Source organism: Panulirus ornatus, chromosome 33, assembly GCF_036320965.1.
Source record: "Panulirus ornatus isolate Po-2019 chromosome 33, ASM3632096v1, whole genome shotgun sequence".
NCBI lineage: Eukaryota > Metazoa > Arthropoda > Malacostraca > Decapoda > Palinuridae > Panulirus > Panulirus ornatus.
In genome coordinates, this window is record NC_092256.1 from 24,658,638 (window position 1) to 24,786,068 (window position 127,431).

The 127,431-nt window shown below is 40.4% G+C and overlaps 2 protein-coding genes across 7 annotated transcripts; one reads left to right on the forward strand and one right to left on the reverse strand.

Annotated features, from left to right (window-relative positions):
• The first annotated feature begins 4,053 nt into the window (after positions 1-4,053).
• Positions 4,054-109,623, forward strand: Adk2 (Adenosine kinase 2). Of its 6 annotated transcripts, none has more exons than XM_071682059.1 (9): positions 4,114-4,209; positions 56,612-56,668; positions 69,175-69,382; positions 70,083-70,218; positions 77,686-77,831; positions 87,952-88,122; positions 92,767-92,917; positions 102,771-102,857; positions 109,287-109,623. In XM_071682059.1, exons 3-9 carry the CDS (start codon positions 69,194-69,196, stop codon positions 109,412-109,414), a joined length of 1,008 nt encoding a protein of 335 aa, XP_071538160.1. In that variant the 5' UTR covers positions 4,114-4,209; positions 56,612-56,668; positions 69,175-69,193; the 3' UTR covers positions 109,415-109,623. The 6 variants fall into 6 exon arrangements, with proteins under 6 accessions (XP_071538157.1, XP_071538160.1, XP_071538156.1 ...); XM_071682055.1 differs by lacking the exon at positions 56,612-56,668 and adding an exon at positions 39,804-39,824 and having other exon boundaries at positions 4,142-4,209; XM_071682057.1 differs by lacking the exons at positions 4,114-4,209; positions 56,612-56,668 and adding exons at positions 17,214-17,242; positions 39,804-39,824.
• Positions 28,475-49,243, reverse strand: LOC139759654 (uncharacterized). The gene is made up of 6 exons (XM_071682054.1): positions 48,663-49,243; positions 45,229-45,346; positions 44,881-45,100; positions 40,017-40,178; positions 30,094-30,288; positions 28,475-28,644 (listed from the first exon to the last, which is right to left on the reverse strand). Exons 1-6 carry the CDS (start codon positions 49,132-49,134, stop codon positions 28,495-28,497), a joined length of 1,317 nt encoding a protein of 438 aa, XP_071538155.1. The 5' UTR covers positions 49,135-49,243; the 3' UTR covers positions 28,475-28,494.
• Positions 109,624-127,431: the final 17,808 nt, after the last annotated feature.

Consider the following 127,431-nt stretch of genomic DNA (forward strand, 5'->3'; position numbering starts at 1 on the left):
GAGGGAGACCAAATTGGAGGTGGAAAGATGGAGTGAAAAAGATTTTGTGTGATCGGGGCCTGAACATGCAGGAGGGTGAAAGGAGGGCAAGGAATAGAGTGAATTGGAGCGATGTGGTATACCGGGGTTGACGTGCTGTCAGTGGATTGAATCAAGGCATGTGAAGCGTTTGGGGTAAACCATGGAAAGCTGTGTAGGTATGTATATTTGCGTGTGTGGACGTATGTATATACATGTGTATGGGGGGGGGGTTGGGCCATTTCTTTCGTCTGTTTCCTTGCGCTACCTCGCAAACGCGGGAGACAGCGACAAAGTATAATAAAAAATAAAAAAAGATATTTATTTATTATATTTTATTTTATTTTATTTGTTTATGGATGGGGTTGTTAGGGAGGTGAATGCAAGAGTTTTGGAAAGAGGGGCAAGTATGAAGTCTGTTAGGGATGAGAGAGCTTGGGAAGTGAGTCAGTTGTTGTTCACTGATGATACAGCGCTGGTGGCTGATTCATGTGAGAAACTGCAGAAGCTGGTGACTGAGTTTGGTAAAGTGTGTGAAAGAAGAAAGTTAAGAGTAAATGTGAATAAGAGCAAGGTTATTAGGTACAGTAGGGTTGAGGGTCAAGTCAATTGGGAGGTGAGTTTGAATGGAGAAAAACTGGAGGAAGTGAAGTGTTTTAGATATCTGGGAGTGGATCTGGCAGCGAATGGAACCATGGAAGCGGAAGTGGATCATAGGGTGGGGGAGGGGGCGAAAATTCTGGGAGCCTTGAAGAATGTGTGGAAGTCGAGAACATTATCTCGGAAAGCAAAAATGGGTATGTTTGAAGGAATAGTGGTTCCAACAATGTTGTATGGTTGCGAGACGTGGGCTATGGATAGAGTTGTGCGCAGGAGGATGGATGTGCTGGAAATGAGATGTTTGAGGACAATATGTGGTGTGAGGTGGTTTGATCGAGTAAGTAACGTAAGGGTAAGAGAGATGTGTGGAAATAAAAAGAGCGTGGTTGAGAGAGCAGAAGAGGGTGTTTTGAAATGGTTCGGGCACATGGAGAGAATGAGTGAGGAAAGATTGACCAAGAGAATATATGTGTCGGAGGTGGAGGGAACGAGAAGAGGGAGACCAAATTGGAGGTGGAAAGATGGAGTGAAAAAGATTTTGTGTGATCGGGGCCTGAACATGCAGGAGGGTGAAAGGAGGGCAAGGAATAGAGTGAATTGGATCGATGTGGTATACCGGGGTTGACGTGCTGTCAGTGGATTGAATCAGAGCATGTGAAGCGTCTGGGGTAAACCATGGAAAGCTGTGTATGTGCTGGAAATGAGATGTTTGAGGACAATGTGTGGTGTGAGGTGGTTTGATCGAGTAAGTAACGTAAGGGTAAGAGAGATGTGTGGAAATAAAAAGAGCGTGGTTGAGAGAGCAGAAGAGGGTGTTTTGAAATGGTTTGGTCACATGGAGAGAATGAGTGAGGAAAGATTGACCAAGAGGATATATGTGTCGGAGGTGGAGGGAACGAGGAGAAGAGGGAGACCAAACTGGAGGTGGAAAGATGGAGTGAAAAAGATTTTGTGTGATCGGGGCCTGAACATGCAGGAGGGTGAAAGGAGGGCAAAGAATAGAGTGAATTGGAGCGATGTGGTATACCGGGGTTGACGTGCTGTCAGTGGATTGAATCAAGGCATGTGTATGGGGGTGGGTTGGGCCATTTCTTTCGTCTGTTTCCTTGCGCTACCTCGCAAACGCGGGAGACAGCGACAGAGCAAAAAAAAAAAAAAAAAAAATATATATATATATATATATATATATATATATATATATATATATATATATATATATATATATATTCCTATGAGTCCACGGGAAAATGAAACACGAAAAGTTCCCTAGTGCACTTTCGTGTAATAATCACATCATCAGGGGAGAGACAAGAGAGAAATATAAGTCAGTTTATATACATCGAAGAGACGAAGCTAGGACGCCATTTGGTAAACATGTGATTATCCAAAACAACTTCGTCTCTTCGATGTATATCAACTGACTGGTATTTCTCTCTTGTGTCTCCCCTGATGATGTGATTATTACACGAAAGTGCACTTGGGAACTTTTCGTGTTTCATTTTCCCCGTGGACTCATAGGAATATCTTGATCACGCGCAAAATTGTGATCCTTTCCAATATATATATATATATATATATATATATATATATATATATATATATATATATATATATATATATAAATATATAAAATAAATAAATATATAAAAAATAAATAAATATATATATATATATAAATGCGATGTTTATCAAATGGCGTCCTAGCTTCGTCTCTTCGATGTATATCAACTGACTTATATTTCTCTCTTTCTCCTCTGATGTGATTATTGCACGAAAGTGCACTTGGGAATTTATCGTGTTGAACTTTCCCCGTGGACTCTAGGAATATCTTGATCGCGCAAAATTGTGATCCTTTCCAGGAATTGATAAATAATGCATATAAACTGTTATACAGTCATTGTAGACAAAAATAAGAATGTCACTCTGAGAAGAATGGCTCAGAGTGAATTTAAAGGGAAGCCAACATGGTGGGTCTCCTGGAAAAAAAAGCGCACAGCTCAAGATGATTTAGTAATAATGTTCGAAACAATAATTCCAACAACAAAACATATAAAAGCTTCCTCACTTTTGCAATGTGCTGACCAAAAGTAATGTCATGAAGGCAAATGAAAGGAATTATGGTAACTGTGGAAAAAGTATTCTTTTCGGATGGCTGAAATAAATTACTTCCAGATTTAGAACATTCTGAGACTATCAAGAATACCTTAATATCAAGGACTAGACACATACTTCAGTTATATGTTATCAGTTACAGTGGTGCATCAAGGAAGGACATAGGGCCCGATAGCCTGATGAAGGCCTGATGAAAATATCTGACTCCTTAAATCAACTCCAGGCTCAATAGTTTGGGGAACCTTTTAAACGAAAGGACTCGACTTTTCATAGATTATCTCAGACCCTAATGGTTTGAGGGTGTCCTGAAAATGAAAATCCAATTGTACCTAAATCATATCAGGATACGAATATCCTGGTGGGAGGTTTAATGTGAGGATTCAACTTTCCTTAAATATTTCCAGGCCTCGACAGTATTGGGGGACCTTAGATACAAAAAAAAAAAAAAAAAATCATTTCCTAAGTTATCCCAGGCGCCCATAGTCCGAAGGTCCTTGAAATTATCCTTCTTGCCATAAAATTATCTCAAGGCCAGATAGATCAGGGGCCCTGGAAATCCAACCCAACCCCTTCGTCTCTTAAGGGAGGGCTGCAAGGATACTTCGACCCCAGGGTCGCAAAAATCCTTTATACGCCACTCATCGGTGAATATTTCTGTATCCAAATAAGTTATTCTAATCTTGCGCAGCGGTTTGTTAAACAGGGAAGGAGGTCTTTCCGTTCAAATTTTCGTATACATTATGTTTCCATGTCGGTATGTTCCCCCATACTACACCTTACTACATAGTTTTTTCCCTTCCACAGGTCGTTTAACTGGAGAGAGTTCAGGGTGGGGACGTGCTCTCTGCTACACCATTCTGTTCCTTCTGCAAATTAGCTTAGAATGCAGATAACCTTTACCGGACCATCAGATCTCGTACTGTATACTCTTCCCATGTCCTTGTGAACCCCAGAGTTGACTGCAGACTGGCACATGGTTGGTCGTCTGTACTTGGTGGGGTCCTACTGCTATTCCCGAGCACACTGCAACACGGCCACAAATGGCAATATGACAGACATTACACAGCATTTCTTGTCACTAGTATGGAATTATGATGAAAGAATTCAAATAACTAATTATTAAGCAAATAGGTATTCTTGTATCCATTATTGGACATTCATTTTAGAGAGAAAAAAAGCATTGATCGACAAATTGTTATCAACTTCGGCTAAAATTCTAAAGCAAAATATCAAAATAATACAAACTTACAGATTATATTTCATAATCGTGTTTGAGAAGTTTTTTGAATTATTATTATTCTTAAAGGCATAAAGTAGGAGGAACAGTTCGCATATTTAAGCTGTAAGAACGCCTTCACACAAACCGCTAGGCATAAACAAGCGTGTTGTGGTTATTACGGGTATAGTGTGGGAATTTTACTCCAAGATGAGCAACAACGAACATACTGACAGTGCAAAGAGGATTAAACTCGATATTTCGTAAGTTCCATTACTGATAATGGGTGATATAGAAAGGTCTAAGGCTAATTCTTGTGTTAGAAGAGGAGGATCTTGTTAACAGCCGCCTCCGAGAGTTTCATTCTTTTTCAGTGTTAGTAAGCTACATTTGTTGTCTCTATAAAAGTAGGAGGGTAATTAGTATATTCCAGGGCACCAGTTGACCATACTGACTGATAGCCCCCGGGGTTGGGAATCCTGGCATTGGGAAAGTAAAGGCATTGGTTCATTTTGCCAAATAGTCGGCAAACTAGCCTTTGACTCACCATGGCTGAGTATTCGGTATCATTGAATGAAACATTATTTTGCTTATTCGGTCCTTTATGGCAAAGATGGGTCACATATTATTTAGCCGACTAGCCCGTATGGCCGGTAGTTAATATACATATAACTACTGCTTTAGGGGCACCACTGAAGTACCTTATTAATTTAGAAGAAATGCACTGCAGTGAACTTGTTCAGCTTTTTAGAACTGATACAGAATGAGGAATGTGATTTAGAGCATTACGTATTATGCTGTAGTAATAGATATTGATAATAAGGGGGCTATGATGATGTCGAAAACCGTAAGAGAACACCTTTAGAAATCATCAGAACACATGAAAACCTTATGTAACTTTCTCTTAGCATTGTGTATCTATGATAATTGAAAAAATATGAATGTTACAATGTCTTTGCATTCATTTGCTGGGGGAGTTTGTTTGCTGAGTGCATTTAGTGCATGCTGTGTTCACTTCTTATGACTGCATGCAGTCAGTAAAGTGCAAGGTAGATGATTACAATCCCTTTGGGATATTGAGTGAGGTTGTCGGTGGTTTTGTTGATTTATCCAAGTGTTTCACTTACGTTCAACACATATAACCAGATTACCGTAAGCCATATGTCACATTCCACTGGGAAAATTGATGTAATATTAATATGCTTTTCGTCAGAATTAGTTCAAAGTTATTTCGTAGTGCCTCTGAACTGATGCATTATGGACTTATGCTTTATATGTTCAGTCTTACCCAGCCTGATCCAACAGGGGCTACCAGCATTACAGAGGACAGTTGTTACTCAAGATTAATTACTATAAGATCATCCCACCTAATCTCAACCTCCTACCTCACTACACAAGCCTGTGTGTAAGGGGACCAACAGTCCAGGACAATGTTCATCCCAAACCTATCCTTTGACTCCCTTCAACCTCACTATACAGGCCAATGTGTAGAGGGAGCAGTCCAGGCCTATTTTTACCTTAACCTAACTTGGATTGTGGTCGCGTTGGTGAAATACACTGGTAATACTATAGATGACCCAGTCAATGGTCAGAAAAAAAAATGCAGATCTACAGGTCGTTGCTTCTCTGCATGTATTTTTATAAATCTTTACAATGTTATACCCAATTATTTGATGCCTTGCTTTTTGGTCTCTAGAAACTGCTTTTTCATATGAAGTAAAAAATTCTCTTATGAATTGGGAGAATATACAGTATGAGAAAAGTAAAACAAGAAACAAGTAGTATAGGCCTCATCTTACCAAAAGTGCAATAACAGTTTTTGATTAGTGAGAATCACCAAGATACTGGTAAATGCTAGTCTGGTGTTGATATTCCTAGAGGGCCCTTAGTTGTTTTTATATTAGCATAAACCCAACCAGGTATTAATGTCTCATATATGAATATCTTTGTTCCACATGTCTTTGCTGCATTTGAGGATGTGTTTATAGTTTCATTATGACATTTATTATGTGGAAGTTGGTGGTATTTATTGTTTACGGAGACCCTCCTAACCTACAGCCCCACTACATAGGGCACTGTGTAAAGGGAATAATTCAGGCCAGTTCTCAATCCTGACATAACCGTGTGAACCACTTTTAACCTTGCCAGATTGTAAAGGGGGCAATGTAGATTTATTTTCACCCTAAATTGAGTAAGTCACATTTTTCTTGGTTTCATAAGCTTCCCCACTGTCAACTTACTTATTTTGTGGGTTGATGCAAAAATTATTTCAGTCATACTCCTTTGGCCTAATTTTTTTTCTCTGTAATAAAACCCTATCATTCCATAAGAAATTCTTTTAGACTGCACTGATAACGAAGTGGCAGGACTAAGCTGAAATTTTTCTTTTTTTATTTGATGTTACAGAGACCTCTCAGTTTACATGTAATTGATTTATTCCATTTTTTTTTTAATGCTCGTGATACATTTACACCTTTTTTTATTTGATTAGGCTTAGATTTGGATTTTTTTTATTTGATTAGGCTTAGATTTGGAATAAGATTATCATTAAGTTGGCAGCTTGGTGGAGTGGTGTTTCCAGCACCATTCAAGAAGTTAAGAAGTGCACTCTTGCTATATTTGATAAAGATGTCCCAAACACAAAATAGAGTCAAAGGTGGCAGAAAATGTCCCAGCTGACATCAGGTGCTATAAAGAAATCCACTATGAGAATATAATACAAGCTAAAATGACTACACAAGATTTCTTTTTGAAGACAAAGGTCTCTCAAGAGGACCAGCCATCATCTTGTGAATGGCTGAGCTCGTTTGACCATCACCACCACCTTCCACAACTATATCATCTGAGTTGAATCACCCCCTTCCCCAGTAACTCCTTCACTCAGCTTCTCCCTTTCCTTCAGCACCAGTTAGCAATTCAGGAACAGCAGTAAACATAAGTGTTGGAATCAAGTTTGAAATTTTCTGTTTTTACTTCCAGATTTTGTTGTACAGTTTGTATATTATAGTATTTCATATTTTCTGGTACATGTATACTGTAAATTTTCACTGTTATAATATTTAACTTTCTTATCAATAACAAAATCCCCTAATCTTCATTGTGTACAGTATTTGATTGATGCATACTTTACTAACACAACCATTTTTAAGAACACAGTATTGCAAAAATTGAGAGGTCTCTGTTTATATTTATTGTACATGATATGAGTTCCTAATATAATCTGTGTCTAGCAGGCAACATTGCAATTTGTAGCACCTTATATGATGAAAAAAATCTAAATATATACATTGGATGGGACAGTTAAAACCATTCATAACTATTGTTAATTCATGGAATTTATGGTAGCCGCTGTGGTTCATGACAGTATTACCAGAAACCTTTTATGTGTGGCAATAGGCCTAGTTTTTGTTCAATTTAGTGTACTTAGCAGAATAATTTTACACTGCAGTGTTGACTTTGTAATGAGTACACACGTAGCCAATAAGTGAGTCATAGTTGGATAGAGTATTGAAAATGAGGAAAAATTTGGGATTCAGTAATATTAATAAGATCAGCAGAACCTATAATATCTATAGATAAGTTTCTCAAGGACCTGTATGTATCCCATTTTCAGTGCTATTTTTGAAAGCACAATTGTTTAATTATTTCACCATATGAAGTAAGCATATGACAGTGATGATGCATTTCACCTGTATCAACAAAATTAAACAATCTCAGTAGCATAGGAATGTTATGAGATTTTCATGTTTTGTTTTCTTAATTGACTTTTCACATTGTTTTACATAATGTAACTCATTTTCCCTTAATTGTCAAGGTGAACCTACTCTTGGTAATTAATTTCAAAATCAGTTTCAGAGATGTAAAGTGCTTTACTAAGTGCAGCAAATAAGTGGATATGATATTCATCAGTGCTCATAAGATAATATTGGCATTGTTTGATATGTATGATATTTATGAAATATATATTTCATATTGTTCTTGGGTTCGTTGTTGATTATATAGCCAAATGATAAAAAAAATATTGTCATTCTGTTAGACTGTCATTTCAAGGTTTGGTTTGTGGACTTAGCTTGTTTCATCCATATTTTTTTTATATACCTTATGTCAAGTTCTTGAACTTACACTCAGAAAATGTTTTTATTGTGAAAATATTGGCACTGGATGCATCGAAGTATGTGGGTGTACCCCAAAGTTCTTGTCTGACTCAGCTACTCTTGTTTTTCATCTTTAATCCATGAAGTGATATATTTATAGGCATGTACAGAGCATCTGATTAGGGAAGAGCATTGTGGTTTCAAAGTGGTAGAGGATGTGTGGATAAGATGTTTGCTTTGAAGAATGTGTTAAGAAATACTCAGAAAAACAGATGAATTTATATGTAGCATTTATGGATCTGAAAGTGCTTTGAGGAAGGTCTTAAGAATATATGGTATGGGAGGTAAGCTACTAGAAGCAGTGAAAATTTTTTTACCGAGGACGTTAAACAAGTGTGCAAGTAAAAAGAGAGGAGAGTGATTGGTTCCCAGTGAAAGTCGGTCTGCAGCAGGGGTGTGTGATGTCCCCATGGTTGTTTAATTTGTTTATGGATGGGGTGGCTAGGGAGGTAAATGCAAGAGTTTGGAGAGAGGGGTGAGTATGCCATCTGTTGGGGATGACAGGGCCTGGGAAGTAAGTCAGTTGTTTGCTTATTATATAACTCTGGTGGCTGATTCAAGTGAGAAACTGCAGAAGTTGGTGACTGAGTTTGGAAAAGTGTGTGAAAGGAGAAAGTTGTGAGTAAATGTGAATAAAAGCAATGTTATTTGGTTCACTAGGGTTGAGAGACAAGTTAATTGGGATGTAAGTTTGAATGGAGAAAAATTGGAGGATGTGAGGTGTTTTAGATATCTGGGAGTGGACTTAGCAGTGAATGGAACCATGAAAGCAGATGTGACCCATAGGGTGGGGGAGGCAGTGGAGGTTCTGGGAATTGAAGAATGAATGTGTGGAAGGAGAGAACGTTATCTCAGAGAGCAAAAAATGAGTATGTTTGAAGGAATAGTAATTCCAACAATATTATATGGCTGCAAGGCATGGCTGCTATGGATAGGGTTGTACGAAGGAGGATGGATGAGTTGGAAATTTAATGTTTTAGGACGGAATGTGGTGTGAGGTGGTTTGATTTGAGTAAATAATGAGAGGGTAAGAGAGATATGTGAAAATAAGAAGTGTGGTTGAGAGAGCAGAAGAGGTTGTGTTGAAATGGTTTGGACATATGGACAGAATGAGTGAGGAAAGATTGACAAAGAGGATATATGTGTCAGAGGTGGAGGGAACAGGGAGAAGCAGGAGACTAAATTGGAGGCGGAAGGATGAAATGAAAAAGATTTTGAGCTATCAGGGCCTGAACATAGAGGAAGTGAGAGGCCTGCAAGGAATAGTGAATTAAAACAACGTGGTATACTGGGGTTGACCTACTTTCACTGGACTGAACCAGGGCATGTGAAACGTCAGGGGTATACCATGGAAAGGTCTTGGGCCTGAGGTGGATAGGGAGATGTGGTTTCGGTGCATTAAACATGGCAGCTAGAGACTGAGTGTGAATGAATGTGGCCTTTTTTGTCTGTTTTCTTGGCACTACCTCGCTGAAGCAGGGGGTAGTGATGCTGTTTCCTGTGGGACGGAGTAGTGCCAGGAATGGATAAAGGCTAGCAAATATGAATATGTACATGTGTATATATGTATGTCAATATGTGTATATATATATATATGGCCAGAGAGCATTATTGGATTACGTGTTAATTGACAGGCGCGCGAAAGAGAGACTTTTGGATGTTAATGTGCTGAGAGGTGCAACTGGAGGGATGTCTGATCATTATCTTGTGGAGGCTAAGGTGAAGATTTGTATGGGTTTTCAGAAAAGAAGAGTGAATGTTGGGGTGAAGAGGGTGGTGAGAGTAAGTGAGCTTGGGAAGGAGACTTGTGTGAGGAAGTACCAGGAGAGACTGAGTACAGAATGGAAAAAGGTGAGAACAATGGAAGTAAGGGGAGTGGGGGAGGAATGGGATGTATTTAGGGAATCAGTGATGGATTGCGCAAAAGATGCTTGTGGCATGAGAAGAGTGGGAGATGGGTTGATTAGAAAGGGTAGTGAGTGGTGGGATGAAGAAGTAAGAGTATTAGTGAAAGAGAAGAGAGAGGCATTTGGACGATTTTTGCAGGGAAAAAATGCAATTGAGTGGGAGATGTATAGAAGAAAGAGACAGGAGGTCAAGAGAAAGGTGCAAGAGGTGAAAAAAAGGGCAAATGAGAGTTGGGGTGAGAGAGTATCATTAAATTTTAGGGAGAATAAAAAGATGGTTTTTTTTTTTTTTTTTTTTTTTTTTTTTTTTTTTTTTTTCTCCAAAAGAAGGAACAGAGAAGGGGGCCAGGTGAGGATATTCCCTCAAAGGCCCAGTCCTCTGTTCTTAACGCTACCTCGCTATCGCGGGAAATGGCGAATAGTAAGAAAAAAGAAAAAAAAAAAAAAAAAAAGATGTTCTGGAAGGAGGTAAATAAAGTGCATAAGACAAGGGAGCAAATGGGAACTTCAGTGAAGGGCGCAAATGGGGAGGTGATAACAAGTAGTGGTGATGTGAGAAGGAGATGGAGTGAGTATTTTGAAGGTTTGTTGAATGTGTTTGATGATAGAGTGGCAGATATAGGGTGTTTTGGTCGAGGTGGTGTGCAAAGTAAGAGGGTTAGGGAAAATGATTTGGTAAACAGAGAAGAGGTAGTAAAAGCTTTGCGGAAGATGAAAGCTGGCAAGGCAGCAGGTTTGGATGGTATTGCAGTGGAATTTATTAAAAAAGGGGGTGACTGTATTGTTGACTGGTTGGTAAGGTTATTTAATGTATGTATGACTCATGGTGAGGTGCCTGAGGATTGGCGGAATGCGTGCATAGTGCCATTGTACAAAGGCAAAGGGGATAAGAGTGAGTGCTCAAATTACAGAGGTATAAGTTTGTTGAGTATTCCTGGTAAATTATATGGGAGGGTATTGATTGAGAGGGTGAAGGAATGTACAGAGCATCAGATTGGGGAAGAGCAGTGTGGTTTCAGAAGTGGTAGAGGATGTGTGGATCAGGTGTATGCTTTGAAGAATGTATGTGAGAAATACTTAGAAAAGCAAATGGATTTGTATGTAGCATTTATGGATCTGGAGAAGGCATATGATAGAGTTGATAGAGATGCTCTGTGGAAGGTATTAAGAATATATGGTGTGGGAGGCAAGTTGTTAGAAGCAGTGAAAAGTTTTTATCGAGGATGTAAGGCATGTGTACATGTAGGAAGAGAGGAAAGTGATTGGTTCTCAGTGAATGTAGGATTGCGGCAGGGGTGTGTGATGTCTCCATGGTTGTTTAATTTGTTTATGGATGTGGTTGTTAGGGAGGTGAATGCAAGAGTTTTGGAAAGAGGGGCAAGTATGAAGTCTGTTGGGGATGAGAGAGCTTGGGAAGTGAGTCAGTTGTTGTTCGCTGATGATACAGCGCTGGTGGCTGATTCATGTGAGAAACTGCAGAAGCTGGTGACTGAGTTTGGTAAAGTGTGTGAAAGAAGAAAGTTAAGAGTAAATGTGAATAAGAGCAAGGTTATTAGGTACAGTAGGGTTGAGTTTCAAGTCAATTGGGAGGTGAGTTTGAATGGAGAAAAACTGGAGGAAGTAAAGTGTTTTAGATATCTGGAGTGGATCTGGCAGCGGATGGAACCATGGAAGTGGAAGTGGATCATAGGATGGGGGAGGGGGCGAAAATTCTGGGAGCCTTGAAGAATGTGTGGAAGTCGAGAACATTATCTCGGAAAGCAAAAATGGGTATGTTTGAAGGAATAGTGGTTCCAACAATGTTGTATGGTTGCGAGGCGTGGGCTTTGGATAGAGTGGTGCGCAGGAGGGTGGATGTGCTGGAAATGAGATGTTTGAGGACAATGTGTGGTGTTTTGATCGAGTAAGTAACATAAGGGTAAGAGAGATGTGTGGAAATAAAAAGAGCGTGGTTGAGAGAGCAGAAGAGGGTGTTTTGAAATGGTTTGGGCACATGGAGAGAATGAGTGAGGAAAGATTGACCAAGAGGATATATGTGTCGGAGGTGGAGGGAACGAGGAGAAGAGGGAGACCAAATTGGAGGTGGAAAGATGGAGTGAAAAAGATTTTGTGTGATCGGGGCCTGAACATGCAGGAGGGTGAAAGGAGGGCAAGGAATAGAGTGAATTGGAGCGATGTGGTATACCGGGGTTGACGTGCTGTCAGTGGATTGAATCAAGTCATGTGAAGCGTCTGGGGTAAACCATGGAAAGCTGTGTAGGTATGTATATTTGCCTGTGTGGACGTATGTATATACATGTGTATGGGGGGGGGTTGGGCCATTTCTTTCGTCTGTTTCCTTGCACTACCTCGCAAACGCGGGAGACAGCGACAAAGCAAAAAAAATATATATATATATATATATATATATATATATATATATATATATATATATATATATTTTCTTTTCTTTCAAACTATTCGCCATTTCCCGCATTAGCGAGGTAGCATTAAGAACAGAGGACTGGGCCTCTGAGGGAATACCCTCACCTGGCCCAATTCTCTGTTCCTTCTTTTGGAAAATTGAAAAAAAAACCGAGAGGGGAGGATTTCCAGCCCCCCGCTCCCTCCCCTTTTAGTCGCCTTCTACGACACGCAGGGAATACGTGGGAAGTATTCTTAATCCCCTATCCCCAGGGATAATATATATATATATATATATATATATACTTTTTTTTATTGTTATTATACTTTGTCGCTGTCTCCCGCGTTTGCGAGGTAGCGCAAGGAAACAGACGAAAGAAATGGCCCCCCCCCCCCCCCATACACATGTATAAACATACGTCCACACACGCAAATATACACACCTACACAGCTTTCCATGGTTTACCCCAGACGCTTCACATGCCCCGATTCAATTAACTGACAGCACGTCAACCCCGGTATACCACATCGCTCCAATTCACTCTATTCCTTGCCCTCCTTTCACCCTCCTGCATGTTCAGGCCCCGATCACACAAAATCTTTTTCACTCCATCTTTCCACCTCCAATTTGGTCTCCCTCTTCTCCTCGTTCCCTCCACCTCCGACACATATATCCTCTTGGTCAATCTTTCCTCACTCATTCTCTCCATGTGCCCAAACCACTTCAAAACACCCTCTTCTGCTCTCTCAACCACGCTCTTTTTATTTCTACACATCTCTCTTACCCTTACGTTACTCACTCGATCAAACCACCTCACACCACACATTGTCCTCAAACATCTCATTTCCAGCACATCCATCCTCCTGCGCACAACTCTATCCATAGCCCACGCCTCGCAACCATACAACATTGTTGGAACCACTATTCCTTCAAACATACCCATTTTTGCTTTCCGAGATAATGTTCTCGACTTCCACACATTCTTCAAGGCCCTCAGAATTTTCGCTCCCTCCCCCACCCTATGATCCGCTTCCGCTTCCATGGTTCCATCCGCTGCCAGATCCACTCCCAGATATCTAAAACACTTCACTTCCTCCAGTTTTTCTCCATTCAAACTCACCTCCCAATTGACTTGACCCTCAACCCTACTGTACCTAATAACCTTGCTCTTATTCACATTTACTCTTAACTTTCTTCTTTCACACACTTTACCAAACTCAGTCACCAGCTTCTGCAGTTTCTCACATGAATCAGCCACCAGCGCTGTATCATCAGCGAACAACAACTGACTCACTTCCCAAGCTCTCTCATCCCCAACAGACTTCATACTTGCCCCTCTTTCCAAAACTCTTGCATTTACCTCCCTAACAACCCCATCCATAAACAAATTAAACAATCATGGAGACATCACACACCCCTGCCGCAATCCTACATTCACTGAGAACCAATCACTTTCCTCTCTTCGTACACGTACACATGCCTTACATCCTCGATAAAAACTTTTCACTGCTTCTAACAACTTTCCTCCCACACCATATATTCTTAATACCTTCCACAGAGCATCTCTATCAACTCTATCATATGCCTTCTCCAGATCCATAAATGCTACATACAAATCCATTTGCTTTTCTAAGTATTTCTCACATACATTCTTCAAAGCAAACACCTGATCCACACATCCTCTACCACTTCTGAAACCACACTGCTCTTCCCCAATCTGATGCTCTGTACATGCCTTCACCCTCTCAATCAATACCCTCCCATATAATTTACCAGGAATACTCAACAAACTTATACCTCTGTAATTTGAGCACTCACTCTTATCCCCTTTGCCTTTGTACAATGGCACCATGCACGCATTCCGCCAATCCTCAGGCACCTCACTATGAGTCACACATACATTAAATAACCTTACCAACCAGTCAACAATACAGTCACCCCCTTTTTTAATAAATTCCACTGCAATACCATCCAAACCTGCTGCCTTGCCGGCTTTCATCTTCCGCAAAGCTTTCACTACCTCTTCTCTGTTTACCAAATCATTTTCCCTAACCCTCTCACTTTGCACACCACCTCGACCAAAACACCCTATATCTGCCACTCTATCATCAAACACATTCAACAAACCTTCAAAATACTCACTCCATCTCCTTCTCACATCACCACTACTTGTTATCACCTCCCCATTTGCGCCCTTCACTGAAGTTCCCATTTGCTCCCTTGTCTTACGCACTTTATGTACCTCCTTCCAGAACATCTTTTTATTCTCCCTAAAATTTAATGATACTCTCTCACCCCAACTCTCATTTGCCCTTTTTTTTACCTCTTGCACCTTTCTCTTGACCTCCTGTCTCTTTCTTTTATATATAATATATATATATATATATATATATATATATATATATATATATATATATATATATATATATATATATATATATATATGTATATATATATGTGTGTGTGTGTGTGTGTGTGTGTGTCTGGGCGTTTACGTATATATATGTGTATGTGAGTGGATGGGACATTCTTCATATGTGTCTTAGGGCTACCTTGCTGATGCAGGAAACAGGGATCAAGTATAATAATAACAAAAAAATAATATAGTAATTTATTTAGTTTATGGTGATGCTTTCCCACTTGGGAAATATCAGGAACATCATGAAGAGCATTTTGGGCTTCTTTGTCCTTTTTTATTATGCAGCAATGTAAAATTAATTTCCATAAATAATTTGCTAATATGCACTTCACTCAGTCCAAGTAAATAGAAATGGGATTTGAAATATTGATGGGTTGATAGACTCGTCTTCCTTCCTACGTTTGAGTAAATACAAAATAATAATGATTTATGCACACAGTATTTACGAATATACAGAAGTGGTGTGTGATGGAAGGAGTCAGCCCTTTGAGTCTTGGACAGTATATTCTTGCTTATCTTATGGGTAAATTGGTAAAGGATACTTTTACAGTGAATATGAGTCCATCTGTTGTGGCAAAGGACAATTTATTTATGTGTTATTACCCAGGGGTCCTGGTGTTACCCAAGATCTCTTCCAGAGATCTAAGCTGCGCTTCTTGTAGTAACAGGGAAATGATATCCTTTTCCTTCCTTTTTTCATGTTGAGACCCATGAGTTTATCGCAGTTGTGCAGAATCAGTACAGTACTATAAGTTACTAAGTAGTGGTGAATGAACCATTCATTCTTTTAATTACTTAATTATTGGCCATTATCACTGACATGCTCTTTTTCAAGAAATACAGTCATTGATGGTAAATCCTTTTAGGGATTCCATGTACTGACTTCAGGCGAGATATAAAAGTTTTAATATTTTAATTCAAGAGAAAGACTACTAAAACGTGTACTCGCATGCAAGGGTCAGGAAGCCAGCCCGGCTTCTGGGCAAACGACCTTGCTGGCCCCCTTTTACCCACAAACTTCTTTAAGGACTTTCTAGAAAAGATCCTAAGTTGGCATGAGCAACAAGTTCTTAAATCAAAATAATAGTAGCGACCGTATCTGGCCCACGGTGTGTATAAGCAAGTAAAAACTATTAATTATAAAGGATAAATTTTATACGAACTATTTTTATTAAGTTATTTTTAATGTATCAAGCGTCAGAAAGATCAGACATAACGTTTTTATGAGCAAATAATTATGGAGACCATAGGTAGTTTGTGGGCTTTATGGCCGTCAAATAGTTTGCTTACGGTATCACAAACCAGTTTGCCTGCTGGAGGCCCCTCCCCTGCTAGTGTTCCCAAGACAAGAGCACAGCCACCTGAGCAGCATATGGTGTAATGCATTTAGTTTACCTTATCATGAGGAAGGAGGACGAGGAATCTTGCTTAACATTTAGAAATAGGAGACGTGGGATTTTGATAAGATAGGAGCTCGGATCCCTCGAATTGACCCCGGGGAAGCAACCTCTCCCTCCACCTCTCCTTCGACCTTTTGATATTAATATAATGCAAAAGGTGCTGCTTGTTCATGGTTAATCACAGTTTTGAGTCGGCGGGTGACACGATAGACTTCGAAGTCGCCGGTTAAAAGTGTGAAACAAACTTTTTGAGGAAGGATGACTTACCTATTAGTTTTCCTCTCCCTTATTTGTCTCCTGGAAAGCTAACCACATTTTGATGTGCTGGCCCTCTGATATTTTGGTTCCATGTTTGTTCCACAACACAATAATTGGAAATGTTGTAAAGACAGTGAAAGTCGGGGAAGCTAAATGGCAATGTCAGACAATTATTGCTTTTTAGTTGTAAGTAAATAAGTCCTCTTGGTATTTTGATTTCATATACCTTCGCTGTCTTTTAATTAGGTATGACTGAAAAGTGTCGTATATGGAAAATTTTATACATATGTATGTATTGTAAGTTTCTCGAAATATGAAAGTGCCAGTATATACCCTTCTGAAGTTCCTAGTCGAAACTAGCTGCATATTTCTATGCCTTTACCTACAACTTTTTTTTTCTCATGAGTTAACCGACCATAAGATTAATCAGGTCCTTTCAGTGTGACGTATCATTATGTTATGTAGAGGTTCTCTGTGATACGACATTCTAACTAAATACCTGATTAGATTATCACCTGTGCCTAACGAGTTGACAAGAGTAGCGACTTCAGGATTCACGGTCTCTTTTTATGTAATATATATGAATAGTCTTAGAAAATTTCCGGAAAAGTGTTACTCGGCAGCTTTTAAGGTCTCCCCCGCTAGTGACTAATAATGGACTCGCCCGTGGAGCAAGGTTATAAATTCAGTGCGCGCAGAGTGGCAGTTCTCAGTCGATAGCGATACTGTGTGTAGAAGACATGGCATCGGTAAGGTAGGTGCCACGCCTGACTCACGTGAAGGGATAGTATATGATAACCTCGCGAACGATGCTAATTTGTATTTTATTTTCGTTTATTTGTGTACGTTCATTGACCTCGGTGATGAGTTTTTTTTTTTTACCTTGGATATCAAACCAACTAATTGTTATGTATTGTCGTGTTTCTTTGTATATTACCTGAGATTTGAATACCAGTACCAAGCTGAAAATTTTCCTTCGCAATTGTTTTTCTTTAAAAAGTTTTTCTGCCCTCCAGCAATTAGATGACAGTAAGCGAGAATATAGATGTAGGATGTAGATTAAGTCTGTACACAGTATGGTGATGTAGAAGCTGATTTTTTTTTTTTTTTTTTTTTTTTTTAAGCCCGGGTAAGATAAACGCGTCCATTGGTTGATAAGTTGGTATCGGCTGCCCGCCGGGCAGGGTTTGATAACCTTTAACTTAACCTTGAAAATCTCATGATATACCTTCAGCCAGCCTGAACCTTCTGGTAGCATACTGACGTTCTACATGATTCATCCATTCACTTATCCTGTCACTCCCCCACCATCCATACTTCTTCCCCCTCTACCATTACTTGGGCTCTTTGCCCGTGCTCCCTCAAGTGGTACTTCCTCTCTCTTCGCTCTGCCTCTCTTCCACTGTCGTTCCTCTGCTAAGAAAGTAATCACTACATCCTTGTGACTATTTACTTTAACTTCGATCCTCCTCTATCCTTCCTTCGTCCCTCCTCTACCCTTATTTCTCTCCTCCCTATCCGTACTTCATCCCACCCCAGCCTTACTTCATCCCTCATCTACCCTTAGTTCGTCCCTCCCCGTCCTTACTTCATCCCTCCTCACACTTACCCCCCCCCCCCCCGTCTCCACTCATACCTCATCTCTTTCTAATGTTATTGTATTCCTCTACGCTTACTTCATCCCTCCTCACCCTTCATTTCCTCTCCACCCTTATTTCATCCCTCTGGCCGTACCTCATCCCTCCCACCCCATGCATTATATCCCTCCACCCTTCTTCCCTCTACAACCCCCTACCTCCTCCCTCCTCCACCCTTACCTCATTCTGGCTCCACTCTTTCTCCTTCATTATCCATACTTCATCTCTCCACCCATATTTCATTCTCCCTTACCCATACTTCATTCTACCTCTGCCTTTACTTCTTACTGCTATCCTTACCTCATTCATCATCCATCCTTCATTCCTCCTTTACCCTTTCCTCATCCTCCCTTCACTCATAGTTCATTTCTTTTCAACCCATACTTCATCCCTCCTTAACTCTGTCCTTGTTCCACCTTAACTTTATCCTAAATCCACCCTAACTTAACCCGTTCGTCCACTCTTCATTTTTCAAAATCCAGCTGCTGGGCAGATGCCATGAAACTGATATAGAACTTTTTCCAGTCCACGTTTTCTTCAGATTTCCCTTACCGTTACCGAGTACTTCATTCCTCCTGCATCCTTTCTTCCTCCCTCCTCTTCCCTTCATATTTCCTCTACCCCTAATCCCTCCTCACCCTTATTTCATCACTCCTCTCCCATATTTCCCATCACTCCTCACCCTTACTTCCCATCACTCCTCACCCTCACCTCATACCTCTTCAACCCCCTACTTCATCCCTTACATCGTTCCTCAACCCTTGTGTCATCCCTCCTCCACACTTAATGCCTTCCTCCTCCACCCTTACTTCATCCTTCCTCTGCCTTTACTTCATCCCTCTTCTCCCTTTTATCCATCCTCATTCATCCGCACGTCCCCCATCACCCTTATTTAACCCTCACCTTTCCCCACCACCCTCACTTCAGCCCTGCACCCTTACGTCATCCCTCCTCACCCAAATTTCACCCGTCGCCATCCTCTTTGCGCCCTTTCTCCCTTACTTCATCCTCATCTACCTTATTTTATCTACCCTTACTTCATCTCCCTATCCTTATTTCATCTCCCCTCCCTTGCCTCATTCCTCCTCCGCCCTTGCTTTATGCTTCCTCTGCCCTCACTTCATCCCTCCATCCTTCTTCACTTCTCCTTCAGCCTTATTTCATCCTTCTTCCACCCATACTACATCCCTCCTTCACCTTTATCTCCGTGCCACCTTTACAATATTCCTTCCCACCCTTACTTTAACCCTTCTCCACCTTTAATGCATTCCTCCACCATGCATACTTCATTCCCCCTCTACCCTTACTGCATTCCGTCTCAACCCTTACTTCATCCCTGCACCCTTATATCATTCCTCCTCTTACCCTTACTTCATCCCTCCCCACCCTAACTTCATCTCTTCACTCGTTCCTCATCCCTCCTCTACAATTGACTTCATCTTTCCCTTCTTACTTTAACATCTCTCCTCCACCCTTAGTTCACTCCTCTACCCTTACTTCATTCCTTCACCCTCCATTCCTCCTGTGCTTATACTTCATCCTTTTTCTATCTTTACTTCTTTTCTCCTCCAAACATAGTTCATTCTTCCCCACCCTCACTTCAACCTTTTTTTTTTTTTTTTTAGCTTTAAATCATCCTTCCTCCACCCTTGCTTTATTCCTTGTTCACCCTTAGTTCATTCCTCTACCCTTACTTCAGCCCTCCTCCACCCTTACTTCATCCATCCCTCCTCCACCCTTACTTCATCCATCCCTCCTCCACCTTTACATCATCTCTTTTCCACCCTTAATTTTTTCCCTTCTATACCCTTACTTCATCCCCCCTACCCTTACATCATCCCTTATTCACCCTTATATCCTCCTCCTCTACCTTTTGCACCATCTCTCCCACTTTTACTTCATTCCTACCACTCTTCCTTCAGCATTCCTACATCCTATCTCCATTCTTCCTTCAACCTCGATTTATTCCTCCTCCATTCCTCTTCCACCCTTAATTCACACCTCCTATACCCTTATTTTATCCCTCCACTCTTACTTCATCCTTCTTCCACTCATAGTTCATCCCTCCTCCACCCTTATTTTATCCCTCCTCCTCTCTCATTTCATCCCACCACCCCCTTCACTTCATCCCTCCACCCAAAAGTCATCCCTCCTACATCCTTTATTCATTCCTCCTCCACTCATGATCCCTCTCTCTTTCACTCCTTACTTTGTCCTCCCCCCTCAGTTCACTCCTCTTTTACTTCATTTTCTCCCCTACACTTATTTCATTCCTCATCCACCTTTACTTTATCCCCCTTCCATCCTTCATTCCTCCTCCTCACCCTTACTTTACCTTGCAATTTACTTCACCTTTTCCCAGCCTGACATCATGCCTTTGACTCTCCCTCATATCTTTACTTCATCCCCTTCTACCATTACTTCGTATTTTCTTTTTTCCTTCTTGTGCTATACTTCATCCCATCTCCACCATTTCTTCATCTGTTATCCATCCTTGTTTCATCCCGTTCAGCCAGACTATCCTTATCCACCTTTAATGCATCCCTTGTCCATCCATTATTCACCCTTTGTCCACCTTTACCTCATCCCTGATCCACTTTTATTTCACCCCTTATCCACTCTTAATTCACTCCCAGTATTCTAACCATTCCCAGTCCTTCCTTATCTCATCCCTGATCCACCTCTACTCCATCCCTTATCCATGCTTACTTCATTTCCCATCCTAACTCATATCCATATCCACACTTACTGCATTCTTTATCTGTCCCAACTCCATCCTTATGTACCATCTCATCCTTTATCTACTTTAACTCAATCCCTTATCTACCCTAACCCCATTCTTTACCTACCCTTACATCATTTATCTACCCAAATCCTTCCCTTGCCCATTCTTACATACAATATTTCTCCTAACTGCATCCCTTATTCACCTTTTCATTACCCCTCACATTCTAACTTTATCCCTTCTATGTGCATACACCATCTGATATTCACCCTAACTCCATTGTCTGCCCCATCTTACTTCATCACCTTTGGCTCTTCCTCTATCCAATTTCCACTCTCCTTACATCACTCCCATTTGCTCCTTCTTTCCAGTTCACCCCTCCTCTACTCCCTTCATCTCTTTACCATTTTTCTTACAGCCCTTCATCCTACCTCACTTCTGCCATCTTGTTCCCACTCTACCTTCATCACTTCTCACCCCTGCCTTCTCTCCACACTCTCTGTCCCTTTCACAGTTCCTCCATCCCGTCTCCACTGAAATTCTCTTCAGTTTTCACTCCATCCTTCTTTCACCCTCCTTCCTCCATCACTTCATCCTTCCTTCATCCTCTGCCATTTTCAAAACTCCATACTTCTTTCAATCTATCCATCTTTCCTGCACCTTTCATCAGAAAATCCTGTCTTTCCTCCAGTCCACTCCTGCATTCACCACCCTCTCTCTGGTAATGTCCCAGTGCATCCCATCACTTGTCACTCCAGGCCATCCCCTTTTCATTTTCTGTTCCTCTATTGCACCCTCACACCATCTGTACTCCACTCCATATCTTCTTTCTTTTTTTTCTTTTTTTTGTCATTTTAGTTTTGTGCTGGTCTTCCCATAGGCAAAATCTCTTAGTAGGTATTTTGATAGGTACTCCACTCTTCCTTCATTCTTCAACATCCCTCTGCTTTCTCCCCATCATTCCTCTATTTCTGCTCTTCTGTCATCCTCACATTCCAGTCTTCCATTCTGTTCAATTCCTTTTCTCCCTTAATTGATCCTCCTTTCCCTTCATTCCTCCATTTCATTTTCTCATGCACCCTTTATCATCTTTTATATGCCTTCTACTCTCTACATCCCTTGATCATTTTTGCACCCCATCCATCCTTATTCTGTCCGTCCTTTACTCCTGCCATCTGTTCTTAACTCCATCTCTCATATCACTCCCACATTCCCTCATATCTTCTCAGACCTTCTATGTCTTTGCTTCCATGATTCCCCAGCTCCCTCCATCCCTTCTCCTCTCTCACTCATCCATTTTTACCCCTCATCCACTCCATCTCTCCCAATCCCATTATTGTTGTACCACTATATTACTCCCAGAGATTGTAGTTTTTCTATGTTCTAACTTTAATGCACTTTCAACTGCAAAGGATATAGAATTTATGCCTTTAATAGGGGTTGAGTAAAGATGATGAACCCACCTTTATAATATAGACTAGCATTTGATTTCTTGTATCTTTTTCATATTCATTGGGTACAGTCAGCAATGTTAAGTCTTTCCCTCTTTTCTTTTCTATATAAATGGGAAAAAAAAGCAGCTAACATAATTCTCTCCAGTGCATCAAAAGCAGTTGGTAAGCTTAATGATGAGGCCCGAGTGTGCAAGCATCACTTTCCTAAACTACCATGTAGATCCATGTAAAGTTATGCACCTGTAATAGCTACAGTGATGGAGAATTTACTATTTTAGTGTAGTCCATATATTTATGTATTTTTGTTTATTATACTTTGTCGCTGTCTCCCGCATTAGCGAGGTAGCGCAAGGAAACAGACGAAAGAATGGCCCAACCCACCCACATACACATGCATATACATACACATCCACACACAGCACATATACATATCTATAAATCTCAACGTATACATATATATATACACACAGACATATACATATATACACATGTACGTAATTCATACTGTCTGCCCTTATTCATTCCCGTCGCCACCCCGCCACACATGAAATGAAAACCCCCTCCCCCCGCATGTGGGTGAGGTAGCGCTAGGAAAAGACAACAAAGGCCACATTTGTTCACACTCAGTCTCTAGCTGTCATGTATAATGCACTGAAACCACAGCTCCCTTTCCACATCCAGGCCTCACACAACTTTCCATGGTTTACCCCAGACGCTTCACATGCCCTGATTCAATCTATTGACAGCACGTCGACCGTGGTATACCACATCAATCCAATTAACTCTATTCCTTGCCCGCCTTTCACCCTCCTGCATGTTCAGGCCCCGATCACTCAAAATCTTTTTCTTTCCATCTTTCCACATCCAATTTGGTCTTCCGCTTCTCCTCGTTCCCTCCACCTCCGACACATATATCCTCTTGGTCAATCTTTCCTCACTCATTCTCTCTATGTCTCCAAACCATTTCAAAACACCCTCTTCTGCTCTCTCAACCACGCTATTTTTATTTCCACACATCTCTCTTACCCTTACATTACTTACTCGATCAAACCACCTCACAGATTTCCAGCCCCCCGCTCCCTTCCCTTTTAGTCGCCTTCTGCGACACGCAGGGAATATGTGGGAAGTATTCTTTCTCCCGTATCCCCAGGGATAATATATATATATATTTTTTTTTTTTTTTTTTTTTTTTTTTTTTTATACTTTGTCGCTGTCTCCCGCGTTTGCGAGGTAGCACAAGGAAACAGACGAAAGAAATGGCCCAACCCCCCCCCCCCATACACATGTACATACACACGTCCACACACGCAAATACACATACCTACACAGCTTTCCATGGTTTACCCCAGACGCTTCACATGCCTTGCTTCAATCCACTGACAGCACGTCAACCCCTGTATACCACATGACTCCAATTCACTCTATTCCTTGCCCTCCTTTCACCCTCCTGCATGTTCAGGCCCTGATCACACAAAATCTTTTTCACTCCATCTTTCCACCTCCAATTTGGTCTCCCACTTCTCCTCGTTCCCTCCACCTCCGACACATATATCCTCTTGCTCAATCTTTCCTCACTCATTCTCTCCATGTGCCCAAACCATTTCAAAACACCATCTCTCAACCACGCTCTTTTTATTTCCACACATCTCTCTTACCCTTACGTTACTTACCCGATCAAACCACCTCACACCACACATTGTCCTCAAACATCTCATTTCCAGCACATCCATCCTCCTGCGCACAACTCTATCCATAGCCCATGCCTCGCAACCATACAACATTGTTGGAACCACTATTCCTTCAAGCATACCCATTTTTGCTTTCCGAGATAATGTTCTCAACTTCCACACATTCTTTAAGGCTCCCAGGATTTTCGCCCCCTCCCCCACCCTATGATCCACTTCTGCTTCCATGGTTCCATCCGCTGCCAGGTCCACTCCCAGATATCTAAAACACTTTACTTCCTCCAGTTTTTCTCCATTCAAACTTACCTCCCAATTGACTTGACCCTCAACCCTACTGTACCTAATAACCTTGCTCTTATTCACATTTACTCTTAACTTTCTTCTTTCACACACTTTACCAAACTCAGTCACCAGCTTCTGCAGTTTCTCACATGAATCAGCCACCAGCACTGTATCATCAGCGAACAACAACTGACTCACTTCCCAAGCTCTCTCATTCACAACAGACTTCATACTTGCCCCTCTTTCCAAAACTCTTGCATTTACCTCCCTAACAACCCCATCCATAAACAAATTAAACAACCATGGAGACATCACACACCCCTGCCGCAAACCTACATTCACTGAGAACTAATCACTTTCCTCTCTTCCTACACGTACACATGCCTTACATCCTCGATAAAAACTTTTCACTGCTTCTAACAACTTGCCTCCCACACCATATATTCTTAATACCTTCCACAGAGCATCTCTATCAACTCTATCATATGTCTTCTCCAGATCCATAAATGCTACATACAAATCCATTTGCTTTTCTAAGTATTTCTCACATACATTCTTCAAAGCAAACACCTGATCCACACATCCTCTACCACTTCTGAAACCACACTGCTCTTCCCCAATCTGATGCTCTGTACATGCCTTCACCCTCTCAATCATTACCCTCCCATATAATTTACCAGGAATACTCAACAAACTTATAACTCTGTAATTTGAGCACTCACTCTTATCCCCTTTGCCTTTGTACAATGGCACTATGCACGCATTCCGCCAATCCTCAGGCACCTCACCATGAGTCATACATACATTAAATAACCTCACCAACCAGTCAATAATACAGTCACCCCCTTTTTTAATGAATTCCACTGCAATACCATCCAAACCTGCTGCCTTGCCGGCTTTCATCTTCCGCAAAGCTTTTACTACCTCTTCTCTGTTTACCAAATCATTTTCCCTAACCCTCTCACTTTGCACACCACCTCGACCAAAACACCCTATATCTGCCACTCTATCATCAAACACATTCAACAAACCTTCAAAATATTCACTCCATCTCCTTCTCACATCACCACTACCTGTTATCACCTCCCCATTTGCACCCTTCACTGAAGTTCCCATTTGCTCCCTTGTCTTACGCACTTTATTTACCTCCTTCCAGAACATCTTTTTATTCTCCCTAAAATTTAATGATACTCTCTCACCCCAACTCTCATTTGCACTCTTTTTCACCTCTTGCACCTTTCTCTTGACCTCCTGTCTCTTTCTTTTATACATCTCCCACTCAATTGCATTTTTTCCCTGCAAAAATCGTCCAAATGCCTCTCTCTTCTCTTTCACTAATAATCTTACTTCTTCATCCCACCACTCACTACCCTTTCTAATCAACCCATCTCCCACTCTTCTCATGCCACAAGCATCTTTTGCGCAATCCATCACTGATTCCTTAAATACATCCCATTCCTCCCCCACTACCCTTACTTCCATTGTTCTCACCTTTTTCCATTCTGTACACAAGTCTCCTTCCCAAGCTCACTTACTCTCACCACCCTCTTCACCCCAACATTCACTCTTCTTTTCTGAAAACCCATACAAATCTTCACCTTAGCCTCCACAAGATAATGATCAGACATCCCTCCAGTTGCACCTCTCAGCACATTAACATCCAAAAGTCTCTCTTTCGCGTGCCTGTCAATTAACACGTAATCCAATAACGCTCTCTGGCCATCTCTCCTACTTACATACGTATACTTATGTATATCTCGCTTTTTAAACCAGGTATTCTCAATCACCTGTCCTTTTTCAGCACATGAATCTACAAGCTCCTCACCATTTCCATTTACAACACTGAACACCCCATGTATACCAATTATTCCCTCAACTGCCACATTACTCACCTTTGCATTCAAATCACCCATCACTATAACCCAGTCTCGTGCATCAAAACCACTAACACACTCATTCAGCTGCTCCCAAAACACTTGCCTCTCATGATCTTTCTTCTCATGCCCAGGTGCATATGCACCAATAATCACCCATCTCTGTCCATCAACTTTCAGTTTTACCCATATTAATTGAGAAGTTACTTTCTTACATTCTATCACATACTCCCACAACTCCTGTTTCAGGAGTACTGCTACTCCTTCCCTTGCTCTTGTCCTCTCACTAACCCCTGACTTTACTCCCAAGACATTCCCAAACCACTCTTCCCCTTTACCCTTGAGCTTCATTTCACTCAGAGCCAAAACATCCAGGTTCCTTTCCTCAAACATACTACCTATCTCTCCTTTTTTCACATCTTGGTTACATCCACACACATTTAGACACCCCAGTCTGAGCCTTCGAGGAGGATGAGCACTCCCCGCGTGACTCCTTCTTCTGTTTCCCATTTTAGAAAGTTAAAAAAAAGAAATACAAGGAGGGGAGGATTTCTGGCCCCCCGCTCCCGTCCTCTCTAGCCACCTTTTTTTTTTTTTTTTTTTTTTTTTTGCTTTGTCGCTGTCTCCCGCGTTTGCGAGGTAGCGCAAGGAAAGAGACGAAAGAAATGGCCCAACCCACCCCCATACACATGTATATACATACGTCCACACACGCAAATATACATACCTACACAGCTTTCCATGGTTTACCCCAGACGCTTCACATGCCCTGATTCACTCCACTGACAGCACGTCAACCCCGGTATACCACATCAATCCAATTCACTCTATTCCTTGCCCTCCTTTCACCCTCCTGCATGTGCAGGCCCTGATCACACAAAATCTTTTTCACTCCATGTTTCCACCTCCAATTTGGTCTCCCACTTCTCCTCGTTCCCTCCACCTCCGACACATATATCCTCTTGGTCAATCTTTCCTCACTCATTCTCTCCATGTGACCAAACCATTTCAAAACACCCTCTTCTGCTCTCTCAACCACGCTCTTTTTATTTCCACACATCTCTCTTACCCTTACATTACTTACTCGATCAAACCACCTCACACCACATATTGTCCTCAAACATCTCATTTCCAGCACATCCACCCTCCTCCGCACAACTCTATCCATAGCTCACGCCTTGCAGCCATACAACATTGTTGGAACCACTATTCCTTCAAACATAGCCATTTTTGCTTTCGGAGATATTGTTCTCGACTTCCACACATTCTTCAAGGCTCCCAGGATTTTCGCCCCCTCCCCCACCCTATCATTCACTTCTGCTTCCATGGTTCTATCCGCTGCCAGATCCACTCCCAGATATGTAAAACACTATACTTCCTCCAGTTTTTCTCCATTCAAACTTACCTCCCAATTGACTTGACCCTCAACCCTACTGTACCTAATAACCTTGCTCTTATTCACATTTACTCTTAACTTTCTTCTTTCACACACTTTACCAGACTCAGTCACCAGCTTCTGCAGTTTCTCACATGAATCAGCCACCAGCGCTGTATCATCAGCGAACAGCAACTGACTCACTTCCCAAGCTCTCTCATCCCCATAGGGGAGAAAGAATACTTCCCACGTATTCCCTGCGTGTCATAGATAGAAGGCAACTAAAAGGGAAGGGAGCGGGGGGCTGGAAACCCTCCCCTCTCATTTTTTTTTTAGATTTTCCAAAAGGAGGAACAGAGAAGGGGGCCATGTGAGGATATTCCCTCAAAGGCCCAGTCCTCTGTTCTTAACGCTACCTCGCTAATGTGGGAAATGGCGAATAGTGTAAAAAAGAAAATATGTATATATCCCTTGGGATAGGGGAGAAAGAATAATTCCCACGTATTCCCTGTGTGTTGTAGAAGGCGATTAAAAGGGGAGGGAGCGGGAGGCTGGAAATCCTTCCCTCTCATTTTCAAGTTTCCTAAAGGAGGAACTGAGAAGGGGGCCAAGTGAGGATTTCCTTCAAAGGCCCAGTCCTCTGTTCTTAACGCTACCTTGCTAATGTGGGAAATGGCGAAGAGTATGAATGAAAGAAAAAATGAAATGAATATATATAATTTACACCTCTTTGTTAAAGACTGAAAAATGAAATGCTTCATAGATAAGTGGCCCAACATATATAAATGATATACTATATGATTATAGAATTACAAAAAGAAGGAGCTTTTTTAAGAAATTAATATGCAGCCTTGTATGAGCTTCAGTAAAGTAGATCAGCTAGATCAGAAGTGTTAGAATTCTTAGAATCATCATGAATGACAGTTTAGGTCAGGTAGGGGCATATAGAGCAGATACAGTGGGTTATATATTTATCATGAAGAGCAGTTTAGGTCAGGCAAGAGCATGTAGAGCAGGTACAGTGGGTTGCTAAGTAGCCACAAGATATTGTTGCAGCAGAGGGGATTCTTATCTGCGTTAACATAGCTCTCATAGTCGTTGTCGATGATCAGGTCCAGGATTGGCTGAAAGGGATAAGATGTTCATATGAATATGATGTACATTGTGGACAGATTCATAAATTAAGAGGGGGATATAATTTAAGTAGTTTAGTACTTCTACAGACATGAAAGATTGGACATGAAAAAGTTTTACAGACAGAACTCCTTTAGTGCTGTTCCATTTAAAGCTGTGTCATTGGGGTACAAATTTTCATGTTATTTTAATGCAGACTTTAGGAAAAGTCCCAGTAATGCACAGAAAAATTGTTTCAACTTTGGAGTTATCATAAGAAAAGCCTTTAGGCTTGTGCGACTGAAAAGTCTTTACGGGTTTGGTTTGCAACATTTTGTTGCAGCAAGTGATTACATGTAAACGAATTCCTGTGTTACTAGAGAGAATGAGAAAAAGATGTCATCATTTGATAAGGCTAATGGAAACTAAATGGTGCTTCAGATTAGAAGAGTTAAGCCAAAGTTCAGATGGAAGGAACCTCTAACAAGCCTATTTTGTGTGGGCACCTCCCTGAAGTGATAAGGTCTTTGGGGAGCAGTATTCATTCTTGTGTCTTCACCCTTGTTGATTTGTAAAAAGAGATGATGAATTTACATCACTGACAAGGAAGTAAGGTAAAAGATGTAGTGTTTTTTCTATTTTTGAACATGTCTCAACAGACTTTAGATGGCTTGTTCTTAGCCCAGTGACTCGCTTCCACTTCCATGGTTCCATTTGCTGCGAAGTCTACTCCCAGATATCTAAAGCACTTCACTTCCATTTTTTTCCATTCAAACATACCTCCCAATTAACTTGTCCCTCAACCCTACTGAACCTAATAACCTTGCTCTTATTCACATTTACTCTCAGCTTTCTTCTTTCACACACTTTACCAAACTCAGTCACCAACTTCTGCGGTTTCTCACCCGAATCAGCTGCCAGCACTGTATCATCAGTGAACAACAACTGACTCACTTCCCAAGCCCTCTCATCCACAACAGACTGCATACTTGCCCCTCTCTCCAAAACTTGCATTCACCTCCCTAATCACCTCATCCATAAACAAATTAAACAACCATGGAGACATCACACACCCCTGCTGTGAACCTACATTCACTGGGAACCAATCACTTTCCTCTCTTCTTACTCGCACACATCCTTAATAAATACTTTTCAGTGCTCCTAGCAACTTACCTCCCACACCATACACTTTTAAAGCCTTCTACGAAGCATCTCTATCAATCCTAGCATATGCCTTCTTCAGATCCCTAAATGCTACGTACAGATACATCTGTTTTTCGAAGTATTTGTCGCATACAGTCTTCAAAGCAAACACCTTATCCACATATCCTCTACCACTTCTGAAACCACACTGCTCTTCCCCAATCTGGTGCTCTGCACATGCCTTTACCTTCTCAATCAAAACCCTTCCATTTACTTTGTACCTATGTATCTTTTGGAATAAGATGTTCAGAACTTACCTGAAATACATTCTTATCCAGAGTATAGAGATCATTGTTGGACACATCAAGAAAACCAGGTTGATAGCTGCTGAATGCTCGGTCATCAATGTAGTCAATGTTGTTGTGATCCAGGTATATGGCTACATCAGGTGCAGAGAAATTAAATTGATTTTCTTGAATTTGTTCAAGATTGTTGTAGCCCATATCCAAGACCTGAAAGTCAGTACTTCTAGAACATGGAAGTTAGCATATTGTGAAATTTAAGGGTCTTTAGACAGTTGTTGATGACTTACAAGAGCTTTCAGTAAGAAATTATTTGAACAAAGTAATGAACAGACACATTATTTATGACAAATGAATAAGAATGGTAATTGTAAAAGTAAAACTTATAACTGTATGCACCTATGTTTGGGGTTAGTTTAGGGGTAGAAAGGGACACATAAAGTTATCCATGTGTTTATATCTGTGTCTGTATGTCTATCCTTGACTTTATATCCCGAACACTAAATATGATAAATTAAGGACCATGCCTGTGCATATTTTCATTTATTTTTGTTTATTTATCACAGAGTAAAGGTCATGGAACTAGCTTTGCTGAATCATGCTGGAACTAGATTAGACTAAGAGATTATGTCCTCAGCTTTGCACATGAAACCAATTTCTAAATCTTTATGTATGCTCAGATGTTTATCCTGAATTTTGCATACTGAAAACTAGCTCTGATGTGATTATTATTTTATGATTCCTAATATCAAAGTAGAAGATGGTATCAAATTACTCCTGTTATTTGTGTTGAAATTCTTTTTTAAAGTTTGATTTTGGATTCTAGATTTTGCACAGTCTCCATAACATTATTCATTCATTGGTCCATTTGTCCAAGCTTGAACATGTATGTGAATGGAACATTTGCTTATATACGTTTGCATAACTCTTACCTTGCATACTAACACAAGCATTACTTTATGATGATGGGTTATGATAAAGTTTAGTCATAATACTGAATGCATATGTTTGCACTTTCATAAATAATTTCATAAGCTTGCTTTATTATCCACAGTGATTATTAGAGAAACAACTGAGTTAAGTACCACTGTTGTGACGTATAGCCATCTGAGAACTTGTAATTTAACTCAGGTGATCTCAGAAATGTTTTTCCAAATGGACACTGACCTGTACTTTAAAAGCAGTTAAGCATCAGATTTCAGAGGCAGAATATAAGTTCTTTGGAATAGATTATTAGGTTTCTGGTATAAATGCTTGTATGCTGCTCTAGGTCTTATTACAAGGCGAGAAGCATCTGTCTGAATATTTGTTTGAATGGGACATCTGTTCAAAGGAAGCCTAGTCTACCCTGCCTTCTAACTATTCTCCTCCCCAACCCACACCCTGGGGGAAGTGAAGTTTAGATGCAAAAAGGCACTTGTATAAATAAGATTCAGTTTTTATAGGGATGCCTCAGAACTCTCTTAAGAAGTGACCAGAGATTTGAGGGAACAGAATGTGCTATTCTTTAATTTATCAGAATCATCTTTTATATTAGGAAAGGAACTTTTAAAGCTGCAGTCATTTCAGGATTTTGCCAGTTTTGATGTTATTATAACTCAGGAATTTGTGAACAAAGAAAGGCTTAATTATGATTGTCTTAATTTCAAGAAGCTCCAGCTAACTTATCTAATGAAAAGCAGATAAGAATGACTAGGCAGATGAAGAATGCCTTTTTTCAATGTTCTATAAGGTGTAAAGGTAGCATTACTGCTTAAAGAAATACACTATTTCCCTGCAAAAATCGTCCAAATGCCTCTCTCTTCTCTTTCACTAACAATCTTACTTATTCATCCCACCACTCACTACCCTTTCTAATCTGCCCACCTCACACGCTTCTCATGCCACAAGCATCTTTTGCGCACGCCATCACAGCTTCCCTAAATACATCCCATTCCTACCCCATGATGTGGTATACTGGAGTCAACGTGCTGTCAATGGATTGAACCGGGGCATGTGAAGCGTCTGGGGTAAACCATGGAAAGTTTTGTGGGGTCTAGATGTGGAAAGGGAGCTCTGGTTTAGGTGCATTATACATGACAGCTAGAGACTGAGTGTGAACGAATGTGGCCTTTGTTGTCTTTTCCTAGCGCTACATCGTGCGCATGCAGGGGGAGGGGTTGTCTTTTTATGTTTGGCGGGGTGGCGATGGGAATGAATAAAGGCAGCAAATATGAATTATGTACATGTGTATATATGTATATGTCTGGGTACATATATATATGTATTTGTGGAAATGTATAGGTATGTATATGTTTGTGTGTGTCTATGGACATGGATGTATATACATGTGTATGTGGGTGGGTTGGGCCATTCTTTCATCTGTTTCCTTGGGCTACCTCGCTAACGAGGGAGACAGTGACAAAGTATGATAAAATATAAATGTAATATATATGTATGTATGTATATATGGTTTGGGCACATGGAGAGGATGAGTGAGGAAAGATTGACCAAGAGGATATATGTGTCGGAGGTGGAGGGAACAAGGAGAAGAGGGAGACCAAATTGGAGGTGGAAAGATGGAGTGAAAAAGATTTTGTGTGATCGGGGCCTGAACATGCAGGAGGGTGAAAGGAGGGCAAGGAATAGAGTGAATTGGAGCGATGTGGTATACTGGGGTTGACGTGCTGTCAGTGGATTGAATCAAGGCATGTGAAGCGTCTGGGGTAAGCCATGGAAAGCTGTGTAGGTATGTATACTTGCGTGTGTGGACGTATGTATATACATGTGTATGGGGGGGGTTTGGGCCATTTCTTTCGTCTGTTTCCTTGCGCTACCTCGCAAACGCGGGAGACAGCGACAAAGTAAAAAAAATATATATATATATATATATTTTTTTTTCTTTTTTTTTTTTGCTTTGTCGCTGTCTCCCGCGTTTGCGAGGTAGCGCAAGGAAACAGACGAAAGAAATGGCCCAACCCACCCCCATACACATGTATATACATACACGTCCACACACGCAAATATACATACCTACACAGCTTTCCATGGTTTACCCCAGACGCTTCACATGCCCTGATTCAATCCACTGACAGCACGTCAACCCCGATATACCACATCGATCCAATTCACTCTATTCCTTGCCCTCCTTTCACCCTCCTGCGTGTTCAGGCCCTGATCACACAAAATCTTTTTCACTCCATCTTTCCACCTCCAATTTTGTCTCCCACTTCTCCTCGTTCCCCCCACCTCCGACACATATATCCTCTAGGTCAATCTTTCCTCACTCATTCTCTCCATGTGCCCAAACCATTTCAAAAAACCCTCTTCTGCTCTCTCAACCACACACTTTTTATTTCCACACATCTCTCTTACCCTTACGTTACTTACTCGATCAAACCACCTCACACCACACATTGTCCTCAAACATCTCATTTCCAGCACATCCACCCTCCTGCGCACAACTCTATCCATAGCCCACGCCTCGCAACCATACAACATTGTTGTAACCACTATTCCTTCAAACATAGCCATTTTTGCTTTCCAAGATAATGTTCTCGACTTCCACACATTCTTCAAGGCTCCCAGGATTTTCACCCCCTCCCCCACCCTATGATCCACTTCCGCTTCCATGGTTCCATCTGCTGCCAGATCCACTCCAAGATATCTAAAACACTTTACTTCCTCCAGTTTTTCTCCATTCAAACTTACCTCCCAATCGACTTGACCCTCAACCCTACTGTACCTAATAACCTTGCTCTTATTCACATTTACTCTTAACTTTCTTCTTTCACACACTTTACCAAACTCAGTCACCAGCTTCTGCAGTTTCTCACATGAATCAGCCACCAGCGCTGTATCATCAGCGAGCAACAACTGACTCACTTCCCAAGCTCTCTCATCCCCAACAGACTTCATACTTGCCCCTCTTTCCCAAACTCTTGCATTCACCTCCCTAACAACCCCCATCCATAAACAAATTAAACAACCATGGAGACATCACACACCCCTGCCGCAGACCTACATTCACTGAGAACCAATCACTTTCCTCTCTTCCTACACGTACACATGCCTTACATCCTCGATAAAAACTTTTCACTGCTTCTAACAACTTGCCTCCCTCACCATATATTCTTAATACCTTCCACAGAGCATCTCTATCAACTCTTATCGTATGCCTTCTCCAGATCCATAAATGCTACGTACAAATCCATTTGCTTTTCTAAGTATTTCTCACGTACATTTTTCAAAGCAAACACCTGATCCACACATCCTCTACCGCTTCTGAATATATATATATATATATATATATATATATATATATATATATATATATATATATATATATATATATGGAGAGAGATGGTGATTAGGGTGATTATTGGTACATATGCACCAGGGCATGAGAAGAAAGATCATGAGAGGCAAGTGTTTTGGGAGCAGCTGTTAGTGGTTTTGATGCATGAGACCGGGTTATAGTTATGGGTGATTTGAATGCAAAAGTGAGTAATGTGGCAGTTGAGGGAATAATTGGTATACATGGGGTGTTCAGTGTTGTAAATGGAAATGGTGAAGAGCTTGTAGATTTATGTGCTGAAAAAGGACTGGTGATTGGGAATACCTGGTTTAAAAAGAGAGATATACATAAGCATACATATGTAAGTAGGAAAGTTAGCCAGAGAGCGTTATTGGATTACGTGTTAATTGACAGGCGCGTGAAAGAGAGACTTTTGGATGTTAATGTGCTGAGAGGTGCAACTGGAGGGATGTCTGATCATTATCTTGTCGAGGCGAAGGTGAAGATTTGTAGAGGTTTTCAGAAAAGAAGAGAGAATGTTGGGTTGAAGAGAGTGGTGAGAGTAAGTGAGCTTGGGAAAGAGACTTGTGTGAGGAAGTACCAGGAGAGACTGAGTACAGAATGGAAAAAGGTGAGAACAAAGGAGGGAAGGGGAGTGGGGGAGGAATGGGATGTATTTAGGGAAGCAGTGATAGCTTGCGCAAAAGATGCTTGTGGCGTGAGAAGCGTGGTAGGCGGGTTGATTAGAAAGGGTAGTGAGTGGTGGGATGAAGAAGTAAGGTTATCAGTGAAAGAGAAGAGAGAGGCATTTGGACGATTTTTGCAGGGAAATAATGCAGATGAGTGGGAGATGTATAAAAGAAAGAGGCAGGAGGTCAAGAGAAAGGTGCAAGAGGTGAAAAAGAGGGCAAATGAGAGTTGGGGTGAGAAAGTATCATTAAATTTTAGGGAGAATAAAGAGATGTTTTGGAAGGAGGTACATGAAGTGTGTAAGACAAGGGAACAAATGGGAACATCAGTGACTGGGGCAAATGGGGAGGTGATAACGAGTAGTGGTGATGTGAGAAGGAGATTGAGTGAGTATTTTGAAGGTTTGTTGAATGTGTTTGATGATAGAGTGGCTGATATAGGGTGTTTTGGTCGAGGTGGTGTGCAAAGTGAGAGGGTTAGGGAAAATGATTTGGTAAACAGAGAAGAGGTAGTAAATGCTTTGTGGAAGATGAAAGCCAGCAAGGCATTGGGTTTGGATGATATTGCAGTGGAATTTATTATAAAAGGGGGTGACTGTATTGTTGACTGGTTGGTAAGGTTATTTAATGTATGTATGACTCATGGTGAGGTGCCTGAGGATTGGCAGAATGCTTGCATAGTGCCACTGTACAAAGGCAAAGGGGATAAGAGTGAGTGCTCAAATTACAGAGGTTTAAGTTTGTTGAGTATTCCTGGGAAATTATATGGGAGGGTATTTACTGAGAGGGTGAAGGCATGTACGGAGCATCAGATTGGGGAAGAGCAGTGTGGTTTCAGAAGTGGTAGAGAATATGTGGATCAGGTGTTTGCTTTGAAGAATGTATGTGAGAAATACTTAGAAAAGCAAATGGATTTGTATGTAGCATTTATGGATCTGGAGAAGGCATATGATAGAGTTGATAGAGATGCTCTGTGGAAGGTATTAAGAATATATGGTGTGGGAGGCAAGTTGTTAGAAGCAGTGAAAAGTTTTTATCGAGGATGTAAGGCATGTGTATGTGTAGGAAGAGAGGAAAGTGATTGGTTCTCAGTGAATGTAGGTTTGCGGCAGGGGTGTGTGATGTCTCCATGGTTGTTTAATTTGTTTATGGATGGGGTTGTTAGGGAGGTGAATGCAAGAGTTTTGGAAAGAGGAGCAAGTATGCAGTCTGTTGGGGATGAGAGAGCTTGGGAAGTGAGTCAGTTGTTGTTCGCTGATGATACAGTGCTGGTGGCTGATTCATGTGAGAAACTGCAGAAGCTGGTGACTGAGTTTGGTAAAGTGTGTGGAAGAAGAAATTTGAGAGTAAATGTGAATAAGAGCAAGGTTATTAGGTACAGTAGGGTTGAGGGTCAAGTCAATTGGGAGGTATGTTTGAATGGAGAAAACCTGGAGGAAGTAAAGTGTTTTAGATATCTTGGAGTGGATCTGGCAGCGGATGGAACCATGGAAGCGGAAGTGAGTCATAGGGTGGGGGAGGGGGCGAAAATTCTGGGAGTGTTGAAGAATGTGTGGAAGTCGAGAACATTATCTCGGAAAGCAAAAATGGGTATGTTTGAAGGAATAGTGGTTCCAACAATGTTGTATGGTTGCGAGGCGTGGGCTATGGCTAGAGTTGCGCGCAAGAGAGTGGATGTGCTGGAAATGAGATGTTTGAGGACAATATGTGGTGTGAGGTGGTTTGATCGAGTGAGTAATGTAAGGGTAAGAGAGATGTGTGGTAATAAAAAGAGTGTGGTTGACAGAGCAGAAGAGGGTGTTTTGAAATGGTTTGGTCACATGGAGAGAATGAGTGAGGAAAGATTGACCAAGAGGATATATGTGTCAGAGGTGGAGGGAATGAGGAGAAGTGGGAGACCAAATTGGAGGTGGAAAGATGGAATGAAAAAGATCTTGAGTGATCGGGGCCTGAACATGCAGGAGGGTGAAAGGCATGCAAGGAATAGAGTGAATTGGAACGATGTGGTATACCGTTGTCAACATGCTGTCAATGGATTGAACCAGGGCATGTGAAGAGTCTGGGGTAAACCATGGAAAGTTCTGTGGGGCCTGAATGTGGAAAGGGAGCTGTGGTTTCGGTGCATGACAGCTAGAGACTGAATGTGAATGAATGTGGCCTTTGTTGTCTTTTCCTAGTGCTACCTCGCACACATGAGGGGGGAGGGTGTTGTTATTTCATGTGTGGCAAGGTGGCGATGGGAATGAATAAAGGGAGACAGTATGAATTATGTACATGTGTATATATGTATATGTCTGTGTGTGTATATATATGTGTACATTGAGATGTAGAGGTATGTATATTTGCATGTGTGGACGTGTATGTATATACATGTGTATGTGGGTGGGTTGGGCCATTTCTTTCGTCTGTTTCCTTGCGCTACCTCGCAAATGCGGGAGGCAGCGACAAAGCAAAATAGATAAATCAATATATATATATATAAACATGGCGTCCTAGCTTCGTCTCTTCGATGTATATCAACTGACTGTTATATTTCTCTCTTGTGTCTCCCCCGATGATGTGATTGTTACACGAAAGTGCACTTGGGAACTTTTCGTGTTTCATTTTCCCCGTGGACTCATAGGAATATCTTGATCATGCACAAAATTGTGATCCTTTCCAATATATATATATATATATATATATATATATATATATATCTTTTGTTTCATACTATTCGCCGTTTTCCACGATAGCGAGGTAGCGTTAAGAGCGGAGGACTGGGCCTTTGAGGGAATATCCTCACCTGGCCCTCTTCTCTGTACCTTCTTTTGGAAAAAAAAAATATTTATACATGTATATATATATATATATATATATATATATATATATATATATATATATATATATATATATATACATATGTTTGAAGGAATAGTGGTTCCAACAATGTTGTATGGTTGCGAGGCGTGGACTATGGATAGAGTTGTGCGCAGGAGGATGGATGTGCTGGAAATGAGATGTTTGAGGACAATATGTGGTGTGAGGTGGTTTGATCGAGTAAGTAACATAAGGGTAAGAGAGATGTGTGGAAATAAAAAGAGCGTGGTTGAGAGAGCAGAAGAGGGTGTTTTGAAATGGTTTGGTCACATGGAGAGAATGAGTGAGGAAAGATTGACCAAGAGGATATATGTGTCGGAGGTGGAGGGAACGAGGAGAAGAGGGAGACCAAATTGGAGGTGGAAAGATGGAGTGAAAAAGATTTTGTGTGATCGGGGCCTGAACATGCAGGAGGGTGAAAGGAGGGCAAAGAATAGAGTGAATTGGAGCGATGTGGTATACCGGGGTTGATGTGCTGTCAGTGGATTGAATCAAGGCATGTGTATGGGGGTGGGTTGGGCCATTTCTTTCGTCTGTTTCCTTGCGCTACCTCGCAAACGCGGGAGACAGCGACAAAGAAAAAAAAAATATATATATATATATATATATATATATATATATATATATATATATATATATTTTTTTTTTTTTTTTTTTTTTTTTTATACTTTGTCGCTGTCTCCCGCGTTTGCGAGGTAGCGCAAGGAAACAGACGAAAGAAATGGCCCCACCCCCCCCCCCCCATACACATGTACATACACACGTCCACACACGCAAATATACATACCTACACAGCTTTCCATGGTTTACCCCAGACGCTTCACATGCCTTGCTTCAATCCACTGACAGCACGTCAACCCCTGTATACCACATGACTCCAATTCACTCTATTTCTTGCCCTCCTTTCACCCTCCTGCATGTTCAGGCCCCGATCACACAAAATCTTTTTCACTCCATCTTTCCACCTCCAATTTGGTCTCCCTCTTCTCCTCGTTCCCTCCACCTCCGACACATACATCCTCTTGGTCAATCTCTCCCCACTCATTCTCTCCATGTGCCCAAACCATTTCAAAACACCCTCTTCTGCTCTCTCAACCACGCTCTTTTTATTTCCACACATCTCTCTTACCCCCACGTTACTCACTCGATCAAACCACCTCACACCACACATTGTCCTCAAACATCTCATTTCCAGCACATCCATCCTCCTGCGCACATCTCTATCCATAGCCCACGCCTCGCAACCATACAACACTGTTGGAACCACTATTCCCTCAAACATACCCATTTTTGCTTTCCGAGATAGTGTTCTCGACTTCCACACATTTTTCAAGGCTCCCAAAATTTTCGCCCCCTCCCCCACCCTATGATCCACTTCCGCTTCCATGGTTCCATCCGCTGACAGATCCACTCCCAGATATCTAAAACACTTCACTTCCTCCAGTTTTTCTCCATTCAAACTCACCTCCCAATTGACTTGACCCTCACCCCTACTGTACCTAATAACCTTGCTCTTATTCACATTTACTCTCAACTTTCTTCTTCCACACACTTTACCAAACTCAGTCACCAGCTTCTGCAGTTTCTCACATGAATCAGCCACCAGCGCTGTATCATCAGCGAACAACAACTGACTCACTTCCCAAGCTCTCTCATCCCCAACAGCGACAAAGTATAAAAAAAAAAAAAAGATATATATATATATATATATATATATATATATATATATATATATATATATATATATATATATATATATATATATTCCACCTTTGTCTCGACAAGCTTAACAGTAATATCTGAAATGCACTAGAAGTTTCCCCGTTACACTGGTTCCCATGTCCTCTAGAAATTTGCATTGTGCGTGATGGCTTACATTTTGTCTTTTCTTTTCTCCTCAGAGCTCCAGAGATAGTGGAAAGGTAGTGTTGCTGTATTTGTGCGGTGCAGCTCAACAGTGTATTTGTCTTTTTTATGTGTGTGATTAGTTATAAATGTAGCATTCCAGAGCAAAGAATATGCAGACTTTTAGTCATAATTTTGTGAAGTATTGGTTGAGGGTATTTCCACTCAACTCTTCATTGTAAAGTGTTTAATATATCAGAAATCCTTACCATCAACTGAGGTAGATCTGCAAAAGCCATGGATGCAGTTCTTGTGATCTTATTTTGGTTGAGGAAGATTACATTCAGGTTTGGAACCCTGTTGAACACAGGAATTGCATTCAGGCTTCCTCCAGTAACTTCAAGCAGTTGAAGGCTCTGGAAGTTAATTAGCTGCAAAAGGATTTGTTTGTTAGTAGTAATGACAGTCATCAAGATAGTACTTTAGTAGTAATGATAATTACAATATTATTAATATGATTGATATGGTAACTAACAATTATGGAAGTTCATTTCTGAGACTTTGGTACATGACACCATATTATCTCAGATAACAGTATTTGAGAGGAAATTTGTATTTTTTATTGTGTTGGTTTGAGTTGTGATGATTTTTTTAAAAATGATTGTTGATGAGTATCATAAATACCACCACTTTTATGCTCTTAAAAAGCACTTAGGTGTTTCCTCCTTATTTGTTGCATTTGTGGTAGCCATGCTAGTTTGATTTTGCTCGTTGAACCTACTATTCCAGAGCATGGGACATTGAAGAAGATGCAAAATTTTCAATTGTTTGTTTATGAATTAGATGTCTCACAAACCTCTAGGCTGTGGAAGTATTGTAAACCCATATGATATTTGGTATTACTGTGTTCATTACTTGAAGATAAGCAGTCACTGAGTATTTTTTAATCTTCCAGCCACTTCAAGTATTGCATAAAAATTATGAATTATTGAAGTTTCACAATACACCTTAATCTCCATTAATGAGGAATACTGCAAGCATTTTTGCATTAAGCCAGAATTTTTCTGGGTCATTTAGTCATGCTATATCAATGAGTACAGTGAGTAGGTAAGTATGATGAAACATGGTTGATGGTTTTTCGTGACAGTGAGAATTTCCCCTGCTCTTATGTCATGTGTGTAATTACCTACTTTTGCTGTTATGGATATTAGATCTACATTCAGTTCCCTGGCCTTGAAATTTCTTCTATTTCATACAACTCTAAAGTGTATGGTCTGTATTCATTTTCTTCCTTTAGCATATTCCAGTCATCCATAACTCTTGTACTGTTGAGGTTTCTTATGTGATATCTTGCTATGACCTATGAATCTTGTCATTGCATCTTTGAAGGAACTGATCACTGCGGACATTATTTGATAGATTTTGAAACATTTAGTATGTAATCAAGTCACCTTTGTTTTGTATCTTTTCCATGGAGGATTTATTACCTCTTGCCTCTCCTTGTAACTCAGCTCTCTTATTATCAGTAGAGATCATCCTCGTTGCCTTATTGTTTACCTTCTTTGTTAGGGTGTATATATTTTTTTTTTTATTAAGATGACTAAACTTGAAATGTATATTCAAGTTTAGGTTTAAGTTAGGTTGTAGATAGCTGTTGAAAATTTCTTATCCCTGTGCTTAAATGCACTTAAAATATTAATCAGAGGAAAATTTTTCTCCCTAGCAAGTCCTCTATTGTAGGGTTATGGTGATAGGTTTGCTACTTTGTCACCCCCAAATTTCTTTCACTTAGATTCATTTAACTTATTTCATGTTGATTATGATCATATCAAGGCCTTTTTTTACGGTGTTCCATCTTCATTACTTTGCATATCCTTGGGCTGGACCTCATCAGCCATGAATATAACTATTCATGGACTTGTGCAATTTCATTTACATGTTTATGCATTTCTGATCATTTCTTTTTTTTGTTGTAACGGTAGAATCTTCCAAAAACATTTACGTATGAATCCAGTCCTTTAGATGAGTCAATAACAAAGATCAGAAATGATAATAAACTTAAGAACAAGCCCCACAGCATGCCATAAGTTACCCTAACCCACTAATAAAATGCTGCTCTTGATATGTTGACAATTTTTACCCTTTTACAGAGGTAGTTTTTGATTCACCAAAGGGGTCTTTTCCCAATTTGCCCACCTCAAAATCCAGTTTCTTTAGCAACCTCTTTTGCTAGCTGGTGTCAAATGTCTCTTGGCACTCCAGAAATGTACAAGCCACCCCATACATCTCTTTTATGAAAAACTTGGTTCCTAATTATAGATTTTTGGTAGTAGAAAAATTTGTTGATTAGTGATGTATAAAATCGGGGCATAGATGTACCTTTTCTTAACCTTATATGTTTATGTATAAGTACCTGTTTATAAGTTCTTGTTTTTGCAATTATAGGAAAGAGCTCTATACTCATGGGGCCCCATCTCTTGAACTTTCTTTACCATCAGGTAGCTTCTTAAACATGTGTATACTGCTGTCATGTACAGTTTCAATACATAGTCTGCTCCAACCGTCAACTACCCCTCTCACATGAAACGCTACTTCTTCGCATCCTTTCTAACAAACTTTTTGCCTTGCTTCTTGATGTTTATTCTGTAATTGCATCATATGAAGAATTATTTTCACTGTTTGTGATGTTCAGTTGACTTAGGAACTTAAGGCTATGATCAGAACATCCATATCTCTTTTCTCCTTCATGTCTGGCATATGTGTGGACCTCAGCTTCTAATTGCAGTTCATATTTCTGAGCTCAGTTACCATCTTATTACTGTATCCATGTCAGGACTCTTTCTTTTATGTCTTTGCACTTTTTTGGGTGTATTGACCATGCTTGAGAAGCATAGTCCAGTGTGGTCAGTGTTATGGATAGTTCACCGAACATTTATATATCTTCATACTTAAATGCAGTTATAGTATTTGCCAATATACAGTTTGCTTCCTTTATATTTCCTTTGATGTGGTGTTTTGATGACAGATTAGTTTCAACATTGACCCCTAGGTTTCTTTTGCATAAAGATGCCTGTAGCTTATTTCCCTTTAAGTAGTAATTGTACTGAGGCATTCATTTACCGGGTCCCATCCCCATTATTTTGCACTGAAATTTCTCACCCTTTTATGAAGCCAGATTTGACATTTGTCTTGATCCCATTGTAGCTGATGCAGTTACCATCGTACTTTATTGCCCTCATTACCTTGGCATCACCTGCAGACATACTGAGGTTGCCGTTTTGACAGGTCATTTACATGAATAGCAAAGGGCAAAGGTATGAGGCTCAAGCATGGTGGCTCCTCTGATGTACATCATTTGTTCCTCACCACAGAGGTAATTTTCTATCCACTGAAGGAGTATTCTTATTCCTGCCTAAAAATCAAAGTTTCATGCCATTTTCTAATGTAGCACACTGTTAGATGCATATGGCAATCCTGGAAAAGACTCTCCACCTCTCCTTCTTTTTTGTCTTAAATAGAGCCCACTCTCTCATAGAAATCTGATAGATTTATAAAACATGACTTCCTGTCACAGAGTGTTGTCTGATACTAAAGTAGTTTCTCCTTTGCAATTAGTCATCCATTTGCTCTCTTATTACCTTTTCCATTATTTTTATGAAGAAAATCATCAGAGTGAGAGAAGTCTGTAGTTCAATACAATTTCCCAGTCTCCTTTCTGAAAGATAACCAACATTTGCCCTCCTCCATTTCTTTGGTATTATATCTTCCTCTAGCATCAGACTGAACAATAATTCAAGTATCCTATTGAATACATTTACACACTTCTGCACATACAAATACCATTAGAATCATGAACCTTATATCAGTCAAGGCCCTTTAGTCTGCTTATGTCTCATTGCTTCAAGGACCTCCTACCCCTTCCATCTAACTGGTGTTGGGGCTGTAGTGTCTTCTGTTTCAAGACATTTATGAACTTGTCATTCATCTCCTCACATATTACTACTTCATTCTCTACAACTCTTCTCAGAAACCCTGAATCTTAGTTGCTCTTTAACCAAAAATTTACTAATCTTGAGTTTATGGAAAGGTTTTGGATTATCTCCTGCCTTCCATCAATTTTATGCTTACTTAAGATGATAGTTATTTTCTAATTTTGTAAGGTGGAATTCATAATGAAGGTAGCCATATTAAAATAGTTAATGCCTCTAAACAGTTTTGGAATTACTGCTTTATCCCTCTTTTTCATCATCTTTTTCTTTTTCTTTTTTAAATGCCTACAGATATTTTTCAAAACTTTTTCCATGGTATGTTTGCTTGTTGTTTATATATTTATAATGTACCAGGGAAGGAGGATATCAAAAAACTCTGCCATCTTATTAAAAGTGGGATATTATGGTAATGATGAATGACAGTATTATATCACTTTTGCTTGTAACATAAATGAAAAGCAGTTGCAAAATGTCATTGATTTTGAATTGTTTATTTATTTTTTCCTTCTTTGTTTTCAGCAGAGCTGGTTGCTTATTGGGACTATATCTGTTACAGTTGTTAAGTAAATCCTAGCAATTTATTGATTAGGTGGCTAAGAGCTCTTTAAACATTGTAGTAAAGCTGATGAAAAGCATGTCTTAAAACTAGATTTCTCACTTTCCCATGTCTAATTACCAAGTTCACTACCAAGGGAAATTGGGTCATTTCGAGAACCTTTTTGGGATGTAAGACTGGCATACATGTCAGCTGAGTGGGGGTAGGTATCAGCAGTATGATGTCATAGCTTGGTGCATGAGACTGCAAATACTGATTTCAAATGATTGTAAAACTTTTTAAGCTTTTTTTTCTCTGACTGACATCAAGACACTTATATTTGTTCCATGCATTAAGTTTAATTGTGGCTAGATTTGCACAGTATGTGTTTTCCCCACTCATCTGATGTAACCTGATTTGCTAGTGAGAGGATTACATGAAAGATGCGAGCATGTAAAGAGCATAGCTATTAATTACATGATTTTCATAAACTTAAGAGCTGACTTTTTATGTGGAAGATTAAATTTGATGGTATACTATTCTCCTAAAGGTGCATACTTAATGTGAACATATCTATTTATTTTTAGTGACTAGACTGATGAAGTTTACCTGAGTAAAGGGGAAGACTCGGAGCTGAGGGTTCCAAGTAAAGCTTATTTTTTCGAGAGTGTTCTCACTGCCGGTAAAAGCTTGAATCATTACTTCCTCAACGGCTGTGTTCTCCACATAGATTTCTTGAAAGGAAACTGGACCAAACATGTTGTCCAAAAATATGGTTTGATGGGGTGCAAAATGGTGTGGTACACTGGAGAGAATGAATTTCTTGAACCTGTTAATGAAAATGGTAATTTTTTGTTTGTTTCCTCAACTTATTTACCTACTAGAACACTTGATATGATTTTTCATCAGAGCTCAGTGCGTATGAATATTACTTTTGTATGAATGACAAATAGTTACTTAGTTAGTGGGAAGGAGACGCTGTGGAACAGATGGTGAAGTTCTGTGAAGCTGGAGATGGCTGAACAGTTGATACTCTTTTCACATGGGTCACATGTGCAGGGAAGGAAGCTCTCAGCTGAAAGTAGTAACTTATGCTTTATTTCATTTGGATGTGCCTCTGTCTATTGTTTCATGTACAGTGTATGACATTTGCTACTGGGGCACCTATGTAGAATAATCTCCAAAGAACAGAGTATAGAGGGAGTGATCTTTAGTTGATATAAGGTATTAAAGGAAGTTTAGGACAGTAAGAACAAAATCTTATCTTAATTTCATAGGGGCCTTGGTAGGAGAATATAGGTTAAATGTTTATTTGTCTATGCTTTCATTGATTACAAAAACAGTTGTGCTGATTTCTTCCATGTTTGGCACATTTTCATACCTCTAGGATGTGATAAACATTGTTAAAAGAATTATTTGGTTCAGTCTTCCTTGCACTTAGAAGACAAGGTGAAAATCTTGGCTTATACTTGGAAGACAAGGATGTTCATATGTCTGTAATTTTAGAAGATAAATTTGATTATGACTTTTAGTCTGACTAGGCTAGATATGCGTGATGTATGCACATTTCCCAAAACTTACAACAAATAAGATACAAATCCAAGTCTGTTTTAAAGTGGTCATTCTTCCACTACATATTGATCAAGCACAGTCACACTGCCAGAGGACAGCTGATGCAGAGATTTACTTTCCATAGTTTGTTAATGTGTAGCCTCCCAACTGTATGCTCTATTTAGTCGTGTTTGTTTTTGTGTCATATGTTCCTTTACCGATTCTATAAAGTTATATAACTTATAACAACTGGTAGTTGCTGGGGCATTTTGTAATGTAAAGCATTTGTTAGTTTCTTTGGCATAAGACAAAGCATTTGGTATTTGCTTTGATACATAAGATATAGCACTTCCTTAGATTATGAAATAAAGAATTGGTCTTTTGGTTGTAGTAGAAATATGATTTTGAATATATAAATCAAATGGCCCCCTTTTGTATACTGGGAACTTAAGTAATAAGAAAGAATGTGAAAGTGAGCTGAGCCAGGCGAGGCCAACCTTCACCTAAACTAATCATATGATGCTAATTTAGGTAAGTTTATTAAGATGTATAGTACAAAAGTAAAATTGAAAGGCAGGCCATCTTGTCACATTCAGGGAACATAATTCACATTTTTTGTGACAATGGTTTCCTGAAATTATAGATTTCCAAGTATATTACATTGAGGGGGTACTAGTATCCTTGAAATTTGTGGCAGTCCACCTGTAGGGTATACTCACTCAGCTGCCTTATAACATCCAGGATCAGTGAGTGGGGACTGTTGCCCATAATGGTTTCATAGGTCGCTGAGAAAGTGATGGAGAGAATTATTGAGGAAATAAGTGAAGAGAGAACAGCCAAACATCACATATTGTCTAAATTACTGGAAAGTTAAATCCAGCACATTATTTTTCTTACCTAAATAGAAATACATACAAGAGTGTGTTCTGAACCACAATACATGCTACTGTAGATGAGAATTCAGCATATTTGATATCAATAGGAATAATGTAACATGGGAAGAATTGAGTGGTGAACAGCTGTCTGTAGTGACATCTGAGTGGTAAAACACCAGTGTGTGAGATACTTGACTGTAGAAGCATTTTAGATATATTGTGAGACATTTTAGTGAAATAAGAATGTAACAGGTCTGGGACTAGAGTATGAATAGTGCTTCCTTTATGGAAAGTGTGATAAGTAGCAGACCCTCTGAAAAAGTTACAGCTCACTTAGTGTAGTAAAACAGACATACCAGAAAGAACTGGAAAACACACACTGACTGTAAACAAAGTATATTGAACATGATTTTGGATAGATAACGAGGAAGGGTAGTGCCATGAATGGATGGAGGCAAGCAAGTATGAATATGTGCATGTGTATATCTGTATATGTACATGTTGATATGTATGTGTACGTGCGTGTGTGGGCGTTTATGTATATATGTGTATATGAGAGGATGGGCTCTTCTTCGTCTGTTTCTTGGCTCTGCCTCACTGACGCAGGAAACAGCAATCAAGTGTAACCATGATATATATATATATGTGTATAGTTGGGGTGTGAGTTTGAAAGGAGAAAACCTGGAGGAAGAGGTGCTTTAGATACCTGGGAGTGGAGATTGCAGCAAATGGAACCGTGGAAATAGAGGTGAGTCATAGGGTGGATGAGTTGCAAAGGTGTGGAAGGAGGTAGTGGTATCTGGGAGATCAAAAATGGGTATGTTTGAGGGAATGGTAGTCATAACAATGTTTTATGAATGCAAGGCATAGGCTATAGATTAGGCTGTGTGGAGGAGGATGGATGTGTTGGAAATGAAATGTTCAAGGCCAGTATGTGGTGTGAAGTGATATGTTCTAGTAAGTAATGAAAGGGTAAGAGTGATGTGTGGTAATAAAAAGATTGTAGCTGAGAGAGGTGAAGAGGGTGTGCTGAAATGGTCTGAACATATGGAGAGAATGAGTGAGGAAATGTTGTAGCTGAGAGAGGTGAAGAGGGTGTGCTGAAATGGTCTGAACATATGAAGAGAATGAGTGAGGAAAGGTTGGCAAAGACTGTGTAGGTATCAGAGGAGTGGAGGAAGCAAGGAGGATGGAGAGACTGAATTAGAGATGGAGGGATGGAGTGCAAAAGATTTAAAGTGATCGGGGCCTGAACATGATGGAGGGTGAAAGGCGTGCATGGGATAGAGTGAATTAGAATGATGTGGTATACCAGGGTCGATGTGCCATCAGTGGACTGAACCAGGGCATTTGAAGTGTCCAAGGTAATCCATTGAAAGGTCTGTGGAGCCTGGATGTTTTTAGGGAGCTGTAGTTTTGGTGCATTACAAGTGGCAGCTAGAAAATGGATGCGATTGGTTTTGGCCTTTCTTTGTCTTATCCTGGCACAGCCTCGCACATGTGGAAAATGGCAGTCAAGTATGGAAATATTTATTTGCAGATTATGTTCATACTGACCACTGAACTACATGTTTTTTATTGTAATATTTTTAATGTTTTTTTTTATGAGATAAAATATTGAGAAAATTGGCTATTAACTCACCGTAGAATATTTAGATTTTATGAGATTATTATGTCTGTAGGCTCTGCTGCTCTAAAGAGATTTTTCTATAGACTTTTAGTCCTAACTGACTTAATATGAATAACATGGAAATTTATTCATACTTTACCATTTTTCTGGAAACTAAGGAAAAACATATTTTCTATCAGTCACCTCTGAAAGTACTTTGTAGACAGTGATAAAAAAGATTTAAGAAAAACATGTAAATGATAAGGTTTTTAGGGTGGCCGTTTAGATAACACGGGTTGCGGTTAAATGAAATCCAGTATTAGCATTGTTTTAAGACAGCAAGTTTTCTTACCCACCTTTCGGACAGAGAAAGAGACAATTGACACTCCTGTTTGATTGGATTTGCAGCATAAGGGAACTCTGGTGGGTTAGTTTCTCCTCCTCTGATATCATCCTTAGTGTGCCTGGAAGTGTTTTCTGCAGTTTCCCTGTCAGTTTAAGGCTCTTTTTTCTTATATTGTCTATTCTGCTTCTAATGCTCCTCACTGCTGACAGAGGTCTCTCCTGAAATTCTATGTTGTCTGTGGTATCTTCTTTGGAGGAATTCAGTTTGCTCTGTTTGGGAGTTTTTGCTTGCAGACTACACCTGATAGTAGTATCGTGTTTCTTGTTCTTGCCTACATGCTGAAGGATTTCAATTTTGTTTTCTTCAAATGATGTGCCAAAAAAGGGTGGCATGTTATAGGATTGGTGATGCACAGGCATTACAGGGTTCATAAAAACTCCAGTAACACTGAAAATCACTAATATACAAATTACTTCCTTCATTTTCTTGTTTGTAAGAACAACAGATCCAGGTGCTCAGTGTTTGATATGTGTCCTCAGTTAATGGAACTTGTGATATGCATGCTGTTGACAAGGACTTTGTCTTTATAGTGTTGATAACATGGCTGATGTCATGGCTTGTGGATAATGAAAGATAACGCCACCTTCACCCTATAACCTGGTCTGTAGATGCCATTAAGACAAGTAATCTTATCATCATTAATTTCTGGGTAATTTGATAATGAATTAGTGTTTCAGTAACTTCATTAAGTTTCATATTGTGATTTCATTATTCAGTAAGCATATGAGTGTACTTGTTTCTTTTTTGCATTGTTAAGGAAATGACATCAGTATAATGAAAGTGAGTGAAAATAAGAGTAGGGACCTCAGTGCTACTTAAGAATGTTAGATATAATTAGCTTATATACTTATTCTTTCTTCTCTAGTTAATTCTTAGAAAGCATGTGATAATCCAATATTTTTGGGTCTTTATGATTTACAGTAATTCAGTTAAATTTTTAGTTTTCTTTGAAAATTTCTACCTGACAATTATTCATGTTCATCTTTTTTGTTATATTTATATTTATATATATATATATATATATATATATATATATATATATATATATATATATATATATATATATATATATATATATATAAATGCAATTGAGTGGGAGATGTATAAAAGAAAGAGACAGGAGGTCAAGAGAAAGGTGCAAGAGGTGAAAAAAAGGGCAAATGAGAGTTGGGGTGAGAGAGTATCATTAAATTTTAGGGAGAATAAAAAGATGTTCTGGAAGGAGGTAAATAAAGTGCGTAAGACAAGGGAGCAAATGGGAACTTCAGTGAAGGGCGCAAATGGGGAGGTGTTAACAAGTAGTGGTGATGTGAGAAGGAGATGGAGTGAGTATTTTGAAGGTTTGTTGAATGTGTTTGATGATAGAGTGGCAGATATAGGGTGTTTTGGTCGAGGTGGTGTGCAAAGTGAGAGGGTTAGGGAAAATGATTTGGTAAACAGAGAAGAGGTAGTGAAAGCTTTGCGGAAGATGAAAGCCGGCAAGGCAGCAGGTTTGGATGGTATTGCAGTGGAATTTATTAAAAAAGGGGGTGACTGTATTGTTGACTGGTTGGTAAGGTTATTTAATGTATGTATGACTCATGGTGAGGTGCCTGAGGATTGGCGGAATGCGTGCATAGTGCCATTGTACAAAGGCAAAGGGGATAAGAGTGAGTGCTCAAATTACAGAGGTATAAGTTTCTTGAGTATTCCTGGTAAATTATATGGGAGGGTATTGATTGAGAGGGTGAAGGCATGTACAGAGCATCAGATTGGGGAAGAGCAGTGTGGTTTCAGAAGTGGTAGAGGATGTGTGGATCAGGTGTTTGCTTTGAAGAATGTATGTGAGAAATACTTAGAAAAGCAAATGGATTTGTATGTAGCATTTATGGATCTGGAGAAGGCATATGATAGAGTTGATAGAGATGCTCTGTGGAAGGTATTAAGAATATATGGTGTGGGAGGAAAGTTGTTAGAAGCAGTGAAAAGTTTTTATCGAGGATGTAAGGCATGTGTACGTGTAGGAAGAGAGGAAAGTGATTGGTTCTCAGTGAATGTAGGTTTGCGGCAGGGGTGTGTGATGTCTCCATGGTTGTTTAATTTGTTTATGGATGGGGTTGTTAGGGAGGTAAATGCAAGAGTTTTGGAAAGAGGGGCAAGTATGAAGTCTGTTGGGGATGAGAGAGCTTGGGAAGTGAGTCAGTTGTTGTTCGCTGATGATACAGCGCTGGTGGCTGATTCATGTGAGAAACTGCAGAAGCTGGTGACTGAGTTTGGTAAAGTGTGTGGAAGAAGAAAGTTAAGAGTAAATGTGAATAAGAGCAAGGTTATTAGGTAAAGTAGGGTTGAGGGTCAAGTCAATTGGGAGGTGAGTTTGAATGGAGAAAAACTGGAGGAAGTGAAGTGTTTTAGATATCTGGGAGTGGATCTGGCAGCGGATGGAACCATGGAAGCGGAAGTGGATCATAGGGTGGGGGAGGGGGCGAAAATTCTGGGGGCCTTGAAGAATGTGTGGAAGTCGAGAACATTATCTCGGAAAGCAAAAATGGGTATGTTTGAAGGAATAGTGGTTCCAACAATGTTGTATGGTTGCGAGGCGTGGGCAATGGATAGAGTTGTGCGCAGGAGGATGGATGTGCTGGAAATGAGATGTTTGAGGACAATGTGTGGTGTGAGGTGGTCTGATCGAGTGAGTAACGTAAGGGTAAGAGAGATGTGTGGAAATAAAAAGAGCGTGGTTGAGAGAGCAGAGGAGGGTGTTTTGAAGTGGTTTGGGCACATGGAGAGAATGAGTGAGGAAAGATTGACCAAGAGGATATATGTGTCGGAGGTGGAGGGAACGAGGAGAAGAGGGAGACCAAATTGGAGGTGGAAAGATGGAGTGAAAAAGATTTTGTGTGATCGGAGCCTGAACATGCAGGAGGGTGAAAGGAGGGCAAGGAATAGAGTGAATTGGAGCGATGTGGTATACCGGGGTTGACGTGCTGTTAGTGGATTGAATCAAGGCATGTGAAGCGTCTGGGGAAAACCATGGAAAGCTGTGTAGGTATGAATATTTGCGTGTGTGGACGTATGTATATACATGTGTATGGGGGGGGTTGGGCCATTTCTTTCGTCTGTTTCCTTGCGCTACCTCGCAAACGCGGGAGACAGCGACAAAGTATAAAAAAAAAAATATATATATATATATATATATATATATATATATATATATATATATATATATATATATATATATATATATGTATATATATATATATTTTTTTTTTTTTTTTGCCGGTCTCCCGCGTTTGCGAGGTAGCGCAAGAAAACAGACGAAAGAAATGACCCAACCCACCCCCATACACATGTATATACATACGTCCACACACGCAAATATACATACCTACACAGCTTTCCATGGTTTACCCCAGACGCTTCACATGCCCCGATTCAATCCACTGACAGCACGTCAACCCCGGTATACCACATCGCTCCAATTCACTCTATTCCTTGCCCTCCTTTCACCCTCCTGCATGTTCAGGCCCCGATCACACAAAATCTTTTTCACTCCATCTTTCCACCTCCAATTTGGTCTCCCTCTTCTCCTCGTTCCCTCCACCTCCGACACATATATCCTCTTGGTCAATCTTTTATCACTCATTCTCTCCATGTGCCCAAACCATTTCAAAACACCCTCTTCTGCTCTCTCAACCATGCTCTTTTTATTTCCACACATCTCTCTTACCCTTACGTTCCTTACTCGATCAACCCACCTCACACCACACATTGTCCTCAAACATCTCATTTCCAGCACATCCATCCTCCTGCGCACAACTCTATCCATAGTCCACGCCTCGCAACCATACAACATTGTTGGAACCACTATTCCTTCAAACATACCCATTTTTGCTTTCTGAGATAATGTTCTCGACTCCACACATTCTTCAAGGCTCCCAGAATTTTCGCCCCCTCCCCCACCCTATGATCCACTTCCGCTTCCATGGTTCCATCCGCTGCCAGATCCACTCCCAGATATCTAAAACACTTCACTTCCTCCAGTTTTTCTCCATTCAAACTCACCTCCCAATTGACTTGACCCTCAACCCTACTGTACCTAATAACCTTGCTCTTATTCACATTTACTCTTAACTTTCTTCTTTCACACACTTTGCCAAACTCAGTCACCAGCTTCTGCAGTTTCTCACATGAATCAGCCACCAGCGCTGTATCATCAGCGAACAACAACTGACTCACTTCCCAAGCTCTCTCATCCCCAACAGACTTCATACTTGCCCCTCTTTCCAAAACTCTTGCATTCACCTCCCTAACAACCCCATCCATAAACAAATTAAACAACCATAGAGACATCACACACCCCTGCCGCAAACCTACATTCACTGAGAACCAATCACTTTCCTCTCTTCCTACACGTACACATGCCTTACATCCTCGGTAAAAACTTTTCACTGCTTCTAACAACTTGCCTCCCACACCATATATTCTTAATGCCTTCCACAGAGCATCTCTATCAACTCTATCATATGCCTTCTCCAGATCCATAAATGCTACATACAAATCCATTTGCTTTTCTAAGTATTTCTCACATACATTCTTCAAAGCAAACACCTGATCCACACATCCTCTACCACTTCTGAAACCACACTGCTCTTCCCCAATCTGATGCTCTGTACATGCCTTCACCCTCTCAATCAATACCCTCCCTTATAATTTACCAGGAATACTCAACAAACTTATACCTCTGTAATTTGAGCACTCACTCTTATCCCCTTTGCCTTTGTACAATGGCACTATGCACGCATTCCGCCAATCCTCAGGCACCTCACCGTGAGTCATACATACATTAAATAACCTTACCAACCAGTCAACAATACAGTCACCCCCTTTTTTAATAAATTCCACTGCAATACCATCCAAACCTGCTGCCTTGCCGGCTTTCATATATATATATATATATATATATATATATATATATATATATATATATATATATATATATATATATATATATTTATATATTTATATATTTTTTTTTTTTTTTTTTTTTTTTTTGCTTTGTCGCTGTCTCCCGCGTTTGTGAGGTAGCGCAAGGAAACAGACGATAGAAATGGCCCAACCCACCCCCATACACATGTATATACATACATCCACACACGCAAATATACATACCTACACAACTTTCCATGGTTTACCCCAGACGCTTCACATGCCCTGATTCAATCCACTGACAGCACGTCAACCCCGGTATACCACATCGATCCAATTCACTCTATTCCTTGCCCTCCTTTCACCCTCCTGCATGTTCAGGCCCCGATCACACAAAATCTTTTTCACTCCATCTTTCCACCTCCAATTTGGTCTCCCACTTCTCCTCGTGCCCTCCATCTCCGACACATATATCCTCTTGGTCAATCTTTCCTCACTCATTCTCTCCATGTGCCCAAACCATTTCAAAACACCCTCTTCTGCTCTCTCAACCATGCTCTTTTTATTTCCACACATCTCTCTTACCCTTACGTTACTTACTCGATCAAACCACCTCACACCACACATTGTCCTCAAACATCTCATTTCCAGCACATCCATCCTCCTGCGCACAACTCTATCCATAGCCCACGCCTCGCAACCATACAACATTGTTGGAACCACTATTCCTTCAAACATACCCATTTTTGCTTTCCGAGATAATGTTCTCGACTTCCACACATTCTTCAAGGCTCCCAGGATTTTCGCCCCCTCCCCCACCCTATGATCCACTTCCGCTTCCATGGTTCCATCCGCTGCCAGATCCACTCCCAGATATCTAAAACACTTTACTTCCTCCAGTTTTTCTCCATTCAAACTTACCTCCCAATTGACTTGACCCTCAACCCTTCTGTACCTAATAACCTTGCTCTTATTCACATTTACTCTTAACTTTCTTCTTTCACACACTTTACCAAACTTAGTCACCAGCTTCTGCAGTTTCTCATATGAATCAGCCACCAGCGCTGTATCATCAGCGAACAACAACTGACTGACTTCCCAAGCTCTCTCATCCCCAACAGACTTCATACTTGCCCCTCCTTCCAAAACTCTTGCATTCACCTCCCTAACAACCCCATCCATAAACAAATTAAACAAATTAAACAAACAATTTGTTTATATATATATTTTTTTTTTTTTTTTTTTTTTTGCTTTGTCGCTGTCTCCCGCGTTTGCGAGGTAGCGCAAGGAAACAGATGAAAGAAATGGCCCAACCCACCCCCATACACATGTATATACATACGTCCACACACACAAATATACATACCTACACAGCTTTCCATGGTTTACCCCAGACGCTTCACATGCCTTGATTCAATCCACTGACAGCACGTCAACCCCGGTATACCACATCGCTCCAATTCACTCTATTCCTTGCCCTCCTTTCACCCTCCTGCATGTTCAGGCCCCGATCACACAAAATCTTTTTCACTCCATCTTTCCACCTCCAATTTGGTCTCCCTCTTCTCCTCGTTCCCTCCACCTCCGACACAAATATCCTCTTGGTCAATCTTTCCTCACTCATTCTCTCCATGTGACCAAACCATTTCAAAACACCCTCTTCTGCTCTCTCAACCACTCTCTTTTTATTTCCACACATCTCTCTTACCCTTACGTTACTTACTCGATCAAACCACCTCACACCACACATTGTCCTCAAACATCTCATTTCCAGCACATCCATCCTCCTGCGCACAACTCTATCCATAGTCCACGCCTCGCAACCATACAACATTGTTGGAACCACTATTCCTTCAAACATACCCATTTTTGCTTTCTGAGATAATGTTCTCGACTTCCACACATTCTTCAAGGCTCCCAGAATTTTCGCCCCCTCCCCCACCCTATGATCCACTTCCGCTTCCATGTTTCCATCCGCTGCCAGATCCACTCCCAGATATCTAAAACACTTCACTTCCTCCAGTTTTTCTCCATTCAAACTCACCTCCCAATTGACTTGACCCTCAACCCTACTGTACCTAATAACCTTGCTCTTATTCACATTTACTCTTAACTTTCTTCTTTCACACACTTTACCAAACTCAGTCACCATATGTTAATATGTATATGGGTGTTTATGTATATATATGTGTATATGAGTGGATGGGCTGTTCTTCGTCTATTTCCTGTCTCTTCCACAATGACATGGGAAATGGCGATCAAGTATAATAGATGAATGAAGGTAGATATACCTACATCATCATGGGTAAACTCTATTAATTAATCAAAAGTTTTCTCTCTTTTCTTGTTAGTATTTACTTTTAGAGTCCCAGGCAGGCATTTTTTATAAAAAGACAGATTCAAGAGAACAAGTTTGATATTGACTGAATGAGTAGATTCAGAATAAAAGTTACCCATATAATCTCATCCTCTCATTAATGATAACTACAAAAGAGAAGCTGAAATCTCTTCATACAAAAATTGCATTTCAAGCACAAATTTATGAATTTATTTCCTTTTTCTTGGACAGTTTTTATGGCAATGTTTAAAGGATTCCTAAATTTTGGTAAATGACATGCAGTGTATCATCTGTTATGATTTAAACAACGTTGAGAAAGATAAGATATTGATGAAAAGATGAAATTTAGCTGTCCATCTAATCTTAGACTTTGAAATATAGCTGAGTAACAAGAGGAAAAGTTGAGCATTTTTTCACTAACTCAAGACAGGAAGTATGACACTAGGTGCTATGTGATTATATAAGTGCCGATAATTATTCTGTGATAAGATAGTAATAGCAGTGCCCTTTACTGTCGTGAGATGTTATCACACTGAATATTTGGATTTTGTATAATATGATAACTAAAAGGTTCATAGAATTATGACACTGTGTCATTACCATTACTATTGGAAAACTTATCCTTCTATGTCTCAAAATTTTTTGACAATCCACAGATGCAAACAACTGATCTTCGACTAAAGGTTACTTTATGACTTGCTTGTATGTTTAAGGTATGTCAGCAAGTTGGATTGTCCATAGTTTGCGTGCTTACTTGGTGAATAACATTACTGTCAATTACTGATTTGCAACTGTTTTTTTTATATGAAGGTAGAGTGAAAGTGCATGTAGCTCTGCGTTGTTTGTGCTCCAAAATTAAGGTAAAAGGCCCTGATCTGTGTAAGGTGCTTTGCTTAGAATAATATATACTTGATGCCTGATGATGATTGCCTTGGCTAGTGCTGTACATGCATGCTCAGTGCTTAGACAGTGCTTCTGTAACCTCATTTTTGCCTAACATTTGAAGTGATAAACTGAGTCAGTTTCTTTTAAGATTATGCTTATTCTGGTTATAGTTATAAGAATTAGTATTTAGAGGTGACAGAAAAATTATTAGCATACAAGTACTGTATTTGGGACATGCTAGTGCTTGTTGAACTGTAGTGTACATGCTAGTGCTTGTTGAACTGTAGTGCAAATACAAGGATGCCCAATACTGTAACCTTATTAATAGTAAGGTTGAAAAGTATTCATTTCAAGAAACTAGCAAGAAGTCTAGTAAAGGAAGAGGATCTGTGATATGGTCATTTAGTTACACATAGACTTGGATAGTAGGTTTGGTTCTGTGGAAAATGTAGCCACCATTATTTTCATCTTTGATATGTGTGATATGCATAATGAATGGGTAAAAAGCTTTGTAATCAGTACTGGGTTATTTGAGTAAAACAAGTATTTTGTATGACTTGAATTGCTAAGAATTAAAGGTGTCACCAGTAGATCTAATGGTAATTACAAAAAGATTTCTCAAAATAAGATTATTTAAAGCCTTTCCAAATCAGGGTTGCATAAGTAAGATCTTTGAATTAGAATAGAAAATCAAGTAATTTTGTAAGCCACCAGTTATGATGATGGAGACAGTTAACAATGAACACTAATTCTTCTCAGTACCAGTAAAGGGACCAATGTTTCCTTAGTGGAAACTGGCAAATTTAAGATGTCTCCGTTCTTTGAGAGAGGCAATGTAACTTCCGATATGTCAGAGATCTGAACTGTGTAGAATCAGAATAAAAGAAAGGTAGTATCTTATGCGTTAGCTAACCCTTGGCCAGTTGGAATCTGACTGGAGCAGCTGCTTTCTGCCCAGGTGGGAGTTTTACTTTGACCACACATGAAATTTTAATATTTGATTATGCTTTATTGGAAGAAACTGGAAACATTTCCCATGAAGAGAAGACTGCACTAGGATTCAAGTTTGTTATTTTCTGTTTTTATGAATAAAACTCATTATGCAGTATGTATGTTATAGTATTTTATATTTCCTGTTATGTATTTACTGTAGTTTTTTCACTGGATATTCATTGTTGTTCGATTAATAAGGAAACCACTCTGATCTCCATTACTTATGTTATCTGATGTGTATTTCTGATTTATTTGACCATTTTCAAGAACTTGACTATCTTGAGAGGTCCATGTGTAGCAATAATAAAACTTGTAATGATTTTTCAAGCAGCAAACTAGAAAGATGAGGGAGGTAGGGAGTCATCTGAGTGTCAGTTTGTCTTCCTCTTTATAAACAACCTCCTCTATTGTCACCTAGTGCATATTGCCTCTAAGTCGACCTTTTGATGTTATAAATGACTGTTTTGCACAGCTAGTATTTTATGAGGGACACATTAGCTGTACTGTGATGATAAGACCACCATGGTGTAGTGCTAAGCATTACTAATTGTGATGCAGGCACTGATCACAAGGGTCAAACCTTCATAGGTTCAGTCCTGGTCATGGCAGCTGGTCCACAGTCCATCCAGCTGTTTATCCTCCCATAGGGGATGGTCAGTAGAATGGATACATGGCATAGGATAGAGCATGTAGGGTGTTCTTTCTTCCCTATCTCCAGGGGATATGCAAGGAAACAGAGGAAGGAGTCAAGCAGGGAGTGCTCATCCTCCTCAAACGCTAAGATTGGGATGTCTGAATGTGTATGGATGTAACCAGGATGAGAACGAATGGGAGATAGATAGTATGTTTGAGGAAAGAAACCTGGATGTTGTGACTCTTGAGTGAAATAAAGCTCAAGGACAAAGGAGAAGAATGGTTTGGAAAAGTCTTGAGAGTAAAGTCAGGGGTTGGTTGGAGGACAAGAGCTAAGGAAGGAGTAGCACCACTCCTGAAGCAGGAGTTGTGGGAGTGTGTGATAGAGTGTAAGAAAGTATATGCTAGATTGATGTGGGTAAGACTGAAAGTGGATGGAGAGAGATGGGTGAATATTGGTGCTTATGCACCAGGTCATGGGAAGAAAGATTATGAGAGGCAAATGTTGTGGGAGCAACTCAGTGACTGTGTCAGCAGCTTTGGTGCATAAGACAGGGTACTAGTGATGGGTGATTTAAATGTGAAGGTGAGTAGTGTGGCAGTTGAGGTTATAATTGGTGTACATGGGGCTTTCAGTGTTGTGAATGCAAATGGTGAAGAGCTTATAGATTTGTGTGCTGAAAAATGAATGGTGATTGGGAATACCTGGTTTAAAAAGAGAGACATACATAGATATACATATGTGAGTAGGAGTGATAGTCAAAGGGCATTATTGAATTATATGTTAATTGGTAGGCATGTAAAATGGAGACTTTTGGATGTTAATGTGCTGAGAGGGGCAGCTGGAGGGATGTCTGACCACTATCTTGTGGAGGCGAAGATGAAAATTTGTAAAACTTTTCAAAGACGAAGAGAGAATGCTGGGGATAGGAGAGTGGTAAGAGTAAGTGAGATTGGAAAGGAGACTTGTGTGAGGAGGTACCAGGAGAGATTGAATGTAGAATGGCAAAAGGTGAGAGCAAATGATGTGAGGGGAGTGGGTGAAGAATGGGATGTATTTAGGGAAGAAGTGATGGCATGTGCAAAAGATGGATGTGGCATGAGAAAGGTAGGAGGCTGGCAGGTTAGAAAGGGTAGTGAGTGGTGGGGTGAAGAGGTAAAGTTTTTTAGTGAAAGAGAAAAGAGAGGCACTTGGACAATATCCATAAGGAAGGAGTACAAATGACTGGGGAAACAGCGATTATGTATAATTATAAGAATAATGAAGTGAATAAATGTGTTATTTATTTATATATTATACTTTGTTGCTGTCTCCTGTGTTAGCGAGGTAGCTCAAGGAAACAGACAAAAGAATGGCCCAACCCACCGCGTACACATGTATATACATAAACACCCACACACACACACATACATACCTATACATTTCATTGTATACATACATATACATACACAGACATATACATATATACACATGTACGTAATTCATACTTGCTGCCTTTATTATTCATTCCTGCCACACATGAAATGACAACCCCCCGGGGTCGACGTGCTGTCAGTGGATTGAATCAGGGCATGTGAAGCATCTAGGGTAAACCATGGAAAGTTCTGTGGGGCCTGGATGTGGAAAGAGAGCTGTGGTTTCGGGCATTATTACATGACAGCTAGAGACTGAGTGTGAACGAATGGGGCCTTTGTTGTCTTTTCCTAGCGCTACCTCACACACATGAGGGGGAAGGGGGATGTTATTCCATGTGTGGCGAGGTGGCGATGGGAATAAATAAAGGCAGACAGTATGAATTATGTACATGTGTATATATGTATATGTCTGTGTGTGTATATATATGTGTACATTGAGATGTATAGGTATGTATATTTGCGTGTGTGGACATGTATGTATATATATATATGTATGGGGGTGGGTTGGGCCATTTCTTTCGTCTGTTTCCTTGCGCTACCTCGCAAACGCGGGAGACAGCGACAAAGCAAAATAAATAAAATAAATAAAAAGTTTGTTAAGTATTCCTGGGAAATTATATGGGAGGGTATTGATTGAGAGGGTGAAGGCATGCACAGGGCATCAGATTAGGGAAGAGCAGAGTGGTTTCAGAAGTGGTAGAGGATGTGTGGATCAGGTGTTTGCTTTGAAGAATGTATGTGAGAAATACTTAGAAAAGCAAATGGATTTGTATGTAGCATTTATGGATCTGGAGAAGGCATATGATAGAGTTGATAGAGATGCTCTGTGGAAGGTACTAAGAATATATGGTGTGGGAGGCAAGTTGTTAGAAGCAGTGAAAAGTTTTTATCGAGGATGTAAGGCATGTGTACGTGTAGGAAGAGAGGAAAGTGATTGGTTCTCAGTGAATATAGGTTTGCGGCAGGGGTGTGTGATGTCTCCATGGTTGTTTAATTTGTTTATGGATGGGGTTGTTAGGGAGGTGAATGCAAGAGTTTTGGAAAGAGGGGCAAGTATGCAGTCTGTTGTTGATGAGAGAGCTTGGGAAGTGAGTCAGTTGAAGTTCGCTGATGATACAGCGCTGGTGGCTGATTCATGTGAGAAACTGCAGAAGCTGGTGACTGAGTTTGGTAAAGTGTGTGAAAGAAGAAAGTTAAGAGTAAATGTGAATAAGAGCAAGGTTATTAGGTACAGTAGGGTTGAGGGTCAAGTTAATTGGGAGGTAAGTTTGAATGGAGAAAAACTGGAGGAAGTAAAGTGTTTTAGATATCTGGGAGTGGATCTGGCAGCGGATGGAACCATGGAAGCGTAAGTGAATCATAGGGTGGGGGAGGGGGCAAAAATCCTGGGAGCCTTGAAGAATGTTTGTAAGTCGAGAACATTATCTCGGAAAGCAAAAATGGGTATGTTTGAAGGAATAGTGGTTCCAACAATGTTGTATGGTTGTGAGTCGTGGGCTATGGATAGAGTTGTGCGCAGGAGGGTGGATGTGCTGGAAATGAGATGTTTGAGGACAATATGTGGTGTGAGGTGGTTTGATCGAGTAAGTAATGTAAGGGTAAGAGAGATGTGTGGAAATAAAAAGAGCGTGGTTGAGAGAGTAGAAGAGGGTGTTTTGAAATGGTTTGGGCACATGGAAAGATTGACCAAGAGGATATATGTGTCAGAGGTGGAGGGAACAAGAAGTGGGAGACCAAATTGGAGGTGGAAAGATGGAGTGCAAAAGATTATGAGTGATCGGGGCCTGAACATGCAGGAGGGTGAAAGGCGGGCAAGGAATAGAGTGAATTGGATCGATGTGGTATACCGGGGTCAACGTGCTGTCAATGGATTGAATCGGGGCATGTGAAGCATCTGGGGTAAACCATGGAAAGTTCTGTGGGGCCTGGATATGGAAAGAGAGCTGTGGTTTCGGGCATTATTACATGACAGCTAGAGACTGAGTGTGAACGAATGGGGCCTTTGTTGTCTTTTCCTAGCGCTACCTCACACACATGAGGGGGAAGGGGGATGTTATTCCATGTGTGGCGAGGTGGCGATGGGAATAAATAAAGGCAGACAGTATGAATTATGTACATGTGTATAAATGTATATGTCTGTGTGTGTATATATATGTGTACATTGAGATGTATAGGTATGTATATTTGCGTGTGTGGACGTGTATGTATATATATATGTATGGGTTGGGTTGGGCCATTTCTTTCGTTTGTTTCCTTGCGCTACCTTGCAAACGCGGGAGACAGCGACAAAGCAAAATAAATAATATAAATAAAAAGTTTGTTAAGTATTCCCAGGAAATTATATGGGAGGGTATTGATTGAGAGGGTGAAGGCATGCACAGAGCATCAGATTGTGGAAGAGCAGAGTGGTTTCAGAAGTGATAGAGGATGTGTGGATCAGGTGTTTGCTTTGAAGAATGTATGTGAGAAATACTTAGAAAAGCAAATGGATTTGTATATAGCATTCATGAATCTGGAGAAGGCATATGATAGAGTTGATAGAGATGCTCTGTAGAAGGTATTAAGAATATATTGTGTGGGAGGCAAGTTGTTAGAAGCAGTGAAAAGTTTTTATCGAGGATGGAAGGCATGTGTACAAGTAGGAAGAGAGGAAAGTGATTGGTTCTCAGTGAATGTAGGTTTGCGGCAGGGGTGTGTGATGTCTCCATGGTTGTTTAATTTGTTTATGGATTGGTTTGTTAGGGAGGTGAATGCAAGAGTTTTGGAAAGGGGCAAGTATGCAGTCTGTTGTGGATGAGAGAGCTTAGGAAGTGAGTCAGTTGAAGTTCGCTGATGATACAGCGCTGGTAGCTGATTCGGGTGAGAAACCCCACCACAAATGAAATAACAACCCCCTCCACCCTCATGTGCGTGAGGTAGCACTAGGAAAGGACAACAAAGGCCACATTCGTTCACACTCAGTCTCTAGCTGTCATGTAATAATGCACCAAAACCACAGCTTCCTTTCCACATCCAGGCCCCACAGAACTTTCCATGGTTTACCCCAGACGCTTCACATGCCCTGGTTCAATCCATTGACAGCACGTCAACCTCGGTATACCACATTGTTCCAATTCACTCTATTCCTTGCACGCTTTTCATCCTCCTGCATGTTCAGGCCCTGATCACTCAAAATCTTTTTCACTCCATCTTTCCACCTCCAATTTGGTCTCCCACTTCTCCTCGTTCCCTCCACCTCTGACACATATATCCTCCTGGTCAATCTTTCCTCACTCATTCTATTCATATGTCCAAACCATTTCTGCTATCTCAACCACACTCTTTTTATTACCACACATCTCTCTTACCCTTTCATTACTTACTTGATCAAACCATCTCACACCACATATTGTCCTCAAACTTTTCATTCTCAACACATCCACCCTCCTCCCCACAACCCTATCTATAGCCCAAGCCTCGCAACCATATAACATTGTTGGAACCAGTATTCCTTCAAACATATCCATTTTTGCTCTCCGAGATAATGTTCTTGCCTTCCACACATTCTTCAGTACTCCTAGACCCTTCCCCCCCACCCTGTGACTCACTTCCAGTTCCATGGTTCCATCTGCTGCTAAATCCACTCCCAGATATCTAAAATGCTTCTTTTCCTCCAGTTTTTCTCCATTCAAACTTACCTTTCAGTTAACTTGTCCCTCCACCTTACTAAACCTAATAACTTTGCTCTTATTCACATTTACCATCAACTTTCTCCTCTCTCACACATGAAGAATGACCCATCCACTCATACACATATATATACATAAAGGCCCACATACGCACATATACATATCAACATATACATACACATACGCAGACTTTACATGCATACACATGTACGTATTCATACTTGCATGACTTCATCCATTCCTGTCGCCACCCTGCCCCACAGGAAAACAGCATTGCTATTTCCTGCTTCAGCGAGGTAGTGCCAGGATTACAGATAAAAGAAAGAGAACCTTGGTTAGTTCTACCCTTTAGAGCACTGTTTCATTATAGTGCTCTTGCTTGCATCTAGGAGCTTAAGTTTATGAAAATCCTTAAAAGAAGTCAAAATATGAGTCTGAACAACCACAACATACATTGAGCAGCTCTCTCTGTTTATATGCTCTTGGGTAATCAAAGAAAATATGAGTCTGAACAACCACAACATACGTTGAGCAGCCCTCTCTGTTTATATGCTCTTGGGTAATCAGAGCTTTGTGCACACGTCCAGTCAGCACCAAGTACTTTCTTCTGCCAGAATAGTACAAATTTTGCTGTGCTTACACTGTGCACACATTCTTCAGACCTGTTTGTTTATACTCTCTTAGTCAGTCAGAGCTCTGTGCATACATCCACTCAACTCTGGGCACTTTCCTTTGTTAGTATAGTAAAGAATTTGATGCGCTTACACTCTGCATGCATTGTTGCTGACTTGCTGATTTTTCTATATCATCATAACTATTTTTTATCCATCTTGTCTGTAAAAGGCTTGCAAGTTCTAATGGTGCTTGTGCATCAAGAGTGATGATGCTTGTGCATCTTAAGTGACTTGGAAAAGTCTTGGATATGAATTTACAAGTTTGAGGTGGTTGAAAGCTGGTGAGAGTCAGGTTTATGTTGGTGTTGCTTTCAAATTAGGTACATCACCAGTTAGAAACAGTGCAGACAAGATAAAAGCTTTCGGCGTAAAGACCACAGAATTAACAGCAACGAAGGTGACTCATTTAAGGAACAGTTTGTTAGAAAAATGGGAGGTAGGCTGAACACATGGGTGGATACCAAATGCAACTAATTTGCCATTAAGCCTACTCATCATCGTCAAAAATGGAAGGAGCATCTTCAGGCACGTTCAGAAAGATGGCTTAGGAACATTTTTAACCAGCAGGAATTGGTTTGATCACTTTAAATGGTGCACAACTTGCACAGTTTCAGCATTTGTGGTGAAGCTGTGAGTGAAGACTTGCAGGCTGCTCAGGACTTTCACACCACTTTCAAAGCTATCATTGAGTGTAGCAACAACCATTCCCAACTTGTCTTCAGTGTTGATGAAGTTGGCCTTTTCTAGAAAAGAATGCTATCACACAACTTTATGTTATAAGAAGAGAAGCATACTTCTCGATTCAAGATTGCAGAAAACCATTGGAATAAATGGAAAAAATGTGTATCTATATAATGATTGTATGAGCTCCAGATATACTATTTTTTTTTATTTATTTATTTTGCTTTGTCGCTGTCTCCTGCGTCAGCGAAGTAGCAGAAGGAAACAGACGAAAGAATGGCCCAACCCATGCACATACACAAGTATATACATACACGTCCACACACGTACATATACATACCTATACGTCTCAACGTATACATATATATATATACACAGACATATACATATATACACATGTACACAATTCATACTGTCTGCCCTTATTCATTCCCGTCGCCTCCCCGCCACATAATGAAATACCAACCCCCTCCCGCCGCATGTGCGTGAGGTAGCACTAGGAAAAGACAACAAAGGCCACATTCGTTCACACTGTCTCTACCTGTCATGTACGATGTACCGAAACCACAGCTCCCTTTCCACATCCAGGCCCCACAGAACTTTCCATGGTTTACCCCAGATGCTTCACATGCCCTGGTTCAATCCATTGACAGCACGCTGACCCCGGTATACCACATCATTCCAATTCACTCTATTCCTTGCCCGCCTTTCACCCTCCTGCATGTTCAGGCCCTGATCACTCAAAATCTTTTTCACTCCATCTTTTTACACCCCCTCCCCCACCCTATGATTCACTTCCTCTTCCATGGTTCCATCCGCTGCCAAATCCACTCCCAGATATGTAAAACACTTCACTTCCTCCAGTTTTTCTCCTTTCAAACTTACCTCCCAATTGACTTGACCCTCAACCCTACTGTACCTAATGACCTTGCTCTTATACACATTTACTCTCAACTTTCTTCTTTCACACACCTTACCAAACTCAGTCTCCAGCTTCTGCAGTTTCTCACATGAATCAGCCACCAGCGCTGTATCATCAGCAAACAACAACTGACTCACTTCCCAGGCTCTCTCATCCACAACAGACTGCATACTTGCCCCTCTTTCCAAAACTCTTGCATTCACCTCCCTAACAACCCCATCCGTAAACAAATTAAACAACTATGGAGACATCACACACCCCTGCCGCAAACCTACATTTACTGAGAACCAATCACTTTCCTCTCTTCCTACACGTACACATGCCTTACATCCTCGATAAAAACTTTTCACTGCTTCTAACAACTTGCCTCCCACACCATATATTCTTAATACCTTCCACAGAGCATCTCTATCAACTCTATCATATGCCTTCTCCAGATCCATAAATGCTACATACAAATCCATTTGCTTTTCTCACATACATTCTCACATACAAGTATTTCTCACATACATTCTTCAAAGCAAACACTTGATCCACACATCCTCTACCACTTCTGAAACCACACTGCTCTTCCCCAATCTGATGCTCTGTACATGCCTTCACCCTCTCAATCAATACCCTCCCATATAATTTACCAGGAATACTCAACAAACTTATACCTCTGTAATTTGAGCACTCACTTTTATCCCCTTTGGCTTTGTACAGTGGCACTATGCAAGCATTCCGCCTATCCTCAGGCACCTCACCATGAATCATCCATACATTAAATAACCTTACCAACCAGTTAACAATACAGTCACCCCCTTTTTTAATAAATTCCACTGCAATACCATCCAAACCTGCTGCCTTGCCGGCTTTCATCTTTTGCAAAGCTTTTACTACCTCTTCCCTGTTTACCAAATCACTTTCCCTAATCCTCGCACTTTGCATACCACCTTGACCAAAACACCCTATATCAGCCACTCCATCATCAAACACATTCAACAAACCTTCAAAATACTCACTCCATCTCCTTCTCACATCACCACTACTTGTTATCACCCTCCCATTAGCCCCCTTCACTGAAGTTCCCATTTGCTCCCTTGTCTTACGCACTTTATTTACCTCCTTCCTAAACATCTTTTTATTCTCCCTAAAATTTAATGATACTCTCTCACCCCCACTCTTATTTGCCCTCTTTCTCACCTCTTGCACCTTTCTCTTGACCCCCTTTCTTTTATACATCTCTCAGTCATTTGCATTATTTCCCTGTAAAAATCGTCCAAATGCCTCTCTCTTCTCTTTCTCTAATAATCTTACTTCTTCATCCCACCATCCCACCACTCACTACCCTTTCTAATCAACCCACCTCCCACGCTTCTCATGCCACAAGCATCTTTTGTGTAAGCCATCACTGCTTCCCTAAATACATCCCATTCCTCCCTCACTCCCCTTACCTCCTTTGTTCTCACCTTTTTCAATTCTGTACTCAGTCTCTCCTGGTACTTCCTCTCACAAGTCTCCTTCCCAAGCTCACTTACTCTCACCACTCTCTTCAACCCAACATTCTCTCTTCTTTTCTGAAAACCTCTACAAATCTTCACCTTCGCCTCAACAAGATAATGATCAGACATCCCTCCAGTTGCACCTCTCAGCACAATAACATCCAAAAGTCTCTCTTTCGCATGCCTATCAATTAACACGTAATCCAATAATGCTCTCTGGCCATCTCTCCTACTTACATACGTATACTTATGTATATCTCTCTTTTTAAACCAGGTATTCCCAATCACCAGTCCTTTTTCAGCACATAAATCTACAAGCTCTTCACCATTCCATTTGCAACACTGAACACCCCATGTATACCAATTATTCCCTCAACTGCCACATTACTCACCTTTGCATTCAAATCACCCATCACTATAACCCAGTCTCGTGCATCAAAACCACTAACACACTCATTCAGCTGCTCCCAAAACACTTGCCTCTCATGATCTTTCTTCTCATGTCCAGGTGCATATGAACCAATAATCACCCATCTCTGTCCATCAACTTTCAGTTTTACCCATATTAATCTAGAATTTACTTTCTTACACTCTATCACATACTCCCACCACTCCTGTTTCATGGGTAGTGCTACTCCTTCCCTTGCTCTTGTCCTCTCACTAACCCCTGACTTTACTCCCAAGACAGTATTGGACCATTACTTCTATTAATGTATATTAGAGTTATACATTCATGTTTCTTACAAAACAGACGTTTAAATTAAAATCATCTGAAGGTTAAAATCACGGGATTTGTTATTCAGTTTTACACGACTGTCTTTTTCAATATGGTTGATGGAGGTGGCAAGTCATGTATTATTGTACCTTTTTATATATCATATGACTTAGATAATGATGAATGATGCATTCTTTTTTAAAAAAAATCTTAATTTTGTATTGGACAGTTGTAATAGTGGAATATGGTCATTAAAATCATAAAGATTCCACTAAAATAATAATGTTTGGCATCTCATAGTATGAATAGTTGATGACTAATAGTTTTTCAGTTTTTGTAGTTTGTAAGACTGAAGAATGAAAAAAGGTCTGCTTTTTGATCAAATCCTTTAATAAACATACTTTTGTTGTTTAAGAAAAGTAACTCATTTACAAGCAATGATGGCTTCAGCATTCCGCCTAACGAAAGTGAACTTGTTGAGCACTTCCTAAAATTAAAAGAAATTCAGTTTTTTCTCCCCATTTTGTTATGTTGATGTAGCCCTCACACTGCCATTACTTTCCCTTCTCCCTTGCTTAGTTAATTCACTCTTACCGAGCTTTAGACTATCCATAGATGGTCCTGTCTTGGTAGATGGGTCATCATCTTGGCTGACTTACTCGTTTTCTGCACATTACATTGTTTTGATTCATACATGAGGTTAAAAGGTTTGTTGCCATTTTACTCTCCAGTGGTTTTATTTCTCTTTTATAGTACTAAGCAGTGTGTAATGTCTGTTTTGAAAGCAATGCACATAGGAATCTCACTAAACCTTTACAGTAAGTGAATTTTGCTTTGTATATTTACTTATTTTTTTTATTCTCATTAATTACTGTCATTGGTGCTTTGAAATACATTTGCTTTAGTTTTGCAGTATGTATTTTAAATAGATTGTGTGTTCCTTGTGTGACATGAATGATGCCTGAATGTTTAAAGTTGGTGTTTCTTCTCTGAATATCTTTGTTAAATGAGTATGCATATGAATTCAGATTTAGGCACTGTGTCTGCATATTCCCTAATACACGTTTTTTTTTTTCATCATAACAGTGATGATAAATTGGTCCAGTTGAACTAACATCCTCATAGACTTTTCTTTTTCCCATTTTCAGAGAAGGTATACTTTTTGGCATGGGTAACCCCTTGTTAGATATTTGTGCAAACACTGGAGAAGACTTCCTTCAGAAATATGGACTAGACCCAAACAATGCAATCCTTGCAGAAGAGAAGCATCAGCCAATGTATAAGGAGATGGCAAAAATGGTTAATGTGGAGTATATTGCTGGTGGAGCTACTCAAAATTCAATGCGGGTTGCTCAGGTAAGCTGTCTCTGTAGACATTCAAAGATTTCTTTTTTTTTTTTAATTATTCTTTTGCAGATAATAGAAAGGTAGAAAATAGGTAAACTAATGAATGAAGTGATGGATGAAATAATGGGATAGGAGGCAATAGGTATATAGATAGACTGCAGATGAAGATGAAGCACTATAATAGGAGAAGAATGAGGCTTGCCCATGCCATTAAGTTAACCAGATATAAGAGGAAAGGGTTAGCTGGAGAAGAGAACTGAAAGATGATAATGTTTGTAAACTGCATTGGGTTTGCTGGAGAAGAGAACTGAAAGATGATAATGTTTGAAAACTGCATTGGGTTTGCTGGAGAAGAGAACTGAAAGCTGATAATGTTTGAAAACTGCAGTGGGTTTGGGCACTTATAAACAAACTGTATTAGGATTAAAGTTTTAGTTGTTGCCAAGAAGTAAGCCACCAGAGGGATTAGTGAAGTCAAAGGAGTATATTTTTCCATTTGAAAATCACATGAGATTCCCACAGTATCCTTTCTTTTGATAGCTGGGTTTAGGTAGTTTTCAACTAATTATCTTTTGAAAGTAAATGTAAAAAGATTATTTCTGACATGGAAGACTATGAAATCAATATGACATCATTGCAGTATATTTTCATGTCAATCTGGCTAGTCTGTTTTATATTTATTTATCATGTTTCCTTTTTTTGTTTTTAGTGGATATTGCAGAAGCCAAAGTGTACAACATTTATGGGATCTGTTGGTAAAGATGAATTCAGTGAGACGTTGGAGAAGAAAGCTACAGAAGGAGGAGTGGTTGTACGCTACCAGAAACAAAATGATCATCCAACTGGTTAGTTTTAGGATTTGAAATTCTGAATAATTGTTCTTTCGTACTATGTAATTTTAGATGTGTTTATTCATATTTTTCCTCAAGTATCAGTAATACCTTTTAAATGCAAGCATGTGTCTTTAAGAAAAAAGAAGATTGAGCATGAAAGCATGTAAAGCAGATGAGTTTTTGGAAATATGGATATGGTTAAATAAAAGGAACTATTACAAAATTGTATGCAAGTTGATAGCACATTAAGGCTGGATAGTAGAACAGATGCAGATATCTGAATCATGAAAGTTGGGCCAATCCCTTGAAGACTAATGATAGGACAAGGGAAAACTTCTCCAATTCCTGTTTCAAAAGATGATTCTGCTAAACTATATTGGCCGAAAGAATGCTGATACTTAATACTCCCATGCTGTTGGAGTCAGTACACATTTTGATCCTGAAATGAATCAGGCAGAGGCAGGTTGAAAGTGTGTAAAAGGGGAAACAGAAGAAGGAGTCACACGGGGAGTGGTCATCCTCCTCGAAGGCTCAGATTGGGGTGTCTAAATGTGTGTGGATGTAACCAAGATGAGAAAAAAGGAGAGATAGGTAGTATGTTTGAGGAAAGGAACCTGGATGTTTTGGCTCTGAGTGAAGCTCAAGGGAAAGGGGAAGAGTGGTTTGGGAATGTCTTGGGAGTAAAGTCAGGGGTTAGTGAGAGGACAAGAGCAAGGGAAGGAGTAGCACTATTCCTGAAACAGGAGTGGTGGGAGTAAGGTGTAAGAAAGTAAACTCTAGATTGATATGGGTAAAACTGAAAGTGGATGGAGAGAGATGGGTGATTATTGGTGCATATGCACCTGGGCATGAGAAGAAAGATCATGAGAAGCAAGTGTTTTGGGAGCAGTTGAGTGAGTGTGTTAGTAGTTTTGATGCACGAGACCAGGTTATAGTGATGGGTGATTTGAATGCAAAGGTGAGTAATGTGGCAGTTGAGGGAATAATTGGTGTACATGGGGTATTCAGTGTTGTAAATGGAAATGGTGAAGAGCTTGCAGATTTATGTGCTGAAAAAGGACTGGTGATTGGGAATACCTGATTTAAAAGGAGAGATATACATAAGTATCCATATGTAAGTAGGAGAGATGGCCAGAGAGCATTATTGGATTACGTGTTAATTGATAGGCATGCAAAAGAGAGACTTTTGGATGTTATTGTGCTGAGAGGTGCAACTGGAGGGATGTCTGATCATTATCTTGTCGAGGCGCAGATGAAGATTTGTAGAGGTTTTTAGAAAATAAGAGAGAATGTTGGGTTGAAGAGAGTGGTAAGAGTAAGTGAGCTTGGAAAGGAAACTTGTGTGAGGAAGTACCAGGAGAGACTGAGTACAGAATGGAAAAAGGTGAGAACAAAGGACATAAGGGGAGTGGGGGAGGAATAGGATGTATTTAGGGAAGCAGTGATGGCTTGCACAAAAGATGCTTGTGGCATGAGAAGTGTGTGAGATGGGCAGATTAGAAAGGGTGGTGAGTGGTAGGATGTAGAAGTAAGATTATTAGTGAAAGAGAAGAGAGGGGCATTTGAACGATTTTTACAGGGAAATAATGCAAATGACTGGGAGATGTATAAAAGAAAGAGGCAGAAGGTCAAGGGAAAGGTGCAAGAGGTGAAAAAGAGGGCAAATGAGAGTTGTGTGAGAGAGTATCATTAAATTTTAGGGAGAATAAAAAGATGTTTTGGAAGGAGGTAAATAAAGTGCATAAGACAAGGGAACAAATGGGAACATCAGTGAAGGGGGCTAATGAGGAGGTGATGACAAGTAGTGGTGATATGAGAAGGAGATGGAGTGAGTATTTTGAAGGTTTGTTGAATGTGTTTGATGATAGAGTGGCAGATATAGGGTGTTTTGGTTGAGGTGGTATGCAAAGTGAGAGGGTTAGGGAGAATGATTTGGTAAACAGAGAAGAGGTAGTAAAAGCTTTGCGAAAGATGAAAGCCGGCAAGGCAGCTGGTTTGGATGGTATTGCAGTGGAATTTATTAAAAAAGGGGGTGACTGTATTGTTGACTGGTTGGTAAGGTTATTTAATGTATGTATGACTCATGGTGAGGTGCCTGAAGATTGGCAGAATGCTTGCATAGTTCCATTGTACAAAGGCAAAAGGGATAAAAGTGAGTGCTCAAATTACAGAGGAATAAGTTTGTTGAGTATTCCTGGGAAATTATGTGGGAGGGTATTGGTTGAGAGGGTGAAGGCATGTACAGAGCATCAGATTGGGGAAGAGCAGTGTGGTTTCAGAAGAGGTAGAGGATGTGTGGATCAGGTGTTTGCTTTGAAGAATGTATGTGAGAAATACTTAGAAAAGCAAATGGATTTGTGTGTAGCATTTATGGATCTGGAGAAGGAATATGGTAGAGTTGATAGAGATGCTCCGTGGAAGGTATTAAGAACATATGGTGTGTGAGGCAAGTTGTTAGAAGCAGTGAAAAGTTTTTATCAAGGATGTAAGGCATGTGTACGTGTAGGAAGAGAGGAAAGTGATTGGTTCTCAGTGAATGTTGGTTTGCTGCAGGGGTGCGTGATGTCTCCATGGTTGTTTAATTTGTTTATGGATGAGGTTGTTAGTGAGGTGAATGCAAGAGTTTTGGAAAGAGGGGAGAGTATGCAGTCTGTTGTGGATGAGAGAGCTTGGGAAGTGAGTCAGTTGTTAGCTGATGATACAGCTCTGGTAGCTGATTCGGGTGAGAAACTGCAGAAGCTGGTGACTGAGTTTGAAAAAGTGTGTGAAAGAAGAAAGCTGAGAGTAATGTGAATAAGAGCAAGGTTATTAGGTACAGTAGGGTTGAGGGACAAGTCAGTTGGGAGGTAAGTCTGAATGGAGAAAACCTGGAGGAAGTAAAGTGTTTTAGATATTTGGGAGTGGATTTGGCAGTGGATGAAACCATGGAAGCGGAAGTGAATCATAGGGTTGGGGAGGGGGCAAAAGTTCTGAGAGCGTTGAAGAATGTGTGGAAGTCGAGAATGTTATCTCTGAAGGCAAAAATTGGTATGTTTGAAGGAATAGTGGTTTCAACAATGTTATATGGTTGCGAGGCTTGGGCTATAGATAGAGTTTTGCGGAGGAGGGTAGATGTGCTGGAAATGAGATGTTTGAGGACATGTGGTGTGAGGTGGTTTGATTGAGTAAGTAATAATAGGGTAAGAGAGATGTGTGGCAATAAAAAGAGTGTGGTTGAGAGAGCAGAAGAGGGTGTTTTGAAATGGTTTGGTCACATGGAGAAAATGAGTGAGGTAAGATTGACCAAGAGGATATATGTGTCAGAGGTGGAGGGAACGAGGAGAAGTGGGAGACCAAATGGGAGGTGGAAAGATGGAGTGAAAAAGATTTTGATTGATCGGGGCCTGAACATGCTGGAGGGTGGAAGGTGTGCAAGGAATAAAGTGAATTGCAGCAATGTGGTATACTGGGGTCGACGTGCTGTCAATGGATTGAACGAGTGCATGTGAAGCGTCTGGGATAAACCACGGAAAGTTCTGTGGGGCCTGGATGTGGAGAGGGAGCTGTGGTTTCGGTGCATTATTACATGACAGCTAGAGGCTGAGTGTGAACAAATGTGGCCTTTGTTGTCTCTTCCTAGCGCTACCTTGCGCACATTTGGGGGGAGGGGGTTGTTATTTCATGTGTGGCGGGGTGGCGATAGGAATGAATAAAGGCAGACAGTGTGAATTATGTACATGTGTATATATGTATATGTCTGTGTGTGTATGTATACGTATACGTTGAGATGTATAGGTATGTATATTTGCGTGTTTGGACGTGTATGTATATACATGTGTATGTGGGTGGGTTGGGCCATTCTTTCATCTGTTTCCTTGCACTACCTCACTAATGCAGGAGACAGCGACAAATCAAAATAAATAAATGAATAGATAAATGAATAGAGAGAGAGAGAGAGAGAGAGAGAGAGAGAGAGAGAGAGAGAGAGGTTTTTGCTGGGCAGTAGTGCAGATGAGTGGGAGATGTATAAAAGAAAGTGGCAGGAGGTCAAGAGAGAGGTGCAAGAGGAGAAAAGGAGAGCAAATGAGAGTTGGGGTGAGAGAGTATCATTAGGTTTTTAGGTAGAATAAAAAGATGTTTGGGAAGGAGGTAAATAAAGTGCATAAGACAAGAGAACAAATGGGAACATCGGTGAAGGGGGCTCATGGGAGGTAATAACAGGTAGTGGTGAATTGCAAAGGAGATGGAGAGGGTATTTTGAAGGTTGATGAATGTGCTTGATGATAGAGTGGCAGATATAGGGTCTGGGGTAAGCCATGGAAAGTGTTGTGGGGTTGGTGTGGAAAGGGATCTGTGATTTCGGTGCATTACACATGACAGCTAGAGACTGAGAGTGAATGAATGTGGCCTTTTTTGTCTTTTGCTAGCACTACCTCGTGGGTTGGGGGGTGCGATTTCATGTGTGGCAGGATGGCGACAGAATGGATGAAGAGAGAGAGAGAGAGAGAGAGATTTGTAGAGGTTTTCTGAAGAGAAGAGAGAATGTTTGGGTGAAGAGAGTGGTGAGAGTGTAAGAGAGCTTGGTAAGAAGACTTGTGTGAGGAAGTACCAGGAGAGATTGAGTGCAGAATGGTAAAAGGTGAGAGCAAATGACGTAAGGGGAATGGGGGAGAAATGGGATGTATTTAGGGAAGCAGTGATGGCTTGCACAAAAGATGCTTGTGGCATGAGAAAGGTGGGTGAGCAGATTAGAAACGGTAGTGAGTGATGGGATAAAGAAGTAAGATTGTTAGTGAAAGAGAAGAGAGAGGTGTTTGGGGAATTTTTGCTGGGCAGTAGTGCAGATGAGTGGGAGATGTATAAAAGAAAGTGGCAGGAGGTCAAGAGAGAGGTGCAAGAGGAGAAAAGGAGAGCAAATGAGAGTTGGGGTGAGAGAGTATCATTAGGTTTTAGGTAGAATAAAAAGATGTTTGGGAAGGAGGTAAATAAAGTGCATAAGACAAGAGAACAAATGGGAACATCGGTGAAGGGGGCTCATGGGAGGTAATAACAGGTAGTGGTGAATTGCAAAGGAGATGGAGAGGGTATTTTGAAGGTTTGATGAATGTGCTTGATGATAGAGTGGCAGATATAGGGTCTGGGGTAAGCCATGGAAAGTGTTGTGGGGTTGGATGTGGAAAGGGATCTGTGATTTCGGTGCATTACACATGACAGCTAGAGACTGAGAGTGAATGAATGTGGCCTTTTTTGTCTTTTGCTAGCACTACCTCGTGGGTTGGGGGGTGCGATTTCATGTGTGGCAGGATGGCGACAGGAATGGATGAAAGCAGCAAGTATATGTACATGTGTATATATGTATATGTCTGTGTATGTATATGTCAGTATACGTTGAAATTATAGGTATGTATATGTGCGTGTATATAAAGATTCCCTCTTATATGGTTAAAAAAAAGATAGAACTGCATTATAAGATCTTGTCATTTTCATAATGATTTAAAAAATTCTGGTCCACCTGCAACATCATTGCCACTTGCCCCACCATTTACACCATCATCACATCACTACACCTCCTGTATCACCAACAATAACTTCACCACATATTGCTCCTCCACCATCACTAACAATTATACCATCAACATAATCAATAAGTGTACTGTGCCTACCAGTGGGCTCTACAGAGCAACTGTTTTGATCCTTGCTATGTGATTTAAAATTAATTTGTAATGCATATAATGAACTCGTAATAGATTTTTAATGAATTTTCGATGCAAATGATACGAAATGCCTACACCATTGGAATGCTAGTGGAAGTTTAGTGGATGATGTAAATTTTGGCATTGGAATGTGAGTTTCAAGATAGAAACTCCAAACATTTATTGCTCAGTTGCCCTGCATTCACCCCACATAGGCAGGTACACAACACCACTACACTTTATGAGCTACAATCCTGCATGGTTGCTGTGGTTGGCTTTCTGAGTGCAGTGGGAGCCCCAGAAAGAAAAGAGGAACTCCTTAGGCAGGGAGTAATTGTGTATTTGTATGTAGCACCCCGTTAGAGCTGTGTAACCACTGAATAATGCTGGTACAAGGGAAAATATACTAATGATGATTTTTTGGAAAATGTAATCATTGTGTGTCAGACTAAAAATAAATGCTGAAGAACTCAATTTCTGATTAATAACTTTAGAAGAAAGGTTACATGTAATTTGAGATTACTGGAGATATATAGTGTGGGTTCATCTTGAACAGTGTTTCAAGAGGTGTATGTTGTTTATCTGCTCACATCCTCAGCACATTTGGTGAAATTTCATCAGAATCATGAACCTTTTTTTGGGTCTAGAGCATTTAGAGTTCTGTTAATGTCTTTTCTAGAGATCTCAATGAATAAATAAAGAATTGCTTATTGAATTTAGGCAGCCATTTACCTGAGAATACTCAGTTGAAGTATTCCAGATATTACAGAACTGGGAGGTCTTAATCTTAGCTAGTTAACTAACTAAACAGAGGGTTTAAGATCAAGATGAGTCTGGATATTTCCATGCTTTGAATAAGTGCATGAGTATGGGTGGCAGATATAAAGGAAGGTTTTTTAAAGTGAATACAGTGGTTTGTACTTTATGCACCTGGTGGTAATTAGTTGAACATCAAGTGATGATTGGTTTGTGTATGTGTGTATCAACATCATAGCTACATGACAGTGACAGCTAGAAACGAAACTGTTTATCCATACAAAGGGAACCCCAAGTAGTACGTATGTATATGACTTTTTTATATTTATTCGAAAAAAATAGAAGAGATACAGTTTAGGAAAAATTTAAATATTGATTTCAGGTGAGGCAAAGCCTGGTTGTACTTTGGCTAGTATTAGGGTAAGATATAAACAAGTGTTCTGTGAGTGATTGCTTTTCTTCTTATTCAGCTGATTTTTTTCTGTAATGAAGCATATGGGATTTAAGCCAGGATGGTTATTGATTTGATTTTTTTTTGAAGGATTGTATATTTTACCTATAGATGTTGAAATAATGATAGATGCTTGAGACTGCCCCATACTCAACCTAGTTCTTTGTGTTTTCTAGTTATACTTGCCTCTTTGACATTCATATTGTAAGTAACTGAAAATTGTCATGTAGGCCATTAGCTATGTAAAACCCATGATTGGGTATTTTTTTTTCAACATATTCTTGGTTTTTGATTGGTTTGCATGTATTGGATTAAGGTTGCAACACTCTATTGTGGTTCTGATTACCTTAACAGGGGCATGTTAAGAAGCCTTTATCTTTTAAACATTTATCACAGTACAGAAAAGTATTTTGCAGTTATTCTATTTTTATTCCATTTTGTTTTATAGCTTTCATTATCTTCTGAGCATATTTAGTTGAATAGATTTTGTTTCTTTGTATACTTAGATAATTTTTACTTTGTATTTCAGACTTCATTCATTTTTATTTTCTTGTGCCTAAAGACAGTCCATTACTTCTTGAATTTGATCCTTTCTCACAGGGACATGTGCTGTTGTAGTGACAAAGAATGGGAAGTGCAGGTCACTTGTAGCTAACCTAGCTGCTGCCAATAATTTTTCCAAATCCCATTTGGAAATTCCAGAGAACAGAGCCTTAATGGAAAAGGCCAAATTTTATTACATCTCTGTAAGTTTTATTTTGAATTTTCAGTCTCTGTGACCATAGCCAGAAAGATTTTTATATATGTATAAGGTACATCTGATCAATATTAATATAGAAAGCTTATATCGCCTGCATAGCATATCAGATATTTAGGGATTGCTTTGTCTGTCATTGTCCATCTGTCATCAGACTTTAAACTGTACTATAACCTTAGTTTTACCATAAGAAATCTAAAGCAGACATGAATTAGAATATATACAGTTGTTTCCTTGTGGCTGAGTTGCGTCAATTGTAAAAGGGTTTAACCTGGAACTTGCCCTGCATCTTGAGAAAATTCCATCTTCAACCATGGAAGTATTTAGTTGTTTTCCAGCACCTAAAGAAGTGAATGGTATAAGACCCATAATTTGGATTTTGCAAAAATTGTTCCATAGAAAAAAGTTTAACTGAACTAGTCTTAAAATGTGGAGACAGATCAGTCCCTAAGTATGTGGTGTGCCAAACAGGTGACAAAAATGCCTTCTGAGCAAACTATCTACCTATCCTTATTTCATTCCCGCTAACATTTTTTCTACCCATTCTGATTTCACTCCCGGTAACTATGCTACAAAACAGAAGACACATGTTCCATGGAGCATCCTTTTAGTATTAAGCAGTCTCTATGCGTTGGGGACAGTTTTATTTCCCAGCATCGTATAGAATTTTTACGGAATGGGTCTTGCCTATGGCCCTACCTACTGATGATGTGTGATCTCAGCCTTTCATGTGCAGTGATTTGATAAAAGGAATTTGTTTTGACCCAATATTGTTATTACAAGTACACCATCAAATTTCTGGTAATTGATGGTTCGACACCTCCTTTAGTCCAGACATAATTATGTGAGGAAACTTGAAATTACCACAGCCACAAGACTAGTTTACTGGGTGGCCACAGGTGACGTTGTGTGTAGGGTACTCTAATTTACATTCTTTGCACTGCACTTGTTGGTGGTGATACTGCAATTCTGAGATTCTTAGTTCATTTTGCTTAAATTTAACCCTAGCTATGGCTTCTAAGATATATGAAAGTGTCAGTCATGGTGTCAGACATAAGCACCAGTCCATATCAATCCAAGATAAAGTAAAACTTTTGAAAAAAAATGGACTGTGGTGTTTCGGTGCATAATCTGTGTGACATCTACAGTATTAGTTCATCAGCTGTGTATGATATAAAGAAGCAAAGGGAGAAAACATTGAAATTCTATGCAGACAGCGATTCCAAGAAGCAAATGATGATTAGAAAAACCATGAAAGATGGTAAGAGTACTGAGCACGATAGAGTGATGATGGAATGGCTTTGACAGCGTCGGAGTGATGGAGTGGACTTGTCAGGTAGCATGATAATGGACCAAGCTAAGTTGTTCCGTAAAGAACTTAAATTACAACATGAGCATGACGATAGCGAAGGATGGCTTCAAAGATTCAAGAAGCGTCATGGAATTTCATTGAATAAAGTGCACGGAGAAAAGCGGTCTGCAAACCACTAATGAGCTGCTGAGTATGTGGACAGATTTACAAAACTCGTAGCTGACAAGCACCTCAGTCCTGAGCAGGTGTATAATGCAGATGAAACTGCATTATTCTGGCGATGCACCTCAGTCCTGAGCGGGTGTATAATGTAAACGAAACTGCATTATTCTGGCGATGCAGATGGGAGATGTATAATTTGGGGTTTTGAGGTGTGTTGATGAATTATTATTACGTGACCAGGGTTGGTCCAGCAAAATAGTCAATCTGGCAAGGCTTTGGAACCAAGAGTGCTGGAAAATCGATGGTGTACCTGTATAGATTTTATTTTCAATGATTTTTCATTATACATTATGCTTAGTTTGCATTGATGGCCTTTTGAGAGATCAATATTCATCAGTTCAAACTCATTGAACTGTCATAGGGATACACACTTCACACCTGTGGGGTAACCATGTCTCATGAACTTTTATGTTGATAAGAAATTGTGTATGTATGTATGTTGTATATGTACAGTTTGACAAAGTAGTGATGTCACAAAATCCAGTGAATTTTGCTCAGTGGCAACATCTTGCATCTTGCCTGACCAGACAGATTTCTCCTTGTATTTTATCAGGTGAAAGACAGTTAATTAGAATAATACTAAATATGTATTAGTTATTGTTTGAGTGAAGAGTATAGCCTTAATCACCAAGCAAAATTGTTTGCATTTTAAAGTCTGAAATATTGGGAAATGAAGCATTATGACACAAAATTATTGCTTAAAGAGGGGGGAGAGAGCACAGGGCAATGTTGCCAGTTCTAAGTGTTAGTGATCATTACACATTATGATAATCCTTTTGTGAATAACGTATGTCCTAGAAAGGGATTCTGGGGTTGTGGAAAACAAGGAAAACATTACGGCATGCCCTTGACATGTGGGAAAACTTAAGAGAGGCAAAGATATATGAAAATCTTGTGGCATCATTGCCAAACCGACTCAGTAAAGTCATAGATTATAGAGAAGGCTACACTATTGGCATGAGTGTAATAATAATAATAGAGATAATGATAATAATAATGGTAGATAATGGTATTGCAGTTGAATTTATTAAGAAAGGGGTGACTGAGTTGTTAATTGGTTGGTAAGGATATTCATTGTATGTATAGATCATGGTGAAATGCCTGAGGATTGGTGGAATGCATGCATAATGCCATTGTACAAAGGCAAAGGGATTAAAGGTGAGTGTTCAAACTACAGAGGTATAAGTTTGTTGTGTTCCTAGGTAATTGTATGGGAGGGTATTGATTGGAAACCTGAAGGCATGTACAGAGTATCAGATTGGGGAGGAGCAGCATGGTTTCAGAATTGTTAGATGGTGTGTGGATCAGATGTTTGCTTTGAAGAATGTGTGTGAGAAATACTCAGAAAAACAAATGGATTTTAATGTAGCATTAATGGATCTGGAGAAGACATATGGTAGGATTGATAGAGATGCTTTGTGGAAAGTCTTAAGAATATATGGTGTGGGAGGTAAGCTGCTAGAAGCAGTGAAAAGTTTTTAATATGAATGTAAGGCATGCGTATGAGTAGGGAGAGAGGAGAATGATTGGTTCCCAATGAAGTTCGGTCTGCGGCAGGAGTGTGTGATGTCCCTATGGTTGTCTGATTTGTTTATGGGTTGGGTGGTTAGGGAGGTAAATGTAAGAGTTCTGGAGAGAGGGCTGAGTATGCAGTCAGTTATGGATGAGAGGGCCTGGAAAGTGAGTCAATTGTTGTTCTGAAGATTCAGTGCTGGTAGCTGATTGAAGTGAGTATCTGCAAAAGTTGATGACTTAGTATGGAAAAGTATGTGAAAGGAGAAAATTGAGAGTAAATGTGAATAAGAGCAAGGTTATTAGGTTCAGTAGGGTTGAGAGACAAGTTAATTGGGAGGTAAGTTTGAATGGAGAAAAATTGGAGGAAGTGAAGTGTTTTAGGTATCTGAGATTGGACTTAGAAGTGAATGGAGCCATGGAGGCAGAAGTGAGTCAGAGGGTGGTGGAGGGGGCGAAGGTTCTGGGAGCAATAAAGAATGTGTGGAAGGAGAGAACGTTATCTCGGAGAGCATAGATAGGTATGTTTGAAGGAATAGTAGTTTCAACAGTATTATATGGTTGCAAGGCATGGGCTATAGGTAGGGATATATGGAGGACGATGGGTGTGTTGGAAATGAAATGTTTGAGGACAGTATGTGGTATGAGGTGGTTTGATCAAGTACAAAGGGAGATGTGTGGAAATAAGAAGAGTGTGGTTGAGAGAGAAGAGGAGGGTGTGTTGAAATGGTTTGGACATATGGAGAGAATGAGTGAGGAAAGATTGACAAAGAGAATATATGTGTCAGAGGTGGAGGGATCAAGGAGAAGCAGGAGACCAAATTGGAAGTGGAAGGAAGGAGTGAAAAAGATTTTGAGCAATAAGGGCCTGAACATACAGGAGGGTGAGAGGCATGCAAGGAATAGAGTGAATTGGAACGATGTGATATACTGGGGTTGACATGCTTACAGTGGACTGAACCAGGGCATGTGAAATGTCTTAGGTAAACCATGGAAAGGTCTGTGGGGCCTGGATGCAGATAGGGACCTGTTGTTTCGGTGCATTACACATGGGGTGTTCAGTGTTGTAAATGGAAATGGTGAAGAGCTTGTAGATTTGTTTGCTGAAAAAGGACTGGTGATTGAGAATACCTGGTTTAAAAAGAGAGATATACATAAGTATACGTATGTAAGTAGTAGCTCTACTCCTGAAACAGGAATTGTGAGAACGTATGAAAAAGTATAAGGATGTGAATTCTAGAGTGATGTGGATAAAAATGAAAGTGGATGGCAAGCAGTGGGTGATTATTATTGCTTATGCACCTGGTCATGAGCAGAAAGAACAGATGAGTCAGTGTGTCAGCAGTTTTGATGCAAAAGACTTGGTGTTAGTGATGGGTGATTTGAATGTGAAGTTGAGTGATGTGACAGTTGAAGGTATAATTGGGGGCATGGGTATTCATTTTCAGTACTATGAATGGAAATGGTAAACAGCTTGTGGAGTTATTTATTTCTATTTTTTATTATACTTAGTTGCTGTCTTGTGTTAGCGAGGTAGCACAAGGAAGCTGACAAAAAAATGGCCCAACCCACCCACATACACATGTATATACATAAACGCCCCCACACACACACTTATACATACCTATACATTTCAGTATATACTTATATATACACTGACATACATATATACATATGTATGTATGTATAGGGGAGAAAGAATACTTCCCACGCATTCCCCACATATTGTAGAAGGCGATTAAAGGGGACAGGAGCCGGGGGGGCTAGAAGCCCTCCCCTCCTTGTATTATAACTTTCTAAGAGGAGAAACAGAGGCTTGTGGAGTTATGTGCTGAAAAAGGATTGGTGATTGGGAATACCTGATTTAAAAGAGAGACATACGCAAGTATTCGTATTAGAGTAGGAAAGATGGTCAGCGGGCATTATTGGATTGCATATTGATTGATAGGTGTATAAAAGAGAGACTTTTAAATGTAAATGTGCTGAGAGGGCCAGCTGGTGGGATTTCTGATCACCATCTTGTGGAGCCAAGAGTAAAGATTTGTAGAGGTTTCAGGAAAAGAGGAAACAATATCAGTGAGAAGAGAGTGATGAAAGTAAGTGAGCTTGGAAAAGAGACTTGTGTGAAGAAACACCAGGAGAGATTGAGTGTATAATTGCAAAAGGTAAATAAAGCAAGGAGAGTGGATGAAGCATGGGAGAAATTATGGAAATAGTGCTGGCATGTGCAAGAAATGCATGTGGGATGCAAAAGGTGGGAGGTGGGCAGATGAGAATGGGTATTGAGTGGTGGGGTGAAGTAAAATTGTCAGTGATATGGAAAAGGGAAGCATTTTGGTGGTACTTTCAGGGAAGGAGTGTAAATGATTGGGGGATGTATAATATGTATTAACAGGAAGTCAAGAAGAAGGTGCAAGGGTTGAAAAAGAAGGCATGTGAGGGTTGGGGTGAGTGGGAATTAGTAAACTTTATGGAGGATAGGAAGTTGTTTTGGAAGATTGATAATGTGTGAAAAACAAGAGAGCAATAGGAATATTAGTGAAGTGGGCAAAGGGGAAGTGGTAACAGGCAGTGGTGAAGAGGGGAGGAGATGGAGTGAGCATTTTGAAGGACTATTGAATATGTTTCATGATAGGGTGGCAGATGTGGGGTGTTTGGGTCAGGATGGTATGCAGAGGGTTTGGTGAAGAGAGAGGAGGTGATGAAAGCCTTACATTGGATGAAATGTGGCAAAGTGGCTCAAGTTGATGGTATTGCTGTTGAATTTATTATGAAAGAAGGTGACTTTGTTGTTGATTGGGTAGTTAGGATTTTCACTGTATGTATGGATCACAATGAAGTGCCTGAGATATGGCAGAATGCATGTACAGTGCCATTATGTAAAGGCAAGGAGGATAAAAGTGAGTGTTCAAACTACAGAGGTACAAGCTTGTTGAGTGTACCTAGTAAGTTGTATGGGAGGGTAGTGATTGAGAAAGTCAAGGCATATTCAAAGCATCAGATTAGGGAGGAACAGTGTGTTTTCAGAAGTGGTAAAGGAGAGGTGGATCAGTTTTTTCTCCAAAGAATGTATGAGAGAAATGGGGGGGATTTGTATGTGGCATTTTATGGATTTGGAGAAAGCATATTATAGGGTTGATACAGATACCTTGTGGAAGGTCTTAAAAGTATATGATGTGGAAGGAAAGCTGCTAAAGGGAGAGAGAAGCTTTTATCATGGGGTCTAAGGCATGTGTATGAGTAGGAAGAGAGGAGAGTGAATGGCTCCAAGTGAAGGTTGGACTACAGCAGGAGTGTTTGATGTCATGGTGGTGGTTTGATTTGTTTATGGATGGTTTGGTGAAGGAGCTAAATGTGAGGGTCTGTGAGAGGGGTGAGCATGCATTCCGTAAGGGATACAAGGCTTGGGAAGTAAGTCAATTGGTGTTTGCAGATGATACAACACTGGTGGCAGATTCAGGTTTGAAACTACAGTTGGTTACTGAAGTTGGAAGGGTGAAGGAAAAGAGGAAGTTGAGAGTAAATGTAAATGAATGTAAGGTTATTAAGTTTAGCAGAGTTGAGGTTCAGGTTAGTTGGGGGTGACAGTTTGTTTCAAGAAAAATTGGGGAAAGTGAAGTGCTTTAGATACCTGGGAGTGGATGTGACAGTGAGTAGAAGCATGGAAGCGGATATGAGTCATAGGTTGGGTAAGGGGGCAAAGGTTTTAGGAGCACTGAAGAATCTGTGAAAAGAGAGATCTTTATGTTGGATGGCAAAAATAGGTATGTTTGAAGGAATGATATGTGGGTCTAAGGCATAGGCTGTGGATAAGACTTTGCAGAGGGAGATGGGAGTGTTGAAAATGAAATGTTTGAAGACAACATGTGGTTTGAGGTGGTTTAATTGAGGAACGAAAGGTAATATGAGCTGAAGAGGGTGTGCTGAAATGGTTTGAACATACAGAGAGAATGAATGAGTATGGGTAGACAAAGAGCATATTTTTGTCAGAAGTGGAGGGAATAAGGAGAACAGGAAGACCAAAATGGAGATGGAATTATGAGGTGAAAAAGATTTTGAGCAGTCAGGGCCTGAACATGAAGGAGGGTGAAAGGTGTGCATGGGATAAGGTGAATTGAAACGATGTGGCATGCAAAGTGCTGTCACTTGACTGAATCAGGGCATGTGAAGTATCCATGGTAAACCATGAAAAGGCCTTTGGTCCCTGGTTGTGGATAGGGAGCTGTGGTTTCAGTGCATTACACATGACAGCTTGAGAATAGATGTGAGTGGATGTAGCCTTTCTTTGTCGGTTCCTGGCACTTCCTTGCTGGTGCTGGAAATGGTGATAAAGTATTAAAGAAGGAAAGAAAATAATGATAATGAGGATGATGATGATAATGATTGTATATCTTATGAAAATTCTTTTCGAGCTTTCTTTGGGTAAATTTCTTTTTCTTATGTGGTGATGATTTCGTCTTCACTGAATGCACACCAGAGATTATTGCCATGAGAGTGGAAATATTCATCTGCTCCTCCTCCAAGATGACGTCTCCTTCTCACCCATGGTTAAACTGTTCCGGTTCTGAGGCCTTTCATGCAAGGGATTAGCAAATTGGGCCAGGGAAAATTATGCTTCCTCTGACTCCTGTTCTGCATTTATCACTATCCATAATCATTGCAAGTACATTGTCCATGAGGCAAATTACTCCCTTATTCAGAGGAAGTGCATAACTTTTCCTCCTCATCCAATGATAGGTCTTTTTGGTCTTTCACTAAGGGCTTTGCTAACAATTTTTGTCGCTCTTCATTACCTTCTTTTTCTCATTCTTACAGTACTATGGATATCTCTCCTATACACAAAGCATCTCTCCTTGGTTTTTGTTTTTCCTCTAACTATAACTTGGATAACTCTGTCATTCCTTCACCCACTGATTCTTCTGTTACTAATCCTGGGCCCCTTCCAGTAATCTCTCTGTGGACACAGCCAAAGCTTAAGGACCTGATGGCATCCATCCCTGTGCACTGTAGGAGTGTGCTTCTAAACTTACACCTGTGCTTGTTCATCTGGTCTGTTTCTGTTTGAAAACCAAAACATTTCCCTTTTCTTGGAAACATGCTTTGGTACATCTCATTCCTAAAAAGGGTGACCATTCTAACCATCATCCTGTAGCTTTGGCATCAACTATTTTAAAAATCTTTGAATCCCTCCTCAACTCCCATATCCTTGGACACATAGAATCTCAGTCTTCTCTCTGACCACCAGTATGGCTTCCATAAGGCAAGATCCTGTGGTAATATGTTCTCCTGTTACTCTACATTTCCTTCTCTTTTTCGTTCTGATGGTACTGTAGATGTCACACCCATAAACAAAGCATCTCATTATTCTTGAAAGAATCTTGGGGAATCCTATGTAGTTGCCCTTGATATAACCAAAGCTTTTGATGGGTGTGGCATTGGGGTCTCATTTCTAAACTCATCATGTGTGGCTTCCATTTCTCACATTGCTCCCTCATACTTAGCTTCCTCTCTGGCAGTCTGTCTCTGTAGTTATTAATGGATCAGCCTCTCCATTCTTCTTCATCAATAGCGGTTTCCGTCAAGGTTCTTTCATGTCTCCAATTTTTCTCCTTTGTATCATTGATTTCCTTTCTTCTGCATATAACCAAATGCACTGATATGCTGATGACTCAGCTCTGCATTCCTCCACATCCTTCAATTCTGGTGCTTCTTCTATCTCGATCTGTATCTTATCTCAACACAACCTTCTCAATAAACTCAAACATGGACAGGATATATCAGTGGGATAGAAGAAATCTTAACCTGGTTAAGTTTGATGTCTCTGATGCCCAGTTTCTGCCCATCTCTGTTGAAAATTCCTCATAACCTTCATCTCTCCTCTGACAATTGCGTAATTCCACCTCTTAATCGAGCACTGCTTTCATATCTAGGGTGGTTCTAGCTCTGCATCTGTACTTGATAGGGTTGTCAAAAGTGTTTTGGCTAATAAACTCCCCCAGGCTAACATCAAAATTTGACCCACTTGCCGTACGCTGCAATGTCAGTTCATTTTCTTCCTTCTTAAAGTGTTACTTTGGTTTTTGCTCCTGAAAGCTGGCTGTTTGTGAGCCCCCACCACGAGGCAGACCATGCCACACTTGATAACCTGCTGCATCATATGATTACTGTTGTTGACGACTCAAGGATGGGCCATACGATGACTTTCTCTACACCCTGAAGCTTTGGAACTCTATCCTTTCTCTCATGTCTTTCCCAATAACTAAAATGTGACACATTTTCCCCCAAAATCCAAAAATATTTTCCCTTGTCTCTTTTTTTCTTCCTTTTCATTAACTTCTCTGTATTTCAGTCAAGGCCCGGCATGGATGTGAACTTTTGTCCATGACTAGAGCCTAAAATGTAAAAGAGAAAATATATATACAAAACAAAATCTGGTATGATACTCTTAGGACATTATGGGTATGATTAATGAAAACAAACTATATGTGTATTACCATAATTTCAACAGTTTTTAAGTGATTCACATATTGAAAATGTATATGTAACGCAATTATAGAGTGGAAAATGACCTGGAGGAAGAGTATAGGATATATATTGTATTTAAACAGGTCTGGAGGGAGGGACAAAGAACATCATTCTATTGCTATCCAGTGAAGGATTTCATAAGAAGTAGTAGGTCATTAATTTTTCATTAATCTCATGAATTACATAAGATTAGGCATTCTCTATATGGAACATTGAAGGGGAAAATTGATTGGTACCATTATTTCAGATTTTAACCTCTACTGGGATTGAAAGATGCCTTTGTTTTGTTTTTTTTAACAATTTTATGATAAATCCTCCTCTTCCTCCCCCTCTACAGTCATCATGTATTGGACAGCATAAATACAAAGTGAAAAATTAGCTTCTATCCTTCTGTTTATTTATTGTTCATTGACATGAAATATATTTACATTGTTCTCAAATTTTATTTGATTTTTGTGAGTGACACTGAGTGTTGTGAGCTGTATTTCCAGAATTACTTGGTTATTACATATACTATAATGTTATTTTCTCTTGGCAGGGTTTCTTCTTGACAGTATCTCCTGAGTCTATTTTGATGGTGGGACAACATGCATGTGAGAATGATAAACTATTTAGTATGAATCTTTCTGCACCGTTCCTCTCTGAATTTTTTAAGGAACCCATGATGCAAGCTTTCCCCTACATTGATATTCTCTTTGGCAATGAAACTGTAAGTTTGCCTTTTTTTGTGTTTTTTTATCTTGAAAATAATTTTGTTTGTGCTTATGAGAGAATTATAATGGCTGTCTTACTTTGTATGAGAGTACCGTCTTAACTTTCTGCTTGAAGACTCCCAACCATGGGGTTTCTGTAGGGATCAGGAAGCTGTCTACACTCTTTTGGCTGCACTATAGGTCATAAAGTGTAATTATCTGTGTGAGGATGGAGTTTCTTCATTTGTGGAGATGCCATGAGAGATTGAGTGTAGAATGGCAGAAGGTGAGAGTAAATGAAGCAAGGGGAGTCTGGTGAATGGAAGATATTTAAGACAGTAGTGCTGGTGTGTGAGAGAAGTGTGTGGCATGTGGGACGTTGGAGATGGGCATATGAGAAAGGGTTGCGAGTGGTGGGATGACAAAGTTAAGTTGCAAGTGAATAAGGAAAGTGAGGTGTATTTGTGATACAGGGAAGGATTTTATCTCACAGGTGAGTGGGACATACTCGAGAAAGCTGCTTAAGCCCAAGAAGGTGCAGGGGTTGAAAAAGAGGGCAAATGAGAGGGGTTGAGCAAGTATCAGCAAACCTCTGGGAGAATAAAAAATGTTTTAAAAGGAGGTTAGTAAGGTAAGAAAAACAAGAGAACAAATGATGACATTGTTGAAAGTGGCTAATGGGGAAGTGTTAACAAGCACAGATGAGCTGAAGAGGAGTTGGAGTGAGTACTTTGAAGGATTGTTGAATATGTTTAATGATAGAATGGATGTTCTTTTATTCAAAGGAAAAGGTCCTAAAGATGTATGTAGAAATTATAAGGGAATAAGTATGTAAATCAAACCAGGAAAAGTGTATGCAGTAGTGTTGATTGATAGAGTGATGGAAGTAAATGAATTCAGAATAAGTAAGGAACAAGGGGGTTTTAGGAAAGGTAGGAGATATGTGGATCAGATTTTTGCGGTGAGAATTAATATGAAAAAGTATACAGTGAAAGGTAAGAAACTGTATGCAGCTTTTATGGATCTGGAGAAAGCATGTGACAGATGTGTCAAGGATGAGTGGGGTAGGGGAACAACTGTTGGTTGGTGTTAAAGCCCTCTGTAGGGAATCAAGTGCATGAGTAAAAGTGGATGGAGGGTTAAGCAAAAGTTTGTTTATATATGTGGGTGTGAGGCAGGGCTGTGTGATGTCACTTACTTTTTAACATATATATATGAATGGAGTGATAAGAGAGATGAAAGCAAAACTAGGGAATAGGGATGTAGAGATTGAGTGTGGTGGTGAGGTATGATAGCTAGTGACAACCCTAATTGCAGATGATACTTTGTTATGTGCTGAGAGTGAAGAGGAGTTGCAGAATGTTGCAAATGTGTTTTATGATGTATTTAAACATAGGCAATTAAAGGTAAATGTTAGTAAAAGTAAAGTAATGGTTTAAAAAGGAAAAGAGTGAAAATGTAGATTTTGTAAAGCCCTGATGAGAGAAGAAAGTGTACTAAACTTTTTATAGATATTGGGGGTGAAAGACAGGAAGAGGTGACAGAATTTAAGTATTTGGTAGCTATCTTGGATAAGTTTGATGATATGAAAGGAACTGGATAGAAAAGTCATTGGGTCTCTAAATAGAATAATGAAAGGTAGAGGTACAAGTAAGGAAGTAAAGAAAGGATTAAGGGACAGCATAGCCCTATTATCCCTGACCTATGCAGCCGAAACATGGGTTGAGTTACGGAGGTAAAAAATGCAGGCTGTAAAAATGAGTTATTTGAGAGGAGCATGTAGTGTAAATTAAGGGGTTGTATGAGAGATTTGTTATGACAGGGAATGCAAAGATAATGAATTGTCGAGTGTTAGAGTGGGTGAAACAATATTTTGAGGTAGTCTGGGCATGTGGAGAGTGCAAAACAAGGACTTTACAAGGAGAGTCTATGATAGAATGATTGAAAAGGAGGGTGTTGAGGAAGACCACCTGTGACATGGAGAAATAGAGTGGAAGAAAACTGGAAGGAGAGGAATGGGGGAAGAATGCTTTGAATGGTGTGTGCAAGGGAGGCATGTAAGAACAGGGATAAATGGAGGCTCTTTTGTCATGGCCACCCCCCCTATATGATTTCCCAGAGGGAATGAGCATCAGACATATGGATTAGTAGATAGATAGAAAGAGTGGTTGATGTTATATGTTAAGTTCAGGGAGGTTTTTAAAAGTGAGAGTCATGAGCAGTGGTCTGGTGAAGACAGAATAGGTGGTGGAACTCTTGTGTAAGATGAAATTTAGCAAGGCAGCTGGAGTGATGACATTACATTGAATTTCTTAAGAAAGGAGATAACTTTGTAGGATTTTACAGTGTATATATGGATCATGGTGAGGTGCTTCAGGATTGGTGGAAGGCTGTAAGTGCCATTGCTTATAGGTAAGGGAGATGAAGTGAATTTTCAAATTACAAAGGTATAAGTTTGTAGAGAGTACTTGGTAAGTTGTATGAAAGAATGGTGATTAAGGGGATGGTGGTATGCACAGAGCATCAAATTGGGTAGGATAATTTATATATGAGAAATGATTAGAGAAACAGAAGGATTTGCATGTGACATTTATAGAATTGGAGAAGGATATGGTAGGGTTGATAGAAATGCTTTGTGGAAGTGTGAATATATATATGTATAATGGAGCAGAAAAGCAGTTATAAGTAGTGAGGAGTTTCTGTCCAGAGATCAAGGCATGTGTGGAAGTAGAAAGAGAGAAGGGTGAGTGGTACTGGGTGAAGGTGGATCTGCAGCAGAGGTTTGTCATCATGGCTACTTACTCTGTTTATAGATAGGGTAATGAGGGAGGTGATGTAAGGGTTCTAGGGAGAGGGTTAGGTCTGTCAGTTAGTCAGTCAGAGGTGGGTACACCTTGAAGGTGAGCCAGTCACTGTTTGGTGATGACACAGCATTGGTGGCAGATTTGAGTGAGAAATCACATGATTTTCATGAAGTTGGCAATGATAATGGAGAGTGAGTGGTGCCAGGTGAAGGTGGGTCTGCAGCAGAGGTGTATGATGTCACCATGACTGTTTAATCTGTATATAGATGGGGTGATGAGGTAGGTGAGTGTAAGGGTTTTGAGGAGAGGGTAAGGTCTGCAGTCAGTTAGGGGTTGGGGCACCTGAAAGGTGAATCAGTCACTTGTGATAACAAAGAAGTGATGGCATATTCAAATGAGAAATCACATGAACTTCTTGAAGTTGGTAATAATGATGATAATGATAAGCCTGATGATGATGATAACAAAGTAATAATAATAATAATAATAATAATGTAATGATTTCAGTGATAATCATATGAGATAGGGGAGAAAGAATGCTGTGCACATATCTCCAAAATGTCGAAGATTACAATGAGGACTGGAAAAGGGGAGTTGAAAATCCTCTCCTGTGTTGCTTTTCAAATGAGGGAGCACTGGAAGGAACATAACAAGGACTTTTTCCTTTTAAGGCTTAGTTTTGTGTTCGTAGTGCTGCCTCACTTGCACAGGAAATAGTGAACATGCATAAAAGAATAATAATATTATATTATTTTTTTTATTATACTTTGTCGCTGTCTCCCGCGTTTGCGAGGTAGCGCAAGGAAACGACGAAAGAAATGGCCCAACCCCCCCCATACACATGTATATACATACGTCCACACACGCAAATATACATACCTACACAGCTTTCCATGGTTTACCCCAGACGCTTCACATGCCTTGATTCACTCCACTGACAGCACGTCAACCCCGGTATACCACATCGTTCCAATTCACTCTATTCCTTGCCCTCCTTTCACCCTCCTGCATGTTCAGGCCCCGATCACACAAAATCTTTTTCACTCCATCTTTCCACCTCCAATTTGGTCTCCCTCTTCTCCTCGTTCCCTCCACCTCCGACACATATATCCTCTTGGTCAATCTTTCCTCACTCATTCTCTCCATGTGCCCAAACCACTTCAAAACACCCTCTTCTGCTCTCTCAACCACGCTCTTTTTATTTCCACACATCTCTCTTACCCTTACGTTACTCACTCGATCAAACCACCTCACACCACACATTGTCCTCAAACATCTCATTTCCAGCACATCCATCCTCCTGCGCACAACTCTATCCATAGCCCACGCCTCGCAACCATACAACATTGTTGGAACCACTATTCCTTCAAACATACCCATTTTTTGCTTTCCGAGATAATGTTCTCGACTTCCACACATTCTTCAAGGCCCCCAGAATTTTCGCCCCCTCCCCCACCCTATGATCCACTTCCGCTTCCATGGTTCCATCCGCTGCCAGATCCACTCCCAGATATCTAAAACACTTCACTTCCTCCAGTTTTTCTCCATTCAAACTCACCTCCCAATTGACTTGACCCTCAACCCTACTGTACCTAATAACCTTGCTCTTATTCACATTTACTCTTAACTTTCTTCTTCCACACACTTTACCAAACTGATAAATAATGTTAATGGCTCTGGTTTCAGCACATTAAACATAACAGCTAGAGAGCACTTGTGTGTGATTGAGGCCATTTTTTGTCTATTCTTGGCACTGTCTCACTGACACAGGAAAGGGCAAATATATATGAAAAAATTGTAATAGTATAAACAATTTGAAATCTATTTATGTTTTCCTTAAATGACTTACCTTTGCAGGAAGCAGCAAAATTTTCTGAGGTCCAAGGATTTGGCACAACAGATATAAAGGAAATAGCTCGTAAAACTGCAGCATTGCCAAAGAAGAATTCTAACCGGGAACGTTTTGTTGTGTTTACTCAGGGTGCTGACAATGTCATCCTTGCTAAAGGCAAGTTTTCTTTTTTCTTTTATTTTGTATCTGGTGATATTTTCAGTGTCTTTATGTAAAGTCTGTAACTCCAGTCCCATTAGCTTGGGATGTGATATTTCTCAACTCATGCATTCTCATCATAGGTACATTGTGAGAAATTTCTTAAATTTCTCACATTTTGTGAATACCTCATATTTATTCAGTTTGCATACCAGATAAAATGATATTGGTAGATTTGCATCACTGATCACTTTTCAACCTTCTCATGAAAATGCCTCTATTGCATAAGAACTTTAGTCATTCACTCAGGATTATCTGAAAATCTGTTCATTAGAGGCATTAGTTTCTACCTCTCCATGATGATGTCTCTTTTGCATAAGGTCTAGTCTTATCATTTTATCTATATCTCTGATGCCCTTTCCCTCTGAGTATTCCCTTAAGGGCGTGGTGTAACAGTTAGCGTTCCTGACCGTGATGCATTCATGTGCCCCCATGGTCGAGCGCATAGGTTCAAGTCCTGGTTGTGGCACTCGGTCCACAGTCAACACAGCTGTTCATCCACCCCTAGGGATTAGTCAGTGAAATGGAGTACCTGGATCAGGCTAGGAACAATAGGTCCAACAATATTATATGGTTACAAAGCATAGGCTGTAGATGAGGTTGTTTTGAGGAGGATGGATGAGTAGGAAATGAAATGTTTGAGGTGGTTTGATCGTAAGTAATGAAAGAGTAAGAGAGATGTTTGGTAATAAAAAGAGTGTGGTTGAGAGAGCAGAAAAGGGTGTGTTGAAATGGTTTGGACATGAGAGAATGAGTGAGGAAAGGTTGATGAAGAGGATATGTATGTCAGAGGTGGAGGGAACAAGGAGAAGCCGGACATCAAATTGGAGGTGGAAGGATAGAGTGAAAAAGATTTTGAGCAATCAGGGTCTAAACTTACAAGAGGGTGAGAGGCTTGCAAGGAATGGAGGGAATTGGAACGATGTGGCATACTGGGGTCGATGTGCTGTCAGTGGACTGAACCATGGCATGTGAAATGTCTGAGGTAAACCATGGAAAGGTGTATGGGGCCTGGATGTGGATAGGGAGCAGTGGTTTCAGTACATTACACATGAAAGCTAGAGACTGCGTGTGAACGAATATGGCCTTTATTTTTTGTCTGCTTTCCTGGCGCTACCTCATTGAAGCAGGGGAATAGCGATGCTGTTTCCTGTGGGATAGGGTGTCACCAGGAATGGATAAGGACAAGCAAGTATGAATATGTAATATGAATATGTACAAGTGCATAAGTATGTATATGGAAGTTTATCAGGGAGAATGATTTGGTGAAGAGAGAAGAGGTAGTGAAAGCTTTGCGGGAGATGAAATCCGGAAAGGCGACTGGTTTGGATGGTATTGCAGTGGAATTTATGAAAAAAGGGGGTGACTGTGTTGTTGATTGGTTGGTAAGTATATTCATTATATGTATAGACCTTGGTGAAGTGCCTTAGGATTGGCGGAATGCATGTATAGTGCCGTTGTACAAGGGGAAAGGGGATAAAGGTGAGTGTTCAAACTAAAGAGGCATAAATTTGTTGGGTATTCCTGGGAAATTAAATGAGAGGGTATTGATTGAGAGGATGAAGGCATATACAGAACATCAGTTTGGGGAAGAGCAGTGTGGTTTCAGAAACAGTAGACAATGTGTGGATCAGGTGTTTCCTTTGAAGAGTGTATATGAGAAATACATAGAAAAACAAATGGATTTGTATGTAGCTTTTATGGATCTGGGGAAGGCATATGATAGGGTTGATAGAGATGTTCTGTGGAAGGTTTTAAGAGTATATGGTGTGGGAGGTAATTTGCTAGAAGCAGTGAAAAGGTTATACCAAGGATGTAAGGCATGTGTACGAGTAGGAAAAGAGGAGAGTGATTGGTTCCCAGTGAATGTTGGTCTGTAGCAAGGATGTGTGATGTCCCCATGGTTGTTTAATTTGTTTATGGATGGGGTGGTTAGGGAGGTAAATGCAAGAGTTTTGGAGAGAGGGACAAGTATGCAGTCTGTTCTGGATGAGAGGGCCTGGGAAGCGAGTCAGTTGTTGTTCGCTGATGATACAGCTCTAGTGGGTGATTCGTGTGAGAAACTGCAGATGTTGGTGACTGAGTTTGGAAAAGTGTGTGAAAGAAGAAAGTTGAGAGTAAATGTGAATAAGAGCAAGGTTATTAGGTTCAGTGGGGTTGAGGGACAAGTAAATTGGGATGTATGTTTGAATGGAGAAAAATTGGAGGAAGTGAAGTGTTTTAAATATCTGGGAGTGGATTTGGTAGCGGATGGAACCATGGAAATGGAAGTGAGTCACAGGGTGGTGGAGGGGGTGAAGGTTCTAGGAGCAATGAAGAATGTGTGGAAGGAGAGAACATTATCTGGAGAGCAAAAATGGGTATGTATGAAGGAATAGTGGTTCCAACAATGTTATATGGTTGCAAGGCATGGGCTATAGATAGGGCTGTGTGGAGGAGGGTGGATGTGTTGGAAATGAAATGTTTGAGGGTAATATGTGGTGGGAGTTGGTTTGATCGAGTAAGTAATGTAAGGGTAAGAAAGATGTGTGGTAATAAAAAGAGTATGGCTGAGAGAGCAGAAGAGTGTGTGTTGTAAAGGTTTTGGACACATGGAGAGAATGAGTGAGGAAAGATTGACAAAGAGGATATATGTGTCAGAGGTGGAGGGAACAAGGAGAAAGGGGAAACCAAATTGGTGGAAGGATGGAGTGAAATAGATTTTGAGCAATCAGGGTCTGAACTTACAGGATGCTGAAAAGCGTGCAAGGAATAGAAAGAATTGGAACGATGTAGTTTATCAGCATCAACATGCTGTCAATAGATTTAACCAGGGCATGTGTAGTGTCGGGTAAACCATGGAAAGGTCTGTGGGGCCTGGATGTGGAAAAGGAGCTGTGGTTTCGGTTTATTACACGACAGCTAGAGACTGAGTATGAATGAATGTGGCTTTTTTTGTCTTTTCCTGGTGCTACCTTACTGGAGGGTTGGGGGGTGGATGCTTTTTCATGTGTGGCTGGGTGGCGGTGGGAATGGATGAAGGCAAGCAAGTATGAATATGTACATGTGCATATGAGTATATGTCTGTGTATGTGTATGTATGTATATGTTGAAATTTATATGTATGTTCAGGGTGTCCCAAAAAATGGTACTCACTTTTTGACACCCTATAACTTACTGAATTTGATTAATTTCAACCATTAATCTTGTTTTTAAGTTGATAAACACTGTATTTATTTTTATTTAAAGAGTAAATATATTTTGGGGGACTTATGCCATTTTTAGGGTCAATTGGATCTGAAAAAAGAAAAAAATTCCATATCTGAGGTGTCAAAAAGTGAAAACATTTTATGGGACACCCTGTATATGTGCGTGTATGGGTGTTTATGTATATATATGTGCATGTGAGTGGTTGGGCCATTTTTTGTCTGTTTCTTTGTGCTACCTCTCTGATGCGGGAAACAGCGATTAAGTATAATAAAAGAAAATAATGTGTATTATATAATATACCAAGGTCGACATGCTGTCAGTGGATTGAACCAAGGCATGTGAAGTGTCTGGGGTAAACCATGGAAAGTTTTGTGGGGCCTGGATGTGGAAAGGGAGCTGTGGTTTCGGTGCCTTACACATGACAGCCTGAGACCTGAGTGTGAATGAATGTGACCTTTGTTGTCTTTCCCTAGCACGAAAGAATGGGGTTGCCATAGTATGTGTGGCGTAGTGATGACGGGAATGGAGGAAGGCAGCAAGTATGAATATGTACATGTTTATATATGTATATATCTGTGTATGTTCTGGAAGGAGGTAAATAAAGTGCGTAAGACAAGGGAGCAAATGGGAACTTCAGTGAAGGGCTCAAATGGGGAGGTGATAACAAGTAGTGGTGATGTGAGAAAGAGATGGAGTGAGTATTTTGAAGGTTTGTTGAATGTGTTTGATGATAGAGTGGCAGATATAGGGTGTTTTGGTCGAGGTGGTGTGCAAAGTGAGAGGGTTAGGGAAAATGATTTGGTAAACAGAGAAGAGGTAGTAAAAGCTTTGCGGAAGATGAAAGCCGGCAAGGCAGCAGGTTTGGATGGTATTGCAGTGGAATTTATTAAAAAAGGGGGTGACTGTATTATTGACTGGTTGGTAAGGTTATTTAATGTATGTATGACTCATGGTGAGGTGCCTGAGGATTGGCAGAATGCGTGCATAGTGCCATTGTACAAAGGCAAAGGGGATAAGAGTGAGTGCTCAAATTTCAGAGGTATAAGTTTTTTGAGTATTCCTGGTAAATTATATGGGAGGGTATTGATTGAGAGGGTGAAGGCATGTACAGAGCATCAGATTGGGGAAGAGCAGTGTGGTTTCAGAAGTGGTAGAGGATGTGTGGATCAGGTGTTTGCTTTGAAGAATGTATGTGAGAAATACTTAGAAAAGCAAATGGATTTGTATGTAGCATTTATGGATCTGGAGAAGGCATATGATAGAGTTGATAGAGATGCTCTGTGGAAGGCATTAAGAATATATGGTGTGGGAGGCAAGTTGTTAGAAGCAGTGAAAAGTTTTTATCGAGGATGTAAGGCATGTGTACGTGTAGGAAGAGAGGAAAGTGATTGGTTCTCAGTGAATGTAGGTTTGTGGCAGGGGTGTGTGATGTCTCTATGGTTGTTTAATTTGTTTATGGATGGGGTTGTTAGGGAGGTGAATGCAAGAGTTTTGGAAAGAGGGGCAAGTATGAAGTCTGTTGTGGATGAGAGAGCTTGGGAAGTGAGTCAGTTGTTGTTCGCTGATGATACAGCGCTGGTGGCTGATTCATATGAGAAACTGCAGAAGCTGGTGACTGAGTTTGGTAAAGTGTGTGAAAGAAGAAAGTTAAGAGTAAATGTGAATAAGAGCAAGGTTATTAGGTACAGTAGGGTTGAGGGTCAAGTCAATTGGGAGGTAAGTTTGAATGGAGAAAAACTGGAGGAAGTAAAGTGTTTTAGATATCTGGGAGTGGATCTGGCAGCGGATGGAACCGTGGAAGTGGATCATAGGGTGGGGGAGGGGGCGAAAATCCTGGGAGCCTTGAAGAATGTGTGGAAGTCGAGAACATTATCTCGGAAAGCAAAAATGGCTATGTTTGAAGGAATAGTGGTTCCAACAATTTTGTGTGGTTGCGAGGCATGGGCTATGGATAGAGTTGTGCGCAGGAGGGTGGATGTGCTGGAAATGAGATGTTTGAGGACAATGTGTGGTGTGAGGTGGTTTGATCGAGTAAGTAACGTAAGGGTAAGAGAGATGTGTGGAAATAAAAAGAGCGTGGTTGAGAGAGCAGAAGAGGGTGTTTTGAAATGGGTTGGGCACATGGAGAGAATGAGTGAGGAGAGATTGACCAAGAGGATATATGTGTCGGAGGTGGAGGGAACGAGGAGAAGTGGGAGACCAAATTGGAGGTGGAAAGATGGAGTGAAAAAGATTTTGTGTGATCGGGGCCTGAACATGCAGGAGGGTGAAAGGAGGGCAAGGGATAGAGTGAATTGGATCGAGGTGGTATACCGGGGTTGACGTGCTGTCAGTGGATTGAATCAGGGCATGTGAAGCGTCTGGGGTAAACCATGGAAAGCTGTGTAGGTATGTATATTTGCGTGTGTGGACGAGTATGTATGTGTATGGGGGTGGGTTGAGCCATTTCTTTCATCTGTTTCCTTGCGCTACCTCGCAAATGCGGGAGACAGCAACAAAGCAAAAAAAAAAAAATGTATATGTATGTATACATTGAAATGTATAGGTATGTATATGTGAGTGTGTGGCCGTTTATGTATATACATGTGTATGTGGATGGGTTGGGCCATTCTTTTGTCTGTTTCCTTGCGCTACCACGCTAACACAGGAGACAGCAACATAGTATAATAAAGGAAGGAGTAGCACTACTCCTGAAGCAGTTGTGGGAGTATATGATAGAGTGTAAGAAAGTATACTGTAGATTGATATGGGTAAAACTGAAAGTGGATGGAGAGAGATGGGTGATTATTGGTGCCTGTGCACCAGGTCATGAGAAGAAAGATCATGAGAGGCAAGTATTTTGGGAGCAGCTGAGTGAGTGTGTTAGCAGCTTTGATGCATGGGACCGGGTTATAGTGATGGGTGATTCAAATGTGAAGTTGAGTAATGTGGCAGTTGAGGGTATAATTGGTGTACATGGGGTGTGCAATGTTGTAAATGGAAATGGTGAAGAGCTTGTGTATTTGTGTGCTGCAAAAAGACTGGTGATTGGGAATACCTGGTTTAAAAAGAGAGATATCCACAAGTATACATATGTGAGTAGGAGAGATGGTCAAAGGGCATGATTGAATTATGTGTTATTTGATAGGCATGTGAAAGAGACTCCCAGATATCTAAAACACTTCATTTTCTCCCATTTTTCTCCATTCAAACTTACAACCCAGTTAACCTGCCCCTCAACCCTACTGAATCTAATAACCGTGCTCTTATTCACATTTACTATCAACATTCTCCTTTCACACACTTTTCCAAACTCAGTCATCAACTTCTGCAGTTTCCCACTCGAATCGGCAACTAGAGCTGCATAATCGGCAAACAACAACGGACTCACTTCCCAGGCCCTCTCATCCTCAACAGACTGTATACTCACCCCTCTCTCCAAAACTCTTGCATTTACCTCCCTAACCACCCCTTCCATGAACAAATTAAACAACCATGGCGATATCAGACACCCCTGCCGCAAACTAACATTCCCTTGGAACCAGTCACTCTCCTCTCATCCTACTCGTACACATCCCTTACATCCTTGCTAAAAAATTTTCACTGCTTCTGGCAACTTACCTTCCACGCCATATACTCTTAAAACCTTCCACAAAGTATTTCTATCAACTCTTATCATATGCCTTCTCTAGCTTCATAAATGCTACATACAAATCCATCTGTTTTTCTAAGTATTTCTCATACACATTCTTCAAAGCAAACACCTGATCCACCCATACTCTACCACTTCTGAAACCACACTGCTCTTTCCCAATCTGATGCTCTGTACATGCCTTTACCCTCTTAATCAATACCCTTTCATATAATTTCCCAGAAATACTCAGTACATTTTTGCCTCTGTAGGTTGAACACTCACTTTTATCCCCTTTCCCCTTGTACAATGGCACTATGCACGCATTCCACCAATCCTCAGGCACTTCACCAGGAACCATGCATACTTTGAATAACATTCCCAACCAATCAACAACACAGTCACCCCCTTTCTTGATAAATTCCATTGCAATACCATCCAAACCAGCCGCCTTTCTGGATTTCATCTGCCACAAAGCTTTCACCACCTCTCTCTTAAGCAAACCACTCTCCCTGATCCTCTCACTTCGCACCCCACACTGAAGAAAATACCTTATATCTCCCACTCTATCATCAAGCACATTAAACAAACCTTCAGAATACTCACTTCATCACTACCTGTTATTACCTCCCCATTTGCCCCATTCACCAATGTTCCCACTTTTTCTCTTGTCTTATGTACATTATTTACTTTCATCCAAAACATCTTTTTATTCTCCCTAAAATTTAATGATACTCCCTCTTTCCAACTCAGATTTGCCCTCTTTTTGAACCCTTGCACCTTTCTCTTGACCTGCTGCTTTCTTTTATTCATCTCCCAGTCATTTACACCCCTTTTTTGCAAGTATCATCCAAACGTCTCTCTTTTCTCTTTCACTAATAGCAACTTTACTTCTTCATCCCGCCACTCACTACCCTTTCTAATCAGCCTACCTCCCACCTTTCTCATGCCACATGCATCTTTTGCATATACCATCACTGCTTCCCTAAATACACCCCATTCCTCACCCACTCCCCTCACATCATTTGCTCTCACCTTTTGCCATTCTGCACTCCACCTCTCCTGGTACTTCCTCACACAAGTCTCCTTTCCAAGCTCACTTGCTCTCACCATTCTTTTCTCCCCAACCTTCTTTTCATTTTTTGAAAACCTCTACAAATCTTCACCTTTGCCTCTGCAAGATTGTAATCAGACTTCCCTCCAGCTACCCCTTTCGACATATTACATCCAAAAGGCTCTCTGTGTACATGCCTGGCAATTAACATTTTATTTTTATTTATCATACTTTGTCGCTGTCTCCCGTGTTAGCGAAGTAGCGCATAGAAACAGATGAAAGAATGGCCCAACCCACCCACATACACATGTATATACATACACGTACACACACGCACATATACATACCTATACATCTCGATGTATACATACATATACACACACAGACATATGCATATATACACATATATACTGTCTACCCTTATTCATTCCCGTCTCCACCCTGCCACACATGAAATGACAACCCCCTCCCCCCTGCATGTGTGTGATGTAGCACTAGGAAGACTATAAAGGCCACATTCGTTCACAATCAGTCTCTAGCTGTCATGTATAATGCACCGAAACCACAATTAACATGTAATCCAACAATGCCCTTATTGGATTTTTAAACCAGGTAATCCCAATTACCAATCTTTTTTCAGCACACAAATTCACAAGCTCTTCATTTCAAAAATGATAGTATTGGTGATAATGAATGTTAGATTTTAAGAAAATCATGTTAATTGGCTGATGTGGACTTCATAGTTTTTCTTAGTTCCTACAATATGAGCCCAAACTAGCTTATAATGCTGTTATAACATGGAATACTTATGCCATAAATAATTTCAAGTGTATAATATGTAGGATAGTATTGGTAGGGTGATATGGACTTTCATTGGGTGTATCACAAGAAATTAAACAAATTTTCTCAGACAATACCATCATCTGAATGCATATGCAAGAGAACTTAACATGTTGTGTACCTTAATGATAACTAAAGTCAAGTCAGTATATTCTGTTGCAACTATGGATGAATTTGAATTGAATAATTAAACAGCATGAACTACAGTTTGTAATTTGATAAGAAAAATATTAAGATCATACCTGTTGAAGAATTGAAATAATATTAACATTTCTGTAATGGGTTATCCTTAAACCATTTTGCCTCCTATTTTTATCCTGGCAGTTTAAAAGATTTTATAATGGTTTGTGTAGTCATTTCTATATCACCATAAGAATATGACTGAAACAAAAATGGGGATAGGGTTAGATAGGGTGATGGGGAAGTAAGGAGCGTGGGAAGAGTCTTTGTATATGTTCTATCCTAAGCCTTAGGACCTGATTTTTATTTACATTAACACGAAAGCTTAGAGTGCTGCTGCAGTGCTACCATCTATTTTCCGTATTTGACAGTGTAGCACATGATAACACTGATGAGCCAAACTGGTCCATGGACCATTTGCAGTCCAGTTGATTGCCAGGCATCAATAAAACATCTTTGGGATTATATGTATACAGAGTGGAGGTGGAAAGGGAGCTGTGGTTTCAGTGCATTATACGTGACAGCTAGAGACTGAGTGTGAACGAATGTGGCCTTTGTTGTCTTTTCCTAGCACTACCTCGCGCACATGCGGGGAGAGGAGGGGGTTATTTCATGTGTGGGGGGGTGACGATGGGAATGAATAAAGGCATACAGTATGAATTATGTACATGTGTATAAATGTATATGTCTGTGTGTGTTTATATATGTATACATTGAGATGTATAGGTATGTATATTTGCGTGTGTGGACATGTATGTATATACATGTGTATGTGGGTGGGTTGGGCCATTCTTTCGTCTGTTTCCTTGCGCTACCTCACTAATGCAGGAGACAACGACAAAGCAAAATGAAATAAATATAGTGTAAGCATATGCCTTTATTATATATACCAGTGTCACTCTTCGGATGATTATCATAGTGAATATCTTTGTTTGCAGGTGGCAAGATCACAGAGTTTCCAGTCATCAAACTTTCTGAGGAAAAATTGATTGATACAAATGGTGCTGGGGATTCTTTTGTTGGAGGTAAGCTTTCTTATTGGAAAATATAATTAGTTGAAAAATTTTTGCATAAGGCTAAGGAATATATTGGCATAGGAACACTATTAACTCAAATGTACACTCATATTCAGTGGTTTAGTAATATTTTTGGTAAGACATATTAGGTTGAAAGCTCAAGCATTAATCAAAAATTTTATTTGAATTTTCACCCCATATACTTATTTTTTTTTTTCTATTAATCACTGTTTCCCGCATCAGCGAGGTAGTGCAAGGAAACACAAAGAATGACCCAACCACTCATATACACATATATACACATAAATGTCCATACATACACATACATACATATACATATTTATTTATTCATATATTATCCCTGGGGATAGGGGAGAAAGAATACTTCCCACGTATTCCCTGCGTGTCGTAGAAGGCGACTAAAAGGGAAGGGAGCGGGTCTGGAAATCTTCCCCTCTCATTTTTTTTTTTTCCCAAAGGAAGGAACAGAGAAGGGGGCTGGATGAGGATGTTTCCTCAGAGGCCCAGCCCTGTGTTCTTAATGCTACCTCGCTGAGGCGGGAATTGGCGAATAGTATGAAAGAAATATTATATTTTGTTGCTGTCTCCCGCGTTAGTGAGGTAGCGCAAGGAAACAGACGAAAGAATGGCCCAGCCCACCCACATACACATGTATATACATATACGTCCACACATGCACATATACATACCTATACATCTCATCGTATACATACATATACACACACACATATACATATATACACATGTACATAATTCATACTGTCTGCCCTTATTCATTCCCGTCGCCACCCCGCCACACATGAAATGACAACCCCCTCCCCCCACATGTGCGCGAGATAGCACTTGGAAAAGACAACAAAGGCCACATTCATTCACACTCAGTCTCTAGCTGTCATGTATAATGCACCAAAACCACAGCTCCCTTTCCACATCAGGCCCCACAAAACTTTCCATGGTTTACCCCAGACGCTTCACAAGATATTGTGTCGATTCCAAAACTAATTAATTTTCATCATCTACTATGGGATAGAGTGGGAACTCACATTAAACTTTAAAGTTATATGATTCCTTAATGATTGACTGTTAACTTCATATTATGGAATAATTTCTAATTTAGTTCATAGTTACACAGTTTAAATGATTGTATTGTAATTTGAATGCTAGTATCAAGTTACATTGCTGTATTTTTAATCACCTAACTAACTGCTATGATTTGTTTTCAATGTCAAATATTACCTAGAAACTTCTATTTCTAGCTGTCCTTCTACAAACAGTTTCTCATCCAGTGTTCCTTCAGTAGAAAATTACAATGTATACAGGATTTCTTCATCACTTGCCCTGTGTATCATATGTATTTTATGATTGTATTTAAGTTTCATCCTGGCTAGAAAACATACTTGCACTCCCTTTGGCAATCTATGGCTGACTGAGAATGATGGCTTTTTTCTATTTATGGGATAGGCTGCTGTGACATCTGTGGGTAATAGGTGGAATCACACAACAAGGATTTCAAATGATGGTGGCACCCAAAAAAAAGAATTATATGATGCTTGGAACACCTGTATATGACAAGTCTTGTGACCAGTGTGGCAGTGAATGGGTTGTTGACCAGCTCTGTACATAACTGCAGGTTATAATCGAGCTGTTTATCCCACCAGTAAGACCTACATCCCATGAGTTGTCAAGGCATACTGTTACCCCTCTTACAATGATATCTGTAATTATCTTTGTCCTTGATAAGTCAGATATCTTTTCAGCAAAAGCCACACATTATATCCTCTCTGGATTCAGCTTCAGGATGTTTATCATAATATTCTTTCCCATCTACAAATAGTGAATTAGATTGTCGAGGCATATTATTACTTTTTTACCTCGATATCCATAATTATCTGCTATCTGTCTATCCATATCCCTGATGCCCATTTCCTTCTGGGACTCCTATCAAGGGAGTGGCCACAGTAGAAATCTCGCCAATTTATTTGTATGTTATCTGAGATAGCACAGACAATTAATGGCCTAATCAAGGCTGTCTCATGTATCCTAACCTGAGCCAGGTACCTGTTCTATCAACCAACCCCAACTTATCCATACCCTTACATGCCTCCTTCGCATACACAGTTCCATGCATTCTTCCCCATTTCTTTCCCTCCAGCACTCTTCTTCTGTCGTAGGTGGTCTACCTCTCACACTAACCCCTTTAATCACACTATCATACACTGTCCTTGTAAACTCCCAATCTTACATTCTTTCCATATGCTCAAACCACCTCTAGTATTATGTTTCATCCACTCTCCCACTCCACAATTCATTTCCTTTGCATTCTCTGCCATACCATAAATCTCATACACCCCATTATTGCTTTCTTTTGTCCATCTAGTCATACTACATGCTCCTCTCAAATAACTCATTTCCCGTGCTAGGATTCTTGACCACTGCAACCCATCTCGGATCATGTTTCAGTTGCATAGGTCAGGGTCAGGAGAACTGTGCTATGCCTTAACCTTTTCTTCACTTCCATACTTACACTTCGACCATTCAATATTCTATTAAGGTACCCAATTACTCTTTTTTTTTTATTATTTTACTTTGTCGATGTCTCCCGCATTAGCGAGGTAGCGCAAGGAAACAGACGAAAGAATGGCCCAACCAACCCACTTACACATGTACATACACGTCCACACACACAAATATACATACCTATACATCTCAACATATATATATATATATATATATATATATATATATATATATATATATATATATATATTTTTTTTTATACTTTGTCGCTGTCTCCCGCGTTTGCGAGGTAGCGCAGGGAAACAGACGAAAGAAATGGCCCAACCCCCCCCCCCATACTCATGTACATACACACGTCCACACACGCAAATATACATACCTACACAGCTTTCCATGGTTTACCCCAGACGCTTCACATGCCCTGATTCAATCCACCGACAGCACGTCAACCCCTGTATACCACATCGCTCCAATTCACTCTATTCCTTGCCCTCCTTTCACCCTCCTGCATGTTCAGGCCCCGATCACACAAAATCTTTTTCACTCCATCTTTCCACCTCCAATTTGGTCTCCCCCTTCTCCTCGTTCCCTCCACCTCCGACACATATATCCTCTTGGTCAATCTTTCCTCACTCATTCTCTCCATGTGCCCAAACCACTTCAAAACACCCTCTTCTGCTCTCCCAACCACGCTCTTTTTATTTCCACACATCTCTCTTACCCTTACGTTACTTACTCGATCAAACCACCTCACACCACACATTGTCCTCAAACATCTCATTTCCAGCACATCCATCCTCCTGCGCACATCTCTATCCATAGCCCACGCCTCGCAACCATACAACATTGTTGGAACCACTATTCCTTCAAACATACCCATTTTTGCTTTCCGAGATAATGTTCTCGACTTCCACACATTTTTCAAGGCTCCCAAAATTTTCGCCCCCTCCCCCACCCTATGATCCACTTCCGCTTCCATGGTTCCATCCGCTGACAGATCCACTCCCAGATATCTAAAACACTTCACTTCCTCCAGCCTCTCACCATTCAAACTCACCTCCCAATTGACTTGACCCTCAACCCTACTGTACCTAATAACCTTGCTCTTATTCACATTTACTCTTAACTTTCTTCTTCCACACACTTTACCAAACTCAGTCACCAGCTTCTGCAGTTTCTCACATGAATCAGCCACCAGCGCTGTATCATCAGCGAACAACAACTGACTCACTTCCCAAGCTCTCTCATCCCCAACAGACTTCATACTTGCCCCTCTTTCCAGGACTCTTGCATTTACCTCCCTAACAACCCCATCCATAAACAAATTAAACAACCATGGAGACATCACACACCCCTGCCGCAAACCTACATTCACTGAGAACCAATCACTTTCCTCTCTTCCTACACGTACACATGCCTTACATCCTCGATAAAAACTTTTCACTGCTTCTAACAACTTGCCTCCCACACCATATATTCTTAATACCTTCCACAGAGCATCTCTATCAACTCTATCATATGCCTTCTCCAGATCCATAAATGCTACATACAAATCCATTTGCTTTTCTAAGTATTTCTCACATACATTCTTCAAAGCAAACACCTGATCCACACATCCTCTACCACTTCTGAAACCGCACTGCTCTTCCCCAATCTGATGCTCTGTACATGCCTTCACCCTCTCAATCAATACCCTCCCATATAATTTACCAGGAATACTCAACATATATATATATATATATATATATATATATATATATATATATTTTTTTTTTTTTTTTTAACTATTCGCCATTTCCCGCGTTAGCAAGGTAGCGTTAAGAACAGAGGACTGGGCCTTAGTGGAATATCCTCACCTGGCCCCCCTCTGTTCCTTCTTTTGGAAAATTAAAAAAAAAACGAGAGGGGAGGATTTCCAGCCTCCCGCTCCCTCCCCTTTTAGTCGCCTTCTACGACACGCAGGGAATACGTGGGAAGTACTCTTAATTCCCTATCCCCAGGGATATATATACATATATATATATGAAAAATGTGTGGAAGTCGAGAACATTATCTCGGAAAGCAAAAATGGGTATGTTTGAAGGAATAGTGGTTCCAACAATGTTGTATGGTTGCGAGGCGTGGGCTATGGATAGAGATGTGCGCAGGAGGATGGATGTGCTGGAAATGAGATGTTTGAGGACAATGTGTGGTGTGAGGTGGTTTGATCGAGTAAGTAACGTAAGGGTGAGAGAGATGTGTGGAAATAAAAAGAGCGTGGTTGAGAGAGCAGAAGAGGGTGTTTTGAAATGGTTTGGGCACATGGAGAGAATGAGTGAGGAAAGATTGACCAAGAGGATATATGTGTCGGAGGTGGAGGGAGCGAGGAGAAGAGGGAGACCAAATTGGAGGTGGAAAGATGGAGTGAAAAAGATTTTGTGTGATCGGGGCCTGAACATGCAGGAGGGTGAAAGGAGGGCAAGGAATAGAGTGAATTGGAGCCATGTGGTATACAGGGGTTGACGTGCTGTCAGTGGATTGAATCAGGGCATGTGAAGCGTCTGGGGTAAACCATGGAAAGCTGTGTAGGTATGTATATTTGCGTGTGTGGACGTGTGTATGTACATGTGTATGGGGGGGGGGGGTTGGGCCATTTCTTTCGTCTGTTTCCTTGCGCTACCTCGCAAACGCGGGACAAAGTATAAAAAAAAAAAAAAAAAAAAAAAAAATATATATATACATACATATATATTATATATATATATATATATATATATATATATATATATATATATACACACAGACATATATACACATATACATATTTCATAGTCTGCCATTATTCTTTCCCATTGCCACCCCACCACACATGAAATAACAACCCTCTTCCCCGCATGTGCACAAGGTAGCTCTAGGAAAAAAACAAAGGCCACATTCGTTCACACTCAGTCTCTAGCTGTCATGTATAATGCACCGAAACTACAGCTCCCATTCCACATCTAGGCCCCACAGAACTTTCCATGGTTTACCCCAGACGCTTCACATGCCCTGGTTCAATCCATTGACAGCACATCGACCCTGGTATACCACATCGTTTCAATTCACTCTATTCCTTGCACACCTTTCACCCTCCTGCATGTTCAGGCCCGGATCACTCAAAATCTTTTTCACTCCATCTTTGTCTCCCACTTCTCGTTCCCTCCACCTGACACATATATCCTCTTGGTCAATCTTTCCTCTCATTCTCTCCATGTGACCAAACCATATCAAAACACCCTCTTCTGCTCTCAACCACACTTTTTATTACCACACATCTCTCTTACCCTATTATTACTTACTCGATCAAATTACTCTTATACCCTATAATACTATTTCCCTTATCTTTCCTTCCATATCACCAAATTTACCCAAGGTAACTCCCAAATACTTAAAATTCTTTCACTTCTTCCAGTCTTCCCACTCCACCCTCCATATCTATAACACAGTCTAATACTCTTTCTTTTCTCACTCTCCAGGGCTTTACAAAAATCTGTACTTTCGTTGTTCCCTTTTATACTTGATAAATATGACTCGAGCAAAAGTTAAACAATGTATCCTTGCCTGATTCCTATTCCTTTTTAGAATGTTCATATTGTTTCTTGTCTACATGTATTGAACTAGATGCTTTAAGACTCTCATAGTTGAGAATATACATCATCCACAATCATATCTTAATGCAACTTGGGTGAGAGTTCTTTTAGTGGAGATGAGGTTTTTGCTGCATCTACACCTTTTAGATGTGTGTACGAGACATGCAGGAGCATGTAGAGCATTCCCCTTGAGGCACTATTCAGGTGATAGTATTGGTTGAGCAAAATTTCTTTTGAGACAGGATGGTAATTTGTGCACATATATTATTTATGATGTTTTTATGTCCTTTAGGTTTCCTGTCCCAGTTGGTCCAAGAAAAATCCATTGAGGCATGCATCAAGTGTGGCATTTGGGCAGCTACAGAGATAATTCAGAGACCTGGTTGCAGCTTCTCCTTAGATGTCTGCTACCATGAATGAGGGACCACTTTTCTACTGAATCTTTTGGTTAATAATATCACCTGTTTTTTATATTTTTTATCCTGATAATTTAAAAGATTTTTGAAAATGCCCATAATTCAAGGTGATAAGGATACCTTGAAAGGTAACTTTAATGATTGTTTTTATATTGAATATGCCTAAATAGTTATCATGTACTGGTATTGTTATATAATAAAAATGTCATTATTTCCATGGTTATAAAATATCCCAAATTACTTTTGTGAAACTGGTCATTATTACTACACATCGATGACAAAAAATTTCTTTTTTTCTTTCAAACTATTCGCCATTTCCCACGTTAGCAAGGTAGCGTTAAGAACAGAGAACTGGGCCTTTAAGGGAATATCCTCACCTGGCCCCCTTCTCTATTCCTTCTTTTGGAAAATTAAAAAAAAATAATGAGAGGGGAGGATTTCTAGCCCCCCACTCCCTCCCCTTTTAGTCGCCTTCTACGACACGCAGGGAATACGTGGGAAGTATATACATACATACATACATATATACACATATATATATATATATATATAAGGGGATAAGAGTGAGTGCTCAAATTACAGAGGTATAAGTTTGTTGAGTATTCCTGGTAAATTATATGGGAGGGTATTGATTGAGAGGGTGAAGGCATGTACAGAGCATCAGATTGGGGAAGAGCAGTGTGGTTTCAGAAGTGGTAGAGGATGTGTGGATCAGGTGTTTGCTTTGAAGAATGTATGTGAGAAATACTTAGAAAAGCAAATGGATTTGTATGTAGCATTTATGGATCTGGAGAAGGCATATGATAGAGTTGATAGAGATGCTCTGTGGAAGGTATTAAGAATATATGGTGTGGGAGGAAAGTTGTTAGAAGCAGTGAAAAGTTTTTATCGAGGATGTAAGGCATGTGTACGTGTAGGAAGAGAGGAAAGTGATTGGTTCTCAGTGAATGTAGGTTTGCGGCAGGGGTGTGTGATGTCTCCATGGTTGTTTAATTTGTTTATGGATGGGGTTGTTAGGGAGGTAAATGCAAGAGTTTTGGAAAGAGGGGCAAGTATGAAGTCTGTTGGGGATGAGAGAGCTTGGGAAGTGAGTCAGTTGTTGTTCGCTGATGATACAGCAGCTGGTGGCGGATTCATGTGAGAAACTGCAGAAGCTGGTGACGGAGTTTGGTAAAGTGTGTGGAAGAAGAAAGTTAAGAGTAAATGTGAATAAGAGCAAGGTTATTAGGTACAGTAGGGTTGAGGGTCAAGTCAATTGGGAGGTGAGTTTGAATGGTGAGAGGCTGGAGGAAGTGAAGTGTTTTAGATATCTGGGAGTGGATCTGTCAGCGGATGGAACCATGGAAGCGGAAGTGGATCATAGGGTGGGGGAGGGGGCGAAAATTTTGGGAGCCTTGAAAAATGTATGGAAGTCGAGAACATTATCCCGGAAAGCAAAAATGGGTATGTTTGAAGGAATAGTAGTTCCAACAATGTTGTATGGTTGCGAGGCGTGGGCTATGGATAGAGTTGTGCGTAGGAGGATGGATGTGCTGGAAATGAGATGTTTGAGGACAATGTGTGGTGTGAGGTGGTTTGATCGAGTAAGTAACGTAAGGGTAAGAGAGATGTGTGGAAATAAAAAGAGCGTGGTTGAGAGAGCAGAAGAGGGTGTTTTGAAATGGTTTGGGCACATGGAGAGAATGAGTGAGGAAAGATTGACCAAGAGGATATATGTGTCGGAGGTGGAGGGAACGAGGAGAAGAGGGAGACCAAATTGGAGGTGGAAAGATGGAGTGAAAAGGATTTTGTGTGATCGGGGCCTGAACATGCAGGAGGGTGAAAGGAGGGCAAGGAATAGAGTGAATTGGAGCGATGTGGTATACAGGGGTTGACGTGCTGTCAGTGGATTGAATCAAGGCATGTGAAGCGTCTGGGGTAAACCATGGAAAGCTGTGTAGGTATGTATATTTGCGTGTGTGGACGTGTGTATGTACATGTGTATGGGGGGGGTTGGGCCATTTCTTTCGTCTGTTTCCTTGCGCTACCTCGCAAACGCGGGAGACAGCGACAAAGTATAAAAAAAAAAAAAAAAAAATATATATATACACATATACACACACAAACACCCACACACGTACATATACATTATCAACATATACACACACAGACATATACACACCTGTACATCCTCATATTTGCTCGCCCTCATCCACTCCCGGTGCCAACACACCCCAAAGAAAACAGCATCGCCACCCCCTGCTTTAGTGCAGCTGCGCCAGGAAAACAGACAAAAAAGGCCACATTCATTCACACTCAGTCTCCAGCTGTCATGTGTAATGCACCAAAACCACAACTACCTATCCACATCCAAGCCCCACAGACTAAAATTAAAAGGTGTTGTTTATTTATAGGTGTTGTTAATTTATAAAAATGTATAAAAGAAAGAGGCAGGAGGTCAAGAGAAAGGTGCAAGAGGCAAAAAAGAGGGCAAATGAGAGTTGGGGTGAGAGGGTATCATTAAATTTTAGGGAGAATGAAAAGATGTTTTTTGGAAGGAGGTAAAGTGTGTAAGACAAGGGAACAAATGGGAACTTCAGAAGCGGGAAAATGGGGGGTGGTAACAAGAAGTGGTGATGTGAGAAGGAGATGGAGTGAGTATTTTGAAGGTTTCTTGAATGTGTTTGATCATACAGTGGCAGATATAGGGTGTTTTGGTCGAGGTAGTGTCCAAAGTGAGAGAGTTAGGGAGAATGATTTGGTAAACTGAGAAGAGGTAGTAAAAGCTTTGCGGAAGATGACAGCCAACAAGGCAGTGGGTTTGGATGGTATTGCAGTGGAATTTATTAAAAAGGGGGGTGACTGTAATGTTGACTGGTTGGTAAGGTTATTCAATGTACGTATGACTCATGGTGAGGTGGCTGAGGATTGGAGGATTGCTTGCATAGTGCCATTGTACAAAGGCAAAGGGGATAAAAGTGAGTGCTCAAATTACAGAGGTATAAGTTTGTTGAGTATTCCTGGGAAATTATATGGGAGGGTATTGATTGAGAGGGTCACTGAAGGCATGTACAGAGCATCAGATTGAGGAAGAGCAGTGTGGTTTCAGAAGTGGTAGAGGATGTGTGGATCAAGTGTTTGCTTTGAAGAATGTATGTGAGAAATACTTAGAAAAGCAAATGGATTTGTATGTAGCATTTATGGATCTGGAGAAGGCATATGATAGAGTTGATAGAGATGCTCTGTGGAAGGTATTAAGAATTTATGGTGTGGGGGGCAAGTTGTTAGAAGCAGTGAAAAGTTTTTATCAAGGATGTAAGGCATGTGTACGTGTAGGAAGGGAGGAAAGTGATTGGTTCTCATTGAATGTTGGTTTGCGGCAGGGGTGTGTGATGTCTCCATGGTTGCTTAATTTGTTTATGGATGGGGTTGTTAGGGAGGTGAATGCAAGAGTTTTGGAAAGAGGGGCAAGTATGAAGTCTGTTGTGGATGAGAGCTTGGGAAGTGTGTCAGTTGTTCGCTGATGATACAGCGCTGGTGGCTGACTCATGTGAGAAACTGCAGAAGCTGGTGACTGAGTTTGGTAAAGTGTGTGAAAGAAGAAAGCTGCGAGTAAATGTGAATAAGAGCAAGGTTATTAGGTGTAGTAGAGTTGAGGGACAAGTCAACTGGGAGGTAAGTTTGAATGGAGAAAAACTGGAGGAAGTGAAGTGTTTTAGATATCTGGGAGTGGATTTGGCAGCGGATGGAATCATGGAAGTGGAAATGAATCATAGGGTGGGGGAGGGGGCAAAAGTTCTGGGTGCGTTGAAGAACGTGTGGAAGTCGAGAACATTATCTCAGAAAGCAAAGATGGGTATGTTTGAAGCAATAGTGGTTCCAACAATGTTATATGGTTGCGAGGCGTGGGCTATAGACAGAGTTGTGCGGAGGAGGGTGGATGTGCTGGAAATGAGATGTTTGAGAACAATATGTGGGGTGAGGTGGTTTGATCGAGCAAGTAATAATAGGGTATCGAGTAAGTAATAACAGGGTAAGAGAGCCATGTGGTAATAAAAAGAGTGTGGTTGGAGAGCAGAAGAGGGTGTATTGAAATGGTTTAGTCACATGGAGAGAATGATTGAGGAAAGATTGACAAAGAAGATACATGTGTCAGAGGTGGAGGTAATAAGAAGTGGGAGACCTAATTGGAGGTGGAAGGATGGAGCGAAAAAGATTTTGAGCAATCGGAGCCTGAACATACTAGAGGGTGAAAGCGTGCAAGGAATAGAGTGAATTGGAACGATGTGGTATACCAGGGTTGACGTGCTGTCATTGGATTAAACCACTGCATGTGAAGTGTCTGGGGTAAACCATGCAAAGTTTTGTGGGGCCTGGATGTGGAAAGGGAGCTATGGTTTCGATGCATTAGACATGACAGCTAGAGACAATGTGAACGAATGTGGCCTTTGTTGTCTTCTCCTAGTGCTACCTCATACGCGTAAGAGGGGAGGGGGTGCCATTTCATGTGTGGCAACAGGAATGGATGAAGGGAGCAAGTATGAATATGTACATGTGTATATATGTATATGTTAAAATGTTTTTTTGTTTTTTTTTTGCTTTGTCGCTGTCTCCCGCGTTTGCGAGGTAGCGCAAGGAAACAGACGAAAGAAATGGCCCAACCCACCCCCATACACATGTATATACATACGTCCACACACGCAAATATACATACCTACACAACTTTCCATGGTTTACCCCAGACGCTTCACATGCCTTGATTCAATCCACTGACAGCACGTCAACCCCGGTATACCACATCGCTCCAATTCACTCTATTCCTTGCCCTCCTTTCACCCTCCTGCATGTTCAGGCCCCAATCACACAAAATCTTTTTCACTCCATCCTTCCACCTCCAATTTGGTCTCCCTCTTCTCCTCGTTCCCTCCACCTCCGACACATATATCCTCTTGGTCAATCTTTCCTCACTCATTCTCTCCATGTGCCCAACCCATTTCAAAACACCCTCTTCTGCTCTCTCAACCACGCTCTTTTTATTTCCACACATCTCTCTTACCCTTACGTTACTTACTCGATCACACCACCTCACACCACACATTGTCCTCAAACATCTCATTTCCAGCACATCCATCCTCCTGCGCACACCTCTATCCATAGCCCACGCCTCGCAACCATACAACATTGTTGGAACCACTATTCCTTCAAACATACCCATTTTTGCTTTCCGAGATAATGTTCTCGACTTCCACACATTCTTCAAGGCTCCCAGAATTTTCACCCCCTCCCCCACCCTATGATCCACTTCCGCTTCCATGGTTCCATCCGCTGCCAGATCCACTCCCAGATATCTAAAACACTTCACTTCCTCCAGTTTTTCTCCATTCATTTAACATTTTTTTTTTTTAAGTTAAAATGTATAGGTATGAATATGTGTGTGTGTGTGTTGTGTGAGAGCATTTAAGTATATACATTTGTATGTGGGTGGGTTGGGCCATAATTTCATCTGATTGCTTGCGCTACCTCTCTAATTTGGAAGACAGCAACTAAGTATAATAAAAAAAGTATTATTATACTTAATCGCTGTTTCCTGCAACAGCGAGCTAGGACCAGGAAAAAGAGAGAGAATAGCCCATCCACTCATATATATATATGAGTGGATGGGCCAATCATTCTCTCTCTGTTTCCTGGTCTTAACTCGCTGATGCAGGAAACAGCGATTAAGTATAATAATGATTTTTTTTTATTATACTTGGTATATATATATATATATCTTTTTCTTTCTTTTATACTATTCGCCATTTCACGCAATAGCGAGGTAGTGTTAAGAACAGAGGACTGGGCCTTTGAGGGAATATCCTCACCTGGCCCCCTTCTCTGTTCCTTCTTTTGGAAAACTAAAAAAAAAAAAACGAGAGGGGAGGATTTCCAGCCCCCCGCTCCCTTCCCTTTTAGTCACCTTCTACGACACGCAGGGAATACGTGGGAAGTATTCTTTCTCCCCTATCCCAGGGATAATATATATATATATATATATATTTTACATTGATATTTTTTTTTATGTACTCCAGTACATTGCAGCTGAGGCCCTTGTATATGATTATGAATATGAAGAAACCTGTATTAAGTAATAGGAAGGTATGAACATTTATAAACCCTAGTATGTAATTTATTATCCCTGGGGATAGGGGATTAAGAATACTTCCCACGTATTCCCTGCGTGTCGTAGAAGGCGACTAAAAGGGGAGGGAGCGGGGGGCTGGAAATCCTCCCCTCTCGTTTTTTTTTTTAATTTTCCAAAAGAAGGAATAGAGGGGGCCAGGTGAGGATATTCCAAAAAAAGGCCCAGTCCTCTGTTCTTAACACTACCTCGTTAACGCGGGAAATGGCGAATAGTTTAAAAAAAAATATATATATATATATATATATATATATATATATATATATATATATATATATATAAAAAAAAAAATTATATATTTTTTTTTTTTATATATATATATATATATATATATATATATATATATATATATATATATATATACTAGGACGCCATTTGTTTACCAAATGGTGTCCTAGCTTCATCTCTTCGATGTATATCAACTGATGATGATGATGTGATTATTACACAAAAGTGCACTTGGGAACTCTTCCTGTTTCATTTTCCCTGTGGACTCATAGGAATATCTTGATCACGCGCAAAATTGTGATCCTTTCCAATACATATATATATATATATATATATATATATATATATATATTTTTTTTTGTGCTTTGTCGCTGTCTCCTGCGTTTGCGAGGTAGCGCAAGGAAACAGACGAAAGAAATGGCCCAACCCACCCCCATACACATGTATATACATACACGTCCACACACGCAAATATACATACCTACACAGCTTTCCATGGTTTACCCCAGACGCTTCACATGCCCTGATTCAATCCACTGACAGCACGTCAACCCCGGTATACCACATCGATCCAATTCACTCTATTCCTTGCCCTCCTTTCACCCTCCTGCATGTTCAGGCCCCGATCACAAAATCTTTTTCACTCCATCTTTCCACCTCCAATTTGGTCTCCCACTTCTCCTCGTTCCCTCCACCTCCGACACACATATCCTCTTGCTCAATCTTTCCTCAATCATTCTCTCCATGTGCCCAAACCATTTCAAAACACCCTCTTCTGCTCTCTCAACCACGCTCTTTTTGTTTCCACACATCTCTCTTACCCTTACGTTACTTACTCGATCAAACCACCTCACACCACACATTGTCCTCAAACATCTCATTTCCAGCACATCCACCCTCCTGCGCACAACTCTATCCATAGCCCACGCCTCGCAACCATACAACATTGTTGGAACCACTATTCCTTCAAACATACCCATTTTTGCTTTCCGAGATAATGTTCTCGACTTCCACACATTCTTCAAGGCTCCCAGGATTTTCGCCCCCTCCCCTACCCTATGATCCACTTCCGCTTCCATGGTTCCATCCGCTGCCAGATCCACTCCCAGATATCTAAAACACTTTACTTCCTCCAGTTTTTCTCCATTCAAACTTACCTCCCAATTGACTTGACCCTCAACCCTACTGTACCTAATAACCTTGCTCTTATTCACATTTACTCTTAACTTTCTTCTTTCACACACTTTACCAAACTCAGTCACCAACTTCTGCAGTTTCTCACATGAATCAGCCACCAGCGCTGTATCATCAGCAAACAACAACTGACTCACTTCCCAAGCTCTCTCATCCACAACAGACTTCATACTTGCCCCTCTTTCCAAAACTCTTGCATTCACCTCTCTAACAACCCCATCCATAAACAAATTAAACAACCATGGAGACATCACACACCCCTGCCGCAAACCTACATTCACTGAGAACCAATCACTTTCCTCTCTTCCTACACGTACACATGCCTTGCATCCTCGATAAAAACATTTCACTGCTTCTAACAACTTGCCTCCCACACCATATATTCTTAATACCTTCCACAGAGCATCTCTATCAACTCTATCATATGCCTTCTCCAGATCCATAAATGCTAAATACAAATCCATTTGCTTTTCTAAGTATTTCTCACATACATTCTTCAAAGCAAACACCTGATCCACACATCCTCTACCACTTCTGAAACCACACTGCTCTTCCCCAATCTGATGCTCTGTACATGCCTTCACCCTCTCAATCAATACCCTCCCATATAATTTACCAGGAATACTCAACAAACTTATACCTCTGAAATTTCAGCACTCACTCTTATCTCCATTGCCTTTGTACAATGGCACTATGCACACATTCCGCCAATCCTCAAGCACCTCACCATGAGTCATACATACATTAAATAACCTTACCAACCAGTCAACAATACCTTCACCCCCTTTTTTAATAAATTCCACTGCAATACCATCCAAACCTGCTGCCTTGCCGGCTTTCATCTTCCGCAAAGCTTTTACTACTTCTTCTCTGTTTACCAAATCATTTTCCCTAACCCTCTCACTTTGCACACCCCCTCGACCAAAACACCCTATATCTGCCACTCCATCATCAAACACATTCAACAAACCTTCAAAATACTCACTCCATCTCCTTCTCACATCACCACTACTTGTTATCACCTCCCCATTTGCACCCTTCACTGAAGTTCCCATTTGCTCCCTTGTCTTACGCACTTTATTTACCTCTTTCCAGAACATCTTTTTATTCTCCCTAAAATTTAATGATACTCTCTCACCCCAACTCTCATTTGCCCTCTTTTTCACCTCTTGCACCTTTCTCTTGATCTCCTGTCTCTTTCTTTTATACATCTCCCACTCAATTGCATTTTTTCCCTGCAAAAATCGTCCAAATGCCTCTCTCTTCTCTTTCACTAATAATCTTACTTCTTCATCCCACCACTCACTACCCTTTCTAATCAACCCACCTCCCACTCTTCTCATGCCACAAGCATCTTTTGCGCAATCCATCACTGATCCCCTAAATACATCCCATTCCAACCCCACTCCCCTTACTTCCATTGCTCTCACCTTTTTCCATTCTGTACTCAGTCTCTCCTGGTACTTCCTCACACAAGTCTCCTTCCCAAGCTCACTTACTCTCACCACCCTCTTCACCCCAACATTCACTCTTCTTTTCTGAAAACCCATACAAATCTTCACCTTAGCCTCCACAAGATAATGATCAGACATCCCTCCAGTTGCACCTCTCAGCACATTAACATCCAAAAGTCTCTCTCGCGCGCCTGTCAATTAACACCTAATCCAATAACGCTCTCCGGCCATCTCTCCTACTTACATACTTATACTTATGTATATCTCGCTTTTTAAACCAGGTATTCCCAATCACCAGTCCTTTTTCAGCACATAAATCTACAAGCTCTTCACCATTTCCATTTACAACACTGAACACCCCATGTATACCAATTATTCCCTCAACTGCCACATTACTCACCTTTGCATTTAAATCACCCATCTCTATAACCCGGTCTCGTGCATCGAAACCACTAACACACTCATTCAGCTGCTCCCAAAACACTTGCCTCTCATGATCTTTCTTCTCATGCCCAGGTGCATATGCACCAATAATCACCCATCTCTCTCCATCAACTTTCAGTTTTACCCATATTAATCTAGAATTTACTTTCTTACACTCTATCACATACTCCCACCACTCCTGTTTCATGGGTAGTGCTACACCTTCCCTTGCTCTTGTCCTCTCACTAACCCCTGACTTTACTCCCTAGACATTCCCAAACCACTCTTCCCCTTTACCCTTGAGCTTCGTTTCACTCAGAGCCAAAACATCCAGGTTCCTTTCCTCAAACATACTACCTATCTCTCCTTTTTTCACATCTTGGTTACATCCACACACATTTAGACACCCCAGTCTGAGTACATAAATGCTCATACATGCACATATACATTATTATATATTTTTTATCATAATTAATTGCTGTTTCCTGCATCAGCGAGGTAGTATCAGGAAACAAATGAAGTATTGCCTATCCACTAACACATATATACAAATAAATGTCCATACACGCACATATACATACATATTTATCAACATATACACATATGTACACAGACATATACATATATATGCGCATGTACATATTTAAGCTTGCCTTCATCAATTCCTGGTGCTACCCCACCCTACAGGAAACAGCATCACTACCCCCAGCTTCAGCGAGGCAGTGCCATGAAAATAAACACAAAAGGCCACATTCATTCATACTCAGTCTCTAGCTGTCATGTGTAATGCACCGAAACCACAGCTCCCTATCCACAGACCTTTCCCTGGTTTACCCCAGACATTTCACATTTCCTGGTTCATTAATTGACAGCACATCGACCCTGGTATACCACATATTTCCCAACTAACTTGTCCCTCATCCATGCTGAACCTAATAACCTTGCTCTTATTTGCATTTGCTCTCAACTTTCTCCTTTCACACACACTTTTCCAAACTCAGTCACCAACTTCTGCAGTTTCTCACTCGAATTAGCTACCAGTGCTGTATCATCAGCAAACATCAATTGACATGCTTCCCAGGCCCTCTCATCTACAACAGACTGCATACTTGCCCCTTTCTCCAAAACTCTTGCATTCATCTCATGAAACACCCCATCCATAAACAAATTAACAACCATCCCACACCATGTATTCTTAAAACCTTCCACAAAGCATCTCTATCAACTGTGTCATATGCCTTCTCCAGATCCATAAATGCTACATACAAATATATTTGTTTTTCCAAGTATTTCTCATATACACTCTTCAAAGTAAACACCTGATCTACACATACTTTACCACTTCTGAAACCACACTGCTCCTCCCCCATCTGTGATGCTCTGTACATACCTTCACTCAATCAATACCCTCCCATACAATTTTCCAGGTATACTTAACAAACTTATGCTTCTGTAGAATGAACACTCACCTTTATCCCTTTGCCTTTGTACAATGGTACTATGCATGTATTCTGCCAATCCTCAGGCACTTCACCATGATCCATACATACATTGAACATCCTTACCAACCAATCAACAACGCAGTCACCTCCTTTCTTTATGCATTCAACTGCAATACCATCCACTCCCGCTGCCTTGTTGGATTTCATCCACACGGCTTTCACCACCTCTTCTTTCTTCACCAAACCACTATTCCTGACTCTCTCACTTCACACACCACCCTGACCAAAACACCCTACAATTGCCACTCTATCATCAAACACATTCCTAACTTACAACTGTTTTTCTTCTGTGCTGACATTATGCAATACTTCATGTACAGCACACACCAAAATGAAGTTATTTATGACACTCACTTCATCCTCTGCAGATGTGTTTACCTTCATGGGACCTGAAGTCCCACTTTTACCCATGTGCGTTTTCTGAAACTGAAAGATTAATGCTGTATAGGTACTTATCTCCACAAGTATAAGGTCTTATCGGTAGAAAATTGAGTAAAGCAACAGCTATCACAGAGATGTGTGAATTAAATCACTGACTAGAAAGTGGTCATATATGATACTTACTTGCCATAATCTCCATGGCCAATTTGATGATGCCCAAGGTATTTGAGTTCCTGAAACTGAAAGGGTCTGCGTTCGTTTTATTAGCAGAGTGGATTCATCTAGTAGAATGATGTAACTACTGTATACATGCAGGCCTTGCAGGTTGTTCTTATATGAATGGCCTGGCAGACACCACATCCCTTTTTAAACACCAGCAGTAGTTGGCCAGGAAGTTGATGTTCCATCGGCCCTGATTGCGTTCCTCCATTACTTGGATGTCCTTGTGAAAAGTTCCCTCTCCTCTTCACTGAAGTGACCACAATTCTTTGGAAAATAGTCCAGATGAGATCTGAGGGAGTGCATTTTTACTGATATGTGAGCCCCTAGTCAGTGGAAACTCCATCAGCTCATCAACAGTTTTCTCATAATCTGGACTCTGGTGTTTGCCCAGGAAATTTGCAAGGATCGACTTCAGAGCCAGCCAAGCAGAGAGTTCAATGGCATTCAATGCTTGATCGAAGTGGGTGTTATTAATGAGCTCTCTTATCTGAGGACTATTAAATATCCCCGCCTTCAGTTTCTCCCGACTTACACATGGAAACTTCTATTACAGAAAAGTGAATCCCCTGTCTTCTTTATCCAGTGTTTTCATAAAGTTCTTCATGAGACCGAGTTTGCTGTGCAGTGGTGGGAATAGAACTTGTGTGGTTCGACCAGAGGGAGGGACAGAACATTGTGCGAGCCGGGTTGTAATCCTTGTCTTGATGGCCACTATTGTCAGAAATAAATGCTGATCATCTGCCTGGCTGTCCCACAGGCACATGAAGCATGGATACTTTGTGTACCCACCTTGAAGACCTAGGATGAAACCAACTACCTTGAGATCTCCACAGATCAACCAATCATGGTCCTTGTGGTTGAGAGCGGACAGCAGACACTCCATGCCGTTGTGGGTCTTTCCTTTTTCAACTGTGTACAACAGGGATTGAAGCAAACTGGTTGTCATTGTTTAGAAGGACTGCCTTGAGACTTCTACTCAATGAATCAGTGAAAAGTCTCCATTCTGTAGAGTCATACTTCAAACCCACTGATTTAGTCAGATCAACAATGTTGCAGTAGACCAGTGAAGATGCCTTATCAAATGAATAGAATTTTCGGAACTCTTCCTCGCAATTTCTACACGAAAAGAATGTTGTCTCCGGTGCCAGCAGATGTTTCTCATGAAGGCACAAACCTAAGAGCTGAGTAGACTCCTTGGACAGGTTCAAGTCTCGTGTCAGATCACTGAGCTCAGCTTGACTCAGTGGCACTGGTTGGTCCTACTCTCCTGGCTCGAATGTATCAGAGGTTCAAGTCTCGTGTCAGATCACTGAGCTCAGCTTGACTCAGTGGCACTGGTTGGTCCTACTCTCCTGGCTCGAATGTACCAGACTTATCTTGCATCTCCAGCCTCGGATTTGGACGAGGATTCCATGTTGACATCAGGTGCAGAAATAGAACACCTGGACCATGGGGGACAGGTTCTATTGTTGATAGAACATCTGGATAATGAACATGATGCTTATTCTTGCAAATGATGCCCTGCAGATCTGTCATGCAGAAATAACAGTCTGTGGTATGATCTTTTCCTTCTCTCCACACCATTGGAACACCAAACGGCATACTCTTACAAAGCATGATATGACTTCTTCACTAAATGTATAATTCTTGCTCAATGGTCTGAAAGAGTCACCTTTCCACAGATATAGCAGAATCTGTCAGGGTGGTTCTTACACTTTCAATTCATCATCATATCAATTTTGATCTGAAATGAAGAAAAATAGGTTATTTTAAAGGCACCCGTGACAAGTTAGGACAAAAACATCATTCATAAAGGCCAGTTCAATAATATCAATCAAGACACATCAGTACTTTTTCAAATATAGCGTTTCTAAAAAATCCGACCTGATGAGAAAAATGGGGTTCATTTTTTAATTCAGCATATAAAACTTGTCCTAAATTAGTTGAAAAACTTTGGCCTTTGAAAAAAGTTTTAAAACAGGCCTGTGATAACTGTTGCATAAGTACCAATACACCCACAGGTATAAGGTTTTATAATGGGTATGATATGGAGTAAAGCAATAGCTAATTATCATGGAGTGGACTGTATACAAGTTACCGACTAAAACTGGTCATATAGACATTAACTAGTAGTAGTCTCCATACCAGATCTGATTATGTCCATGCCATTACCAGCTTCAACAAGTACAATAAACGTTTTGGTGCAGTACATAACATCACAAATATCTGCTTCATTTCCTGCAGTGTTCAAATATTTACATGCATGTAATAATATAAACTTATAAGCAATATACCCATATTCCATACAAAGAAACCTACTTTCAACATCCTTTACATCAAACCCTAAAGCCTACATGTTGAAGCTGCCTGGGGACCTAAAAGCAATAGGGTACTTTACTTCTTATTCTTCCTCTACAAATGCTGGGTAGGGTGGACTATTCCTAAACATACTTTAGATATGACCATAAAATCTTTTTAAAAAAAACTCAAACTATAAAAAATGGTGCCACCTCTATGCTGCATTCTAAAATACTTTATGGAGCAGTGTGTGTGAAAGGCAAGTGCCAAATGGCCTTTAAATCTTCATGCAATTTGAGATCGGGACAGAATCCATCTACAGGTTGTACAGAGATTTTCCGGTACGATAGGCTTGGAGGACTGGAATTTCATGGACTGAGTGAAGTATGACTTTGTTAGAATACATGTAGTGGACATAAGACATCCTTTGTTAAGTAAAGTCATGTAAAACATGACATGGTAATTTGATTGAAAAGACATGCCATACGAGTAATAATGTGGTCTTAAAATACAATGGAAACAAACATAGAGATGATCTCATCTAACATTTAAATTTAGTGTACACAATGAAAAGTATGTATTTATTTAAGTACATTAGTTCATACTTTGCTAATATGTTGGGCATCAGTTTAGGATGCATATACGCAATTAGAAAGACAGAATATTCCTATAAAACTAGATGAGGATTTAATGACTGGATGACCTTCGTATGTTTATTCATTTATTTTATTTATTATGCTTTGACACTGTCTCCCGCATAAGCAAGGTAGCGCAAGGAAACAGACGAAAGAATGGCCCAACCCACCCACATACACATGTATATACATAAATGCCCACACACGCACATATACATACCTATACATTTCAACGTATACATGCACAGACATATACATATATACTTATTTATATTTATTCATTATACTTTGTTGCTATCTCCCGCATTACAGAGGTAGCACAAGGAAACAGACGAAAGAATGGATCAACCCACCCACATACACGTATATACATACACATCCACACACGCACATATACATACCAATACATTTCAACGTGTACATATATATACATACACAGACATATACATACGTACACGTATATAATTCATACTTGCTGCCTTTTTATTCATTCCCGTCGCCACCCCACCACACACGAAATGACAACCCCCTCCCCCCTTTGCATACGAGGTTGTGCTAGGAAAAGACAACAAAGGCCACATTCGTTCACACTCAGTCTATAGCTGTCATGTATAATGCACCGAAACTACAGCTCCCTTTCCACATCCAGGCCCCACAAAACTTTCTATGGTTTACCCCAGACGCTTCACATGCCCTGGTTCAATCCATTGACAGCACGTCAACCCCGGTATACCACATCATTCCAATTCACTCTATTCCTTGCACCTCTTTCACCCTCCTGTATGTTCAGGCCCTGACCGCTCAAAATCTTTTTCACTCCATCCTTCCACCTACACTTTGGTATCCCACTTCTCGTTCCCTCCACCTCTGACACATATATCCTCTTTGTCAATCTTTCCTCATTCATTCTCTCCATGTGACCAAACCATTTCATTACACCCTCTTCTGCTCTCTCAACCACACTCTTTTCAATCCCACACCTCTCTCTTACCCTTTCATTACTTACTCAATGAAACCACCTCACACCACATATTGTCCTCAAACATCTCATTTCCAAAACATCCACCCTTCGCACAACCCTATCTATCACCCATGCCTCACAACCATATAAAATTGTTGGAACCACTATTCCTTCAAACACCCTCTTTTGCTCTTCGAGATAATGTTCTCACCTTCCACACATTCTTCAACGCTCCCAGAACCTTTGCCCCCTCCCCCACCCTGTGACTCGCTTCTACTTCCATGGTTCCATCCTCTGCCAAATCCACTCCCGGATATCTAAAACACTTCATTTCCTCCAGTTTTTCTCCGTTCAAACTTACCTCCCAATTTACTTGTCCTTCAACCTACTGAACCTAATAACCTTGCTCTATTCACATTTACGGTCAGCTTTCTTCTTTCATTCATTTTCCCAAACTTGGTTACCAACTACTGCAGTTTCTCACCCGAATCAGCCACCGGCACTGTATCAGCGAACAACAACTGACTCGCTTCCCAAACCCTTTCATCCACAACAGACTGCATACTTGCCCCCTCTCCAAAACTCTTGCATTCACCTCCCTAACAACCCCATCCATAAAAAATTAAACCACCATGGAGACATCACACACCCCTGCCGCAAACCGACATTCATTGGAAACCACTTACTTTCCACTCTTCCTACTCGTACACATGCCTTACATCCTCGATAAAAACATTTTACTGCTTCTAGCAACTCACCTCCCACACCATATACTCTTAATACCTTCCACAGAGCATCTCTATCAACTCTATCATATGCCTTCTCCAGATCCATAAATGCTACATACAAATCCATCTGCTTTTCTAAGTATTTCTCACATACATTCTTCAAAGCAAACACCTGATCCACACATCCTCTACCACTTCTGAAACCACACTGCTCTTCCCAATCTAGGGCTCTCTACATGTCTTGACCCTCTCGATCAATACCCTCCCATATAATTTACCAGGAATACTCAACAAACTTATACCTCTGTAATCTGAACACTCACCTTTATCCCCTTTGCCTTTGTAGAATGGCACTATACATGCATTCTGCCAATCCTCAGGCACTTCACCATTAACCATACATACATTGAATATCATCACCAACCAGTCAACAACAAGTCACCCCCTTTTTTGATAATTTCCACAGTAACACCATCCAAACTCACTAACTTGCCAGCTTTCATCTTCCGGAAAGCTTTCACTACCACTTCTGTCTACCAAATCTTTTTTCCCTGACCCTCTCACTTTGCACACCACCTCGACCAAAACACCCTATATCTGCCACTCTATCATCACACATATTCAACAAACCTTCAAAATACTCACTCCATCTCCCTCTCCCTCTCACGTCACTACTACTTATTTCCTCCCCATGTGCCCCCTTCACCGATGTTCCCATTTGTTCTCGTCTTACGCACTTTATGTACCTCCTTCCAAAATGTTTTTAATCTCCCTAAAATTTAATGATACTCTCACCAAAACTCTCATTTGCCCTCTTTTTCACCTCTTGCACCTTTCTCTTGACCTCCTGCCTCTTTCTTTTATACATCTCCCAGTCATTTGCACTATTTCCCTGCAAAAATTGTCTAAATGCCTCTCGCTTCTCTTTCACTAACAATCTTACTACTTCATCCACCACTCACTACCCTTTCTAATCTGCCCACCTCCCACCATTATCATGCCATAGGCATCTTTGGCGCAAGTCATCACTGCTTCCCTAAATACATCCCATTCCTCACCCACTCCCCTTCATCATTTGCTTTCACCTTTTTCCATTCTGCATTCAATCTCTCCTGGTACTTTCTCATACAAGTCTCCTTTCCAAGCACACTTACCCTTACCACTCTCTTCATCCCAACATTCTCTGTTCTTTTCTGAAAACCTCTACATATCTTCACCTTCGCCTCCACAAGATAATGGTCAGACATCCCCCCAGTTGCCCCTCAGCACATTATCCAAAAGTCTCTCTTTTGTGCGCTATCAATTAACACGTAATCCAATAACGCTCTCTGGCCATCTCTTCTACTTACATACATATGTTTATTTATTACACTTTGTTGGTCTCCCGCGTTAGCGAGGTACCGCAAGGAAACAGATGAAAGAATGGGTGTGGCCCAACCCACCCACATATACATGTATATACATACATGTCGACACACACACACATATACATACCTATACATCTCAACGTATACATATATATACACACACAGACATATACATATATACACATGTACATAATTCATAGTCTGCCCTTATTCATTCCCGTCGCCACCCCACCACACATGAAATGAAAACCCCGCTCCCCCCGCATGTGTGTGAGGTAGCACTAGGAAAAGACAACAAAGGCCACATTCATTCATTCACTCAGTCTCTAGCTGTCATGTATAATGCACCGAAACCACAGCTCCCTTTCCACATCCAGGCCCCACAAAACTTTCCATGGTTTACCCCAGACACTTCACATGCCCTGGTTCAATCCACTGACAGCGCGTCATCCCCGGTATACCACATCGTTC

Bases quoted from the DNA above. Each gene is read 5' to 3' on its own strand.
- Adk2 (XM_071682055.1), top strand. From the start codon at position 4,157: ATGAGCAACAACGAACATACTGACAGTGCAAAGAGGATTAAACTCGAT. The intron at 39,825-69,174 runs GTAGTGTTGCTG...TCCCATTTTCAG, and splicing joins GCTCCAGAGATAGTGGAAAG to AGAAGGTATACTTTTTGGCA. The intron at 70,219-77,685 runs GTTAGTTTTAGG...CCTTTCTCACAG, and splicing joins ACAAAATGATCATCCAACTG to GGACATGTGCTGTTGTAGTG.
- LOC139759654 (XM_071682054.1), bottom strand. From the start codon at position 49,134: ATGAAGGAAGTAATTTGTATATTAGTGATTTTCAGTGTTACTGGAGTT. The intron at 45,101-45,228 runs GTAACTATTTGT...TTTCATTAACAG, and splicing joins GTCTCCTTCCCACTAACTAA to GTTCAAGAAATTCATTCTCT. The intron at 30,289-40,016 runs GTAAGGATTTCT...ACTGACTTTCAG, and splicing joins CAGATCTACCTCAGTTGATG to GTCTTGGATATGGGCTACAA.